This window comes from Haliotis rufescens, unplaced genomic scaffold, assembly GCF_023055435.1.
Source record: "Haliotis rufescens isolate VD_foot unplaced genomic scaffold, xgHalRufe1.0.p SCAF_20, whole genome shotgun sequence".
Taxonomy (NCBI): Eukaryota; Metazoa; Mollusca; class Gastropoda; order Lepetellida; family Haliotidae; genus Haliotis; species Haliotis rufescens.
In genome coordinates, this window is record NW_025963891.1 from 8231745 (window position 1) to 8375923 (window position 144179).

Here is a 144179-nt window from a genome sequence, read left to right on the forward strand (position 1 = left end):
GTAAATGTGAATTATGATCCTGAAGTCTTGTGTAAAACCTGTTTTGTAATAGAAGATGAAAGTCTTGTGTTATTTTATTGCCCATGTTATGCAGAAGAATGAAATTTGTACATGCAAGAATAAACACATAATGCTTTGTATCAAAAGAAAATATGAAGATGCACCTAATGTTAAGATATATGTATTGTACAGATGGCCTGGGATTCTGTAAAAAACTGATTCTGAATCTGAATCTGATATACTTATTACACTGTTTTTGCTTGTGTCATGTAATTTGCCATGCAGTCAGTTGGTGGTTACTTCAGGTTTTCTTTATTTATTTTTTGTGCCCCGTATTTGCAATTTGTGTAGTCGTATTCAATCTCGACGGTCATCTCATTTATTTTCGTATTAGTAATTCAGTATATATTGGGTATGCCTATCGTGGTACTTATAGTTGTTCTTGCTTCATTTACATATTTTAGATATTTATTATGCGGTATTGAACATCCAATCTCGCACTGACTCACTCACTCAGACCGCCACCGTGATCTAGTGGTAGAGCGTCCGCCCGGAGAGCGGAAGGTCCGGGGATCGATCCCCGACCGCGTCAAACCAAAAGACGTTAAAAGATGGTACTTGTTGTTGTCCTGTCTGGCGCTTGGCATGAAAGGGCTAAAACAAGGGCTAAAACAAGGACTGGTCGGCTCGGAGTCACGTTGCCATAGAAGTGCAATATCTTGGACGCGACGTTTAACCCCATTTCATCTGACCCCACCTCATGCACTCATATATTTGATGTATCAACTTCTCTGCTCTCTGCAAATGTTCTATTTCAATATACATGCTTAATGTGAATAAACATCGTTAATAAAAGATTAACGCATTCATAGCTTTTTCTTAAAACATAATGTACCCAAACAACTTATTTTTCTAGCAATATTGACACACAAATGTCAACATATGAGGGACACATATTCGTTAACATTAGCCTCACTGAATCAGTCTTACTCTGACACATGAATATTCACTGAAGCTACTATTTCGAACTATCTTCCATTTGAAGTCGCTCTATGATCTCGTCTTATTTCGATCATACATTTACTTGAACAGTAAGATTTTGAAACTAGGGATTTCGTGAAATCACTGAACATTTCAGTTATTTTTGAAAACCTCGATTTCATGTAATCCCTAAATATGCAGGGATATCCATGAATCACTTTTGTCATGTTCAATGACCTTTTGTGCAGTTCATTCTACACATTGCCCTGATTAAATTATATGTTCCATTCACTACATTTTGAATCGCAAGATGCATCGTCTGCGTACAACATATCTGCGTACAAGAATGCAAATAGATGTGGTATCTCAATAGTATGCCTAAGGTATTGGATTGGATGGTTTGTTGTTTAACGCCGCACTCAGCAATAGTCCAGCTATATGACGGCGGTCTGTAATAATCGAGTCTGGACCAGACAATCCAGTGATTAATGTCATGAGCATCGATCCGCGCAATTGGTATCGATGACATGCATCAACCAAGTCAGCGAGCCTGACCACCCGATCCCGTAAGTCGCCTTTTACGGCAAGCATGGGTTGCTGAAGACCTATTCTACCCCAGAATCTTCACGGGTCCTAAGGTATTGGAAACCGGTATTGGAAACCGGTATTGGATACTGTCCCATGTGTCCAAACAGCATTACACCGTGAGATAAATTCTCTTATGGATACACATGTTCCGCTTTGGTTGAGCAAAGGTCGAACAATACTTCTCCCAAAGAAATGTGATTGGACTGACCCTAACATCTTCGGCGCTTTTACTTGTCTGAATACACAACATAACATATTTACAGGGGAGCCAGAAAATGGTTGTAAGGATCAATTGCTGGTTTAAAAAATTATCCTTGAAGAGGCTAAAACTTACCACCGTTACCTCTCGATGTGCTGGACTACTGAAAAGCTTATGATTCAGTCCCTTACAAATGGATTTGGAATGGAATGCATTGACATCCTCGAGCGACTACTTGTTTTACTCAAGGCGTCAATGAAATCCTGATCAACTCATCACTGCTCAGATCCCAAACACCCCTTACTCACCTCCTTTTCATGGATGACCTTGAACTGATTGCCAAAGGAGACGCCACTCTAAAAAAAGATCCACACTAAGAAAACAGATTCTCCTTGTCGAGTCCTTTTCTAATTATATTGGCATGTCCATTGGAATGCACCTTTTTTCAGCTTAAACGTGGCAAGGTAGAAGAGGGTTCGGTTCAATGGGGGGAGGAGTTATTAACCATCTCATGGAAGCTCAGGACTGCACGTACTTAGGGATGCAGATCAGGGACAAACGACAGAATGCCCCTATCAAAGACAAACTTTTGGTTTGTTGTTTAACGCCGCACTCAGCAATATTCCATCCAGCTATATGACGGCGGTCTGTAAATAAACGAGTCTGGACCAGACAATCCAGTGATTAATATCATGACATTCATTCTCAGCTAAATGGTAAATTACACAATTGTGCTGTCCCCTGCGGAAAACCTGGTTAATATCTTAGCTGAAAATATATTTTCTGTTACAAATCATATAATGCAAGCTGAACGGCTAAATGAATACACATGTTGATGTACTTCGTTCAGTTTGTATCTTCACCAGTCTATAGTGTTGCTTATAAAGTCGTCCCCAGCCTTGTCCCCGTGCTCAGTGTGTGACTTTTCCACTGAATAATTAAATATTCTGCACATTTTTACTGCATTTTACTCCTTTTTTTCATGCGTAATGATCATATATCATCATTACCAGCAGTTTTCAAGCAATGGTTCTGATAAAATATCTTTGGCTAGCAATATTCTACTGTCCCCGATTTTACCATCAGATACGTTGGTCACTTTTGTGTGAAGAAGTCACACACCAACTAAACAAACATTATAACACAATGTGTCAGATATGATTTGTTCAAGCATAGTCTCAACACTTTTTATCATCAATTTCTTAAAAAACTTAAAGAAAAATCATGAATCACAAAATCACAAAATTATACCAGCTGGGTACGATACTTTTCATCAGATACGTTAGCATGATTTATTGCCGCACACGCCTGATAAACTACAATATATGATGTTGTGTTTGTTACTTTCATAAAACAACGTGTCACCTATGAGAAATGTCCATCCCAAACCTTGACATGAGTATACTTTCGAAATTTCTGACTAATTCGCAAAGTTGTCATCAGATACAATTTTGTCAGATACGTTAGATAACACCAGCGACATCGGAAGATGGTCATCGAACTTCAGTAATCTCGATAAGTTGAATCTTATCAATGTACATGCGCGCCGTGCCACCTCTCTACTTCCGATTTTCAGCCAAGAACGTCCTGCAACCTGGTTTCGGTTCTCAACAATCCATCACAAATTGGTAAGTAATCTTTGCCATCTTAGTAAATGGGTCATCTGAATTGAAAGCCACCCCATAGGTGATAATTATTTGATAAAATAGATTCTGTTCATTAGGATGGAAAAAATGAATCCCTTACTGTATATTAGCAATTCCCAAAGAGCATGTTTTCCAACCTAACGTATCTGATGCCAACCTAACGTAGTTTACGAATGTAATTTAATGATTAGATATGTTTCTGAAGTGAAGACCACAACATTCTACTGATGTTTTCTGTCGGTATGCATTTCATTGATAGGAAAAGTACTATATTTTACTCAAGCTCCTGTCTAAACACCTAAATACCAACTAACGTATGTGATGATTTTTATAACGTATCTGATGAAATTAGCATATTTCACAAAGAATAAAGTATGAACATTTTTAAAGGGTGGCTATTTCATAGTGCAAACATCTCTTTCACTTCGACGACTGTTTCAGCATGTTTTTGTCTATGCTTGATTTTAGAAAATGGCGAAAACAGACGCAGAAAACCAAAAGGTGTATCGGGAAAGAAAGAAACGAAATGACAGTCAATATCTAGCCAAAGAACGTGCTCGAGTCAAAGGGTACAGAATACCAATTGATCAAATGCAAACAAAGAAAAAAAAGGCAGTTCGTGAAAGGAATAAACTCTATAGTAAAGCATACCGGGATCGAAAGAAAACACACAAACAAGCACAAGGTGCCAGCATAGTTGAGGTCACAGATGTGGTCGTTGATGCAGAAACTGACCAGGTCGACACAGTATCAAGCAGTACTGATGCATCTCGGCAGTCAAGGTCACGCCCAGGTCCTTTCTTGGTCAAAATGACTTTTCCAAATAAACAGAGAAAACCAAAACGCTCGTGTGCACTGAAAAGAGCAAATACAAAAGTAAAAGAGTTGACTGAACAACTCTCTAGCTACAAAAAGAAGCAACAGAAATGGAAGAAACGATATCAGAGGATGAAGGCGAAGTATGGGACATCCAAACAGACTAGCCGCAACAATACTGAAAATAGCTCGGATCAGACGACAGGCAGTCTTCAACAACAGTCTGAAGCAACACCTTCAACAAAAACCAGACATGATCTCCGGGAAAACGGTGTGAGTCCCAGTCACTTGCCAGCCACTGTTGTTAGACATTAACAATGGCTGATGTACTTTTTGGAGAAATTAAAGAAAGTGTCGCAGCCAACAAAAAGCAAAGCAAAATGAATGTGATGACATCTCTTGTTGGAGGGAAAGTACTTAAGAAGTACAGATGTGTGTCGGGTTTGAACAAGGCTACAGGTTTGTCACGAAGAAGTTTATCTCGGACCACCTCTAAGGTAATAGAGATTCGAGGAAGAGCCCGTCTCACTCTCGTAAGAGAGCAGATTAAGAGACTAATTGTCTCATTCATGGAGAGAGATGATATCAGCGTATGTATGCCAGGCAAAGCAGATTCCAAGAGCCTAAATGGTGTCAAACATCAAACAAGAATAATGAATGATTATCTGTCTGAGGTGTATGCTAAGTTCAAGATTGAAAACCAGAATATGAAACTGTCTTTTGCATCATTCTGTAGGCTACGGCCCAGATACATCTTGCTCACATCACACATTTCAAGAAACACTTGCTTATGCAACAAACATCAGAATATGGCCATGAAACTCAAATGTCTGAGAAGTGTTGGATTACAAGTTCCAAAATCACCGGATATGGCGTATGACAGTGTATCCGTGGACGCAATGGATCAGATGCTGGAAACTATTCAGGATGACGTTGAATATGATGAGTGGAGGCGTGTGGATGTTGAGGGGAAAAAGAAAATGAAGGTGGTGAAGATAATAAAGAATGCCACTGACTTCAAGAATTATATGCTACTTGAATTTGCTGAGTTCCGTGACCACGTTGGAAGAGTAAAGTCGCAATATGCAGCTATCCATGAGTTGAAGGATACACTCCCAGATGGCCATATCATCATACAGATGGACTTTGCTGAGAACTTTACATGTTCCAGCATGGATGAAATCCAAAGTGCATACTGGAACCCAACAAATGTCACGCTTCACCCTGTAGTGGTATACTACAAGTTGGACATACTGGTACACAAAAACTTTATCTATGTGTCTGATGTCAATCAGCACAACTCGACTGCGGTACTTACAATCCTCAAACTGATGTTACCTGAACTGAACACCACTTTCCCTTATGCAACGCATGTTCACTATTGGACTGATAGCCCGTCATCACAGTACAGAAATCGGTACATGTTTGATGTCATTCTGAAGCATAAGGAGCTGTTTGGGCTTGAGGCACGTTGGAACTATTTTGAGTGTGGACACGGGAAAGGTCCATGTGATGGACTAGGAGGTGCATGTAAACGCCAGGCATCTGATGCAGTAAAACAAGGCAAAGCGACAATTCAAGATGCCCACGATTTTTATCACACAATCAAAAATCAATCCAATACAGATTCTACTCTACTGCTGAAGTAGAGAAGGCTGCACAGGACATAGCTACCTCTAACGCAAAGGTGGTACATGGCACAATGAAGTTGCACGCAGTCATGCAGCAGAATGGGGTTCTTTTTTCAAGAACTGTATCATGCTACTGTACAGGTTGTCTGAGCGGCAATGAGTTATGTGTTGGTTGGCGCCGTCACCATGTTGACCAAACCATATCCCAGGAAACGCATGTACTGCAGCCCACACAGGCTTCTGTATCCCCTGTACCTGCTGCACCACATGTACCTGCTGCACCACATGTACCTGCTGTCCAAGTTGTTGGCAGATTTCTGGCTGCCATATATGATGGTAACTGGTTCATCGGGAAGGTTCTCGAAGTTGACATAGATGATGGCGATACCAAAAAAACTTTCATGGAGAAAACACAAGACAAAGGCAAGACCTACAAGTGGCCATCTCGTCCTGATGAAATTTGGATAGAATTTGACGATGTGCTCTGCTTTATTGATGAACCGGTCGCTATTGGCAAAACAAGGCGCCAGTACAACGTAGCTGCACGTGACGTCGCCCGTATTGAGAAGGCATTCAAATGAACATTCACTTTGTATTTTTTACGAATTGCCAAGATTTCAACCACAATGCCTCAAAAAGCATCAGATACGTTATGTTAGAGTTTGTGCTAAATGTCATATGGAGAAAATATAAACCTCATCTTTCATATAAATGTTTAAACTTCAGACGTTTTTAAGCCAAAGATCGGCCACTTGTGAACTTGTGTTGTTGATTCAGGTTGACATCAGATACGTCAGTTTTTGCAGTTGAAGATTATTGCTGTGTTCTCAGTAGACTAATTCTTGAAGGCCAGGGACTTGGCATGTAGTTTGTTCGATATTTGTACCAATGTTTGTTATCAAGTTATTTTTGCAAAATGAACAAACTTTCATAGCCAACACGTGTCTGTTATTATTTGCTAATATCTGTAGAAAATGTGTTTCTTGAACAGGTGTCCACGACACTGTCCTGTTTTGAGACAAATGATCCTTAGGCAATGACTTCGTTTGAAAATGATATAATATGTGGTCCTATGCAAATGACAATAGCACTTTTTGCAAGTTAATTAATGCTGTGCAATATATTTTGATTGCAATGATAACATGCAGTCTAACGTATCTGACTACAGGACATTTGACATATGTTATTTCCGTTATCATTAAAAACAACTCTGATGTCATTTGGGTCCCCCAATGATTAATTCTGAAAGCCTGAATACTGTTTTTACTGAAAATAAGTTAAGTTTTTCAATATCAAGAAATATATTTTTTAACATTTGATATGTGAAATAGACCATTTAGCTGAGAATCAGTGATGAGCATCGATCCACGCATTTGGGATCGATGACATGCATCAACCAAGTCAGTGAGCCTGACCACCCGATCCCGTTAGTCGCCTTTTACGACAAGCATAGTCGCCTTTTACGGCAAGTATGGGTTGCTGAAGACCTATTCTATCCCGGAATCTTCACGGGTCTGATGTTAAAGGCGGGATCGGGTGTTCAGGCTCGCTTACTTGGTGGATGCATGTCATCGTATCCAAATTGCGTGGGACCCGTGAAGATTCCGGGGTAGAATAGGTCTTCAGCGACCCATGCATGCTTGCCGTAAAAGGTTGTTTGGTTGGTTTGTTGTTTTACGCCGCACTCAGCAATATTCCAGCTATATGACTGCGGTCTGTAAATAATCGAGTCTGGACCAGACAATCCATTGATTAATATCATGAGCAATTGGGACCGATGACATGCATCAACAAAGTCAGCGAGCCGTTAGCATGGGTTGCTGAAGACCTATTCTACCCCGGAATCTTGACGGGTCGTTGCCGTAAAAGGTGACTATACATTAGAGCACTTGCCTCTGATGTAAATACTGGTGCATCTGGCAATGTTGTCCATTAACCGGAGTTCTGATTTCCAATGCTTCACCAGTTGGTCAGAAATACGAAGATACAGGTGTAACATGTCAGGTACTCTCCTCCAGAGGGGTATAAAATCAAAGAAGGGAGTGTGGACACAGTTCAAATTTTGTGATTTCTTTCTGGCCATAACAGTGATCTCCTCTATTGTTCTAGCCCCATGGTTCACGTCAGTCACCGACCACTGCAAAGTAGTATCGCGTCTGTCTGAAGCCGAACATTTACACTACAGACAACTGTGTTTACATGAACAGGGCGCAATTCCAGAGATCATATTGAGAAATTTCAAATCCCCTCCCAGATAAAACTTGATTTGAAAACACACACCATCAAGATGAATGAATGTTCTTAGCTTCTTCAATAATTTGAAAAAGTGCAGTTGAAGTACAATGATAAGTTTCCTTTGGAGAAAATACTGCTAACAGATGGTTCCCACAGCATATCATCTAGTATTGAGAACCCAAAATTTATAAGAGTTCTCCTTCTCCCAAACTGTGTTCCATCACCTGTAAGTTTCACATGAATAAGTTTTGTTTGTAAAATGTTGGTGGTGTCATGTTTCATTTCTAGAATTTGTGAAACACAGCTAATGAGTCTTTCTTTCAAAGACTGCTGAACCCCGAAGCTTGGGTATGGTGTGTCATGAGGTAAAACATTTTCGTTGCATTCCTTGATTTTTGTAAGAACCTTGTGAGATCTTGGAAGGGGAGGTACTAAAATACCTTTTGAGTCTTTCACATAAACAACTTTGTTCAACTCCACATCAGGGGGAAAGATTTCTTTGACCATGTTCTCCTTCATGGATATCTGGATTTGCCTTCCTTCACTGTCTAGAGCTTGTACTGAAGTAGGTTCAAGCTCATATCTGTCCAAAAATGCTAAAGATTGTTTACAGTCTCTTACAATCATATGTTTCCTTTTATACTGTTGGGACCTGGACACCTCCCCACAAGGAAAGTTCAATGAGCGTCTATTGGACACACCTGAAAACAAGTTTCCTTGTAAATTTAACAATTTTGTTGATAGCAACTGAACCTTTTTCCTTAGATTAACATTTTGTAAAATTAAGTTTGGCCTTCCTAACAGAAGATTTGTACTTGTGTAGATAAGACACTCTTTTAAACAATTTTGATTTTAATGTTTTTAATGTTGTGTTCAGACACAAATACTTTGAGGGCATATTGAGCCTTATACTGCTTCCAACCCTTCAATATCCGGGGTAGAATAGGTCTTCAGCAACCCATGCTTGCCGTAAAAGGCCACTATGCTTCTCGTAAAGGGCGACTAACGGGATCGGGTGGTCAGGCTCGCTGAAATCTATCCCATATTGTGTGGATCGGTGCTCATGATTATTAATCACTGGTTCGTCTGGTCCTGACTCGATTATTTACAGACCGCCGTTATATAGCTGCAATATTGCTGAGTGCGACGTTAAACAACAAACCAACCCTTCCGTCTGGTTGTATCATGTTTTGAAACCAGCTTTTTCAAATATGAAGCCGACCCGTGAAGATTCCGGGGTAGAATAGGTCTTCAGCAACCCATGCTTGCCGTAAAAGGCGACTAACGGGATCGGGTGGTCAGGCTCGCTGACTTGGTTGATGCATGTCAACGGTCCTAATTGCGTGGATCGATGCTCTTGATATTAATCACTGGATTGGCTGGTCAAGACTCGATTATTTACAGACCGCCGTCATATAGCTGGAATATTGCTGAATGCGACGTCAAACAAACAAACCATATGTAGGAAAAGATTGTGAAATTGTACCAGGTTGTTTCTCTCAAGAAACAGTTCATACTACTGTCAGGTACAAGGTCAATTGTATTTGTCACGTTCAAAAACATGATACTTTATTGTTTACACTCATAAAGATTTGCTTCTGTGCAAAGTCAATTTAGACAGGGATTTTTGTGAAATGTCCATGTTGCCAAAGTTAGAATTATTCTATAAGAAGTACTTAATACCTTTTATTGCAGGACACTTTTTAACTGCTGTTGTAGTTATAGGAGATATCACAAGATGCTTGATCATGTATTTTAATGCTACCATGTATTTTAATGCTACCTTAAATATTGCTGTGTGTGTCCATCCTTCCTAAGATTTTTTTAACAATTTGATTAAGATCTGTTATATTTTAGGGAGAACAATTTCTTGGAAAAGTACAAAATCTGGGGTTCGAACCAACACTCTTCGAGGAATGCACCTAATCACAAGCATACAAAGTGTGCGATCTAACCCACTCCCACCGAGGCTTCCATGAAGTGGAAGTCCGACAACTGATAGGCTAGTAATTTTTTTGTGGAAGCCTCGGTGGCTGAGTGGGTTAGATCGCCAACTTTGTTTGCTGGCGATTAGGTGCCTCTCTTGGTGAGTATGTGTTCGAATACCGGATGAAACTCAACCTAAAAAGGTACTAGACCAAGAAAGTGTTATCCCAAATATAACATTTGTTACAAAATTGACCACTTGCCACAAAGGCATTGTGTATTCACAATTTGCCTAACATATTAAATGCGATCAGGTAGTGTAATGTATTGGTTTGTTTGTTGTGAACGCCGCACTATATGACGGCGGACTGTAAGTAAACAAGTCTGGACCAGGCCATCCAGTGATTGCCGTTATGAGCATCGATCCGCGCAACTGGGATACGATGACGTGCATCAACCAAGTCAGCGAGCCTGACCACCCGATCCCGTTAGTCGCCTTTTACGACAAGCATAGTCGCCTTTTACGACAAGCATGGGTTGCTGAAGACCTATTCTACCCCGGAACGTCATGGTTCTGTAATGTATTGCATAATATGTTATGAACATGTCTTAAATTTTTTAGCAAAGAAAAACATTACCATCTGATAATTGAAAGTGATTTGGAAATTTACAAGCAAGGACCATGAATATCAGAATATTTATTGTACCCAGCCTATTGTCACACGGTTATGAATACTAATGATATAGTACCATAAATGTAGCAATTTATACAATTAATGCTTTTTAATGATGGAAACAGACTTGTGGGAGACCCGTGAAGGTCTGGGTTGAGAATAGGTCCACCTATGTTTAAAGGCAACCATGTTTGCTATAAGAGGCGATCAGGTGGTGAAACTCACTGACTTGGTTGATGCATGTCATCATTTCCCAATTGAGTAGATTGATGCTCATGCTGTCAAATTCCCAGGATTGTCTGGTCCAGACTTGAAAATTCAAGATTCAATATTCGATTATTTACAGACCGTCGTCATGTAGCTAGAATATTACCGAGTGCGGCGTTAAACAAAGAGACAACTTGTAAGAGGAAATGTATATAATGTACATTTTAAAATGCCCAAATTTCAAATAATATCATTTTAAATTATTGATGACAAAACAAAGTGTTAATTCTCTTTCATGAAATTGATGTATACCGTTGTAAATACTTTAACGCAGCAACAAACTAGTCTCCTCTGACACAAGATTGACATTTTTATCTATGCAAGCAATCCAACGATTGAATTTCTAAAGTTATTTAAACTAAAACATATGAAGGTAATCCTTTCACCCATCAGAACTTTACTATGTGGTAAGTCTCTTTTCAGAATTTTGAAAGTTTTACCCAGAACAATTTCACGTTCGATATGAATTCGCTTTGATGCAATTCTCCTGTCATGAACAACTTCCTCTGGCTCAGCTCAGATTTCCATTGAGCATGGCAGTGTTCATATAAACACCCTTGGTCACAAATAAATCCTGGACCATGATGCCTCTACCGGCCATTATACTGTCTTTCCTTTGGAAAAATGAGGAAGTGACAGAACACAACTGTCTTCTCTCAATGACTTGGCGGTCACTAACTGATCCCCCATAGCTTCTGCTAATGTAAGATACCACACCACGCGGCGTACAACCAATCATGGTTTTAAGCGTGTTCTTATTTTTGTAAGTCGAAAAGGTGGCGCTCTGTGAATTCACCTTTGATGGCTTCTGGATAGGGATTTCTGTATGACCCTTGTTGATGGAAATTGTTTGTTAAAAGTTTCTGGCATGGTATCACGTATAACTTCCTTTGAGGGCCATGTGTTTATCTCTTTTAGCTGGAAATAAAGAAAGTTCATCCAAGTGTTGACAATCTGACCTACAACAGACCGACTGACTTCAAACATAATAGCAAGCTCCACGTCATCATTTCCTTGTCTCAAGTTCATTGACGTTATGAACAGCTGTTTTTGTTTCGGAGATAAAACACTACATTGGTCTAATTTGTCAACAGCTGGTCCCAGGATATTGAAAAGTAGCATAAGATGTTCATAATTGTCAAAACTTGTGTAGTACAGAACAGCTCTTGGGTTGAACTTGAATTATCAACTGTTGGTTGGTTGGTTTGTTGTTTAAAGCCGCACTCAGCAATATTCCAGCTATATGACGGCGGTCTGTAAATAATCGAGTCTGGACCAGACAATCCAGTGATTAATATCATAAGCATCGATCCACGCAATTGGGATCGATGACATGCATCAACCAAGTCAGCGAGCCTGACCACCCGATCCCGTTAGTCGCTTTTGACGGCAAGCATGGGTTGCTGAAGACCTATTCTACCCCGGAATCTTCACGGGTCGAATTATCAAAAGAGTACCCGTCCAAAGACAATTTACACTGACAGCGTGGTCTGCAGGCGGTATCTGAGAACTATCCGGTTCAGATGGTGATTCAGGCTTTGACGTTTCTACGGACTCCACAGTTACCTCGTTCCCTATGTCATTCAAATTCATGTCCACCTCGTCCAAGCTTTTTCTAGGACCACGTGCCCTCCTGTTCGCAGATAGTCTGCTCTCTGGTCTAAAACCAAATACGGATGGCACAGCTCCCTTTTTGAGATATTTACTCACCTGAAAAGGGATTGAATGTTAAGTACAGGATTGAAATTTAACGAACAACACTAAGAGTAACATTGGCAGAGGTTCAATGAGGCAAAACAACAACAAAACTATGCACATGCATGTTATTAGTTTATCCTAAAGACAAATCTTTTGACTTCATGTCTGTTTTTTAGCTTACTATAAAGAGTATAAATAAAACACACTTACCTCAGGTAAAATGTGCGTAGCCCTGTTTCTCTCATAAACTGATAACCTCACCTTTTCTTATGTACCAGTGTTTTACCAGATATATAGAAATGAATTAAATTTTATTTGTTCCCCCTAGATTGCTTCACTTGCTATGTTTTAACACCCAGACGACTTGTTTATAGCCAAAGCAGTACTGGAGAGGATGGATGTGAAGGCTAGTAGAGTGTCTGTGGTGACAAGGCGTCCTTATTCTCCGACCCGTGAAGATTCCGGTGTGGAATAGGTCTTCAGCAACCCATGCTTGCCGTAAAAGGTGACTATACTTGTCATAAAATGCGACTAACGGGATCGGGTGGTCAGGCTCGCTGACTTGGTTGATGCATGTCATTGATCCCAATTGCGTGGATGGATGCTCATGATATTAATCACTGGAGTGTCTGGTCCAGACTCATTATTTACAGACCGCCGTCATAGAGCTGGAATATTGCTGAGTGCGGCGTAAAACAACAAACCAACCAACCAAATATGAAGCCATTGTAGATGAAATTTTGCCATGCTCAACAATACTGCAGTCAATCTGATTTTGTCTACACAGAACAGTTATTACTTCATTGCATATATCTGGTGAAAATGGGTTTTTCATCGGTGTTAATCTCTTACATTCTTGAAAATGAGTGCGGCGTTAAACAACAAACAAACAAACAACTACCCCGGAATCTTCGTGGGTATATATATATATATATATATATATATATATATATATATATATATATATAAACTGACGTCCAAAAGAAACTTTACCAACTGAAAATATAAATTTCAGACAAAGTATAAATTCTTTTTCGATGAAGTCTATGTAAAACACACAACCTAAATACAACAATAGTGTATGCAAAAAATGTTAATCGTCTGTTACATGTTTGCGAGATAACACGCGAAAAAGTGAAAAACACGTGCACCACGGACAACTGCAAATGCACGTGCGGGTAAGGGTATAAAACGATTGCAACGGCAAGTCAGACATCAACAGTGATAAAAAAACACAAAAGAAATGCCATGACTCAGTCGAACAACGTGAACGAGCCTTGGGTATGGTACAGATGGGAGCCACCCACGCCCATATTGCACGAACCTTCGGTTGCTCCCGTGTTGCCGTTACCAACTTGATGCAACGTTACAGACAGACAGGGCGGATCGCTGACAGGCCAAGAACAGGCAGACCCAGGGTGACCACGCCCCATGATGACCGGTACTTGCGTACCTTGCACCTCCGAAATCGCTTCCTGACAGTGACGTCATCGGCGAAAAGTGCCTTAGGTCACAGGGTTAGTCGACAGACAGTGGCCAGGAGACTCAGGGCTCATGGAATCAGGGCTTTTATACCATTCAGAGGACAGCTTTTGACAGCGCAACATCGTCGTCTGCGATTGAGATGGGCCCAGACTGTACGACGTTGGCAACAACGTGACTGGCAGAGGGTTGTCTTCACTGACGAAAGTCGATTCTGTATGTTTAGGGCTGATGGAAGACAACGTGTTTACCGCCGAAGGCGTGAACGAACGGCGGCGTGTTGCGTGCAGGAGGTCGTACCATATGGTGGAGGGAGTTTCTTGGTGTGTGTGTGGGGGGGCGGGGGGATCTGTGGGCAGGAGAGGAAACCGCTGGCCATCGTTGACGGAAACTTGACAGCTCAGCGTTACATGGATAATATTCTTCGTCCAGTTGTCCTACCATTTCTCCAACAGCAGCCACGTGGTGTCATTTATCAGCCCATACAGCCAGAATTGTCACTAACTTCCTCGCAGCAAACAACGTCAACGTCCTGCCGTGGCCTGCACGCTCACCCGACATGTCCCCCATAGAACACCTCTGGGACTTGATGGATCGTCGTGTTCGACAACGACCACACTCTCCAGCCAACCGGCAAGAACTGATCTTGGCCCTCCAAGAAGAATGGCGTCAAATCCCACGTGACCTCATCAGACGACTGACTTTTTCTGTGCGTCGAAGAGTTTTTGCGTGTATTGAGGCATTTGGTGGTCACACACGCTACTAATGACTTGTTATTGAACGTGAGCGATTGGTTATGTACTCTGCCTATTGTCCATGATTCTGAAAGCTCGAGTTTTGTACCACATCCAACTTTGGGGGACTCTGACGTCATTCTTGGTCGCGGTATGATTGTCATTTTCAGTGTTGATTATGTTGATATATTGATCTTCTAAATACACTTTACTTCATGCATGTATGTTGTATTGTTTTTGAGCAAGAGTGATTTCAAACTCTGGTAAAGTTTCCTTTGGACGTCAGTTTATAACCATATGGGTTCTCACCTGAATTTGTTTGAATGTTTGTGCAATTTCAGCAAGTTCAATTCTGTCAAAGAGTCGACTAACGGAATTGGGTGATCGCTGACTTAGTTGATGCATGTCATCGAATCCCAGTTGTGTGGATCGATGCTCATGATGTTTATTTACAGACCGCCGTTATATTTATTTTATTTATTGTTTAACGCCACACTCAGCAATTATAAGTATAGCTGCAATATTGCTGAGTCCGGCGTTAAACAACAAACAAACAAAACGTTTGAATTTTTAATTTTGTTTACCACTTTCCCACTCGACAAACTAAAGGTAAACATTGCTGTTCTGTTCTGTGCATTTATACATTTCTTCTCGAACTGGCAAAATCAAACAAGGCAATTTGGCCAAGTAGATTAACTTCAGTCACGCCGAAGACCCGGATTCGATTCCCGACATGGGTACAGTGTGTGAAGCCCATTACCAGTGTCCCCCGCCGTGATATTGCTGGAATATTGCTGATATTGTTTTGTAACGGTCAAAAAGCCAAGTCCCTTCGGATGATTTACCCATCAGAAATAGAAATTAACGAGATCAAAGAAACAGCCTCATCTGTTTCATATTCAGATCCATGCGGAACGATTCAGGTTGACATTTCCAAATTGACAATTTCCTATTCTGACTTGGAACATGTGTTTCCATTGTTTTTGTCAGATGAATAATTGACTTGCCTTTGCATGTGTTTGTGATAGGTGTCACCGGCTCACCCTTTTGCGAAAACATGGTATCATCCATCACTGATTGATTCACGAACACATGCTCGTGATGTAGTCGGAATCTTACAATCGACTATGCTTTAATCAGAGATTGTTTATGATTATGGAAGAGGATTTGTCGCTTTTATCTATTTATTTTTATTAATCATACGAAAAGGGATATATCCCTCCACTGCATCTCGATAAGAATCGTACATATACTTAGATTGATCAGGGAAAACAAGGCGAGAATTTCGTATTCATGTGCCGGTCTGGAATTTGATAACAAAATGAATATATGAGTGTTCAAACCCAGGTCGTGTGAAAAAGGGTCCCTTTGAGCAGGTTAAATGTTTTGATTAAGAACGACAATTCCTTCATGATAGTTAGCGGCTAGTGACCATAGCACTTCCCCTCTCTTAACTGTCCGGCACCTAGCGTATTGTTAGAGAATTTGTTGCCCGTGAATGTTTATATCCCCCGCCATGAAGTGGAAGGGGGATATAGGAATGGGTGCCGTCCGTCCGTCTCTCCGTCCGTCTGTCACATTTCGTTTCCGGAGCAGAACACAAAAACAATGAGATATCTCAACCAAACTTAGCACATGGATAGGTCTAGTGGTGAAGTTGTACTTTTGATAGTTTGGGATTTAAAATAAAAATAATTCGAGTTTCCGTGGCAACTACTTTGACTAAGACTAAAATGGCGGTAGTCCTCGTTTCCGAAGCATATCTTGAAATCCTTACAATATTTCTTCACCGAACTTGGCACGTTAATGGGTATCGTGGTCAACTGGCGCTCAGGTAGCCTAGTGGTTAAAACGTTCGCTCATCACACCGAAGTCCCAGGTTCGATTCTCAACATGGGTACAATGTGTGAAGCCCATTTGTTGTGTCCCTTGCCGTGATATTGTTATTGTCTACATCTCCCATTTTGCGTTAGTAGTCAGTTTGCTATTTGGATTTTCCCTATTGTAAGAAGCACAATCATTTTAGCTCTCCTGGCATCATCAATATCCGGGCTAGCAAGGGGAGGTTGCTTCCTCCGAGGTCAGCGTGTATGGTTTAAAACCCTTGGCGATATCGAGTGTAGTCAAACAAGCACAAAATGGAGTAGAAGGGAACATGGCAAACGTCGTAGACACCGTCCTGCAATTCAGGCTGCTGTCAGTTAAAATAAGGATCAATCTGATCCGATTTCACTGGACAACAGCATGCCACAACGCAGCATTAAAAGCCCAACCCTGTTTAACATCAAGATCAATGATCTTCAAACTTAGGTGATGACGAAGCAATACGGGTAAAACAGCTATTTCAAATCCTAGACGGAGTAGGCGAATGGTGCAATAGATAGGGTTTCGCTTTCAAGTGAAAAAACTGTGGATGTTCTGTTCAAACGTAGGGGGGGAAATGCTATGACACCCCGTCTCTCCATAAAAGGCAAACCAATTTCTAGGCTCGATCATAGATGAAGATCACACTTGGAACAAATGTACATAATATGTTAAAACAGATGTCAAAAAGACCTGAAAGTATTTCAGGCAATTTCAGGCACATCGTGGGGTATCTAAAGGGACTCTTAGCAAGACCTCAACAAATCACTAATCAGATAAAAAATAGACTATGGTTGTGAGGCATTTCACTCAGCGTCAAACACTGTCTTGAGCCGCCTCGACAAAAAACAATACAAAGCCCTAATGCTCGCCACAGGCGCAGTAACACTTACTTTACTACAGGGGGCACGGGTGGCCCATTCGTCTAAGGCGCCGCGATTCGCTGTGCAGAGTTGCGTCCCTTCGGCACGCCAGAAACCTTTGATTGTGGGTTCGAATCCCGGTTCGCCCCGATTGTGTTTCTAGGTTTGTCTGCACCATACCCGTGCTCGTGGGTTTCACCGAAGTGGTAAACGTCTGAGACATGCATCACTTCGGGCTTTCCTCCCACATTAAGCTGACACGCCGTGATATAACTGGAATACTGTGAAAAGCGGCGTTAAACCCAACTCACTCACACTACTTTACTACACTACAGGTAGAAACAGGAGAACTCCTTTTGACACGAAGAAGAGAGCAGGCAGTATTATCGTTCTGGGAACGAACACAAACTCTTTAGTGACAATGCTATGGCAAGACAAAAACACCCGAGATGAAGCCCTAGACAAAGCAGAGATACTGCCTATTCCCTCTGGCAAACTACAGATAAAAAGCAAAATCAAGCCTCCATACTAAACAATTGGCAAGCCCCAGTTGACGCAAGGAAGATGGGCAGATGCCTGTACAAAATCCAACCCTAGATCAACAAAACGCCATATTCACAATCAAATGAAAGGAAAGTTGAAGTAGCTATCTCACGCCTCAGACTCAGTCACAAAAAGCACTCTGACAACATATGCCCATCTGCCTGAATACATTGTTCACTTGTTACTGGAATGTCAAGACCATGCCCCAGCCAAGACTCAGTTGAAACAGCAATTGCAGTTAGATCCGCTATCAGTCGTAGATCTTCTAAACAGTAAAGGTCAAACTACTCTATTTCTGACCAGCCGAAGAAATTCTATCAATTTCTTAAACCCAAAATGAAATCATATCAGTACGAAAAAAGAAATCTTCTCAACACAATAACAGTGCCTGTATGTTCGGCATGCCTAGAATTTCCTTGCTCACTCCAAGTGACTTTAGCCCATAGGTCTTTATTGTTATGCAGGGTTTACGTCTATCGTAATTGTCCAAGAGACTTATGTTAGGGATAGGCCCTCAGTGCACATTTCTCCCTATCCAACGAAGCCAAGGTTCTTCACTCATTAAGTGTTGAGGTAATTAACTATCAGGTGTCAATTGGTCACAGTCGACTTAATTGACTGTGTGTCTTGTCAGAATGTTCATTTAGCTATCTTTTGTAATAGCTGTTATACAGTTGCTCAGCTAACCAGCTTGTATATTTGTCCTAGTTTTATTCATCAGTGATCACTGACAGTGTCAGTTGTCAGTGATATAACTGGAATACTGTTAAAAGCGGCGTTAAACCCAACTCACTCACTCGCTATTCGATGTCTCTGACCATGAATAGAGTTCGGATTCGGAAGGTAGTCCTTCCCAAAGTACGATATTAGGTATGGCCGTTTGCATATCGCCATACCTGCCTTGCGACGTAACAATACACAATTTGGTTAGAAGGGTTATCAAACATCACATCAACATTCTATAATATATTTTCAGTGACATTTTTCAGGGTATGTTTTCCACTCCACCAATCACCCAAATAGTAGTGAGTGTTTGCAGAGATAACAGACATTGTGACTGTTTTCAGGTTTCACTGTGTTGATAGTTCATAGTGCTACTATTGCTGAGTGCGGCGTTAAACAACAAACAAACTGGTTAGTCTGGACATGTTGTATGCCGTAACATTCAACTTGGACTGAACAAAGACAGTAACATATATACATGTCTGTCACAGCACGAGCTAGACGTTTTGCACGTCCGACAACTTCGTCTCACACAGCACTGATGTAATTCAATTTCAAGATAAAGTGTATGATACGCAATGTCGTTTACGTCTGTGATCGGTTGTACTTGAACGTACAAACTGTCTCATTTCAGAGCGATAAGGATTGTGGGGTCTCTCATATCTGGTCACGGCTGATGGATCTCCGGTAAGGGTCAGACTTCAGCTACAACTGCTAACACCTGATCCCTATGCATACCGACCCGTGAAGATCCGGGGTAGAATAGGTCTTCAGCAACCCCATGCTTGCCGTAAAAGGCGACTATGCTTGTCGTAAGAGGCGACTAACGGGATCGTGTGGTCAGTGTCGTTGACTTGATTGATGCATATCATCGATCCCAGTTGCGTAGATCGATGATTCATGATATTAATCACTGGGTTGCCAGGTCCAGACTCGATTATTTACCGACCGCCGTCATATACATGTAGCTGGAATATTGGAGTCCGGCGTTAAAAACAAACCAACCAACCATACCTTTTATATCTTTTAAAATCACATGTTTAACATTAAAAACTAGTATGTGTCTTAGAAAACCGTTATGTGTTGGCGCATATCGTGCCATCGTTAATCACTCAAAACATGAGCATATGCAAGTAGATTAAATAAATTATATGATAATATGGAAAAAAAACAGTTCTTTTTGCAAACAGTTTTATTGCATACAATAAACATGTGAAGGCAAACATTATCTGAAATATTGACAAAAATATCTTGATACATATGTCATTCTGAAGTTGATCATGTTTAATCATAATATGTTTAAGCAACGCCTTAACATATCTGAATCAAATAATGCAAACACCACAATCCACTTATACTCGATGTAGTCTACTGTAGCACTTATGTGTTGAACTTAAATGTTCTGCAGTTTTAACGCATAAAACGTATTGCTTGCAATGGCGAGATGGGTGTCCATAAATATACGACAACACGTTTGCATGTCATCGTATCCCGATTGCGTGGATCGATGCTCATGTCAATCACTGGATTATGTGGTCCAGACTCGATTATTTACCGCCATAAAGCTGGAATATTGCTGAGTGCGGCGTTAAACAAAAAAAACAAAAAACAAAGATTTCTCACATAAAGTTTCTGTTCTCAACGGATAACTTGCTACAACATAAACTTCTATGGCTTTTGAGTCCTGATGATTTAAGAGTGTGGCATGGTAATTTCACAGTTGTATGAAGCTGTCAGAAATAAGAAAACGTGTAGCTGACGTCTAAGCTTGGTTATTCTGTGGAGTCGGGATAGAATTGGTTCCATGTAACTCAGCTTTACAACTAATGGATCGAGCGGTTAGACTCTGCGACTTGCCTGTTCAGGCAATAAGGTTGCAACTAAGTTGCCTGAACGTAGAGTTGGATATATATGGCGCTGTAACCTAGATGGTGAGGCCATGACATGTGTGTGGGGTCAGACGTCTTGTTCTGGACTGCTGGAGACTGTGGTTGCCCAGTCGGATTGTAGCCTCCACATGTCGTGAACCACCACCCTGACTGGTGGATGTCCGCGCAGTTGTCACCACTGAGGTCGTTGTCAGTGTCGTAGGTGGAGAATCTTGCTCCTTGAAATGCCGACAGTCCATCTTCCAGTTTATGATTTTTTCCGCCAAACACGTTAGGTGCAGAAGAGAGAAAGTCAAAACGATATCCGTCTACTTCACTTGTCACCTGGTACAATATTACAGTAAGATGTCATTGTTTCCTGCAGCCTCCACTACAATGCATCTCGATAAGTATCAGAAAGACGAACACATGACTAGTCTATAAATAATTTGATTAAGGGTTGACTGTATCTATTTCGGTTCATTGAGGTAGGAATCGAAAAACCAATGTGCAAACTGTATGAATCCGCGTAGTAGCGGATTCTTACAAAAGTTTGCACATCGGTATTTCGATTACTACCTAATGAACCGAAATATACATAGTCAATGCTTATAATTAAATTCCACAACAAAAACATGTTTTATCTGCAATAGTTTAACCAACAAGAGTTATATATGTATATCAAAACACATAAAAAAGACGAGATTGATAAACATTCCAGGTGTAGGAATACATACTGCGGCGTAACATGAATCAGGTGATTGTTAAATGCATACACAAAGTCAGTAGCCAATCAACGGAAAGTAAGATCAAAACAATGTTCATAGGACCTGTCAATCAAGACAAGAGGCAAGAAGCAGTGTAACGGTCAGAATGTCACGAGCCGGAACAAATATGGCGGCTGTTTCAAATGACATGATCAGTTACCGCCAGATTCAAACATTAGTTCCCTGAGAACAGGAAGACACAGTTGGAAAAATGCTAGTTAGAAATGAAACCCGAAGACATGAAAATTGTGGAACCACGGCGAGCGAGCCTGCACGTTTGCTGTTTCATTCCTTCTCGGCCACCGGTCTCAAAGGGTTGTTTGGACAATGAATATGCGTGAATTTCGCTAAATGTCCTGTGCACGAGGATACAAGTGAGCAGAAAGGGAATTCCCTCGACTGTAATATTGGGATTCCTCGACATTCCATAGTTATAAAAGTAGTCCACTTCGGTGGGCGTGGCTTAATTATTTACATTCATTGTGAAATGAATGCAATAACATGTGACCAATTCAGCTAATCAGAAATGCAGAAATTTCAATGAACACAAGGAAATTTTAATTATTACACAATGAATACAAATTCTCTTCAAATTCAGTGTTTCTAGTGAAAGGATGACTACACTATTTTTATAATAGTTTTGGTGAAATTAGATGCAGGTATTCCGCAAGAATTTATTCGACATGATTATATATTTACTGTGTCAATAACTGAATGCCTTTAGCTTCCGAGTGATATCATGAGTGATATCATAACGACAAATGACACAGCTGGTCCTTATTCGTTAATGGGAGGCAGACGTTTGATCCGAAGTACAAAACGGGTATGAATATACATATTCAATCAATGGTTGTATATGGAACAGAAGATGACCTCATATTTAGGAGGGACGACTTAATTCATTACCTTTATTGGCAGTTATTCCACATAAATGTTTAAATGAGTCCGCAGTTTTAAATTTGCATTACGTTATGTTACATACAATAACACTCAGTCTATGTCAGTCTAAATGTTAGATTGTTGGACAAGACAATGATATTACATTCATGAAGATTCCGGGGTAGAATAGGTCTTCAGCAAACCATGCTTGCCGTAAAAGGCGACTGAGCTTGTCGTAAAAGGCGACTAACGGGATCGGGTGGTCAGGCTCGCTGACTTGGTTGATGCCTGTCATCGATCCCAATTGCGTGGATCGATGCTCATGATATTAAACACTGGATTGTCTGGTCCAGACTCGATTATTTACAGACCGCCATCATATAGCTGGAACATTGCTGAGTGCGGCGTTAAGCAACAAACCAACCAACCAACCAACCAACATTCATTCATCTCATTCACCCACAAACGACGTTGTTTGGGTTCATATAGTAGTACCGTTAGCATCCTAGTCTCTTCAAACCAGTCAATCCTCTCTTCATTATTACAACATCTTCTCAATGACAGTTTTTATATTATAAAGCAAAGAGCTTTTAATTTGTACGTACCGTGAAATTCTTGTAGAAAAGTTGTCTCCAATGTATCTCTCCCGCTTCTTTGAAGTCTACCATAACAACAAATTGATGAGGCCGGTTTGTTGTAACATAATGCAACATGTTGAGCCCTGTCCAGTGGTTACCTGCAAAACAGAAATACACAGTAACAATAATTATTTTTTTATATAGAACATCTGATCCAAATACTACCTGCTTGGAGAGATCAGTCGTATGCTCTTCTGAAGAGGATGGTCTTGGGGGTTGACAGAAGCTGCTGACATCCTTGGATCTCTTGACATCCACTTGACGCTCATTTCGGGTCAGAATTGGTTCCAGTCAGGCTATTGTTTGTCGTAAGAGTGGTGACCTGGCTCGATAGTTGGTCAGTTGCATGTTCTCATGACCCGAGAACGTGGTAGCTTGCTCACAATACCACTGTGACGTCAAGGTAACAGAATATGGCCACAGCTGCGATGGAGACAAGTTTGGTTCAGTGACGAGTCACGTTTTATGCTTCTCCGTGCGGATGGTAGACGTCGTGTTTACAGGCGTTTTGGGGAACGTTTTGCACGAAATTCCATACAGGAAGTGGACATATTTGGTTGTGGTAGTGTGATTATGTGGGCAGTCATCTCCCGCACTGATAGAGCAGACTTAGTGCAAGTTCTGGGAAATGGCCCATGGATGAGAATCTTCAAGCACATCGGTTATTTTCCAAAAGACACCGCACGGCCTCACAGAAGACTGACAACAGCTATTTTCAGGAATGACAACATCCAGGCCATGCCATGGACCTCCATTTCTCCATATTTAATCTCAGTCAAGCATTTATAGGATGCACTGGATCAACGTCAGCAACAACCACAGCACTTCCGACAGTTGGCACGAGTGAACACTCCTCATGTCACAATTCGGGATCCCATTGCGTCCATGGGAAGACGATGCCATACACGATATTGAGAAAAGATTGCCTTCACCTTCTACTGTTCCATGTGTGCCATATGGAACCTGGGTAAATGACACTAATGTGAGCAAAGTTTGAAGAATCGATCACCAACTGTTGACTATTTATATAATATTTTTATATTTATTTATAATACACATACCACTTATAAATATCTCCATTGTTAAACACAGCAATGAGTTATTTCCAAGTAAAAAGTATTTTGACATATAATGACGGGGGGATATAGCCATCAGTATGTCCGTCTGTAATCATTGTTTGTTCGGAGCATATTTCCTAAACCGAAAAACCTAGCTTCACAAAACTTGGTACACTTACCAATCAGGCTCAGTAGTAGTGTCTTTTGCTATTTAGATAATTTTAGAATTTTTTATTTTTGTCGTTTCCATGGAAATATGATGACCTTAGGAAATTTGAGGGTAGTGCTCTTGTCCGGAGCATATTTCCTAAACCGTACAACCTAGCTTCCCAAAACTTGGTACACTTAACAATCAGGCTCAGTAGAAGTGCCTTTTGCTAGTTAGAGATTTTTAGAATTTTATATTTTGTCGTTTCGATGGAAATATTATGAACTTAGGAAATTTGAGGGTACTGCTCTTGTCGAGAGCATATTTTCTAAACCGTACAACCTAGCTTCCCAAAACTTGGTACACTTAACAATCAGGCTCAGTAGAGATGCCTTTTGCTATTTAGATAATTTTAGAATTTTATATTTTTGCCGTTTCCATGGAAATATGATGAACTTGGGAAATTTGAGGGTAGTGCTCTTGTCTGGACCATTTCTCCCGAACCATACAACTTAGCTTCTCAAAAGTTTTTACACCTATCAAGAAGGTTATGTAGCGGTGCCTTTGCTACTAACAGATTTTTTCTTTTTTTACTTTTTTCAATTTGAATTGAAAATTGATGAACTTAGGGTAATGTCCATATCTTCTAAACCATGCGACAGAGATTCACCAAACTTTATGCACATATCAATCATGTTCACTAGTAGTGCAGTTTGTTATTTATAGATTTTAATCTTTTTAATTTGTAGCCCCGACATGCCACGTCGGGGGGATATGTCATCTTCGGATGACTCTTGTTTAGAGATGTAAATTCTACACAAGTATGATTTTAGATGTCAATTGTAATATTCTGCTCTTACTTCGTCAGCCAGCAAAATACCGTAAATGTCTAGACATGTGCAGGAACTGTTTGTCCACAAATAATATGTCGAATTTTCTCAAATTACCTGAAGTCACATCACGAAAGTCTTATAACAGCAAAAGACTTATTGTGTTTACATTTAAGTTCATTTGTTTTGTTAACAATAATCTTGTCCAAAGTAACGGTGTCTGTCCTGTCACCAGATAACACAAATAATATTTGGCCCCTTAGCAAGATCTTTGCAAGTCACTTTCTTTCCTGTTCAATCACGACACCGAGTGCTCAAGCAATTTACAGATCTGATGTAATATCTGGTAAGTGTTGTCTCATGCTGCATTTTGGATTCCGAAATCGTCAAATTTAATAAGTGTATATGGCTCATGCCTTCATCAAGTCACCTCAAAACCCAAATTAAGGAGCACTTTCCGATGTCCAAAGCTGACTTTAAATAAATCGTCTTTGTCAGACCACATCCGTTGGGTTTTCATGGGGCAACCTTGAGGTTTCATAAATTGATCCCGGAAAGTTCATATGATCATAGGGGGCACGGGTGGCCCAGTCGTCTAAGGCGCCGCGATTCGCTGTGCAGAGTTGCGTCCCTTGGGCACGCCAGAAACCTATGATTGTGGGTTCGAATCCCGGTTCGCCCCAATTATGTTTCTAGGTTTGTCAGCACCATACCCGTACTCGTGGGTTTCACCGAAGTGGTAAACGTCGGAGACCTGCATCACTTCGGGCTTTCCTCCCACATTAAGCTGACACGCCGTGATATGACTGGAATAATGTTAAAAGCGGCGTTAAACCCAACTCACTCACTCACTCATATGATCATAAGATGGAACGACAAAAGAAAGTTATTTAGCGTGGACATTGTTAGCCTGATACCAAATATCCGATTGTCTTCTCGCTATTGTGGTGAGCCTTCTTTGTTAGAAGCTATATTGAAACATTTCATGGCAGACAATAATCTGTGTTTACATATGCACATGACTGAGGTCAAAACAGCTGTCTGTTACAACACACGCAACTTGAGGACGGGCACAACCAACGTGACATTTACTTCCCTGCGCAAAGGGTAGAACATACGTACGCCATTCATATTGACGTTAACAGTGAGGAGTTGTATATGTGTTCTTCCATGGGCTGAATTGCCATCCCATTCCATTACACTTGCACTCCCAGACTGACGCCGTTGAGAAACGCAAGCGTCGCTAAACATTCTACTGGATGACTGTAGTCCCTTGCAAGACAAACAGAGCTGTTACGATACAATCTGGACTCATCCGTGAACAGTATACCGCCCTAGTCTTGTCTTCTGAACCTCAGATGCTGTCTACACCAAGCTAGGCGTGCCTGACGGTAGAGGCAAAATTGGGCGTATCGCTGGACATCGAGTCCGGATGTTCTGTTCCAGCCACCGGCTGCCTACGGTTCTGCCACGAGTAGATAAAATAAAAAACTCAAGCCAGGAATTGTCCGAGCTGTTGGTTGGTTTGTTGTTTTACGCCGCACTCAGCAGTATTCCAGCTATATGACGGCGGTCTGTAAATAATCGAGTCTGGACCAGACAATCCAGTGATTGACATCATGAGCATCGATCCACGCAATTTGGATCGATGACATGCTTCAACCTAGTCAGCGAGCCTGACCACCCGATCCCGTTAGTCGCCTCTTACGACAAGCATAGTCGCCTTTTACGGCAAGCATGGGTTGCTGAAGACCTATTCTACCACGGAATCTTCACGGGTCGTCCGAGCTGTTAATATGACTGTTTGGGCATGATTCTGTATATGCACCAACCGAATATGGTTCGTCACGGGTGGTCGACCGGTCCGTGGAAAGTCATAAGTGTTGCCCGGCTGTAGATAACGTCTCCAAAAGGGATGATAACTAGGAGATAAACATACTGTGTTTTTTTTGTTTTTTTAAGCTGGATAGATTTAATCGCCATATTGAATATGTAACCGATCGCGAAGCGTGAGGTTTCAAATGTTAAAATTAGCGTTGTTAAAAGTTTAGGTAATCTAGCTCTAGATCTACATTGAAAACGCAGTATGTTTATTAGCAAATATATTGATTAAAGCGGCATGGGTTGAGTTCAGTGTTTTGAGTGGGTTGTCGATTTGAAATACGGAATCACCGACTACAGCCTGTAAACAAAACATGGCGCTGTATATTTTCAACAAGCAGTTTGTTAACACTGTAATACTTCACTCAAACATATGACAGGAATTAAAAGCATTTAAGTACGGAGACATGGTAAGCTAACATGAGGTGGGCATCCCAAAAGAAAACTAAGCTCTGTCGATTTCTATCGTGTTTTCTGCACGAAATGTATTGCCACACATCCTCTGACTATTATAGTAACTGCAAATTTGCATTTTGTAACCTATAATTGTAGGTATAATTATTTAAATGTGCCAACCCACAATGACTGAAAAAAGTACTATTAGCTTCTGCGGTGATGCGGGCGAAAAAAAGCCTGTTTCATGCAGAGGTTTTTTTGTGTGTTTTAACTGCCTCTGATTGATTTGTTTCGGGGCGGTCGGGTAGCCTAGTGGTTAAAGCGTTCGCTCGTCACGCCGAAGACGTGAGTTCGACTCCCGACATGGGTACAATGTGTGAAGCCCATTTGTGGTGTCCCCCGTCGTGATATTAATGGAATATTGCTAAAAGCGGCGTAAAACCTCACTCACTCACTCACTCACCCACCCACTGATTGATTAATCAGAATCGTGTAATTTTCACATTCATGACATGCATCAACCAAGTCAGTGAATATGACTACCCGATCCCGTTAGTCACCTCTTACGACAAGCATAATCACCTTTCATGGCAAGAATGAGTTGCTGAAGACCTATTCTACACCAGATCTTCACGGGTCATACAAATTGTTAGGTGAATGTGATGTCATTGTATATATGAAACCTTTGAACCATCGAGTAAATTCAAAGCTTCTTCTTGACATTCGCGGCTTCATCCTCAGAACTGCTTCATCCTCTTCCTAGCGTCTATTTACGCTGTTGTTTGGTGATCTCCAAAGAACATATTAACAGTTACAATACGGTAGGATACAAATTGAATGTGCTTTGAGGATGTTTTTGTTCAACAAAGTACAAAGCAGAAGGGTAGTTTAAAAGATTGTGTTACACTTACCATTTCTCCGATAATCTCCAAAGCCATGTTTGTACTCTGCCCACGGTCTCGAGAAGTTAACGGACGGAAATTCAAACCTTTGATTCATCAGGAATGTTTTGCCACCATGAGACATTTTACAAAATACCTTGAAGTGAACGGGAGAGTTGAAAGGTTGAATGTAATATGCTTCTTTCGTGCCTTTGTAGTGGTCAGTTTTCCATCCTTCGGTGCAATCTGTGGCACAAAACAGCACATTTTAACAAAACAGGACTCTCGAGATGTTCCTGGTTAAAATAGGTCCCCAGCAACATATGCTGGTCTTAAGAGACGATCTAATGGATCGGATAGACAGGCTCGATGGGTTGGTTGGTTTGGTTGGTTTGTTGTTTAACGCCGCACTCAGCAATATACCAGCTATATGACGGCGGTCTGTAAATAATCGAGTCTGGACCAGACAATCCAGTGATTAATATCATGAGCATCGATCCACGTAATTGGGACCGATGACATGTATCAACCAAGTCAGCGAGTCTCACCACCCGATCCCGTTAGTCGCTTCTTACGACAAGCAGTCACCTTTTACGGCAAGCATGGGTTGCTGAAGACCTATTCTAACCCGGAATCTTCACGGGGTTGGTAATTGCATGCCATTGTTCTACACGAGTGAGTGCAGCGTCAAACAAACCAACACAAACATCGTGATATTATTGCATTATCAAGTTCATCTGCTTTTGATTCCAATATTAATTTTCAGCTAAAATTATTGCTGAGCGGCGAAAAGCAAAAATAAATACTGTTTGGTTATATTGTTGTGCCATCTTCACATAAGGAAATGTGATGAATGTTATGCCAGTGTTATCAGTTATTACCTTGCATGAGCCTTGCACACCAGCTACCAATGTAACCGTCATAGCATCTGCAGCCGTAAGTAGAGTTTATGAAGATGCCGTGGAAGTGGCACCTTGAATCAAATTCCTGAGAAAACACAACAAGACAATGTCATAATTACCTGAACATATGAATTAAACATCTTAAGCTCAACTATATATGTCGACAATTGTGAGTAGGTTCATCTGTTAAATAAAAGCAACAAAACTCTATTGATGTTCATAAGCAATCTCTGCTAAAGCAGAACCGATTGTACGATTCCAACTATGTCATGATCACGTGTTTAGGAATCACTATCAAACAGTGATGATACCAGGTGTTCGCGAAAAGGTGAGCGTACCCTGCCTCACTGATGGCAATCTTCACAAACAAATGCAAAAAAGTCAAGTCCTAATAAAACACGGGAACATATGGTAAAAGTCAAAAAGGGAATTGCATCAGGGATTATTTTTGTCACTGATGCGACAAATTTGGAAATATTCTCCTCATGTCTGTCATAATACTTTTTGAAAGCTTTACTTAGGCCTGTAATGTTGTAACCTAAATCAACACGAAGGGAAATCATACCTCTTGTCATGGAGTCTTGAGAGCTTTTTCATCACCCTGGTCCCTTTATGCAAATATCTAAAATTGAAACCTACGGTCTCACAGGCCTCCTTTGTTTCTGGTTCAGGTGGGTAAATCAATAGAATGGAATTGGCTATTTTATAGTTATTGACCGATATCAGATCATCAATACCCCTGAAACTTAAGTCAAACGTCTTGGCCAAATTACTTTCTTTTGACTTTGCCAATCCAAGCAAAAACTCCGCATGTAATGCATAAAGAGACAGATCAGCGAGTGAGTGAGTGAGTGAGTGAGTTGGGTTTAACACCGCTTTTAACAGTATTCCAGTTATATCAAGGCGTGTCAGCTTAATCTAGGAGGAAAGCCCGGAGTGGTGCAGGTCTCAGACGTTTACCACTTCGGTGAAACCCACGAGCACGGGTATGGTGCTGACAAACCTAGAAACATAATCGGGGCGAAATGGGATTCGAACATACAATCATAGGTTTCTGGCGTGCCCAAGGGACGCAACTCTGCACAGCGAATCGCGGCTCCTTACACAACTGTGCCACCCGTGCCCCCTATTGGGCATTTAGGGTATAGTGTGATATAGTATGGTTTAGCATCGAGTGACATGTTCCCCGATGATGATGAAAGTCTCTGTAAAAAACATGAACGGTGCCATTATTTAACTGCGTTCAGAAAAAAACTAGAGATAACTTATACCTTATTAAGTATAAAAAAAAGTTTGAAATGAATACAGATAACTGTGTGGAATCAAGAAGGACCAGTTTGCACGATGTAAAAGGCACTTGGTAACCTAGAAAATGCAGCAGCGGTAGACTCTAAACATTTCTGGGACATCATAAAGCGTGTGTCTGGACGACCACAACGACCCAACCCTATTGGCATACAAGATTCGGGGGACTATTTCTCGTCGCTGAATTCTGAACCAATGGGTATTCAGGATAATCTTGGTGAGGTGGAGGATATAGTGACATGTCAAGGTAATGTGCAAGACTTGTCAAATGACATATCAGAATCCCCAATCACCAGATCCGAACATTTTGAAAGCATCGGTGCCAAGAAACATAATATATCATCTGGCCTTGACGACATCTATGGAAGCCATCGTTTAAACATTTTTTGAATGCTAAAATGGGTAAAATGCCAAATCCATGTACAGTAATGTAAAGGCTTGTGTTCTTTCAAACAACAGAGTATCTGGTATACTTGTTGCTTCATGGGTGTGAGGCAAGAGTGTTTGCTTTGTCCCTTTTTGTTTCAGTTTTTTTTATAAACGAATTGGTTACTGAAATGGAACAAAATTGTCGTTTCGGTGTTAAATTACATCCGGAATTTATTTATATTTTTTCTACTTCTATTTGCCGAAGACCTTATTGTGTTTAGCTATGCTGTCAACAACATACAAATGAAGTTGAATATCTTGCATGAGGGCTGTTGTAAATGGGAAATGTCAGTCAATCTATCAAAAACAAAAATAGTTGTTTTTCAAAAATAGGGCAGGTTTATCACGTTATGAAAGAAAGGGTATTATGATGGAAATACGTATGAAGACGGTACTGAATAAGTTATCTTGGCTTGTATTTTAGCAATAGATTACTGAGGTCGAATGCTTAAATAATATTGCATTTCAGGCAAGAAAGGTGTTCCTGGTCCTGTTAATTATAATTAGTACACATTCCTTGAAACCATACTCGCCTCACTTTTACTTCAAATGTTTTGAGACCCATGAATATTCCAGGGTAGAATAGGTCTTCAACAACCCATGCTTGCCGTAAAAGGTGACTATACTTGTCGTAAAATGCGACTAACGGGATCGGGTGGTGAGACTCGCTGACTTGGTTGATGCATGTCATCGATCCCATTTGCGTGGATCGATGCTCATGATATCAATCACTGGATTGTCTGGTCAAGACTCGATTATTTACAGACCGCCGTCATATAGCTGGAATATTGCTGAGTGCGGCGTAAAACAACAAATCAACCAACCAACCAAATCAAATGTTTTGATACAAAGATAACACCAATACTTTTATACGGGGCAGAAATTTGAGGGTTCAGTGACATAGAACCGAGTGTGGTAGACGTTGTATCCAGTCGCTCGCTGTTTTGAAATGTGTCAAAAATGGGCTCTTTCTTTATAATACGCAGGAATCTCGTTTACCACAAAAAAAATTACAATATGTTGCGGTTGTACGATGAACAAGGCCACGTAAATTGGGTAACGAACCTTAAAACTGTTATTTTTAGATTAGGATTTGGTGATTTCTGGTACTTTCAAACATGTGGTAATAAAACCGTATTTTCAAATATGTTACGTCAGCGGTTAAAACTATTTTTCAGGTTTGGCATAGTGATTTATGCGAAAGCCCTCAAATGGCTTATTATGCACAGTTTAAAACATCCATTTCATGTGAGAACTAGTTGAGTAGTATAACTGTAAAAACAATTTAGGACCAGGTTCACTCGTTTTCGGCTCAGTTCTCACAATTTAGAAATTGAACGTGGACGACATTTCAATATTCCTCTTGAATTTAGGAAAATGTAAAGTTTGTAACCTAAACCATTTCGGAAATGATTATCACATTTTGTTAATTTTTCAATGTTATAGCCATCAAAGGCAATTTTTTACATCTTTCAAAATATTCTGAAGTTTAATACACTACTGTCATCGCAAGACCCTATTATCAGTACGAATACAGAAAAGTACTGGTTTTACGCCAATGCTGTAAGAACACAAAAACTCCAACTTTGATGATATGCAATTATGTTAAAACGGCTTTTAAAAAATAAATATGCTTATATGTGTTGTATTTTATACTGTTTGCACCTAATTTGTATTTCGTTTATACATAAAGGTTCGTGGCCTATAAGTACTGAATAAAGTAAAGACTAATTATTCTTAATAGAATATATTCTTTCTTCAACTGTGCGCGTTTTCTCAGGAACAACAAAAAGTAAAGCCAAGGAACTTGTGTAAGTGCACCGCACCTTTCATATTCCAACAACCTCTCACTCTCAACAACGACAACCTGGTCGTTATTTACAGGTTTTCTTTATGGGTCATAACTGACGATTTTGTTAAATCTTGGTACAGAGGTTTATCTTGGGCCTCTATACAATATGACTTTATTTACGTTAAAAGGGATATTTAGATATATTTTTGCACACAAAGTATATTTTATTACAATACCAGCGTAATGGAGTCCTCTGATTGGTCGCAATTTAGATAGTTAACCCACTTTAAAACTATTTTACCATACCAATAAGTGATATTTATGAAACTAGGTGTGGAAGATTAGCACAATATACAGTTACTGTAATATAACCACATTCAGAAATCCAAGATGGTCTCCCAGTCGCTATTTTGTAATTTACAGGTCTCAAACATCTAAATGAGTAAATATCTATTTGTATTCCCTTGCTACGAAGTTAGGGGGTATAATGGAATCAGCGTGTCAGCCCGTCTGTCGGTCTGTCCGCAGAAAATAACTTTGCGAACAATACCTTCCAAACTAATGACTGATTTCAATTAATCTTTGTACACGTTGCCACCTCAACATTTTGTTGGGCACATTGCAATTGTATTTTTCCTCTGGGCGGAGTTATTGCCTTTTATTACTTCGTCATTTCAATTTGTCTGGGCAACTTCTAAAATACTACATTAATTTCTTTCAGATATGTACGTAGGTGTAGCTACGGACACTGTACGATATGCCTTCCTTAATTCATACAGGACAGTTCTAGTTAGCTTAATTTTTATCCATTCATGCAAGATGTCCAAAAGGCTTATGTGACGTATTGCCATCCGTCTTTGTACGGCGTGCAACATCCGTCATCACCCAATACGATTTATTCATAAAATATGTCGAAAGATAGCTCACCCTTTATAAGCTCACCTGGTACGAAGTTCCGAGGTGAGCATATGTCAGCTCCCCCAGAAAATCGAATGGTCGGTTCCTAACTGACATAAAATACTCTACAGGCCGTATGTCTTATCTTCTTTTTCGCTATTTTCATTCAACAATGGTCTTACCACAAGATATGCTAAACTGCTATAGAAAATGTATAGACTTCTTATCCGACAAATATAAACTTTAAGTGGCTATATTTGACTCGGCGCGGTACTTGGGAAAGCTACGGGTGTTTTTAACCAAACATCAGTGCATTGCAATTCCTGTCGTTTGTAATAGCATATGATTCTGGTGTATGCTGAACTGTCATATCCGTAATACTGCAACACAGGTCCGATATTTTATGCCTAAAACTCTATTAATGGATCATTCTAACAACCCACTATCATCTACACCTTGGTCTGATCTGCTTGGGCTGAGTCCTCCTTTCCGTCGTAACGGTATTTGGATAGTAACGGGGTTACCTTGCAGAGTATCGAAAAATAAAATGTCCAGGAATATCACCCTAGAAATGGGCTTCACACATTGTCCCCAAGCCAAGAATAAGCCCGGGCTTCTACGTGACGAACGAATGCTTTCACCACAAAGCTACATCTATCCCACTGGTCAAGTTCACTAACACTAGTTTTCAATTTCATGTAATTTCAAAGTGTGCTTAAACTTTCGAATACTATACTCACATTGAAATGCTTGAACTGACTGGAACAGCCATAATCCAACCTTATCCTTTCTGTGCTGAGGTAGCATGTGCTACCGTTTCCCTCTCGGACGCTGAAGGCCCTACACCTGTCGTCCTGGCCACACAGAACTCCGCACTCGATGGAACTGAGACCCTTGGCTGTGAAGTAGGTGTCTGGTGCTTGAGGAGGATCTAAGCAGGACTCAATCTTGGTGAACATGGTATTGCACAAAAAACCAGGTACCATCATTAGTACGAGAACAACCCTCATCGTTAATACCTCAATGTCACACGGAGCAGTGGTTTGATCCAGCAGTCGTGTATTGTGGGTCTTGGGAAAGAATTACATATATTTTTATGGTCGAATTCCAAGGCAGGACCGACCCTAATATATTCAGGGGGTGGGTTTATGTGGGGGGTTTAAGAAATTTGGTCTGCCAGAAATTTAACTGGAAAATTTTCTCAGGTTACCACCAAAGCTTAAATTGTCCTTTGGCACCTCCTCCTTCATCGAAAGTCGTTGGGTGGTTTGATGCAGTGGCTAAGAGATTACCCAAATTCTAACAACATTCCTGGCAACCCCCCTCCCCCTTCCCAAGGAACATTAAATGGTTTGTCCCTAACCGAATGAATGTCAGGACCACCCAAAGTTATAGAAATGACATGTTTATGTAAGTGTTTAGAAGTCCTTATAAGAGGCTGTTGCCATGACGACAGACAAAAGAGTTATGTTTACCATGACACACACATATCTAAATCCATAAACAACGTTAATGAGGGTATCATTTCGGAATAAAGCACACATGTAATATTGATTTACTGCGCAATTAGTGGAAGTTACCCACTGAAAGCTTCCTTTTCATACATGTAAGCTCTACAAAATCGTCTTTTGAAAAGTAAAATGTCAACGACAATGACTCAACAATCTCGATTATCTGCCGATACAGATTTCATTTGGCCGTGGCAGACAGATGATATACGATATAAGATAAACCATTTGAAGTTTAAGGATCTATTAACGCTAGACAATAACAACCAAGCTAAAGCAATAAGGCTTTAAAGGGTGGACTGACCCAACACGAGTGCGTCTAACAGGCGAGTAAGCAGCACTGATAGCGATGCAGAGCGACCCGATCTATATACACAGTTGGTACAAGGCACCAGTTCAAACGTTCGATGTCGGATAATGCTTAATTCCTCAAGTTTTGAGACATACCACATCCCACACCACCACCAGATCAAAAAACGTAATTCTGAAAATGTTTCATTCCTGAGTTGTGGGGCCTCTTTTCGGAGGACCTGGATTTTTTTCAAACAATATCCCCCCTTGTACTTAGACCGGATGTATGTAATGGCAACTCCTTATAGCATATATATGAATGAAAATAGGATCTGTGAAAAATAATTAGAGTTTTTGCTTAGTTTAGTTGCTATATAAACATTGAAAATCAGATAAGTTGATTTTGTCGTATGGTAACCTTATAGGGTCATCAAGCCAACTGTACCCAAACCCACCCGCCCCATCCCGCCCTTAAACCTGAGGTGAAATGGGGTTTAACTCGCGTCCAAAATTACTGCACTTATATAGCGACGGGCATGTACGTGCGTGTGTTTGTGGCTGCTTGTACAGGACTGATGCCGATTTATAGTGCTAGCTCACTGAGATACCATGCCGCAGTTTAACATGAATACCCCCCAGTTTACTGACTCCGAGTTGACCAGTCCTTGTTTTAGCCTCTTAATGCCGAGCGCCAGACAGGGTAACAACAAGTACCATCTTTTAACGTCTTTTGGTATGACGCAGCCGGGGATCGAACCCCGGACCTTCCGCTCTCCGGGCGGACGCTCTACCACTAGACCACGTAGACGGTCTCCTAAACCTAAGGAATTACGAGGGGCGACAAAACGCAGGCGACGATGTAGGTAACCCCTGTAGGCTATAGAGTGTGATATTTCATGTCATAAAGGTGCAGCATTTGCACTTTAGAAAGATGTTGTACATACAATTTTGTTTGTTTGTTTGTTGGGACCATACACCAAGTCAGCGAGCCTGACCACCCGATCCCGTGAGTCGCCTTTCACGACAAGCATAGTCGCCTTTTACAGCAAGCAAGGATTGCTGAAGACCTATTCTACCCCGGATCTTCACGGGTCGGTCCCTTTATATGAACCCTGTCAAAGGGTGAAAAGGACAAAATAGTGATGAAAATTATATGAATGGATCCCTGAAACTCAGTGATGACCCCACTTAAAATCGGATTATTTACAGACCGCCGTCATATAGCTGCAATATTGCTGGGTGCGACGTTAAACAACTAACAAAACAAACAAACAAAAAACTTAAAATCGGTGGCGACACCAAGTCTTCCTGAACAGGTTTGTGTGTAGAACCAGCAACTCACACAATTTGCACAAAAAGTTCGTGGTTGTTGCCTAATGCTACGCAATACTTATGGCCTACGACAGCGGTTTGTTAACCACAGAGTGTGGACACGACAATCCAGTAACACGAAAGCGCGTTAACTGAGTTTGCTGATGTCAAAAACGATATGTAAGCTTCTGCTGCATAGTGCAGAGATGATTATGCTCACACAAAACGGTCAACACTTACGAATTAAGTTCGCAGGTTTCACCTGCCACTTAGAATGTAATCGACTCGTGAAGATCCGGGGAAGAATAGGTCTTCAGCAACCCATGCTTGCCTTCAATGGCGACTATGCTTGTCATAAGAGGCGACTAATGCATGTCATTGATTCCAATTGCGTGGATTGATGCTCATGATATCAATCACTGTATTGTCTGGTCCAGATTCGATTATTTACAGGCCGCCGTCATATAGCTGGAATATTGCTGAGTGCGGCGTTAAACAACAAACCAAACGACTCAACTGGAATCATTTCCATCAATATCTTCTGCCCTGGACCACTTGTCAAACAAACTTTACTCCCGAAATACAAACTCACAGTAAGTTTCAGAATCTCCAAATTTTTTAGATTTCTAATCTGCAGGCGATACGCCTCACTAGTTAACTGAATTACAGTGGCTCTCACAGACTCATAATCTTTGACCAAAGAATCATCCATAGAATTGTAAGCCTCAAACCCTCTTCCCGAGGCAAGGCTGGAATTCCTGAACTCGATCGTAGCGCCACCAGTGGCTATTACGAGTTACATGTAGGTCCCTTCTAAGCCTTTCCTATGGACCAATCAGATTCCACCTCTCGTATCTCTTGCATTTTCTTCAAACAAAATGGCGACGCCCAGTCAAAACGATCTGATCGATAGTCAAGATCTATTTGTGATAAAGCCGGTCTTACATCGCGAAGTGCATCAAATCATGTGAGCACCTTGTTTAAAAACATGAAATGGTTCGGAAAATATCTGTTGACAACGAGTTGGGGGTACCCATGTTTTGCAAATCCTGCAATCGACCGAAATCTGCACGACAGATTTCGATTTCGTTGTGCGCTTTTGATTGAAATATGCATAGACTCGTTAATCCAGCCAAAATGTAACTCCATAATACCAGCCTAGTTCGGCAAGGGGGGAAACTGGACTATTATAGTCAGTTAACTCTCTTGCTTTGGGAAGATGGCTTTAAACCTTCCCTGAACTAGAATGTGCCATATAGTTTAAGCCCAGTTCAACTTAGCGGCTGGCTCAAACGCGAAAAAGATCTAGCGACTTCTGATTCATCAAAATAGGGTCCGATCTATAGCAAGCACTCATCCGGAAACCAGACGCACTATTCTCATGGTCTCAATTGCCCGTAGCATTTCTTACGTCTAGTTCCTAGAGTCCAAACTCGTGCTCCATACGCAACTTTTTAAACTCCCTTTTCCCTTTTCTCTCTTGACCTGTGAAGATCCGGGTTAGAATTGGTCATCAGCAACCAATGCTTGCCGTAAAAGGGGACTAACGGGATCGGATGGATATGCTCAGGCTCGCTGACTTGGTTGATGCATGTCATCGATCCCAATTGCGTGGATTGATGCTCATGATGACAATCACTGGATTGTCTGGGTTAGACTCGATTATTGACAGACCGCCGTCGTATAGCTGGAATATTGCTTAGTGCGGCGTTAAACAAACAAAATATCAATTAATCCTTATCTTTGTCAAATTCCTTTTCTCTATTGGTTTGTTTACGTCTGCCATGATGAGTAATTAACAATATCCAAAGTAACATTCTCAATGGGAGTTTACAGTGAATTCAAAATGACGGGAACTTTGGTAACAAATGTACCATAACATCCCGGATGAGCCCCCAATTGTTCCTCTTGTCACGGTTATCCCTGACGAGTACATCCCCTGAGCTGGAGTAACGCCTCACTCACAGAGGAGCCAACTCGTAATTGTCAAAAGTTTCCAGCGATCGTGAATTCGCACACGTGACAGTCGAAAAAATGAATAAGTAGAAAGACTGAATGTATTAAAGCGCATTGACAAAGACAAACCACACTGAATTTTAAATATTTATTACCACTTGACAATAATAACCCAGCTAAAGCCATATGTAAGCAATCACAGGTTGAACACGCACAGCATGTGGTAGTCTAACAGGCAATATACACAGGTAAGCAGCACTGAATATTTAACGAGTCAGTCCGAAAATACAGCTGACCAGTTTAGTGATGTCAGTCCAAACAGATTAAAGGACATCGGCTCAAACCACATGTTCCCTAACCAGCTTCTGTCTGCACAGCTGGGCAACGGATAGGCCCTCTTGCACAAAGCGATCTTAGCGTTAAGATGACCGTAACTCCCATACTTTAACAGAGGCTTACAACAGTCGTAGCGCTAAGATCGCAAGTGGGCCCTGGTTTTTGAACTTCTGTCAGGGCGCTGACACGACGGTACAAACTGGGTTCCAGCTTGGGAGAATTACCGTAATATTTAGTTGATATTCCCAAAAAGACGACCAAGGCCACTTATAGAGTGATTTATAACTTTTTATCCGATAATACGGATTAGCGTTCCCACAAACATCGGTCATGAGAAGTGTAGTGTTTGCACTTTATGAAGATGTATTTTTATACTATAAAGGCCCAACTAGTTATTAAGTTGCCGCAAGAAAGGTTACTACATCGTATCCAAATTGCGTGGATCGATGTTCATGGTGTCACTCACTGGATTGTCTGGTCAAGACGCGATTATTTACAGACTGCCGTCATATAGCTAGTCAATCTGGCAATGGCCCCAGAGGGTAGGAATTCTGTAATAACGAAATACATCCATGAATACTGTAATTGAATTCGAACCCAGGCTTTTCAGTTCCTGGTACAGCTAAGGGACGTAACTCTGCACAATAAATTGAAGCGCATTCTATCAATAATCAATCTGACAATAATACAAAGGCACCAGAGGGCAGGGACACTTAAATAACGAAATACATTCATGACTACTGTAACTGAGTCATAATTCAATTACAACACCAGCTAATGTATCAATCTATCTCTATATATATGGTCATTGTGACGGGAGCCTTATTTTCCTTGTGCGGCCATGACAAGGACGTAGGGTCGCTGGTCTGGGTGACAAGCGACAGTGGCCGTGGCTGACCAGTGGGATTGTACTCATGACACAATTTGAACCACCATCCTGACTCGCTTATGTTGGGGCAGTTGGCAGGGTCGGGGGAATTGTCGTTATCATAGGTAGAGAAAGGGATGCCAATTGAGCTTCCCAGTCCGTCCATCAGCTCCCGATCGTCGACATCCCAGTTGTTTGGTGATGATGAAGTATAAGAGAACTTGTAGAGATTTGCTTCTCCATCTGTCTGTGAACAGAAAGGATTGTTGAACAGAAAGCAGTTCCATTAAAGTACAGCGTTACTTTAAAAGTTTTTTACACAATGAGTTAGTTGGGTTCGAAGCCGCTTTGTTTGTTTGTTTGTTTGTTTGCAATGAACCAATCACCGAGCCTGTCCACCCGATCCATTAAGTCTCTCAAGACCACCATACCTAGAAACACATCGGCGTACAGAGCGCTTTTAACTGATATGCCTGCCCAAGTCTCTACACTGCATTACATCGTAAAATAACATTCACCCACTCACCCATCTACCAAGTCACTCACTCATAAATTTCCACAAGTATTGACTCGCCATGTCTCAGCAGTCACGAACCATAGGCTAGTATCTCCAAGCAGTTCTTTTCATTTCTGCTGCAGGACTTCGTCAAGTATTGGCGAGATTTTACACATACAAAGCGTTTGGCTTAACGGCGTGCTTAACCATAATTCGGTTTTATCACGCCATGGAAAGAACTCACACACACACGCACGCACCGTGTCGCAATATAATTGCAATAATCTTAATCGCTACACCTAGCCTTAACGACCAACTATAATGTATGCAACTAGCCTTAACGACCAACTATAATGTATGCAACTAGCCTTAACGACCAACTATAATGTATGCACCTAGCCTTAACGACCAACTATAATGTATGCACCTAGCCTTAACGACCAACTATAATGTATGCACCTAGCCTTAACGACCAACTATAATGTATGCATGCCACTAATCGCTTTCTTCGCGGTCACGACTACGAACATAGAAGTATCCCAATTGCGTGGATCGATGCTCATGATGTTAATAACTGGATTGTCTGGTCCATACTCGATTATTTACAGACCGCCGACATACAGCTGGAATATTGCTGAGTGCGGCGTTAAACAACAAACAAACAAACAACATAGAATTACCTTAAAGTCGTTATAGAAATGTTGCCTCCAGTGCACATCTGTATTTTCTTGGAACGATGCCATAACAACAAGCTTATGATCTCTGTTAGTGGTCACACGGTGCAGCATTTCCAACCCGGCCCAGAAGTTTCCTGAAGCAAACATGCAACGTTGTAACCTAACTCTAGTTCCATATCCGTGATAATGGAAAAGGTCAATCAATAAGCACAGCTTATTTTACCGATCGCTGCACAGCATTCAGCTTTTCGTTTAATCTTTGACGAGTAAAATGAGAAATGTACAGTTTACATTTTCGAGAGAATAGAAAACAAGAAGTGATATTAACTCCATTAATGACCATCTGTCATTATTTTGCCTTGCCAATGTGGAACTAACGTAAAAAGGACGTCAGCGATTTGTGCACGGGTGTGACACCTACGATAAAGGGAGACAATCTAAGGGGAGGTAATTCTTGTATGACAATAATTCCGTCAGTGTTATGTTCACTGCAGTGAAAATATCACTTTTCTCAACTTCAGAAAACTGAGTCTTTCACATTGAAGTATATAATAAATGCTAAATGACGACTGGATGCTGCAATATGGCAAATAAATGTCTCATTCCTTTCAATAACAATGATACATATAGAGATAAAAAGTTAATTATTAGAAATTAATCATCTGCCCAGATTTCTGTTTATATATTTCTGTTAAGTTGTAAACAAGCCAGATTACTTTATTGTTTCATTTTATAGTTTCTGGAAGGTTATACGTAATACCTGAAGCTTGTGTTTTGCACCAAGTATATTGAATGTTAACCTGATGCTCATCAAGATATACATGTCATTCTTAAAGGGAGCGGTCGGGTAGCCTGGTGGTTGAAGCGTTCGCTCGTGACGCCGAAGACCCGGGTTCGATTCCCGACATGGGTACAATGTGTGAAGCCCATTTCTGGTGTCCCCCGCCGTGATGTTTCTGGAATATTGCTAACAGCGGCGTAGAACCATACTTACTCACTCACTCATTCTTAAAGTGTTTGTTGCAGTTTCATGTAATCCTGAACGTTATGCTTGTATACTTATATATACAATTTGTAATCACCACCAAACATTTTCGTAGGTTCACAACAGGAACTAATATAAAAATATGCGACAACCCCGTTAGTTTGGTCCTTTGTGTTTCTCTCGATTGGATTTTCACATTTATTTTCAGAATTAATGTTTCGGGTTACATACCCTCCACACACTGAAAATGAACACTGCATTACTTTAGCAATGTAAATGTATGTTTGCTTGTTTCTTGTTTAACGCCGCACTCAGCAATATTCCAGCTATTTCGGCAAGCATAGATTGCTGAAGACCTATTCAACCCCGGATCTTCACGGGTCGTAAATGTGTGTGCACCACTAACCATTCTCTTGCAGATCTCCAAAACCATGCTTGTACTCTTCCCAAGACCTTGCGAAATTGACGTACGAGAAGTCATAACTTCTGCGCATGAAATACGTCTTCCCTTTGTAATCCATAGTACAGAACACCCGGTATTTCACCGAAGAACTGTTGGGATGAATGTAAAATACGTCCCGTTGGCCTTTGTAGTGATCAGTGGTGTGGCCCTCGGAGCAGTCTGCAATAAGAAATTTGCACCCTTCAGTCTGCTGTGCGTTCTCGAATTTAAACCAGGAAACTCTTTTTAATGAGTCTAAAGCTTAATTGTATCGTTTGAAAAAATATTTATCTATTATCTCCTCGGTAGGCTGTGCAATATGGTCATCTCGTGAGTGAGTTTGCTTTAACGCCGCTTTGAACACCCTTTATCGGAGGAAAGCCTGAAGGGATGCAAGTCTAAGGCGATTACTCTTGGTGAAACCCACGAGAACGCGTGTGGCCAACCCAATGACGATAATCAGGTCGAAACGTGAATTCGAACCCATATCATGAAAGTAGTCTTACCTTGTTTTATTCACACCCATGCCTCTGTTTTGGGGTTCGTTTAGATCCGGTTCTTACGTGCATGGATTTCATCAATACAGGCCTTTTTACCACAGCCTTGGTCTAAGCCTTCACTTTATAAACAGTTCCTCTGACAGACTAGTCATTAGCAAAATGACATGTTTTATATATTGTGAAGAAAATAACCATGCGATTGTAAAATATGTACTTCCTGTTACAGTTACCTTGCATCAGGCGGTCACACCATTTGCCAATGTAACCATGGAAACACCTGCATCCATACGTGTCATTCACGAAGAACCCTTCATATTGACATCTTGAGTCATAGCCCTGGTAACGAAATTAATATAAACAACATCTTTAAGATGCATTATCCCTGTCCAACGTTCATGCAATATTCAAAAGTCATACGTCGACAGTCAGGTCTGTCAGAAACCACTGAATAACAAAAATACACTATGACAAATGGAGCAGATAGTTCATTTAGGAGATAAACCTACTGTGCTTTGAAATTTGATGTAGTCCCATTGTAGATTAAATACCTCTTATTTTGCATGCGGTAAAACACAGTTGGTTGATCTCCATGCCATCATGACGAAAAACGCGCTTTCAAAACGGTGCTCTCTTGGAACGCTTAAAAGACATGGATATGAAGGTCCTCTATCTTAGAACATTCCGCAAAGGGATCCCAGGCACTTATAAATGTAACAACTTACAAAACACTCATAGTCATGACTCGTTCAAAATAACGGTTCAAAACACATAGTTTTTCAAACAGAACTTGCCAAATAACCCGCCAAAGATATATACTGAACCGCAAAAGAAACGTCACATGAAAAGTTGTCATTTAAATATCTGGGTATTTTTTGTCAGTGTTTCTAAAATTTAACAATACCTTGTCCGGAAAAATGAAATTTGATGATAAAAAACCCAAAGCAGCTGACAATAAAAACGATCGCCCAAACGCATCACGGCAACGGCCATGGTAACCCGATGCACGTGAGTTCCGTGCAAATTGAAATGCACATGCGTTCCCCCATTTCTTGCCCTATAAAAATCCTCACAGATCGGATAACATTCATTCGTTATTGAATAACTACCACATGCCAAGATTGACAAGAAATCAGCGACACCAAGCCCTTGGACGATTGCAAGCTGGACAAACCGCCCGGCAAGTAGCTAATGCATTTCAAATCCACATAAGGACCTTATTATACAGGCTCCAGCAAAAGCACCAGACCACCAACAATCCAGATGACCGACCACGTAGTGGAAGACCAAGGGTCAGGATCGTCAGATTGCATCTTCAAGATCGCTTTGTTACTGCTATGGAAACTGCTCGACAGACCATGGGGACACACCGGCGACACATTAGTGCGGATACCGTGCGTCGACGAAAAGGTATTAGTGTGTTTCTTTAACATTGTGTAGAATGCATGTAGGTATAGGGTGTTTGTTGTTTAAGGTCACACGCAGCAATACTACAGCTACTAGTATATGACGGCGGTCTGTAAATAATCGAGTCTAGACCAGACAATCCAGTGACTGACAGCATGATCATCGGTCCACGCATTAGGGACACGATTACATGCATCAACCAAGTCGGCAAGCCTGACCAGCCGATCCCGTTAATCGCCTCTAACGACAACATTGGCCGGAATCCCCACGGGTCGTAACAGAAAAGAAATCTACTTACATTGTAATGTCTGTACGACCGACTGCCACACCCATTGTCTTCCCGCCTCCTGTCAGCGTTGAGATAACAAGTAACATCTCCCCCCTCCAGTTTGACACTGAAGGACTGACACCCGTCATCCCTCGCGCACAGTATTCCACAGGCTGTGACGCTGGGTCCTTGAGTTGCATGATAGGTGTTGGGTGAAAGGGTTGGGTTGTAGCACGTCTCGACATAGGAGAAATGTATATCGGAAGCGACACCAGGTATCATCACAGCAAGGAGAAAGCTCAGCATTCTTAAATTGTGCAATCTGTTTAACAAAACTGGCCAAAAATGAGATACGGTACATCAAACAATGTGTTGATAGATTGTTAAATAAATGCATGAGTGAAATTGAAAATTGTATCTGATGTATCACAGTGCCAATGCAATCGCGCATAATTTGTTGATGTCTTTTGAAATAAAGTGAGTGAGTGAGTATGGTTTTACGCCGCTTTTAGCAATATTCCAGCAATATCACGGCAGGGGACACAAGAAATGGGTTTCACACATTGTACCCATGTCGGGAATCGAACCAGGGTGTTCGGCGTGACGAACGAACACCTGAACCACTAGGCTACCCGATCGCCCCTTTTGAAATATAGAATGACATAAATGAAAACAGTTCACCTACAAAGCTTGAATCAGAAACAACAATAAGTGAAGTAACAACAGCTCTATGAACTGTCTTTCATCTCTAGATATCAATATTTCGGTGTGGGGGGGGGGTGGGGGGGTGGGGTGGGGGGGTGGGCATGGGTGGCCCAGTCGTCTAAGGCGCCGCAATTCGCTGTGCAGAGTTGCGTCCCTTGTGCACGCCAGAAACCTATGATTGTGGCGAAATGTTTCTAGGTTTGTCAGCACCATACCCGTGCTCGTGTGGGTTTCACCGAAGTGGTAAACGTCTGAGACCTGCTTCATTTCGGGCTTTCCTCCCACATTAAGCTGACACGCCGCGATATAACTGGAATAGTGTTAAAGGCGGCGTTAAACCAAACCTACTCACTCACTCAAAGTTTCAGGCACCCTTTTAATCAGGTAAGTTCTCATTTTAGTCTTGGTTTTTTTAAAGGAAATTGAATTAATCCATAAATTTTGATTACTGTGTGTTGTAAATGAATAATAAATTCATTTTTACAATTGGTAGAATAAATCAGTAACTGAGATTGTTGGTGGCTATATCCTCGAAGGGGGTTAAAGTAGTGTGAAGTTATTGTCCCGCTGAGAAGGATTGTAAGACCACGCCTTTCAAAGTGTATTTATTTCCTCCACGTTTTTAATCTTTGCATGTGGTAGTCTAACAGGCAATATACACAGGTAAGCAGCACTGAATATTTAACGAGTCAGTCCGAAAATACAGCTGACCAGTTTAGTGATGTCAGTCCAAACAGATTAAAGGACATCGGCTCAAACCACATGTTCCCTAACCAGCTTCTGTCTGCACAGCTGGGCAACGGATAGGCCCTCTTGCACAAAGCGATCTTAGCGTTAAGATGACCGTAACTCCCATACTTTAACAGAGGCTTACAACAGTCGTAGCGCTAAGATCGCAAGTGGGCCCTGGTTTTTGAACTTCTGTCAGGGCGCTGACACGACGGTACAAACTGGGTTCCAGCTTGGGAGAATTACCGTAATATTTAGTTGATATTCCCAAAAAGACGACCAAGGCCACTTATAGAGTGATTTATAACTTTTTATCCGATAATACGGATTAGCGTTCCCACAAACATCGGTCATGAGAAGTGTAGTGTTTGCACTTTATGAAGATGTATTTTTATACTATAAAGGCCCAACTAGTTATTAAGTTGCCGCAAGAAAGGTTACTACATCGTATCCAAATTGCGTGGATCGATGTTCATGGTGTCACTCACTGGATTGTCTGGTCAAGACGCGATTATTTACAGACTGCCGTCATATAGCTAGTCAATCTGGCAATGGCCCCAGAGGGTAGGAATTCTGTAATAACGAAATACATCCATGAATACTGTAATTGAATTCGAACCCAGGCTTTTCAGTTCCTGGTACAGCTAAGGGACGTAACTCTGCACAATAAATTGAAGCGCATTCTATCAATAATCAATCTGACAATAATACAAAGGCACCAGAGGGCAGGGACACTTAAATAACGAAATACATTCATGACTACTGTAACTGAGTCATAATTCAATTACAACACCAGCTAATGTATCAATCTATCTCTATATATATGGTCATTGTGACGGGAGCCTTATTTTCCTTGTGCGGCCATGACAAGGACGTAGGGTCGCTGGTCTGGGTGACAAGCGACAGTGGCCGTGGCTGACCAGTGGGATTGTACTCATGACACAATTTGAACCACCATCCTGACTCGCTTATGTTGGGGCAGTTGGCAGGGTCGGGGGAATTGTCGTTATCATAGGTAGAGAAAGGGATGCCAATTGAGCTTCCCAGTCCGTCCATCAGCTCCCGATCGTCGACATCCCAGTTGTTTGGTGATGATGAAGTATAAGAGAACTTGTAGAGATTTGCTTCTCCATCTGTCTGTGAACAGAAAGGATTGTTGAACAGAAAGCAGTTCCATTAAAGTACAGCGTTACTTTAAAAGTTTTTTACACAATGAGTTAGTTGGGTTCGAAGCCGCTTTGTTTGTTTGTTTGTTTGTTTGCAATGAACCAATCACCGAGCCTGTCCACCCGATCCATTAAGTCTCTCAAGACCACCATACCTAGAAACACATCGGCGTACAGAGCGCTTTTAACTGATATGCCTGCCCAAGTCTCTACACTGCATTACATCGTAAAATAACATTCACCCACTCACCCATCTACCAAGTCACTCACTCATAAATTTCCACAAGTATTGACTCGCCATGTCTCAGCAGTCACGAACCATAGGCTAGTATCTCCAAGCAGTTCTTTTCATTTCTGCTGCAGGACTTCGTCAAGTATTGGCGAGATTTTACACATACAAAGCGTTTGGCTTAACGGCGTGCTTAACCATAATTCGGTTTTATCACGCCATGGAAAGAACTCACACACACACGCACGCACCGTGTCGCAATATAATTGCAATAATCTTAATCGCTACACCTAGCCTTAACGACCAACTATAATGTATGCAACTAGCCTTAACGACCAACTATAATGTATGCAACTAGCCTTAACGACCAACTATAATGTATGCACCTAGCCTTAACGACCAACTATAATGTATGCACCTAGCCTTAACGACCAACTATAATGTATGCACCTAGCCTTAACGACCAACTATAATGTATGCATGCCACTAATCGCTTTCTTCGCGGTCACGACTACGAACATAGAAGTATCCCAATTGCGTGGATCGATGCTCATGATGTTAATAACTGGATTGTCTGGTCCATACTCGATTATTTACAGACCGCCGACATACAGCTGGAATATTGCTGAGTGCGGCGTTAAACAACAAACAAACAAACAACATAGAATTACCTTAAAGTCGTTATAGAAATGTTGCCTCCAGTGCACATCTGTATTTTCTTGGAACGATGCCATAACAACAAGCTTATGATCTCTGTTAGTGGTCACACGGTGCAGCATTTCCAACCCGGCCCAGAAGTTTCCTGAAGCAAACATGCAACGTTGTAACCTAACTCTAGTTCCATATCCGTGATAATGGAAAAGGTCAATCAATAAGCACAGCTTATTTTACCGATCGCTGCACAGCATTCAGCTTTTCGTTTAATCTTTGACGAGTAAAATGAGAAATGTACAGTTTACATTTTCGAGAGAATAGAAAACAAGAAGTGATATTAACTCCATTAATGACCATCTGTCATTATTTTGCCTTGCCAATGTGGAACTAACGTAAAAAGGACGTCAGCGATTTGTGCACGGGTGTGACACCTACGATAAAGGGAGACAATCTAAGGGGAGGTAATTCTTGTATGACAATAATTCCGTCAGTGTTATGTTCACTGCAGTGAAAATATCACTTTTCTCAACTTCAGAAAACTGAGTCTTTCACATTGAAGTATATAATAAATGCTAAATGACGACTGGATGCTGCAATATGGCAAATAAATGTCTCATTCCTTTCAATAACAATGATACATATAGAGATAAAAAGTTAATTATTAGAAATTAATCATCTGCCCAGATTTCTGTTTATATATTTCTGTTAAGTTGTAAACAAGCCAGATTACTTTATTGTTTCATTTTATAGTTTCTGGAAGGTTATACGTAATACCTGAAGCTTGTGTTTTGCACCAAGTATATTGAATGTTAACCTGATGCTCATCAAGATATACATGTCATTCTTAAAGGGAGCGGTCGGGTAGCCTGGTGGTTGAAGCGTTCGCTCGTGACGCCGAAGACCCGGGTTCGATTCCCGACATGGGTACAATGTGTGAAGCCCATTTCTGGTGTCCCCCGCCGTGATGTTTCTGGAATATTGCTAACAGCGGCGTAGAACCATACTTACTCACTCACTCATTCTTAAAGTGTTTGTTGCAGTTTCATGTAATCCTGAACGTTATGCTTGTATACTTATATATACAATTTGTAATCACCACCAAACATTTTCGTAGGTTCACAACAGGAACTAATATAAAAATATGCGACAACCCCGTTAGTTTGGTCCTTTGTGTTTCTCTCGATTGGATTTTCACATTTATTTTCAGAATTAATGTTTCGGGTTACATACCCTCCACACACTGAAAATGAACACTGCATTACTTTAGCAATGTAAATGTATGTTTGCTTGTTTCTTGTTTAACGCCGCACTCAGCAATATTCCAGCTATTTCGGCAAGCATAGATTGCTGAAGACCTATTCAACCCCGGATCTTCACGGGTCGTAAATGTGTGTGCACCACTAACCATTCTCTTGCAGATCTCCAAAACCATGCTTGTACTCTTCCCAAGACCTTGCGAAATTGACGTACGAGAAGTCATAACTTCTGCGCATGAAATACGTCTTCCCTTTGTAATCCATAGTACAGAACACCCGGTATTTCACCGAAGAACTGTTGGGATGAATGTAAAATACGTCCCGTTGGCCTTTGTAGTGATCAGTGGTGTGGCCCTCGGAGCAGTCTGCAATAAGAAATTTGCACCCTTCAGTCTGCTGTGCGTTCTCGAATTTAAACCAGGAAACTCTTTTTAATGAGTCTAAAGCTTAATTGTATCGTTTGAAAAAATATTTACCTATTATCTCCTCGGTAGGCTGTGCAATATGGTCATCTCGTGAGTGAGTTTGCTTTAACGCCGCTTTGAACACCCTTTATCGGAGGAAAGCCTGAAGGGATGCAAGTCTAAGGCGATTACTCTTGGTGAAACCCACGAGAACGCGTGTGGCCAACCCAATGACGATAATCAGGTCGAAACGTGAATTCGAACCCATATCATGAAAGTAGTCTTACCTTGTTTTATTCACACCCATGCCTCTGTTTTGGGGTTCGTTTAGATCCGGTTCTTACGTGCATGGATTTCATCAATACAGGCCTTTTTACCACAGCCTTGGTCTAAGCCTTCACTTTATAAACAGTTCCTCTGACAGACTAGTCATTAGCAAAATGACATGTTTTATATATTGTGAAGAAAATAACCATGCGATTGTAAAATATGTACTTCCTGTTACAGTTACCTTGCATCAGGCGGTCACACCATTTGCCAATGTAACCATGGAAACACCTGCATCCATACGTGTCATTCACGAAGAACCCTTCATATTGACATCTTGAGTCATAGCCCTGGTAACGAAATTAATATAAACAACATCTTTAAGATGCATTATCCCTGTCCAACGTTCATGCAATATTCAAAAGTCATACGTCGACAGTCAGGTCTGTCAGAAACCACTGAATAACAAAAATACACTATGACAAATGGAGCAGATAGTTCATTTAGGAGATAAACCTACTGTGCTTTGAAATTTGATGTAGTCCCATTGTAGATTAAATACCTCTTATTTTGCATGCGGTAAAACACAGTTGGTTGATCTCCATGCCATCATGACGAAAAACGCGCTTTCAAAACGGTGCTCTCTTGGAACGCTTAAAAGACATGGATATGAAGGTCCTCTATCTTAGAACATTCCGCAAAGGGATCCCAGGCACTTATAAATGTAACAACTTACAAAACACTCATAGTCATGACTCGTTCAAAATAACGGTTCAAAACACATAGTTTTTCAAACAGAACTTGCCAAATAACCCGCCAAAGATATATACTGAACCGCAAAAGAAACGTCACATGAAAAGTTGTCATTTAAATATCTGGGTATTTTTTGTCAGTGTTTCTAAAATTTAACAATACCTTGTCCGGAAAAATGAAATTTGATGATAAAAAACCCAAAGCAGCTGACAATAAAAACGATCGCCCAAACGCATCACGGCAACGGCCATGGTAACCCGATGCACGTGAGTTCCGTGCAAATTGAAATGCACATGCGTTCCCCCATTTCTTGCCCTATAAAAATCCTCACAGATCGGATAACATTCATTCGTTATTGAATAACTACCACATGCCAAGATTGACAAGAAATCAGCGACACCAAGCCCTTGGACGATTGCAAGCTGGACAAACCGCCCGGCAAGTAGCTAATGCATTTCAAATCCACATAAGGACCTTATTATACAGGCTCCAGCAAAAGCACCAGACCACCAACAATCCAGATGACCGACCACGTAGTGGAAGACCAAGGGTCAGGATCGTCAGATTGCATCTTCAAGATCGCTTTGTTACTGCTATGGAAACTGCTCGACAGACCATGGGGACACACCGGCGACACATTAGTGCGGATACCGTGCGTCGACGAAAAGGTATTAGTGTGTTTCTTTAACATTGTGTAGAATGCATGTAGGTATAGGGTGTTTGTTGTTTAAGGTCACACGCAGCAATACTACAGCTACTAGTATATGACGGCGGTCTGTAAATAATCGAGTCTAGACCAGACAATCCAGTGACTGACAGCATGATCATCGGTCCACGCATTAGGGACACGATTACATGCATCAACCAAGTCGGCAAGCCTGACCAGCCGATCCCGTTAATCGCCTCTAACGACAACATTGGCCGGAATCCCCACGGGTCGTAACAGAAAAGAAATCTACTTACATTGTAATGTCTGTACGACCGACTGCCACACCCATTGTCTTCCCGCCTCCTGTCAGCGTTGAGATAACAAGTAACATCTCCCCCCTCCAGTTTGACACTGAAGGACTGACACCCGTCATCCCTCGCGCACAGTATTCCACAGGCTGTGACGCTGGGTCCTTGAGTTGCATGATAGGTGTTGGGTGAAAGGGTTGGGTTGTAGCACGTCTCGACATAGGAGAAATGTATATCGGAAGCGACACCAGGTATCATCACAGCAAGGAGAAAGCTCAGCATTCTTAAATTGTGCAATCTGTTTAACAAAACTGGCCAAAAATGAGATACGGTACATCAAACAATGTGTTGATAGATTGTTAAATAAATGCATGAGTGAAATTGAAAATTGTATCTGATGTATCACAGTGCCAATGCAATCGCGCATAATTTGTTGATGTCTTTTGAAATAAAGTGAGTGAGTGAGTATGGTTTTACGCCGCTTTTAGCAATATTCCAGCAATATCACGGCAGGGGACACAAGAAATGGGTTTCACACATTGTACCCATGTCGGGAATCGAACCAGGGTGTTCGGCGTGACGAACGAACACCTGAACCACTAGGCTACCCGATCGCCCCTTTTGAAATATAGAATGACATAAATGAAAACAGTTCACCTACAAAGCTTGAATCAGAAACAACAATAAGTGAAGTAACAACAGCTCTATGAACTGTCTTTCATCTCTAGATATCAATATTTCGGTGTGGGGGGGGGGGTGGGGGGGTGGGGTGGGGGGGTGGGCATGGGTGGCCCAGTCGTCTAAGGCGCCGCAATTCGCTGTGCAGAGTTGCGTCCCTTGTGCACGCCAGAAACCTATGATTGTGGCGAAATGTTTCTAGGTTTGTCAGCACCATACCCGTGCTCGTGTGGGTTTCACCGAAGTGGTAAACGTCTGAGACCTGCTTCATTTCGGGCTTTCCTCCCACATTAAGCTGACACGCCGCGATATAACTGGAATAGTGTTAAAGGCGGCGTTAAACCAAACCTACTCACTCACTCAAAGTTTCAGGCACCCTTTTAATCAGGTAAGTTCTCATTTTAGTCTTGGTTTTTTTAAAGGAAATTGAATTAATCCATAAATTTTGATTACTGTGTGTTGTAAATGAATAATAAATTCATTTTTACAATTGGTAGAATAAATCAGTAACTGAGATTGTTGGTGGCTATATCCTCGAAGGGGGTTAAAGTAGTGTGAAGTTATTGTCCCGCTGAGAAGGATTGTAAGACCACGCCTTTCAAAGTGTATTTATTTCCTCCACGTTTTTAATCTTTGCATATGTGTTATTTTAATGTTTGGCTAAATTTGTCAGCCATCGCCAACACCTGAAGGGATGATGTAAATCCGACTGGGGTCCATGCAGGCAGCAAAAGTACTGTAAGTCCCCATGGTCCCCAGCGCGGTGCTCTACCTTCAGTTGGTGGCGATCTATAGCCCGTTGTTGAATGATTAGTTAGTTATGGATCTTTATATGTCCCAAACTAGTTTTACGAAAATCTGTGATATTCTAGTTTTTATATTGTCCTTCGGCGACAGAATTTTATAAAGTTTAAATATATGTTATTAATGTCAAATTTTGTCTCGTCACGATATGGCTGAAATACTGCCAATGTGACGTTAAATATTAACTCACTCACTCACCCAATGAACTATCTCAGAATAGAATTGACTATACATATGTAATTACTGACGAATAATATCAATGCAAATGTTACAAATCTGATATCTTGGACATTGATATATCGAAGTTACAGTGTTATACATGACCTTGCACATTCCGTCTTCCCGAAACAGATGCTAGTAAATGGTTCAAGTTCCTTTTGGAAATACATTTATGAATATCAAGTACAGAACAGGGCACCGTTACTCTAAAGATGAGTGGATGGTTGAACTGCGTGACCCAGCTTGTCGTGTGTCGTGGTGTCCCGAAGTAGTAGGTCATTGTACTGATAAGCCTGACCACGATGAGTACCATTTGACCAAAGTCGATAAACAATAAACTACGTTTACAACGAACACGCTTATAACGAACTGACCTATACAACGAGCTTATTTTTTTATACCGGCCATTTGTTGTTTATGTGCTGTTTATATGCTTATAACGAACTACGGTTAGTTTAATGTACATGTAGCTGTAAAATTGCGGACTGCGGCGAAAAGAACTATTCGTTCTCTTTGGATCGTTTTACTTTGAGATAACGGTAGTTCGCAAGCATCAAGTTGGGATATATCAGTAAACTGTACTCACATGTTCTCTCTGGCTTCAGGGTTTGAGACTCAGTCTGGCTATCACCGGAACCTTTCCAAGATGAACCCTCAAACATTTCAGTCACGTGATATTACACGTGGCGAAAATGATATATTTATGTTATGCAAGTTGCCTATGCACTCAGTCAGAATCATTAATCCTTCAGTCAATATTGTCTGCCGATCGTGTGTGTATTATTGATGATTCTAAAATTTATAGAGACTATTTTCTTTACATGCAATAATGTCCATTAATGCATAAACAGTTTACATTTGGGTGCATCGATTTCTGTGTACTTAAGTAAAGTGTTTTCCAATGACAATATGATGTTTGCCAGACTGGAACTCCGTATATACTCAACAACAAAAGTTCCTGTGACACCAATATTTAAGTGTATTTTTCAAACAAGTAAAGTTTGATTTTCAATATTGTAGTACATGTATGGAATCAAATCACAAAAAACGCAACTGCTACAGAAAAGCATGCATTCCATGCAAAAGTTGGCTTTTATGCAAGCCCCATGCATTTCACTACCCAAGAATGGGTATAAAAACATGTGCGTTAGCGGGATTCCATATGCATTGTTTAGCATCGTGCTGACAACAACCACTCAGAAAAACAACAAAATTACGCAATTATTCAACATTACGAAATGCTACGCCTCTCCGAAAATGAGCGTCTGCGAGCCATTGGTATGCTTGAAGCAGGATCGAGTCAACGTGATGTTGCAAAACAATTTAACGTCCACAGATACACCATTTGGTGTTTATGGCAACATTGGCAATAGACGAATGCAGTCAGAGACCATCCTCGGAGTGGCAGGCCACGCGTAACCAATAATCGACAAGACAACTGAATTCGAAATACACAAGTGTACGAAATCGATTCCAGTCAGCAACAGTGACTGCAAGAAGCATCCCTGGCCTTCGACGAATATCTTCTCAAACCGTACGTCGTCGCCTCAGATGTGCAGGGATTGTCGCCAGAAGGCCCACCAGACGTCACATTTTAACAGGAAACCACCGTCAAGTGCGTCTACAGTGGTGCAGACAGCGTCTACGCTGGACGGCCATGCAGTGGAGACAAGTTCTATTCACTGACGAGTCTCGAGTGTACCGACGTCGAGGTGAACGTTACGTCAATCATTGTGTCATGGAAGAAGATCGGTTCGGGGGCGGCAACATTATGGTATGGGGTGGGATTACAGCAAGACAGAGGACCCGTTTGATAGTGGTAGTGGGAAATCTCAATGGACAGCGCTACCGCGACGAGATCATCGGCCCTGTTTTTCTACCATTTTTGCGTCATGGCCCAGGTATTACCTTTCAACATGACAACGCCCGGCCTCATATTGCTCGACTTGTTCAGGATTCTCTTCAACAAAACAACGTGAATTTCATCTCCTGGCCGGCTCGCTCCCCTGATCTCTCACCAATCGAGCGCATGTCGGATGCGATGGATCGGCGCCTTCGACGTCAACCGCGTGTTCCACAGACACTCCAGGAACTTCGAAACATGCTCCAGCAGATATGGACGGATATCCGACAGGACTTTGTGCGACGCCTGGTCAATTCCATGAGACGAAGATGTGTTGCTTGCATCGCAACCAGAGGTGGACACACACGCTATTGTTTGTAAATTGACATTTTGGCATGTTCATGTTTTTTTATGAAATCAGGCATTTTCTGAAGTCAATATGGCAAATTAAGCATTTGAACACTTACAGGAGTCTTTTTATCTGTTGCAAACTGAAATTATTTCAGATTTGGTAAAAAACATAACTTTGCATTAAATCTTATTCAACGTCACAGGAACTTTTGTTGTTCAGTATAGATCTCACTGTACATGCTGAACAACTGGGGTCGTGGCGACTCAATACAAGCTTCTGAGGTATCAAATTGTTGTCATAGCGATTATTGTAAAAAATGTTATACTTAGGATAAGACTCTCCGTAAAGTACGAGAATCTGTACTTTACTAAGAATGTGTTATCCCAAATATAACATTTGCTACATTTGACGACTTTCTAACTGGCATTGCGTGTTTAAAGTGATTATTGTTTGACTGTGTAAGATGAAGGTGATGGACATTCTTCAAGAGTGAGTGATTTGGGTGTGGCGCCGCTTTTAACAGTATTCCTGTTATATCACGGCGTGTCAGCTTAATGTGGGAGGAAAGCCCGAAGTGATGCAGGTCTCAGACGTGTACCACTTCGGTGAAACCAACGAGCACGGGTATGGTGCTGACAAAACTAGGAACATAATCGGGGCGAACCGGGATTCGAACCCACAATCATAGGTTTCTGGCGTGCCCAAGGGACGCAACTCTGCACAGCGAATCGCTGCGCCTTAGACGACTGGGCCACCCATGCCCCCACATTCTTCAAGAAAGGGTCCGGGTATTCCTAATATACACATGTGATATCATAACACCATACTCAAACATGTGAAGAGGGTTCAAGAGGCGTGATTGTCGAAGGTGATCTCACCATACTTATACATGTATAGTAGATACAAGAGGCCCGGATGTCTAAAGTGACCTCACTATACTTATATGGGTCTGGTTGTCTGAGGCTATCTCACTTTACATGTTCATGTATAGTACGTACAAGAGGCCCGGATGTCGAAGTTGATCCCATCATACTTATACACGTATAGTGGGGACAAGAGGCCCGGATGTCTAAAGTGATCTCACTATACTTATACACGTATAGTGGATACAAGAGGCCCGGATGTCTAAAGTGATCTCACTATACATACACATGTATAGTAGATACAAGGGGCCCGGATGTCTAAAGTGATCTCACTATACCAATACATGTGTAGTAGATACAAGAGGCCCGGATGTCTAAAGTGATCTCACTATACCAATACATGTGTAGTAGATACAAGAGGCCCGGATGTCTAAAGTGATCTCACTATACTAATACATGTGTAGTAGATACAAGAGGCCCGGATGTCTAAAGTGATCTCACTATACTAATACATGTGTAGTAGATACAAGAGGCCCGGATGTCTAAAGTGATCTCACTATACTAATACATGTGTAGTAGATACAAGAGGCCCGGATGTCTAAAGTGATCTCACTATACTAATACATGTGTAGTGGATACAAGAGGCCCGGATGTCTAAAGTGATCTCACTATACTAATACATGTGTAGTAGATACAAGAGGCCCGGATGTCTAAAGTGATCTCACTATACTTATACACGTATAGTAGATACAAGAGGCCCGGATGTCTAAAGTGATTTCACTTTACTTATACACGTATAGTGGATACAAGGGGCCTGGTTGTCTAAAGTGATCTCACTATACTTATACATGTGTAGCCGGTACAAGAGGCCCGGATGTCGAAGTTGATCTCATCATACTTCTACACGTAGAGTGAATACAAGAGGTCTGGTTGTCTGAGGCGATCTCAATATACATGTTTAGTAGATACAAGAGGCCCGGATGTCTAAAGTGATCTCACTATACTTATATACGTATAGTGGATACAAGGGGTTTGGTTGTCTAAAATGATCTCACTATACTTATACATGTGTAGTCGGTACAAGAGGCCCGGATGTCGAAGTTGATCCCATCATACTTCTACACGTAGAGTGAATACAAGGGGCCTGAATGTCGGAGGCGATCTCACTATACATATACTTGTACAGTGGGAACAAGTGGTTCAGGTGTGCGTGATTCGCCATTTGAACGTGACAGGATAACCAATGGTTGGATCTCAAGAATTCTCCTGATTCCGGGTTTGTCAGCACGATACCAGTGCTTGCAGGTTATTTCAGTCAATAAAGATCTGCTTCACTTCGCGCTTCCCTCTCACATTAAGCTGAACCTACTAACCTAAAATACTGTCGTGAACTACCCTCATTTACCAGTAATATTGTTTTAGTGGGTGAGTGAGTGAGTGAGATTGGTTTTGCGCCGTTTAGCCATAGGGGACACATATTGTACCCTTGTGGGGAAACGTGCCCTGGACTTCGGCGCGACAAGCGGACGCCTTAATCACGACTGTTTACTGTTACATCCTCCTAATATCGACACTTCGCATATATCGAGCTACGGGTATCTCGATGTGATTTCGATGGTTACCAGGACGCCCTGTTGTTCGATGTGTGCTCTCAAGGAAACCCCAAAGCTATGGTGTTTCACATCTTATCCTCATCCATTGATGTATTTTGCTAAGTTTTCTTGCAGCATTATATTGTGTACCTATCACTTACCACGTGGTATTACTCTGTTTAATGCTGTATTGCAAATATATTCTTAAATATGCAATTTAATCAATCAATTAACCTTGTTTTCCTTCCTAAACATTCCTGAGAAAATATTGAACGAAAATCGATAATGCTGCAGTGAGTGTGATATAAACATCGTTACAGTTAGCGAACTTTACTTAAATCGACGTAGGTTTATAGACTTTTACAACGAACCGTGCCGAGCAAGTATTGATACAGGATAATGGCCACAACAGATGATCGCACAGTTTGGTATAAAAAGGAAAGAAATGTCATATCAACCAAATGTATTCGATAAAGCGTGAGAAACCATAAATTTTAATGAAAAATGTACTTATGGCGAAAACGTCTTCACTGGTAGAGCGAAATGCACGTGTAGAAACTAGTACAAAAAGCTGCTGAAAGCACACGTTCCGAACACAGTAAACAAATGCACACAAACGATATGCCTCGCGTAACAGCAATCCAAAGAGAGAGAGGGAGAGATCTTTTGGTATGACCTGGGTGGTTCGTTTGTTTGTTTGTTTCTTTGTTAACGTCGCCCTTCGCAATATTCCAGCTATATGACGTTGGACCGACGCCACGACTGGGGGCGAGTCTTGTTCACTGATTGGGCTGATGGGAGGCAGCGTGTGTATAGGGGTCAAGCCGAATTGTGTCCAGGTAGTTTAGCCATTTAGAGGCGCTTTTGTGGGTCTCGGAAGGAATATGCTGAGGCTTGATGACAAGGGTGGTTATCATTCAATAAATATAGCGACAAAACCCTTTCCATGTACAATAAAAATAACCGACTAAAGCAGAGTTGATTGTACAATTCCGACTATGTCATGAGCATGTGTTTATGAATCACTATCAAATAGCAATGATAACAGGTGTTCGCGAAAAGGTGAGCGTATCCCGCCCCACCGATGGATCCGTCACAAACACATGCAAAGGCAAGTCAATTGTTCACCTGAAAAAACATGGGAACATATGATACAAGTTAAAGTAGGGCATTGCATCGGACTTCACGGTTTCATTTTTATCACTGATGCGTCAAATTTGGAAATGTCCTCCCCATGTCTACCATAAAACTTTTGGAAAGCTTTACTGAGGCCTTGGATGGTGTAACCTTGATCAAATAATTTCGGAGCAAGAGTCGTATGACGCTATTTGAAATCTTAGTAGAAGGAGCATGTTCGATTGTATCTCAAAAGCGGCGAAATGTAAACACCAAAGGCTGCGGATACTGGAGTATGGCCCGCCATGAAGGGAAAGTTGAAGTCAACCCTTCTTGTCATACAGTTTTGTGGAGAGTGTTTTTGTCACTCTGAATCTTTATGCATAGATATAAATATGAAACAGATGAAGCGGTCTCACCTGTCTCCTATAATTCTAGGAATTGGCTATTTGATTGTTATTGAACGATATCAGATCATCGATATACCTGAAGCTAAAGTTAAACTTCCTGGCCAAATTACCTAGTTTTGACTTTGCCAATCCGAACAGAAAATCCAATTCATGTGCATAAAGAAACAGATCCGCAAGAATGAGAGCACAATTGTTACCCATTGGGATGCCTACTTCTCGCCTAGATGTCTAACCCCAAAGGCAATATTACTGAACAGAGGCATCGGGATGATGTTTTGTGAACCGCCTGCTGCCACTTATCCAACAACAGCCAAGTTTAGTCTTCCAGCATGCTAACGCTAGACCCCCATACTGCAGACTAACAGGGGACTTTCTCAACAACATGAACGTATATATATATATATATATATATATATATATATATATATATATATATATAAGGTTGTTTTTTTATTCTGCAAACCAGAAATAAGTACATGTTGAAGAAAACATTTACTGTCGTCATCAAAATAAATAATTTATTTAAAATACTATAATTAAAACCTGTTGAAAATTTATCTTTGACTATATATGTATATTAATCCCGCCCCCACTGTATCCCTACCTGTTTAACATTTTGAGAATACAAAATATTTTTTTTGAAAAATGGATCTACCGACGTGAATATTTGAGCCAAACATCCGCAAACCAAAACAACAGAATAAAATCTGACTTACGAGAACTTATTGAAGCGCATTAAAATATAAAAAGGAATGGTACTCTCACGACAAGCCAGCAGATAACCGATTGCTTGAAACACGGAACGGGTGGTTGTCGACATGAATGTCTCGAATTATTTGATAGGTTAGTTGATAAATAAACCTTTCTTTATGTGGTTGTTTTCAAATTTGTCTTGGCATAGATCCAAGATCTGACACACATTGTATTGACCCTCGGCAGATTTATCCTGAAAATGCATTTATCTATATTTACGAAACTTATGAAATCTATCAATTTCAGCTCTTTCTTGAGAAAACCCAAGACAGGTTTGTTTGTTTTTTGTTTGTATGTTTTTTGTCGATTGAGCAATCGATCACGAAATTGGGGTACGTTAGTCGCCTCCTACGGCAAGCATGGGTCACTGAATACAAATTCTCTACCCGGATCTTCACGGGTCGCCCTAGTCAGGTGCTTTGTGGGCAATGATACTGCATAATACAAAAATAGCTTGGACAAGGTCGGAAAAAATTAAAGAGTACCTTACCCTGGCAAATCCACGAGCATAGGTTCCGTGCTCACAAAACGATTCAAATTGGAACTAATTTACCATAAACTTTCTCCTGTTTCGTAAATCACGAACGAGATCAACCAGGATTTTATCATATATATTTTGAGTGTAGGGTGTTTTGATATTTTCTCCATTGCTTAACAAATTGGCCGTTCTTTCTATATTCATGTATAACGTCCGACTGGAAGGCTTGCGGCCTTTCCAACTTGTATCTGCATCTTATCAATACCAGAGGTATAACTTTATCATAGTACATTATGAGAAGTATCACAAAACACGTGAGGCCTGATATATTGGTAGCCAGTTCCATGTGTAGCACCGGTGTTCCAGGGCGCTGAAGATCATTGCGCAGGATTGCGTCCCTTAGTTATGCAAGGATCCGCTGAAGGTGAGCTAAATCCCCACCCCGATTATGATCCTTGAGCTGTCAGCTCCATGGGTTGCAACAAAATGATTAAAGTCCGCGTAACATTAAATGAACCAAATTAAGGTGTCACGCCTTAATAATGTGTGTCGCAGTCTAGCCCTCCCTCCCCATACCGACCTCCCTCCCCTACTCAACCACTCATCTAACATTACCCACGTTTACCCGTGTATAACACGTAGATATCGAACTTGAAATAGCTGCGTACCGTGAAGATCCGGGGTAGAATAGGTCTTCAGCAACCTATGCGTGCCGTAAAAGGCGTCCATGCTTGCCGTAAGAGGCAACTGACGAGATCGGGTAGTCAGGCTCGCTGACTTGGTTCATGCATGTCATCGTATCCCAAATGCGTTGATCGATGCTCATGATGTCAATTACTGGACTGTCTGGTCCACACTTGATTATTTACAGGCCGCCGTCATATAGCTGGAATATTGCTGAGTGTGGCGTTAAACAACAAACAAACAAATTGAAACAGCTATAAACTATGCCCTTAGGACAATGGATGAAGCGGAGATAAAATCTCCAAAACGTTGACGGTGGGTAGAAAATGAGTGATGGAGTGGTGTGTCGTAGAACACTCGAACCTCAAAGCGATCTCTGGCATTGCGAACGTGACAAGTTTACTACTGGATTTACGACTGTGAACGACCTAAGACAACAACACAACCACTATTTCTACTACAACAATTTCTGCTACGGCTACTACTACTGCTGATTCTGCTTAGTGAATACAATTATTGCAACGTTAGGGTGACATCCTAAAAGTACGGTCGGAAATGCTAGAAAAATGTTTTTTTCTGGCTTCATAAAATAAATATGAATCATAGAGTTATGAAAATAGCATATGTCAAAATAACAGAAATCTTACTAATCAGTCCTATCCTAACTGCCATCGTGATTAGCCTTTAAAGATACTTGTACAGGTAAAATGATGATAAACTTAGAAAATATTCGTGCAATCATGCCTGTCTGGCACGGCTTATAACCTGAGGTGAAGACCTCACACCGGCCCGTGCATTCTCACGGGTGCAAATGTCAACTGAGTTCGGGGTGGTCTCAACATATTGCTCTTACTGTACCTTATTGAAATATGCGTTGTTGGGGAAGCGATGTCCTGCTTTATATTAGCTAGGCAAAATGATGGAATAGTTGAAAACTATGAATCGGGATAAGTATTGGAAGGTTGCAGTGTTTTAGTCAAGACATATTCGTTGTTCTACAGATGATTTATTTCATTAGTATCTGACTCTGAACTTATGACGTATCTGAATCTGCACGTATCTGAAATATTATCACCGAGGAGGAAATATTATCACCGCGGTGTAAATATTATCGTCGCGGTGGAAATAGTTTTCTGTATTTTCATTTTAGTGTTTGACATTTTCGCTTTTATTTTTGACATTTTCGTTTTTGCTTTTGACATTTTCATTTTAGTTTTTCACATTTTCGCTTCACATTTCATCGATTCGATAGCTACTTGCTGTTTTTGTTCGAATTTTCCTCCTGTAAAATTGTCAATAGAACTCTTTGTGACTTAAATACCTCAAACAACAAGTAGGTAGATCGGTAGCTACACGATATTTCCAAAGCAACAGTCGGTGAAACATTCTGTCTTTTTTTAACGGGCTTTATAGCAGTACTTTTTTAAATGATTCACAACAATCCTTTCTTGTTGTAAACGCAGACTTGTATTGGCTGATTCGATTTTATTTCAGTATAACCTCGATTCAGAAATTTCGATCTAACACGAAACCCACACAGATTGTAAACCTCCTAAACATAACTATATTTGGCCTTTATCATGTTTCATTCGGAACTGCCTCTTTTTGTTCGTTTCGAGATACAGAAATGAGATAATTTCCAGAATGTTTCATTCTCTCGTACCGAACATGTAGAAGCCCACGCGCTGATTGGAGCGTTCACCTGACACCACCTCTATTGAGGTTTGTTTAGTTGGAACACTGCTGCCAACGACGTCAAGTAACACACAGTAAACCATCCTGACACAGACGACGGTAGAGTCGACCAGGTATCCCTCGAACTCATTGTTCATTTTGCAATAGTCTCTTCTGTATATCCGTGTGTTCGTCATTTACGACCTCGTAATATCCAGAGCAGACGCTGCGTATACATTGATTAACATGATCACTGCCGCTGCAGAGAATAGTGGTTTTATCCAAACATTGATAGATTGGATACTAATATGCATGATTTATCCCACTGGCTTTTTTACAATTTTTCAATTTGGCCAACGAGCTTTTTTTCAGTTTTAACCACAGGCTTTTTATGCATTACATACACTTAAGATCATCTTGCTGAGTACAGCGTTAAACAACAGACAAACAAAATGAAATAGCTTTGAACTATGCCTTAAGAACCAAGGATGAAGCGCCTTAAAATCTCCAAAACTTTGACTGTGGGTAGAAAATGTGTGACAGAGTGGTGTTTCGAAGAACACTCGGACCGAAAGTGATCTCTGCGTTGCGAACGTGACAAGTTACTTCTGGATTTACGACTGTGAACGATGAATGTCAACTTATCCCAATTGGATCGATGCTCATGATGTCAATCACAGGATTGTCTGATCCTAACTCGATTATTTACAGAACGCCGTCATATAGCTGGAATACTGCTGAGTGCGGCGTAAAACAACAAACCAACCAACAGCTCGGACAATTCCTGGCAAACCAACCAACCAACAAACGTCACCACGTGGGGCGGGGGGGGGGGGGGGGGGGGGGGGGAGGTAGCAGCACAGTGGCTACACCGTTGGATCGTCGCGCCGAAGCTCTGGTTCGATTCCCCGCATGGGTACAATATGGGAATCCCATTTCTGATGTCCCCCGCCGTGATGTTAGTGGAATATTCTTCGCTCACTCACTCACTCAGGCGAATATGCTTGTCGTATGAGGCGACTAACGGGATCGGGTGGTCAGGCTCGCTGACTTGGTTGATGCGTGGATCGATGCTCATGATATCAATCACTGGATTGTCTGGTCAAGACTCGATTATTTACAGACCGCCGTCATATAGCTGGAATATTGCTGAGTGCGGCGTTAAACAACAAACAAACCAAACAAAAATTGTATGTACAAACAAACCACATCACTCATTACGTGAATAGTTCTTAATGGAAAATATAATTACACTGTCAATGTCACACACACACACACACACACACACACACACACACACATATATATACATATGTATGTATTTATGAATTTATGTGGGTGTATACAGGTGTTTATCAAAAGGAGAACTTTCTGTTTGAACCTACTGAATCAAGCTCGTACAAAAAGCTGTTGGTGAACCACAAAACGATAAATCACAATGTCTTAGTGTCCGGGCATAATTAATATTGTCCTCGCCGGGACCCGTTTACTCTGACTCTCGTCAAACGCCAGGGCGTGTCCTTCCTTCGGCCTCCACTGACCTGGTAAGTTTCATATCTCAAAATAACTCTGCCCCTCCCAGCGTGGGACAAGCTGGTGGTTGCAGCAGCGCTGACAGTGTTGCTATTGTGCTGTCAGTAAAGTCAACGATCCGCGGAATGATTCAATGTCTGCTAACATGAATCGTCCTTTTGCTTACGTATTTAATAATTTGGTGAAGGTGCATAAACTTCCTTCTTCAAAATAGCCATACACACGGTCGTATGAAAAACATGCCTTTTAAATGGTTTTTTTTTTAATCTGAATTATTCACAACACAGGACCATGTAACTTATAATAATAACAAACAAACTCGTACACGAGAATATGTGGCCAAATTACAGGGTAGGGATTGGTGCAGATTCAACATTCTGTGCCTTCCGCCCATACATGGTTGTCGGGAGGAAAGCTCAATGAAACCGTATTTACATGCAAGCCGTCTGCAAAATGTGTGACCGTGTGCAAAACGAATACCGTGCGCAAAACGAATACCGTGCGCAAAATCTATAGCCTCCAAATAAGGATCTAAATATTCTCACAATTTACGCTGCAGTTGAGAGGAAAAGGAGTGTTTAAGTCGGCTTCACAGCAAGTGCAACAAAATGCCCAAGTGCCCAACCTGTGGAAAGGAAGTTTACTTCGGTATGTTTCAATCTTTTTCATTAATGCGACCCGTGAAGATCCGGGGTAGAATAGGTCTTCAGAAAGCCGTACTTGCCGTAAAAGGCGAGATCGGGTGGTCAGGCTCGCTGACTTGGTTGATTCGTGTCATCGATCCCAATTTCGTGGACTGATGCTCATGATGTCAATCACTGGATTGTCTGGTCCCGACTCGATTATTTACAGACCGCCGTCATATAGATGGAATATTGCTGAGTGCGGCGTTAAGCAACAAACAAACAAACAAAATCATTCATACAGCCCTTGTGTTATGACATTAAAGTATACATTAGTAAACGCCTAACCTGCAATATTTTGTAAATGTTTGTAGACTGTAAATCTTTGAAGTAACAATACTAACCTGACAGGACTAGAAACACGGGTTGTCATAAATAGCAAATATACGTCAGATCTGTTAACATGGGTACTTGTATGCATGTGAGTTCAATGACATTGTACCTTGAAAAGGGCATTAGTATATTTCTTTAACAAAGTGTAGGATGCATGTAGGTATAAGGTGTTTGTTGTTTAACACCGCATTCAGCACTATTCCAGGTATATGACCTCTTACGGACTCTGGGGCGGTCGGGTAGCCTAGTGGTTAAAGCGTTCGTTCGTCACGCCGAAGACCCGGGTTCGATTCCCGACATGGGTACAATGTGTGAAGCCCATTTCTGGTGTCCCCCGCCGTGATATTGCTGGAATATTGCTAAAAGCGGCGTAAAACCATACTCAGTCGTACGGACTCTCACCAGAGCTACCTTGCATGTGTGATCATAGGGCGTAGTCTATTTCACTTTTTGATGTCCCCGAGAGTCAATTTCTTTGACCTAGATAGCTTAGTCAATACATGGCGAAAATATCAACCTGCGCCTGTAGCATATACCCACAGGAACTTGATTGTTTGTGCGTTGTTTCAATCCGCACTAAGCAATATTCCTGAAGTCTGGACCAAACAATCCAGTGATTGATGTCATGAGCATCGATCCATACGATGACATGCATCATCCAAGTCAGTGAGCCTGACCACCGATCCGTTACTTGCCCCTTACGACAAGCATAGTCGTCTCTCACGACAAGCATGGGTTAGTGAAGACCTTTTTCTAACTCGGATCTTCATTGGTCGGTATATAGGTTGAATGTATGTGACAGATACCTACATGTATCATCTGAATAACGAGGATGTTACATGACCCCTATTGACAGGTTTCACATTAGTAGCATTGCTCCAACCCTCAACGCTAATAGAAAATCGTTTCGTTTTCAACTGATTACAAATGCAATGGACAGCAACGGCGTCAACAGCCGTTGTAAGTGTCCCACTGTATCATGTGTAGCAGCTATGTCCGTGGTCGTTGTCCGTGGTCGTGAATCATCCATGCCTGTCCAGGCGGTATTGTGAATGGCAATCTCTGTGGGTGTGCTTTAACTGTTGCTGTCAGTGAGGTTAACGTCGCGTCCAAGATCATTTCACTTGTATGTATAGCGACGTGTGTGCGTGTGTGTGGCTGCTTGTACTAGTCCGGAATAATACCGATTTTTAGTGCTAGCCCACTGAGATACCATGCTGCACAATATACTGACACCGAGCCGACCAGTCCTAGTTTTAGCCCCTTAATGTCGAGCAACTTGAGCAGGGAAACAACAAGTACCATCTTTTAAAGTCTCTCGGTATGACTAGACCGGGGATCGAACCCCGGACCTTCCGTTAACATATAGTGGATGAAATCTATTACACGATACACTTCACCCTCTAAAATTAAAACAAATGATTTCCCTTATTATGATAGTGGGGCAGAGCTAGTTACACACACACACACACACACACACACACACACACACACACACACACACACACACAATAAGTGGATCCATATGGATCCACTTGTCCTCTGACGGATCTACTCGAAGCCTTCTTGCATGTGTGATCATCGGGCGTAGTCTATTTCACATTTTAATGCCCCCACTTTGCCCTTGTTAGCTTAGTAAATACATGGCGAAAATATCAACCTGCGCCTGCCGCATATTAACGCAGGAACTTGTCTGTTTGTTGTTTAACGCCGCGCTCACGAATATTCCAGCTATAAGACGGCAGTCTGTAAATAATCAAGTCTGGACCAGACAGTCCGTTAATTAATATAATGAGCATCGATCCACGCAATTGGGATACATACATCAACCAAGTCAGCGAGCCTGACCACCCGATTCCATTAGTCGTCTCTTACGACAAGCATAGTTGCCCCCCTCGCTTATGTGTGGAACACTTGCTGAGAGCGTCGTAAACTCCCCCACCAAACCTTCCGCCCACCCTCTCACTCACTCACTCACTCATTCCCATACCCACTCACTCGCGCACGCAAACGCCCACTCACTCACTCGCGCACACAAACGCCCACTCACGCACACAAACGCCCACTCACTCACTCGCGCACACAAACGCCCACTCACTCACTCGCGCACACAAACGCCCACTCACTCACTCGCGCACACAAACGCCCACTCACTCACTCGCGCATACAAACGCCCACTCACTCACTCGCGCACAGAAACGCCCACTCACTCACTCGCGCACACAAACGCCCACTCACTCACTCGCGCACACAAACGCCCACTCACTCACTCGCGCACACAAACGCCCACTCACTCACTCGCGCACACAAACGCCCACTCACTCACTCGCGCATACAAACGCCCACTCACTCACTCGCGCACACAAACGTCCACTCACTCACTCGCGCACACAAACGCCCACTCACTCACTCGCGCACACAAACGCCCACTCACTCACTCGCGCACACAAACGCCCACTCACTCACTCGCGCACACAAACGCCCACTCACTCACTCGCGCACACAAACGCCCACTCACTCACTCGCGCACACAAACGCCCACTCACTCACTCGCGCACACAAACGTCCACTCACTCACACAAACGCCCACTCACTCACTCGCGCATACAAACGCTCACTCACTCACTCACTCACACAAACGCCCACTCACTCACTCGCGCACACAAACGCTCACTCACTCACTCACTCACACAAACGCCCACTCACTCACTCACTCACACAAACGCCCACTCATTTACTCATTCGACGATTTGAGTATTATCCTTTATTCAACATCCCAAGATCAGATGTTATTTTCTAAAGAAAGGATATATCCGACTAATAAATAACCAGATTATTGTGGGCTTATTTATTTATTTATTTATTTATCTATTTATAATAGCGCACGTTTTGGAAATGCACAAGCTCTATCTATCGTGAAAATGACACCTTTTTCCAGATGTTGCCTGAAGCTGTCATTTTATGAAGCATACATACCTACACATATATTGTGCATGACTCATGTGTTGAGCGGAATATCGTCTACATTGCTACAACGGAGGTCGATTACAGTAGTGATGTATAACAATGTGAAGGACGACACTGATTGGAATGTTAAACAGGTCTGCATGATATCAGTTGGGGCTTATGAGTGACAATATTGTGTAATACTAAGCAATCTATAAGGAAACAATTACAAAAGAGATAATTGAAACATAGAGGAGATCATATCTGCAGATTCGTGGAGGTTTCGTCGTTCCAATGGTTACAGCCTGTCAGTTTGGTTTTGAACTAGGTCTTTTTATGTACAATTGTGGTAGGAGACATTCTTGCTTTGACTAGATTTTATAGCAGCTGGCATGTTTTGTATGGAACAGGCAGCGGTTTAGGTGTAGACTTGGTTAATGACTGATCGACCCGTGAAAATCCGGGGTAGAATAGGTCTTTAGCAACCCATGCTTGCCCAGACTAACATATAGTCTCTGAAATGAACATATCGTACAGAAAAAAACAGTTGTTCAGTTATCTTAATAAAAATATAATAAAAAAGGAGCCCAGTGATTCTCTTCATTTTCAGATACTGCAGTAATCTAGACTTGCCAAACGTTATAGACTTGCATGGGCTGTAGTTGATATATTTGTATCAGGGTCTGTAAGACAGACTAATGCTTGCCGTAAAAGGCGACTATGCTTGTCGTAAGAGGCGACTAACAGGATCGGGTGGTCAGGCTCGCTGACTTGGTTGATGCATGTCATCGTATCCCAATTGCGTAGATCGATGTTCATTATGTCAGTCACTGGATTGTCTGGTCCAGACTCGATTGTTTAAAGACCACCGTCATATAGCTGGAACATTGCTGAGTGCGGCGTTAAACAACAAACAAAGACGGATCATTGTGTTTGGGCGTTATTGAGGATGGGCACAGCGGTTGTTCAAGGGTGTTCATTGTACATCAACCAAGCACCAATAGCCACGTCACCTGCATCACTTGTCAGTACAACGGCTTGAAGCATGTACCTGATGATAAACTTCTCGAAACAGGGATACCCGCTTAATCCGGACGGTGTGCACTTCGGTTGACTAACGCTTCGTCTCTGAAAATTAAATATTGATAGAAACAAATAACTCCATTTAAGCGGAGCCCCAGTGAGATGGGAGAATCAGAACCTAAACGTGAGGAAAATCTAGACTTGCTTCATTTCGGGGTTTTGCATACAGAACGGGGTAGGCGAAAGGGAAAATAATATGGTTCCGGGACTATGAGACAGACTAACATCTCTGAAGTTAATGGATTAATCCGGGCGGTATCGATCTGGGAGGTACCCGTTTTACCAGATGTCTGGACTAACGAATCCTGGGTACATAATAATGTCCCTTTAATAAGAAACCTCGATAACCCAAACTCAACTACCACGATATGTCGCTTAAATCTATGTGACTATGGTCCTGACAGCATAGTTGTTGACTGTGGTCTGCATGTCTCGAACAACGGACAACTCATCCCAGGTCTTCGAGTTAACTAGGTTTCCCATTATCGCCAGGGAACTTCCCTGATTAATAGGTGAGATGTACCACACAGACGGTGTACTTATATATCCGCTAAATAAACATCATAGGTACGACTTATTACGACCTTGTCAAAGCATTTACGTTTCCATTAGGAGCGCTACTAGAGTTCAAGTATACACCCCGCCATTGGTTTCCAGAGCACGTATGTAACAACAGGATTCGAATTTCCTTGCCCTGGCGGTGATTTTCCCCATCTTTCATCTTCCTACTCCATGATGCCCCAGTCTCATTCTCGGCCCGGTGGCTGTATGAGGTGCGACGCTGGGGAATGTCAGAAATGTGTTGTACTTAGTCGTCTCCGTGGAACACTCGATAGCCCTAGTTGACAGCATTTACCTAGATGTCCAAGCTTCATTGTCAGTGCAATAGATGCCATGGTACATGTAGACTGTTAACTCCTCTCTTATTCTATAATGTAAAGTGTACAGGTGTTTTATTTGGATGAGGATGGACCCTTGGGCTTTCTTCAGATTCCCAAACAAAGTCAACGTTAAAACAAGTTCAAAATGTTAAATTCAAATTATGTATACGCAATACTGTGCAGATTAATCGATATGAATATTAATGTCGGTACGTCCGGGAAGACAACGTGAAACAGTTGATATCGCTTTGGATGAATATTTCTTTACACGTAAATCACTTGATTGCTGGCAGGAGATGGGTTTGTGAAGCAGGTTGCGTCCACAACCTCGCGATTGAAATAGCACAATTAAAGCTTCATTTATGCATCCAAACCTGCATCGCCTGATATACAATGCAGATGGCAGTGTTTGTGCTCGGTTGAAAGAAGAATCTGGGTTTTTTGGCCACATAATGTGCATATTTCATTCATTTTCGATCCATCCACAAGCACGTGGCTGCATGTGGGTTTCTCGATAGGGAGAGAAATGTACAACGGCTGCAGCTTCCTGTCTCGTGATCGATGGTGAAATCGACATCAATTATAGTCTCACTGCGGCTATGCATATAGGGCTCACGTTACTTGATTGACAGTCCATGGTGACGCAATTCACAGGCTCATCAATCTGCGCCAGAGGTTTTGAAACACACTTTACATTCATATATATCACGTACACAGATCAAGACGGGGATCCCGAGGTGCGCACCCCCACCCACCGACACCTTCCACCCCCCTTTAAAGCATATAATCAAGTTGACTATTTTAAAAACATATGACCATATATATCATTTTGTAACATATGTTCAACAAAAATAACAACTTATTGACTCAATTGGGGCTAAGCCACGCAGATCGGTATGTGCGAGCATTTCTGTATTAAAAGCGCACCCAAATAGTATACGTTTTACAAATACAATTTTGCTGTTTATTTTTAACAAAATTTACAATACAATTACAAACAAATATTGTTAAATCACGATAAGAACCCCCGAAACACACACACACACACACACACACACACACACACACACACACACACCACCGCCACCACCGCCACCACCACAACCACAAAATGCTGTTTCTTATGACAAACATGCAGTGTTAAAGTATGAACGAGAAAATAACCAATTTTACAGGGCTTTCAATATCTCACGAGAGATCAGCTAGGGCGTTTACATATAATAGCTTTCTAGATAAGACCCCCTCTCCAGATACGAGCTGACTGCCTGACAAAAATAGAGCATTGTCAACTTTTAATAAGGATACATTTCTCGTGTGAAAGTATGTTCTGTATAATTTCCAATGTTATTTTACGTGGGTGAGTTGTCATTAACCGTTTTGATTGACAAGTGTCACTTTTGATAGACTGAATGTGTTGCATGTACAAGAGCCTCGCGTCTTTGTTCTATACCGAGTCTACAATGTACCTGTCCTAGCAAAACTAAATGTAGTGCACAGTTAACTATTTTACAAATTCTTAACTGATTTCAGACCCTTATCTTAATCCATTACACATCTAAAAATAACTTAATCTAACAGCTATAAAAAGTAAGTTAGACATGACTTGCCCTAACCGGACATGTAGATTTCCTTGTCCCATATAAGCTCACTGTTGTCACAAGCGAGCTAGGCGTAGTTTCAGTCGATGCATGGTGCGAGTGATGTGTCATTTCTCGTCGCGAGACTTGTCGCCGACTCAGAACGAGGCAACGCCCTCTTATTTCCCGCGCAAACCTGAACCGGGCTTTCGGCGACCTCACCTGAATACAATAGACATTGCAAACAGGCTCCGTTACATGTACACCACATCACAGATAACACCCCCGAAAGATACAGACTAAATTAAAGCCTGTCGGTCCAATACTGACCGTCAGTGTGTTGGTCGAACTCAACACCAGCATCGTAGAACCGACCTGAGCACCGATTGCAGAGCAGGTGTTCCCCTGTCATTGTTCCGACCCCGCTGTCCCAATCTACCCCTTTAGAAATTTATTAGACATTTATTCAGAACCCCGTGTAGCCTTTAGTTTTCCCCCCTTTTTTATTAATGTGTATCATAAGTACACAGTGCAACATCATATGCGGCTTTAGAATCACCACTAGGACGTGTGTAGCTCTGTGTAAGGAGACATACAATAAACTTTTATATTCGTGTCCTTAGCTTGAAATGTCTTTGTATAGGACATGTAACGCAGGTGATTCTTTCTGATGTTATTTCCCTGTACAGAGTCACGTGTTCCTGGGGTTCTAGAGTGCATAATAACTCGGAGTCCAGAGGAACAACAAAATACAGCTTCAGTAGTTCGACATAAACGGAGCGTCGATATTACTATTTATCGATGAAGACTCTGTAGTCACTTTCGTCAAAAAAGATATTTCGAGTTAATGACGTTCGAGTTGAGGGGTTTCATTTTATCAGAACAATTTCACACAAATTGACTCTAATGGTGTCTTTGACATCACCACATTACGATAAATGTTTGCAAATGTCTGGAAATAAAACACTGTTTAAAGGCTTGTCATGTTTCAGAATGCAATCGTTGTCAAACTCTAAATCCTTGTTGATACAGATTGACGTTTGGGGCAGTACATTTTTAGAATTGTATAATTACAATGGGTTTGTTCTCGTCAGATATTAACATATTAGACAGACACGCTATAATTTCATCTCAGTCAGGGCCAGGCCCTCTGCGTGTAAACATAGTTGACGTAACTCAGTAATTTGCAAAGAACAATATATCAATATGAAATATTATCTGTTCCCGTAAATAATAATTTGTCTTCAGGTTTAACTAGTAACTAAAATTTCGTTGGCTTGACACGCTGCGTGTTATGATAAATAAAGTAATGTGGCTCCCAAGTAATTTTTTGCCTTTCCTATTCGCCGCAGAATGTGACATGGTCGATCCATAATGAAACTCGCGCTGGTAGCCTTCAGCCTAGCCTTGCTCTAAGGCTGGACTTAATGATAAGCCCATGTTGTGTATTGTAATTCTAACCTTATAATAGGCAAGTCTAGATAAGCGGACAGTCTGAGGACGCAAGTCTCTTATAGGGACAACTTTTTCTTATTATTGATTTAATCTAGACATTATGATTTAACCTAATAATTTTTGCCTTGGAGATGTGTGCAAGTCTTCTTCCGGCCTAGTCTTGCTCCAAGTCTGTACTGAATTAAGCTTCATGGTTGTATAGTAATTCTATCAGTACAATCTAAGGACGCCGGTCTCTGATGGGACAACTTGTTTTTATTGTTGATAGAATCTAGACATTATGATTTAAACTAACACCTTTTCGCCTAGGAGACTTGTGCAAGTCTCCTTCAAGCCCTTTCGTCCTGTGCAGCAGAAGGGTGACCCAGGGAAGATATCCCCCGACATATTTGCATAAGGCTGGCTGGTGTCGCACGCCCTTTGCGTCAATACGTGAGAACCGTGTTCAGGTTTCTAGTCAATGAACCAACGGTCTGCAGCCAAAACGAGGCCGGGGCGAGACTCGGCGAGAGTTTAATTATTAACATATTCAATGCTGCTGATTCAATGGCAAGTCATGTTGTAGGCGAGGTTAATTTAGTGCAGAAAGACATATTTGTCCAGTTTGAAGCCACACCTCTGGGGCCTGCATCACAAGGGCATATAAGGCATGAGTGGAACACAGGTCAAAGCAGCGTTAAAGACAGAGGACTAAAATAACCGACTACTCATTCATTCACACATTTACTCACTCGGGTGTGGTGTGTGTGTGTGTGTGTGTGGGGGGGGGGGGGGGGGGGGTAAAGTTTGAAGGTTTGGTTTGCCAAGACGACGGCAAGGGTTCGATTCCGCACAAAGTTCAATATCTGAAGCCAATTGCTGGTGTTCCTCGCCGTGATATTGCTGCATAATTGCTAAAGGGCGTTAAACATCGTATACTCACTCAATAGCCTCAACAGGTTTGTTACAATATGACAAGCAGCGGGTACTTCATACGTTTACGTCAGCGTCTTCCAAAATGGTTGTCACGCGACACCTATATATAAGCTTACCGATTGCGCAAGTCACAAGTTCATGTAGCCAATGAGGACAGTTCAATGACCAATGGAACTTTTATAAAGGGGTATATTACATCGAAATTATTTCTTTCTCAATTTAAGCGACAACATTGTTTTGAAGGGAGAGACCCATATTTATTGGCTTAGGGAATCAGGGGAAGACCCCATTACAACAGGAAGACGGTTGCAAAATGATCATTAACAGTGTGATGAGCAGTTTATTATTAGAACAGCTGGGTGGAGGTATTTGTTTCAAGATGGCAAACATTTAAGAAATGCACGACTCGTGGTTGTTGATTATCGTACAATATCGTGGTACAGAAAAAAACCACCAGGGGCGCAGTGTCCCTGCAGTGTTTTCGGATCCTTCTACCATGATCATCGGATTAGTTTAGCGCATCGCTAACACAAGCTTTAACATGATATATACGATTTAGAGTGTGAACGCTAAAACGATTCTGACACAAATATAATCAGTTTGCTCTGGACTTGCGTCTGTTAAAGAGCAAGTGCCCGATGGTTTCATTGAGTTTGTTTCGGCAGTGTACGCCATATATCGGGACGAACGACGTCAATGTCTTTAAACGGTGACTGTTATGTTTTCTTCACACCGACATCTGTAGATTGTAGTAATTCTCATATGAGATCTACATTCACCGCGTGGGCGAGATAAGAAGGGCTGAAGCCAATCACTGTTTGTTCTAGACTGAAATAGACGATGGTCGATGGCTTTTTTGCCATGAATCTGCGATAAGGAAAATGACACTTATCTGAAATCGACACTCGTGTAGGAACAGAGGCAACATGGACTACAATAGACCCATGAACACAAATCTATGGAATTCTGGAAGGGACATTTTGCGTTTTCGCATTGTCCCGTTGTCGCCCTTACAAATGCATAGTGTAAAACTGAACCAAAGCTCGACAATGCGACATTTTGACCTTTTGTGACGTTGTCACTTTGTGGCATTGTTGTTGAAATAATATATATATATATATATATATATATATATATATATATATATATATATATATATATGCCAAATGTCCCTATTAGGATTCAATACTGATGTGTAGCCTTTGGGCTGGGTGTAACCACTTGTGTATGGTGTCAAATAGGTTATCCTTCTCAATTGTGAACTGAAGCTAATATTGATAATATCTGAACTTCGAACGATATTCATAGTAGCTGGGTGTACCGCTTGAATATTAGCTTGAGTATCTGTTGACCGGTGATAGAGGCATGCTGGTCGTGTTACTGGCTTTTTACAAACACTGTTATAAATCCTAACATAATGGCGCTACGTTTGCTGGGGCAATGGGTTAGGGCCAGGTTCGATTCCCACATAGGTGTACCTAACCTAACACTCAGTTACTGTCAACATACCAATATGTTAGGACTGGCAGTGTGTGTGTGGGGGGTGGGGGGGGTGGGGGGCAGTCGTCTAAGGCGCCGCGATTCGCTGTGCAGAGTTGCGTCCCTTGGGTACGCCAGAAACCTATGGTTGTGGGTTCGAATCCCGATACGCCCTGATTATGTTTCTAGCTTTGTCAGCACCATACCCGTGCTCGTGGGTTTCACCGAAGTGGTAAACGTCTGAGACCTGCATCACTCCGGGCTTTCCTCCCACATTAAGCTGACACGCTGTGATATAACTGTAATACTGTTAAAAGCAGCGTTAAATCCAACTCACTCACTGTTAGGACTAGCAACTCTGTACGACTCTAGATACTGACTACAGTCTCCAACATTCCAAGTACTACTTTACAAGATGAACAGTTTCCATCAACTGATTAGCTGTGTAGCTACCACGGTTCTTGTTACAGAACGTGATGAAGAATTTCCTGTGTTCTGTAACAAAGTGGTGGCGCTGCATCTTAGCTGCATCCTGGCTTTCTTGATAATCTAAGCTCGAATACAATAGCTCCGGTTTCCTTGTCAGGACCCCTGCGTCTACAAATCAATCGGCTAAGCACACCACAGGGCTGGCATAAAACATGACAATACTATGGTGGCCGAGAGGGGACATCGCTTTCACACGACCATAATTGAAGGCGAGAAAGCGAGGTCTCCTCTCTGCCACCATCCGATACAGAGAGGGGGCACGGGTGGCCCAGTCGTCTAAGGCGCCGCGATTCGCTGTGCAGAGTTGCGTCTCTTGGGCACGCCAGAAACCTATGATTGTGGGTTCGAATCCCGGTTCGCCCCGATTATGTTTCTAGGTTTGTCAGCACCATACCCGTGCTCGTGGGTTTCACCGAAGTGGTAAACGTCTGAGACCTGCATCACTTCGGGCTTTCCTCCCACATTAAGCTGACACGCCGTGATATAACTGGAATACTGTTAAAAGCGGCGTTAAACCCAACTCACTCACTCACTCACTCCGATACAGAGTAGCTTCATGTCTTGGCATGTCCACACGCTGGGACGTACAGTGAACGCTCATGGCCACAGACCATAAGAGTTTTTAGCCACCATCAAATATGGGTATATACTTTCTTTTGCCCGGCAGTTTAAGTCGGTATTATATAAGTTTTATTTTGTTTGCTTGTTTATGTTTATGTTCGTGGTGTTATAATTTTATGTGATCAAATATTTATTGTCAATAAATCTCTTCGTGTGTGCAGGGGATGGGTAATTATTGCCATGAAATCTGTACACCTATCGAGTGAGTGAGTGAGTATGGTTTTACGCCGCTTTTAGCAATATTCCAGCAATATCACGGCGGGGGACACCAGAAATGGGCTTCACACATTGTACCCATGTCGGGAATCGAACCCGGGTCTTCGGCGTGACGAGCCAACGCTTTAACCACTAGGCTACCCGACCGCCCCGTACACCTACATATACCGTTCACATGCACAACATTTACTAACGTAAGTAATTTTGCTCATGTGTTACTATACATACGTGTGAATATGTAAATTGACTAATAGTATGCGTTCACATGAAAATCAACTTAAGTGTGTAAATAAAGTATGTAAATTGTGTAAGGCACACATTTTCGTCAGTCTGTTTACGACTTGGATGAGAAGAAAATTTACGCGTGAAGCAACATGTGTTTGATTTAGTTTGTACACAAAGTTTTGACACCTTGAAACCAAAAGGAAATACCGTCCGCTCAACTCAGTGTATACGCATAACACTTGGCGACTGTTGACGATGTGTTTGGTGATGGCAAAAGGACATAAACGTTGACATTGCAACATATACACACAGTGCAAATTTACATTTGCACCTGCTCCAGACATGCAAATTTGCTCCTGGTGTAAATATACATACACGAGTAAACTGGTTCACATAACAAGTATACTCACGTATGTATTTCTACACACGTATGCACATATACACACATATGTATAGAGGCGCATGTCAACGGGGTATTAGACGTTCGATTGAAATGTCGACAGGCAGTCTCGCGACTGTCGCAAGGTGATTCCACGCTCCCTCACATTGTATCTGGTGCAAATGCACAGTGAGTCTACCCGGTCCTAGTAACAGTTGCATGTGGGTTAATAGGACAATGATCAATGAGTGTACGATACACATATGCCACCCGCCCAACAACCGCCCAACTACCTAAACTGTCGCGCAATAAAAGTATACACCCATGTTTGATGGTGGCAAAAAAAGAAACAAACAAGAAATGGTTATACGATGGGGGTGTATTAGATACGGGTATCATAGTTGTTTTTGAACCTTCAGTTTGTCGTGTTTCTGGGACTGTTTTCATCATTGTTACCTTTTGATATTGTTTGTGTTTTCTTCTCAAATCCAGTGTTCAACTCTGAGATGAACGTTTATAAAATAAGTACATCTGACTTAACACGTCTTTTTGTTTTGTTGTATCTAGATGTTTAGCTATGGGTCATTCGGTTATCTCCCAAAACCCCTACATCCCATTTCCCCTACAACCCAGTTCCCCTACAATTAGTTAAAACAACACGCGGCATTTACCTGTCTGGCATTATGAACTCACCTAAAGGAGAGATTTAAGGTCTGGAGTAGAGGTAGTAGAAATGAAAGGGGTAGAGCTTTAGGGGATAAGGGGACTTAAAGGAAGGTTTAAAAAAAAAGAATTAATGTAAGTGTAATGAAAGATGCCTGTTTGATGAGAAGACAATTTTTAGAAATTACAAAAATAACAATAGGAAGAAACAATTTTATCCCCCGCCCCAACGAAGTTGGCGGGGGATGTAGAAATGGGTTCCGTGCGTGCGTGCGTGCGTGAGTGAGTGCGTGCGTGCCGAAATCGTTTCCGGAGCATAACTCAGAAACCGTTAAATATTTCTCTACGAAACTTTGCATGAATTTCCATTGCAGCTATTTTGACATGGCCTAAGAGAAATGTTGGGTCAGTTACCTGGTTTGGGACCATAACGTGTTAAAATGGGCGGGGGATATAGATGACTTTGTCAACTATACGCTTGTTGCACTGAGAAACTGAGATGAGACGATTTACAGTTGAGATGAAAAATGAACATTTTGTTATGATGTATTATGACTTTTGAAAATGAACATTTTATCATAATGTATTATGAATTGTGAAAAATGAACATTTTATTATAATGTATTATGAATTTTGAATAATATCGTAATCGTAATTAAATATTTATCTCAATCTATTCGGGTTTCTTGGGTTGTTCCATTGTATGAAATAGGTAACAGACTAGGGATTAGCAGTGCCATGGACCGTGAACTTTGTTGTCTTAAGCTGTAGGGGAAATGGGATGTAGGGGTTTTGGGAGGTTACCGGTCATTCCATTATCAATCAAGGTAACAGCATTGCACTCAACCAGAAAAGTTGTTATTTTAAGGTGTCTAACAACTGGCTGTCTAACTAATGGGGGGACACCCCGGATTTACGTGTAGTATGATCATTCAAAATAGCTGTAATTGTAAAAGTCAGTATGTTCAGTCAAGTGCGTCGTTGTGGTGTTTAGAGTTGAACGGACTTGTGAGATATATGCATTGAATTCTTGAAGAAAGTCTAATGAACCTAAAGCTAGAACTACAGCAGTATAAAGAAAATGGACGGGTCAATATTGTGTTCTCCTCAACACAGACAAATGTTTCTCTTAGGTTGTGTAAATACCCGCCAACTGTGTACACACAGGTCACGTGATCCCTGGAGAACCCAACCTGAACATGTCGAATATCCCTGGTGAACCAGGGTGTGTTACCTTACTATGGCTTAGTGTTACGCCTCATAGGGGAGATAACCGCTGGTGGTTGAAAATAACCGACGAAAAGCCGTGCTCGGTGAAGCTCGGTGCATGAAAACACATACCATACTAATTACAATGTGACGATGCAGGTAAAGCCACACACACTCCAAAGATGGATATTTAAACAATGGTTAGTTTAAACATGCTACGCTGACTGCAACCTTCCTTGCAGACTGATTGGTAGCTTAATAGAAGTGGTTATTTAAGCGTTGGTTCGTCGCCGGGTAGGGGTTCGAAAACCCGCATGATTAGGATGGATGATATAACTAGAGTATTAATGGAGCCGTGTAAAACTCAATCATTAACTCTTTTAGTTTTCGCTGAAAATATTGTAAGAGAATTGAGAATTGAGACGATGATCTTGCCAGTATATATATATTGAATTATCAGTCGTTGAAAACTTCGATACATTTACAGCTCACAGCAGTTAAAATGCAGTTATTTTAACTGAATGGACCCGAGTTAGGTCCCAAGATATCTCAGAGGTCAAATGCCGTCACTAGGTCAGAAGTAAAGATATGCCTCAACCCTTATCTCCAAACATGTACTTGCTGCATATGAAATAAAAAAATAACTTCAATATGGCTGCCATAACAGTCATATTTATAATTGCGGGTGTTATAGGGAATATGGTTTTTTTTCGTTAAAGAGAATCAGTGTTCAGCACAGTTGCAAGTAAAGGGGGGTAACTCGTGTCGCCTTACTGCATTATGACTTTCAGTCTCCAACAGGACATTGAAAATGCAGCAGACAGTATTGGCCGATTTATAACTAAATAGTCACTTAAAAAATTATTTCATCACTCAAATACATATTCAACGTTAATGGGGCGATCGGGTAGACTACTGGTTAAAGCGTTCGCTCGTCACGCCGAAGACCCGGGCTCGATTCCCGACATGGGTTCAATGTGGTTCGTTTCTGGTGTCCCCCGCCGCGTTATTGCTGGAATATTGCTAAAAGTGATGTAAAACCATCATCACTCACACTCAATCAACATTAATGAATTTATGTATTGCACTTTATATATTCTTATTTCACAACATTGCCTTCCTTGTTGCAAGTTCGGAGTTCCATAAAATACCATCTTCCGGAGGCAAGGGAGTTAACTGACTTTAAAAGTCCAGTTTCCACCCTTGGCGAACTAGGCCGGTATTGTGGAGTTACATTTTGGCTGGACTAACGAGTCTATGCATAGTCTAATCAAAATCGCGCACCGAAATCGAAATTTGCAAAGCATGTGCACCGCAACTCGTTGTCAACATATACTTTCCAAGTCTTTTCATGTTTTTTATCAAGGTGCTCGCGAGAGTTGATGCACTTTACGATGTAAGGCCAGTTTTATCACAATATAGATCTTGATTATCGATCAGATCGTCTTGACTGGGCGCCGCCATTTTGCTTGAAACAAATGCAAGTGATACGAGAAGTGGAATCTGATTGGTCCATAGGAGAACATAACTCGTAAAAACCACTGGTGGCGCTACGATCGAGCCCAGGAATTCCCTTGTTCGGCAAGGATGGAAACTGGACTTTTAAAGTCCGCTAGCTCCCTTGCCTCGGGAAGATAATAAAATACATACTGGAGCGTAGCGTTGCAGGTATACAGCTGGACCAGAACCATACCTTTTTCACCTTTGAATAGGAAACATCCTTTCATGAATATATTATTATATGATCACTTAATTTTGTTGTACTGACAGACATATTTACTATTTTCAGCCGAGAAGTTGGTATCCAACGGGAAGGACTACCACAAGTCGTGCCACAAATGTGCTCGATGCAATAAATCCATAGCTGCCGGAAGTGCATGCGAGGTAAATAATGTGCATGTGACAAATATACCGTTAAACCTTCTACCCGCGAAGACCCGGGGAATATTAGGTCTTCAGCAACCCCTGCTTGCCGCAAATGGCGTCTATGCTTGTCACAAGAGGCGACTAACGGGATCGGGTGGTAAGACTCGCTGACTTGGTTGATGCATGTGATCGTATCCCAATTGCGAGGAACGATGCTCTTGATATCAATCACTGGATTGTCTGATCTATTCCGTGGAATATTGAAGGACCACATTGAATTACATTATCTGTCTGATTGGTGGTTATTATTTATGAGTCAGTACTAGTGAGAGGTGAATAGTGTTTGAGTTAATTCGAGTATTTTAAAAGCGCGTGAGCTAAATGTTGGAGGTTCGTCCAAAGTGACGGAGGCAGTAGAAATGTGTCACTGTGATTAAACACTTGAGTACGGATATAGACAAACCAAGGAATACGACCGTTTTCAAATATAGTAAACTACGTTTATAACGAACTAACGGACATATCGAACTTATTTTTTGGTCACGGCCATTTGTTGTATATAAAGAGCACTCATCACGATGGAGTGTTTTTTAATATGGGAAATATCAATCGAGTCTTATATTAGTTAATTAGTTAATCGGTATTCGCCGTGGCTTTGGCGAGGCAAATACCGATTAACGGGACGCGGTAGATATTTCCCATATTCAAAAAACACCTGTGATGATTTCTATTTATCAGTTTCACATTATTGTTTTCCTTTGAAGAACAAAAATACATTACAAATAACATCAGAAACTTGTCGAAATCATACGTGCGTAGTGATACATGTTTTCCATTGCCCCTTGAAGTTAATGTGAACGAAAATAAACAACATGTTAACTCCTTCAAGGCATATTCCTTCGCTGAGAAAAAAATGTTCGTCTAATTATTTTAAACAAAATATTTTAACAGAGTTTTGCAGAATAATTGAAACTTTAATAACGGTAACAACAACGATTGTGTGTCGTTTGATTATATCTCTGGTATAATTTCACTGATTTTTAGCTTTCGAATCGAACCGCTTCTCTCACAAGAATGTCTCATAGGCATTTTGTTCACAGAAAAGATGGCTTCATTCTTTGAAATGCGCTTCTTTCCCTTTCAGCATGCTGACAAATTATATTGTCAGAACCCCTGCTATGCCACGCTTTTCGGACCAGGTGGTAAGTACTTAAGCTTTTTTCACAACTGGCGTTGTAAGGTTTCTGTGAGATATAAGTTGCTTGTTAGACCACTCAATTGTTCATTTGCTCTTTGTATTATTTTAAACTGTGAGAAAGATTACACTGAGGATTACTGATGAATTAGAATATTATTATTACGTTATATGTTTACTTCAACTGATTCCGAGGAGAAAGTTTGTGTAAACTATTAATTCTATTTCATAATCTCGTTCCCACTTGATAACTCCCAAATTCGTGGATCGATGCTCATGATGTCAACCACTGGATTGTCTGGTCCAGACTCGATTGTTTACAGACCGCCGCCATATAGCTGGAATATTGCTGAGTGCGGCGTTAAACAAGCAACAAACAAAACAACTACTTGATAACTCCCTCTGTTTCAGGTTCTAGGGCAGGGTCGGGAACTGCTGGGAGCGCCAAGTACGACTAGAGGGCTGGTACCCAATCATCACGTCACACTTTGTCCTATAGTAAAGTCTGCCGTATAGCTTACTATACATCCCATGCATATTAGAATCTACAATCATATTCTTTACATTATATTTCTACCCTCAAAAAAGCCTTATAATAACGACAGCAATATCACGATGCAATTTGTATGTTTGTGCTGTCCTTGCCTGCATGTGAAAGAGAAAGTTTCGGACTTAAATACTGTTATAGACCTACATTAATCGCTACGTTTTAGTTGTTGCAAATTAAATAATGTATGTTTGTGTATGTATAATGATCTGACATACGTGATGTTTCAATGTTGATGGATTCTCAAATTTTATATTTCTTCGTTTTGAACAAGTCGTTTGAATAAATAAAGCCAATGTTCTCTTTGATGTTTTTGTTTATTCTTAGCTCACCTTGCACACAACACTGAGTGCTGCGCATGATCTATAGTACATCGAATTATCACAATTGCACGCATGTATTAACCAGACAGCAAGTTTATAAGAAGGTCTGTTCGATAAGGATATCGATCATAAAGTTGCGATACGATACACGACTCGTGTTAACATGCGTGGTTTCATCAGATATAAGTCCCGGGTTTGATTCCACGCACGTATTTCTGCTATATACTCATGCTTTCAGTCATTGGTTTTCCTTGTCGTAATATCCGGAATTGCTTTGGAACCTGTGTTTGTAACACACATTAATCTATAGGGATATGATATACGTCGCATCGGGTCCATTGACACTTGACAATTCATCTTCAAACGTCAGTATCTACAGCTACCGTAGCAGGGGACTGTAGTGAACACTGACCGTATCTACAGCTTCTGTAGCAGAAGACTGTATACGTAGTGAACACTGAACGTATCTACAGCTACTGTAGCAGGAGACTGTAGCGAACACTGAACGTATATACAGCTACTGTAACAGGAGACTGCAGTGAACACTGACCGTATCTACAGCTACTGTAGCAGGTAAGGGTTTACAGCATATATATATTATATAATAAATTATAATTAATAAATATATTATAAGTATGTATAATTATTGTATGCAGGACTTAACATTAACATTATTCCAATTTTGTTTAAATTACTTAACCCAAATTAACATATAAAAAGGTTTTGGGAATGTTAAAATGTTAAATGTGCAAATGTTACATTATTAGACTTAAATCAATAACAAGGAAGTAGTCAATCATGTATTTGAAGACTCGAGTCAGTCGTGTCGCTTAAGCTGTGTAGTTATTTCCCAATGTTCCTAACGTCTATACCCAGGAGCTCTTTGAAATGACTTAAGGTCATAAACAAATTTCCGTCTCGGCAGAAACACTTTATTACAGTTTATGAGTAGTGAAAATGTGATTATTGGCACTGAAATGCTACCTGCACTACACATAGTCTACATGACTCATACTTGCGGATGGCTCAGATTTTCACTGATTTTCTTTGTGTGGCGACCTTCCATTTACCCTTTGAAAAATGGCGTTCGTCAACTGCTATCCCATAATGCATCTATGACACGGGTAATTACCGTTTCCAAGTTCTCAAACCAAGGTAACGGAAGATCACCGTGAATATTGGACTGAAAGGCAAATTGTATCGTGAGAATCATAAACAGCATTATACCACCATAATTGTACACGTCGTTGCCGCATTTGTACGGTAATTTAAGGCTTACAATGTACGCACGAACGCACACAAACACACACACACACAAACAAACAAAAAAACACCATGTGCAGTTACACATGGATCCACTTGTCCTCTGACGGACTCTCTACGGAGCCACCTTGCATAGAAAATCACAGGGCGTAGTCTATTTCACTTTTCATATCACCACGAGTTGTCAATTTCTGTGACCCTTCTTCGGTCATGCATGGCTGATTATGGGCAGACGATAACTCAGGAGATTTCCATGCTCCATTCTTAGTAGTATAATACATACTTTCATTGGAAACGTTGGGTGCCACACCGACATATCCATTCGGTACATGTACGTGTCAAGAATGATTTCTATAGCTTGTGACCTGTGATTATGTGCCATGTTCTGTTGATGATCGTCAACACCTGTTAAACGCTATAGTAATAAATAGCTTTCACTCATACAAACGGAAAACAATTGACATCGCTTTTGATGAATATAAACTACCGGGCAAAAGAAAATTTCACCGACTTCACTTGACCAAACACCAAAAACAAAGGCATATGTGAGATTTATGATGATTAATTTATAAACAGGAATCGTTTTCCATGAATTAGAATGAAAATTCATCGTAATGCCGATATTGCATTCTCCGCAATTCACAAAGAAAGAGTCAAGGGGTCCAAATTAAAAATTACACAAATCAGAGTTCATTGAAAAAGTGCATGAAGAGTCCATTAATGACACAGTAGTCAGGTAACACGTCATCAATAGCGAGTGTGACCACCCTAGGCACCCATGCACGCCAACACACGCCTCCGGTCCTCATTGACGTCGTCAGTCGGCGGATAACGTCAACAGGAATCCTGTTCAATAAGTTCAATAGAGTCTGTTCAAGTTCCTGTCGGTTCGCTGGAGGCGGTACATGTTTCCAGAGATGTTCAATGGGGTTCATGTCTGGAGAACAAGGTGGCCAGGGCAATACGTTGACGTTAACGTTGTTCAGGTAGTCTTGAACAATTCGGGCGGCGTGAGGCCTTGCGTTGTCTTGTTGCAAAATTAATCCTCTTGGCTGATGTTGAATAAAGGGCGCCACAACAGGTCTCAACACTTCATCCCTGTATCGCTGAGCATTCAGGTTTCCTCGGATGATAACCAGCCGTGTTGTAATCTGGCCACAAATGCCACCCCATACCATGACGCCCCCACCACCAAACGGGTGAACTTCTCTAATGCTGTTTGGCGCCAGTCGCTCTCCCCTTCGTCGAAAAACTCGAACTCTGCCATCGTTCCTGAACAGACAGAACAGACTTTCATCTGTAAAGAGCACTCTCGCCCAGTTACGTCGCTGCCACCGACGTACAGTTCGTGCCCATTGCAGTCTGCGTTGACGGTGTAGACGGGTCAAGGCCATTCCACGGAAGGGTCGGTAGGCTCGTATACCAGCCGTACGAAGTCGTTGAAGGACTGTTCGTCTGCTGATGGCATGCCCTAGTGCTGTTGCCGCCGTTGACGTCGCCGTCACACATCTGTTTCGGAGGTGAATCTGACGGATGTAGCGGTCTTCGGTCGGTGTTGACACTCTCGGTCTTCCCGATCTTGGCCGGTCTTGAGTCTGTCCTGTCTGTTGGTAGCCGATTATCAACTTGCTGATGGTGGTCTGGGAGCAGTTGAAGGTTCTGGCTTTCTGACGTTGAGTAGCCCCCATATTGGCCATACCGATCGCTCTGTCTCGTTGCACTTGTGTAAGTCTGGGCATATTCTTGGTGGTATTTTGCTTACTGAATGCCTGCTCTGTCCAACGTCGGTATTTATGCCACAATCACGCACGTGCATTTGGACCAATGTCTCAAAATCACGTTTTACACGTTTTCAACAATGCATGATTTGGAAACCTGCGTTGGAAAATCTGCGTTGTGGTTGTGGTCATGTTGCATTTGGGCGAATGTTTTCTGCGGGGGTTCAAACCTGTACCAGTTTTTTTGCTTTTTATACAACTATTTTTAAAGTGAAAACTTTCTTTTGCCCGGTAGTTTATTGCTTTGCAAACAAAATCGCTTAATGTCTTGCACGTAGTGCATGAGTGAGACGGATAGCATTAAGAAATCTAGGAATTGAAATAGCAAATCAAGTTTTCATTAATACGTAAGACCTGAAGCTCCTTTAATTGAAAGCTAACTATTACCAACTCTAGGGCTAGGTCTAGCTATATATATAACTTTATTTCATTGTGCGACTGACTTGTGTCATGTCGCAAGATTTGTCAAGTCTGGGTAGGAGGTTACACAGCTTGTTTTTAATTACAAACATGTTTGTCAATGCATATGTTTGTGCATGGTTGAATAAAATAACGTTTACAGTCATCAACGCTTTGGCTAGGCGTTGTTGTATATGTACTTCACTTCAACGTAGGAGTGACTGTTGCCACGTCAAGTCTGGGTAGGAGGCTACACAACTTGTTCTGTATTGCAACCATTTGTGAGTGAGTGAGTGAGTGTGGTTTAACGCCGCTTTTAGCAGTATTCCAGTTATATCGCGGCGTGTCAGCTGAATGTGGGAGGAAAGCCCGAAGTGATGCAGGTTTCAGACGTTTACCACTTCGGTGAAACCCACGTGCACGGGTATGGTGCTGACAAACCTAGAAACATAATCTGGGCGAACCGGGATTCGAACCGAGTAGGAACTATTTTCTTCCAGAGAATAATCATTTGTAAATAATCGAGTCTGGACCAGAAAATCCAGTGATTGACATCATGAGCATCGATCCACGCAATTGGGATACGATGACGTGCATCAACCAAGTCAGCGAGCCTGACCACGCGATCCACGCGAGGAACTTTGCAGCAATGTAATATTTGTGGCAAACAATTTTTGAAAGTGTAAAATCATACAACCAGACCCCCACCTCACAGTATGAAATGGTCGGTCCCTAAGAGCTAAGACGGTCTTAACTCCAAAACTTTAACATAGACTTACGCCAACCGTAACACTTACACGACTAGGAAGGTCCTGGTGTTTATTTTTGTTTGTTTGTTGTTGTTTTTGTTGTTTAACAGCCGTATAAGGAATAGGAGGCAGGCCTTACAAGCGCTGTGATACAACAAAGTTTTTGAAATGTGTATAAAGATCTATTTGAGACGGACACAATAACCAATATAATATCTCAGACGTTCGTTGTAACAAATTGTTGGCAAGTGACCCCATGACTGTCGCCAGAATCTCGGATCTTGTTTTCATAGTACCTGAATAAAGTGCATATGCACAGTGTTTGTTTGTTTGTTTGCTGCTTAACGCCAAACTCAGCAAAATTCCAGCTATATGACGGCGGTCTGTAAATAAAGGCGCGCACGCACACATACACACATAGATGAAGGGTATACTCGTAATTGTGTTCTAATGGCAAATATATACTGAACCGCAAAAGAAACGTCACCATGGATAGATATATGAGAAAACTTATTTGTCCAAACATTGTAAACATACTTAATTCATATTAAAAAGATGAAACTTGGCAAAACTGATCATCAAGGTTGAAATTAAAGTGTCAAATGTTCTTAAAGTGAAACATAGCACTAGTCTCTTAGAAAATGGCATCACAAGTCAGTATCTCGTGTGTCCGCCATGTGCATTGATGACTGCCGTGCAACGTCGATACATGGAATGGATGAGGCGGTTGCTGAAGGATATAGGCACTTGAGCCCACACTCTGAGGAACGCCTAACGCAGTTCAGCTGCAGTTGTCGGCCTTGGTCGGACGTAATTCAGCCGTCTTTGAATCTCGTCCCACAGGTGCTCAATGGGATCTAAATCGGGACTGAGGGCAGGCCACTGCATGGTTCTGATGCCATTCTGCTGGAGGAAGTCTTTTGTTGCTCTCGCAGTGTGGACAGGGGCGTTATCATGCTGAAACTCGTGGTTGCGGGGACGTGCAGAATGAGGTATGGCGCGTGGTCTCAAGACTTGATCAATGTACCAAGCTGCTGTGACACCATTGACTCTCCCTGGACCGATGTTCTGGAAGACCACAGGGCCGACCCTCTGTGCAAGACCAATTCCACCCCACACCATGATGTTCGGACCACCCCACGAGTCTCTCTCAACAACACAAACGTCCGAATAACGTTCCCCACGGCGTCGCCAGACTCTCTCTCTCTCTCTCTCTCTCTCTCTCTCTGCCATCTGCTGTTTACAGTAACGGCTCTCGTCTGAGAAGAGGACTCATCTCCACTGCAGATGGCGCCAATGCTGGTGCTGTGTTGACCATTGAAGACGGTCCCGGCGATGACGTGGTGTCAGAATTGGTCCTCGGTGTGGCCTGTGACAGTGGAGGTGTCACCTCGTCCGCACTAACGTGTCGCTGGTGTGTCCCCATGGTCTGCCGAGCAGTTTCCGCAGCAGTAGCAAAGCGATCTTGAAGATGCTGTCGCACAATCTGACGATCCTGACGTCGGGTGGTTACCATTGGTTTCCACTACGTGGTCGGTCATCTGGAGTGTTGGTGGTCTGGTACCGTTGGGGTTTGTCCAGCTTGCAATCGTGGGCTTTGTGGTAGCAATTCAATAACGAATGAATGGTATCCGTTCTGGGTGGATTTTTATAGGGCAAGAAATGGGGGGACGCATGTGCATTTCAATTTGCACGGAACTCACGTGCTTCGGATTACCATGGCCGTTGCCGTGATGCGTTTGGGCGATCGGTTATATTGTCATCTGCTTTGTATTTTTATCATCAAATTTCATTTTTCCGGACAAGGTAATGTTAAATTTCAGAAATTTTAGGAAAAGCAATGTTACTTGGGGTGACGTTTCTTTTGCGGTTCTGTATATTTAATATTTTAAGCCGAGAAGGTTACGCAAAGTTGAAAGAGTTACCACAGAGCGTGCTTCAGGTCTGAAGAATGCAAAAAGTTCCATCTCCCGGAACTTTGAAAAAAGTACATTTTGTGTTTGATTCATACAGAGTTCGTGGATGACTGAAGATGCAATCCGTTCTGTGCCACCACAACGTCTTTGGAACGTTGGTCAGATAACATTTTTTTCTTATCTGCTTGGTCATTATCATGTACGAGCAGAAGTGTGAGTGAGTTGGGTTTTATGCCGCTTTGAAGTTAAAAGTAAGTATTATATCATGCATATATAAAGCGTGCCAGCCTTATGTGGAAGTTAAATCCAAAGTGACGCAGTTTGTTTCTTTGTTATTTTACGCCGCACTCAGCAATAATCCATCTATATAACGGCAGTCCGTAAATAATCGAGTCAGACAAACGGGTGATGCCAATTCCATTTATAGGACAAAAGTAGATGTGTACCACTTTGCCCGGGTATGGTGTGGAGAAAACAAGTGAAATAACTTCATGACATAACTATATGACTTTTTAAGATCTCATGTTCTTAGCTATTTTAATATTTTAATACATATAATGTATGTTGCTCTGGGCAATTTAGGGGCGGTCGGGTAGCCTAGTGGATAAATCGTTCGCTCGTCACGCCGAAGACCCGGGTTCGATTCCCGACATGAGTACAATGTGTGAAGCCCACTCCTAGTGTCCTCCGCCATGATATTGCTGGAATGTTTGGAATGGTGTTTCTGTGGACGTTAAATTGTCTTGCAACATCACGTTGACTCGATCCTGCTTCAAGCATACCAATGGCTCGCAGACACTCATTTTCGGACAGGCGTGGCATTTCGTAATGTTGAATAATTGCGTTATTTTTTATTTTTTTTCTGAGCGGTTGTTGTCAGCACGATGCTAAACAATGCATATGGAATCCCTTTAACGCACATGTGTTTATACCCATTCTTGGGTAGTGAAATGCATGGGGCTTGCATAAAAGTCAACTTTTGCGTGGAATGCTCGCCTTTCTGTAGCAGTTGCGTTTTTGTGACTTGATTCCGTACATGTACTACAATATTGAAAACCAAACTTTACTTGTTTAAAAAATAAAATATTGGTGTCACAGGAACTTTTGTTGTTGAGTATATAATTTATGCAGGGAGCATTTCCATAAAGGGAGACAATTGCCGGGAGGTAACTCTTGTATGACAATAATTCCGTCAAAGTGTTATGTTCACTGCAGTGAAATATTTATAGAATAACCCACGAGGTACGAGTGATTACGGAAAATATGTCACGAGTGCAATTTATGTTTTACAACATTAATTTCCCGAGTGTCATATTTTACATAATCACTCGTACCGAGTGGGTTATTCTATTTGTTACCCATAATCATATTATAGACGTTTCAAGGGAAAAAACCTCTCGCCGATCAAGAATCAGCTGTTTTGTATCAATCCGCGTGTGAAAAAACACTGTCCATTTACTCCAATCGCATTTCTCAATTAACGTGTTGTTACGCGTGAAAAATATAGTTCTGTTAAAAAACTATAAAGATCACATTAATGCAGTTATATTTCTGTCCGATTTACACAGCGTACACTATCTAGCATTGATAAAGAAGACATGTTTCCAAAAAGGTTCATCAGGGGGTTTTTAATACAAGGCTTGTTTTGACAAGATCTCGTCACTGACAGACAGCCCCCGTCGTGCATCGGCAGAGACATGCATTTCACATTTAGAAGAGGAAACACGGAAAACCTGTCAAATGTTTTATGTTTCATTTGAAAAAAATGCCAAAACCTATAACAACAACATAGACAGAATGTACAGTAGTCTTGTTTGTTTGAGAATCATTAATTGCACACTGTGCAAATATAAAAAAGTTATTACACTGCATATTTGAGCCCATACGGGTAATAACTATTTTTACGCTCCTGTGTTGACACCACGCGATAACCTGACGATTGACTCGTCCAATCAGCGTGTCCTGTGTCATCTACGGGTGGCCCAGTCGTCTAAGGCGCCGCGATTCGCTGTGCAGAGTTGCGTCCCTAGGGCACGCCAGAAACCTATGATTGTGGGTTCGAATCCCGGTTTGCCCCGATTATGTTTCTAGGTTTGTCAGCACCATACCCGTGCTCGTGGGTTTCACCGAAGTGATAAACGTCTAAGACCTGCATCACTTTGGGCTTTCCTCCCACATTAAGCTGACACGCTGCGATATAACTGGAATACTGTTAAAAGCGGCGTTAAACCCAACTCACTCACTCGCTCACTCCTGTGTCATCTTCGTTGACATTCTGCATGACGCCATACAACTGCACTGTGTTTGTACGAGCAGACCTGCGTAAAGTCAGCTGTCGCCTTTCAGTTGTGTGTGCATACTCCACCGTGTGTATGACATGCACTTGAACAGTTGTGTGTGCATACTCCACCGTGTGTATGACATGCACTTGAACAGTTGTGTGTGCATACTCCACCGTGTGTATGACATGCACTTGAACAGTTGTGTGTGCATACTCCACCGTGTGTATGACATGCACTTGAACAGTTGTGTGTGCATACTCCACCGTGTGTATGACATGCACTTGAACAGTTGTGTGTGCATACTCCACCGTGTGTATGACATGCACTTGAACAATTCATTTGGGCCTTTCATCACGTCCCCCTGTTGTACTCCGTCGTCTTAAAGTGTGACATTGTTTGTGATCGCAAGTCATCTTGTTACATACTATTCAAAGATGTTAATAATTCTGGTGAAAGAGAGAGTAGGGTTTAATGCAACTTTAAGCAAAAATCTAACCACATCAAGGTGGGGTGGGGAGAAATTGGGTTTAACGCCGCTTTCAAGATTATAGCACTTATATAGCGATGTGCATGCTAATGTGTGGCTGTTTGAGATACCCTGCCGCAGTTTAACATGAATACCCCACTTTGACACTCGGTATACTGTCTCCGACCTGAGCAGTCCTTGTTTTAGCCCCTTAATGCTTAGGGCCAGGCATTTATTCCCCAAGGTGCTGATGTACAAAGCGATCTTAGCGCTACGGTGATCGTAACTCCCATACCGTAACATAGACTTACGACAGTCGTAGTGCTAAGGTTGTTTTGTTCAACGGCACCCTGGTTTCTTAGAGTGTGGACATTACTATTGACCAAACTACAGAGGATGAAGTCGTAAGGGGTGGTGTTCTGTTGTTTTAATTTGTATCCATGTATTAACCGGTTTTTTTCTAACCGGACTTTAATGCATTTTAACATACACGTTTAACATTTAACGTTACTTTCCAGAGGACTGCATTCGGAACATAACAACATCACAAAATGCTCCTCGTGTTTATTTTCATGTGCTACAATTGTCGACCTTCAGCACACTCAAAATGACAGATTGAACGCCAACCAATTGGATATTAAACCAGTATACTGTTACCATTTGACATTTGGAGGTGAACATTTACAACAGCTTTTGAATAAGTACTAATGGTCAAAAATTGAGGAACCATAATTTCTCGGTTCGTACCTCATCCATGCATGTTTATTCACAATGACCCGTGAAACTGTCACGTGATCAGTATAATGACAGATCCTAGTATTTACTACAGATTAGAATCTGATCCCAGTAGGCACGGATAGCGTGGCACTTGGGGTTCGTGTGCAAAACGCGAGCAATATGCATTTATAAATGATAAAACCAAGCTGGTTTCTGCCGACCGTGCAACAACGGACTCGAGGACAAAGCACCACCACCATGGGGAAGTGTCCAACGTGCAACAAGGAAGTATACTTTGGTAAGTGGTTATAATGAACCCTAACATCAGTAGGATTTACTGGAAACGATATATCATAGTTGTCACGACAACATATGTGAACCCAACCTTCATGGCGAGCTGCCGTCTGATGACAATTCGCTACGGTTCACTGATTTCCGTCATGTTTTAATGGGATTGTGTTTTCAGCGTTTTAACGTTGTGGTGTTCATGCCGGCAAAACAATTAATCGTTTTATGTCTGTCTAAGAACGTACACTGTACTTGCACAAGGAAACTGTCTCACTGGTTTGATATTGTCCGGTGTAATTAGGTCAGATTCTTCATTCCTTATAGATACGACAATGGCACGAATCACAAATAATTTGGAATGCAGCCTTTATGTTTTATAAACAATTGCCAATTTTCTCTATTCTACATTAAAATGGTACAAACTCGTGTGAAATATATGAGGACGCGTGTTCAGAATGATGACATCCATTCTCTCCTAAATGATGAAATGTACATCCTTGTCAATTTCAGTGAAGTTTATGTGCATTTACAATGTGATACGGACAAGCCGTGATGACGGCACCATCAGTCACAGGTTCAATTCATCGTTGTATTCACTGATAGTCCTGGTCGATAGATATTAACATGCCATGTACACCAGTCACGAATCAGTGACTGCAGACACTACATCTGTTGACAAGAAATCGATATCTCATGTCAGGTCACAAACTGGTGTACATTGCATGTCCGGATACTGTCTGCAATCATAACATTTTTGAATGATTGTGCATTTCATATTCTCTGGCGGAACGATGTGCACACAAAGGGATTATTGAAAATTATTGATGTCCTGTTTGAAAGGTTACTTTTGTATTCTAACTATTGTTTATGTACGGCATCGTCGCTATATGGCTGAAATAAAGCCGATGCGACGTTAAATTTTCACTAACTTTGTACGAGAACGTATGCGCGGTCTTTTGGATAGAGCGTTTGCCCCAAGAGCGAAAGGCTGGCGGTTCGATCCCCAGCCGTATCATACTAAAAGAAGTTAAAGGCTGGTACTTGTTGTTACCCTGCCAGGCGCACACACATACACACAAACACACACAAGCACACACGCACATGTACACACACAAACACACACAATCACATACGCATATGTACACACACATACGCATACACACACATGCACACACATGCACAAGCACACGCACACACACATCGCTATATTAGACATACTGCAATAATGCATTTCACCTAACCTAACCATGTACGAATTGTACATATTGTATTGTCTTGTTCATAATCACTAGATACGTTTTCATAAAATGCGATTATCCGTATTTCGTTATCTCGTATTTCTTTTAACTTTTATTCGTCTTCTACAAATGGTTCAAGTTTCATCACCATAAGAATAATTGTAATATGATATTTAAGAACATCATACATTTTTCGAAATTGAAAAATATGACATTAAGAAAACCGTTATAAAAATATTTCTCTGAATAATGCACAGTTGTATTTGCGCTTAGACAACAGTACAACCTTTTACAAGATATGTACAACGTGCTTTGGTCACGTGATGATGTCCGACATGACATCTCACTTGGACGGAATTGTTGAGCGACTGACCTACGTGACAAACAACGGGAGCTGTAATGTGATTTTAAAGGTTACAACAATTTCCCTACGCCGACGACAGGAAACCCTGAAAATGTGTATGACACATACCACTTTCCTAGTTTATGTGCGGGAGTTTCATCATTAACGTGGTAAACTTGTATTTGCTAGTGCACCATATTGACATTATACTTGTGAAATTTAAAGGTGCTCTGTCGTTTTCAGTACTCTGTAAATCCCTATACGTAGCTATTGGTTACTGATTTTCCTGTTTTTCCTTTTAGACCCACCGGAATCTGTTTCGGCAGTTAATCGAGACTGATTATTCTAAAGGGCTGACGTTTTATATTTACAATACCGTGGTTTCACATATGCCCATGGGCCTATCTGAATCATTTGTTGGAGGTGTATATATGAGGGTAGTCGGGAAAAGGGGTCCGCTGCCAGCTATCTCACTATCATACTACCAACTACCCACTACCGATGCCACCCGTGAAGATCCGAGGTAGAATAGGTCTTCAGCAACCCATGCTTGCCGTAACTATGCTTGTCGAGAGAGGCTACTAACGGGATTGGGTGGTCAGGCTCGCTGACCTGGTTGATGCATGTCATCGTATCCCAATTGCGTGGATCGATGCTCACGATGTAAATCACTGGGTTATCTGGTCCAGACTCGATTATTTACAGACCGCCGCCATATAGCTGGAATATTGCTGAGTGTTGCGTTAAACAACAAACAAACAAACAAACTGCCGTTGCAGATACAGCTATATGTAAACTAGGTGTTTGAAAGATACTTCTCACTTCGTAGACCAAATTGCGTGTCGTAAGAGGCGACTCAAGGCATTGGGTGGTCAGGCTCGCTGACTTGGTTGATTCGCGTCAACGTATCCAAATTGCGTAGATCAATGCTCATGATGTTACTCACTGGATTGTCTAGTCCAGACTCGATTATTTACAGACCGCCGTCATATACCTGGAATTTTGCTGAATGCGGCTTCACACAAACAAACAAACAAACGAACAGACTAATGTATGCCGACAGTGTGGATCGTTCATCACGCTTTCAACGTGGTGTCTAGTGCCTGGCCAAAACTCCATTATATACAGGCCGCAGTCGTCTAGTTAGAACACGTATGGCTAGCGCATAATATCATACTCTCTCACTCTTTTAAATATGGAAGCCAAAATGAGGCATATGGTCAGTTAGTATGGTTTTACGCCGCTTTGGGGAATATTCCAGCAATATCATGGTGGGGTACAGCAGAAATGGACTCCTCTGTTATCGCCCTTGAGCAAAGGGTATGGTTCTCACGGAGTCAAAGTGGCTCATGGTGTCAGAGCTCAAATGCACAGTTGCTAAAGAAGCACATCCCCGGCCACGTCGTATCAAAAGACGGTAAGAGATGGTATTTGTTGTTACCGTGACTGGTGCTAAATCCCACCCATACACAGATACGTACGCACACGTGCACGCACGCACACATTCACACACACACACACGCGTACGCATACACCCACACGCGCACGGACACACAAAGTTCTCAGCTCTGCTGGACTCTATATTTGTCATACACAAAAGCTCTTCACGTACCTAGCTTGTATATCCGTGAGTTAGAGCTTCTTGCATTTGAGGCACGGCCTGTGGTAATTGTTTCAGCTTCTCGGGGTAATCGGTAAATATATCTGCCATTAGAACACAATTATGAACCTAATAATTAGTGCTCAGTACACATGAAAGGATGATTTCTGCTTGAGAGAAATAGGCCAAGTCTAGATCTAGATGTTGTGACTATATGGTACACTGTTCTGTGCAAACGACAGCCTCTGTAGGGTAGTAGGTAGAGCGTATGTCTACCGGAGGGTCGGTGGTTCGATCCCTGACCGCGTCACATCAAAAGACGTTAAAGATTGTATCTGGTGTTAACATGCCTGGCGCTTGGTATTAAGGGGATAAAACAAGGACTGGTCGGCTCGGAGTCAGTATACTGTGTCTGAGAGGGGTAGTCATGTTAAACTGCGGCATGATATCTCAGTGGATTAGTACTATAAGCGGCGTTAATCATCACCTCACCTCACCTCACCTCACCTCACCTCACCTCACCTCACCTCACCTCACCTCACCTCACCTCACCTCACCTCACCTCACCTCACTTCTCTCTAAGGCGACTAACGGGATCGGGTGGTCAGGCTCGCTGACTTAATGGTTGCATGTCATCGATCCCAATTCCGTGGATCGATGCTCATGATATTAATCACTGGATTGTCTGGTCCAGACTCGATTATTTACAGACCGCCGTCATATAGCTGGAATATTGCTGAGTACGGCGTTAAACAACAAACCAACCAACCAAATCACCTCACCTCACCTCACCTCACCTCACCTCACCTCACCTCACCTCAGAAACACGACCTTCAGTGACCAAAGAAATGCAAAAGAATCCCACCAAAACCATGTCCCTATATCAGCTGTACCAGCTAACAACGCATTGTCGTAATCAACTCATTATTTCCTATATTGAGCTCCGCCCAAACTGGGACACCAGTAATAATGCACTGACATGAGTTCCCCGCATTACAACGCCTAGCGATAAGACTATCGGAGCAAGCAAATATCTTATTAATATGACCCGTTATCTCAAGCGTGCACGCATACGAGAAACACAGTGATACACACATCTGGGGCCGTCTCCGTCATATCTGCCAGAGTAATCGTGTGTAATATCAGCTTCCATTTCCGATCGGGGCATAAACCCTTGTCTGTACAATAGATTGTTAATATCAGTCATGTAAGATATGTACATTCATATATATGTGTACGCGTATTAACAGGATATGAATTCTGAGTCATTTATATGAATAACAACGCAGGTTGTGTTGCCTGGAAACTATATGAGCGTGTCCGTTCAATTATATGTGAACGTTATGTTTATCGACAGACAAGTCAGGGAAAATGTGCCAGTCCCATATGCTTGCTGTCCGTTTCTACACTGCTCTACTATCTCTATATCGAACCTATTACTCATGTAAACTTCCGCCTTTAAGATTTGTAATGTGACATGTAACGTTTTTCAAAATAGGGAAAAAAGTTATCGAGGTTGTATTCTATATTGGTACCAGTTTGACTATCATCATGGCCTAGTTTGTATCGATGTATTTCCAGCAACACTATGAATAAACGTGAATAGAGATGCGAGGTGCTTGTCCAAGTCGTCTAAGGCGCCGCGATTCGCTGTGCAGAGTTGCGTCCCTTGGGCACGCCAGAAACCTTTGATTGTGGGTTCGAATCCCGGTTCGCCCAGATTATGTTTCTAGGTTTATCAGCACCATACCCGTGCACGTGGGTTTCACCGAAGTGGTAAACGTCTGAGACCTGCATCACTTCTGGCTTTCCTCCCACATTAAGCTGACCAGCCGCGATATAACTGGAATACTGTTAAAAGCGGCGCTAAACCCAACTCACTCACTCACTAATTTGAGATGATGCAACTGAAATAATTTCGGGTGCAGTGCCATAATTCACAGACCTGTTAGTGGTTGATCAACTCTAGGTTCATTCGGGCTTTGGGTAGCCTAGTGGTTAAAGTATTCGACGAAGGTCCGGGTTCGATTTCTGGTTACAATGTGTGTGGCCCATTTTTGGAGTTTCCCGCCGTGATATTGCTGGAATATTGCTAAAATCAGCGACGAAGCATATTCACTCACTTTCAGTGCATTTACACTTTTGTCAGGATCCTACGAGACAGATAGTTTTGATGATTCAGCACAATAACTCTTTGATGCCTTGTTTTAGTTGATGAAGCATTGTTAATTGCCAGCATCCAAGCCTCATTGGACTCAGCCTTCTCAGGCTACTTTGTGTCTAACGGGAGTGCCAGGATTCTATTTTGGCTCGAAGCCGTATTATGATCCTTGGTTTGCGAGCACCAACGAAGTTCCGTGTACGAGAACTTGGCTGAATAGTAATAGCACACCATGTCGGCTTGTGAGTACGTGGCCGAATAGTAAGAGCACATCAATGTCGACTTGTTAGTACGTGGCTGAATAGTAATAGCACATCAATGTCGGCTTGTGAGTACGCGACTGAATAGTAATAGCACATCACTATCGGCTTGTGAGTACGTGGCCGAATAGTAAGAGCACATCACTATCGGCTTGTGAGTACGTGGCCGAATAGTAATAGCACATCAATGTCGGCTTGTGAGTACGCGACTGAATAGTAATAGCACACCATGTCGGCTTGTGAGTACGTGGCCGAATAGTAATAGCACATCAATGTTGGCTTGTGAGTACGTGGCCGAATAGTAAGAGCAAATCAATGTCGGCTTGTGAGTACGTGGCCGAATAGTAATAGCACATCACTATCGGCTTGTGAGTACGTGGCCGAATAGTAAGAGCACATTAATATCGGCTTGTGAGTACGTGCCTGAAAAGTAATACGTGGCTGTCGACTGGGGAATACGTGGTTGAATAGTGAGAACATATCGATGTCAGCTGGGGAATACGTGGCTGAATAGAGAGAACATATATATCGATGTCGGCTGGGGAATACGTGGCTGAATAGAGAGAACATATCGATGTCGGCTGGGGAATACGTGGCTGAATAGAGAGAACAAATATATCGATGTCGGCTGGGGAATACGTGGCTGAATAGAGAGAACATATCGATGTCGGCTGGGGAATACGTGGCTGAATAGAGAGAACATATCGATGTCGGCTGGGGAATACGTGGCTGAATAGAGAGAACAAATATATCGATGTCGGCTGGGGAATACTGGGCTGAATAGAGAGAACAAATATATCGATGTCGGCTGGGGAATACGTGGCTGAATAGAGAGAACATATCGTTGTCGGCTGGGGAATACGTGGCTGAATAGAGAGAACATATCGATGTCGACTGGGGAATACGTGGCTGAATAGCGAGAACATATATATCGATGTCGACTGGGGAATACGTGGTTGAATAGAGAGAACATATCGATGTCGGCTGGGGAATACGTGGCTGAATAGAGAGAACATATAGATGTCGGCTGGGGAATACGTGGCTGAATAGAGAGAACATATATATCGATGTCGGCTGGGGAATACGTGGCTGAAAAGAGAGAACATATCGATGTCGACTGAGGAATACGTGGCTGAATAGAGAGAACATATCGATGTCGGCTGGGGAATACGTGGCTGAATAGAGAGAACATATCGATGTCGGCTGGGGAATACATGGCTGAATAGAGAGAACATATATATCGATGTCGGCTGGGGAATACGTGGCTTAATAGAGAAAACATATATATCGATGTCGGCTTGGGAATACGTGGCCGAATAGAGAGAACATATCGATGTCGGCTGGGGAATACGTGGCTGAATAGAGAGAACATATCGATGTCGGCTAGGGAATACGTGGCTGAATAGCGAGAACATATATATCGATGTCGACTGGGGAATACGTGGCTGAATAGAGAGAACATATCGATGTCGGTTGGGGAATACGTGGCTGAATAGAGAGAACATATCGATGTCGGCTGGGGAATACGTGGCTGAATAGCGAGAACATATATATCGATGTCGACTGGGGAATACGTGGTTGAATAGAGAGAACATATCGATGTCGGCTGGGGAATACGTGGCTGAATAGAGAGAACATATAGATGTCGGCTGGGGAATACGTGGCTGAACAGAGAGAACATATATATCGATGTCGGCTGGGGAATACGTGGCTGAATAGAGAGAACATATCGATGTCGACTGAGGAATACGTGGCTGAATAGAGAGAACATATCGATGTCGGCTGAGGAATACGTGGCTGAATAGAGAGAACATATCGATGTCGGCTGGGGAATACGTGGCTGAATAGAGAGAACATATATATCGATGTCGGCTGGGGAATACGTGGCTGAATAGAGAGAACATATCGATGTCGGCTGGGGAATACGTGGCTGAATAGTGAGAACATATCGATGTCGGCTGGGGAATACTGGGCTGAATAGAGAGAACATATATATCGATGTCGACTGGGGAATACGTGGCTGAATAGAGAGAACATATCGATGTCGACTGGGGAATACGTGGCTGAATAGAGAGAACATATCGATGTCGGCTGGGGAATACGTGGCTGAAAAGAGAGAACATATCGATGTCGGCTGGGGAATACGTGGCTGAATAGTGAGAACATATCGATGTCGGCTGGGGAATACGTGGCTGAATAGAGAGAACATATATATCGATGTCGGCTTGGGAATACGTGGCTGAATAGTGAGAACATATATATCGATGTCGGCTGGGGAATACGTGGCTGAATAGAGAGAACATATCGATGTCGGCTGGGGAATACGTGGCTGAATAGAGAGAACATATCGATGTCGGCTGGGGAATACGTGGCTGAATAGTGAGAACATATATAACGATGTCGGCTGGGGAATACGTGGCTGAATAGAGAGAACATATCGATGTCGGCTTGGGAATACGTGGCTGAATAGAGAGAACATATCGATGTCGGCTGGGGAATACGTGGCTGAATAGAGAGAACATATCGATGTCGGCTGGGGAATACGTGGCCGAATAGAGAGAACATATCGATGTCGGCTGGGGAATACGTGGCTGAATAGAGAGAACATATAGATGTCGGCTGGGGAATACGTGGCTGAATAGAGAGAACATATCGATGTCGACTGGGGAATACGTGGCTGAATAGAGAGAACATATCGATGTCGGCTGGGGAATACGTGGCTGAATAGAGAGAACATATCGATGTCGGCTGGGGAATACGTGGCTGAATAGAGAGAACATATAGATGTCGGCTGGGGAATACGTGGCTGAATAGAGAGGACATATCGATGTCGGCTGGGGAATACGTGGCTGAATAGAGAGAACATATCGATGTCGGCTTGGGAATACGTGGCTGAATAGAGAGAACATATCGATGTCGGCTGGGGAATGCGTGGCTGAATAGAGAGAACATATCGATGTCGGCTGGGGAATACGTGGCTGAATAGAGAGAACATATCGATGTCGGCTTGGGAATACCTGGCTGAATAGAGAGAACATATCGATGTCGGCTGGGGAATACGTGGCTGAATAGAGAGAACATATCGATGTCAGCTGGGGAATACGTGGCTGAATAGAGAGAACATATCGATGTCGGCTTGGGAATACGTGGCTGAATACAAAGAACATATATATCGATGTCGGTTTATAAGCATGTGGCTGAATAGCGAAAACAGATCATTTAGTACGTAACACCGAGTTTAGAGTGTTTCGTTCAATAAAGAGGAGTGTTAAATATTGAAGAAAGTCCAATAAAGTTAATTATTTTAGTCAGAACATCCAGTGAAGTGGTTTCTACACATTGTATCCTCGTTTTTCTTCAGCTGAGCGGCAACCCTATAACAACAAAGACTTCCACAAGCCATGCTTCAAATGCACCAAATGTGGCAAGAAACTTACACCGGGGAAAATATCAGAGGTACGAATGTATTTTGATTGGCTTTTAAATATTCATTTAAGCGAGGGACTGTTTTGAAGATTTGAAAATACCAACGTGAAGCACCCATAACTGGGAACAATAATTTCATACAAAATGCCAACATATTGTTACTTTTCATTCTTTATTTTTTTATTTCATCAAGCATGACGGTCAACTGTATTGTCCTCATCCTTGTTATGCCGACCTATTTGGACCGCACGGTATGTATCAGTGTACACAGGGGTTTGGTTGGTTGGTTGGTTGGTTGGTTGTTTAACGCCGCTCTCAGCAATATTCCAGCTATATGACGGCGGTCTGTAAATAATCGAGTCTGGACCAGACAATCCAGTGATTGATATCATGAGCATCGATCCACGCAATTGGGATCGATGATATGCATCAGCCAAATCAGCGAGCCTGACCACCCGATCCCGTTAGTTGCCTTTTACGACAAGCATAGTCACCTTTTACGGCAAGCATGGGTTGCTGAAGACCTATTCTACCCCGGAATCTTCAGGGGTCACACAGGGGTTTGGGAAATTGGCTTTTATCGATATGACAGACACATTTCTGGTTACGCAGCTTGTGGATACGGACATGAAAACGTATCACACTATTTCTTTTCCCGCCCCGTTTATGTTGATAGGAGAAATGATTGTTTCTTCACTCTGAGGGGGGCGGTCGGGTAGCGTAGTGGTCAAAGCGTTGCTCGTCACGCCGAAGACCCGGGTTCGATTCCTGACATGGGTACAATGTGTGAAGCCCATTTCTGGTGTCCCCCGCCGTGATATTGCTGGAATATTGCTAAAAGCGGCGTAAAACCATACTCACTCTCTCATTCTGAGGGAGTTGATCTTAACACAATATTGAATGGTAATGCTAACTTTACCAAGAAACCTTGTAATTTAGAAACATTGAAATTAATACATTCATACAATACTATATTCCAAAATACTGTAACTAACGTGAGACTATAAGTCACGCACACATACTAATATTCTACCACTCATTTCACAAACTGCTGTTCATGACCACTTGCTTCTGTTAAAAAAAATTTAAGTTTATCATCTTGTAATTGTACACTGTATTTTGTATATTGCCTTCACGAATATAACTTGTACAGAAGAGGTATTATCATAAGCCTTTTTAGCTATTTTACCGATCCAGATTCATCAACAAAAATATGTTTAAATCAAATGGGCTGGGGCGTCGAAGCGTCAGTAAAATATATTTTCAGGGACTACAAACGTTCACGATGTCTGGCTATTCAGAAGTAATTTGCTACTTTAAAAGCCGCCCTGTGTTCTTCAGGCAATGTGCATAGCCTTGTTGCAATAAGCATGACAATCTCTCTAGATATATATACAAAAATGAGGCAAATGTTCACTCGGTGTACATGTAAGATATAATAAAATAAAAAAAGTTCACGTCAGTCCAACATCTTCTTTATATCAGTTACAGACATAGTACTTTATCAGTTAAACTGAAGAGCTATAACTCGTATAACTGTGGGTTCGCACTGATTATGATTCTTGGTTTGTAAGCACCATACCCGCACTCGTGCTGCAAGTGGTAAACCCCTGAGATATATATTGCTACAATAAAACACTGTTCAAAACGGCATAAAAAGCAACTCACTCACTCACCCGTTCATTAGGTTATAATTTTTTAATTTGAAGTTTACACGATATTCGGCTTTTCCATTGGACGAGAGGTCGGTCACATGACCGCGAAATTGACGTTCATAAGTGTATGAACGACACAATTTGACGTTCATACGTTTTTCACGAGACCGTGTTCTTGAAATGACGTAAACACTGACGGACTACCTCCACATTCCAGGGAAACCCCTGGGAATTCCCTTGCACGAAAACATACATAAGTGGTCTTTCTTATCATTTAGAACCTTTATTCTTGGTCTCAGCGTTTCAGCATACATTGAGAAATGTCAGAGAGCGTGACTGCATGATTGTTCACGAATATCCTCGCTACGGCCTATCCTAATGAACAAACGAAGAAATGCACATCTAAACTATCGTAGTATCGACTCGATCCGTGTCTTCGGCTGACACTGACCGTCTCCAGCAATCTATGAATTCACCTTTGTGTCTGTTTGACGCATCTTTATTCACCTTTCAATGATCGGCCAGTTGATCAATGATGACTAACACATGTAACCGCCACAGGTTCATTAACAACTTCGGAAATCTCTCCCGTCACGTTGATCGTGTCGGCCATTTTGACGTCTTATACTTGATGTAAATGTATTACGACGCGCTGTCATTATGACTGACTTACTGAGGTAGTTCTTTACAGAACTTTATCATCTAATGAGGATATGATTTGAACACATGTGTTGCGTAAGATGTTTCTGAAGAGCAAGTTGTGCATCCATACGCTCATGTCACCTCTCTTTTTGAGGAACTATTTTACTCCGCGATATAGCTGGTTGTTGTATGGCTGTCAGTGTAAACATGAAGTCACACGTACTAAATAAAATTGTGTTTAGACCTTGGCCTACATCCTTTGAGGTGAGAAATTGTGATAAAAAAATTATAAGAATTGACTTTCACTTTGTGTGAGTCCATTGGAGTATAAATCTCCATAGAGTGAGGGCCAACCATTTGACGATTGGAGTATGAATCTTCATAGAGTGAGGGCCAAACATTTGGAACTCACTCTAAGAAGGTTCATACTCCAATGAACTCACACAAAGTGAAAGTCAATTCTTAAATGATCATAACGAATCGTTCTCCTTTGTCATTCCAGGTAAAAAGTGACCTTCGACAAAGACAGTCTCATGAACTAGGGCTGTTTACTTGTTGTATCAACATATTTATTTATCCATGAACAATATTTACTTGTTTTGTTCTGCTTATTTCATTTTTTGACATAAATTTCCCATCAAACAGAATATATAATATGACTGTGCAATATATTATTACACTTGCTCGCATCCATGTATGGACATGTGCTCCTGACCTACATGTATAGATAGGAATATATACAGATGTTATCTTTCATCCGTACACGTGTATGTAACTGCATGTTTGTTACTGTATGTTAGTTTTCAAATAAGTTGTTCATGACCTTGTTTATAAGTTTGACACATATAACCTCAGTGAAACTTTTTTGAGGTATATTCTTTTATCGTGAACGACTTAATTTTGTATGTATAAAGTGAATTAAAACCTTTCCAAACTCTCTGTTGTTCTATTTTCGCCGAGGTACACACTCCGCAAAAACTATTTTAACTCGCAGCATTCTACCGTCACTGCCCCATTTATGTGACACAACGTCATCTGGGCGGCGGGGTAGCCTATGGTTAAGGCGCTTGCTCGTTACGCTGAAGACCCGGTTCCCTACATTCTCATATCTGGTGTCTCCCGCCGTGATATTGCTGGAATATTGCTAAAAGCGGCGTAAAATCATACTCACTCACTCACTGTAACATCATCTTAAATCATTCATGTGGTATTGACACTGAGGGGCTACAGAAACTCTAATTCTCAGTTGATTACATTATCTGTTTGATTGTCAGTTGAAAGTGTCTTAAGTTAGCTATATTATATCCAAAAGATAACTGTGCTGGCGCTTAGTCAGTACCCATAGAACACTCCTACATGGTTTTATTGTTTTTAAATATATTTTTATTAAAAGCTTTTAAAAAATAAAAATTAATGCATAATACACATTTCTGATGAGAATCTTAGACATCTTATCTTTGAAAATCAATAAATTAGTTTTTTTGTGCACAAATTTACAAGATTTCATTTGCAATAAAGCGACAAAACCCTTTCCATATCCAACTGAAATCTCTGCATAAATCAGAGTCGGTTGTGCGATTCCGAACATATCATGAGCATGTGTTTATGAATCACTATCAAAAAGTAAAGATACCAGGTGTTCGCGAAAAGGTGAGAGTATCCTGCCCCACCGGTGGCATCCATCACAAACACATGCAAAAGCAAGTCAACTGATAAACACGGGAACAAATGGTACAAGTCAACATAGGGAATTGATCGAACATAATTTTTGTCACAGATGTGTCAGATTTGGAAGTGTCCTCCACATGTCTACCATAAAACGTTTGGGAAGCTTTACTGAGGTGTTGAATGTTGTAACCTTGATGAAACAACTTCTAAGCAAGAGTCGTATGACGCTCTTTGAAATCTTGGTAGAAAAAGCATGCTCGATTGTATCTCAGAAGTTGTGAAATGTAAACACCAAAGGCTGGAGCTGCTGGAATATTGCTCGACATGGAGGGAAAGTTGTCTACTGGAAAGTTGAAGACATCCCTCTTGTCCTACCATCTTGTAGAGAGTGTTTGGCACTCAGAATCTTTATGCACAGATCTAAATATGAAACAGATGAGGCGGTCTCAGTGGTCTCCTTTATTTCTAGTTCAGGTGGGTAAATCAGCGGAAGGGAATTGGCTATTTGATTAGTATTGAACGATATCAGATCATCGATATACCTGAGGCATAAGTTAAACTTCTTAGTTTTGACTTTGACAACCCTAACAGAAATTCCGATTCATATGCTTAAAGAAACTGATCCGCAAGAATGGGAGCACAATTGGTGCGCCCATGGGGATGTCTACTTCTTGCCTAGGTAGCTTACCCCTAAATTTAACTTAGATGTTATCAATGAGGAAGTCCAGCATCTCACATATTGTTTCTCAGTAAACGTCAGATGGCATTTGCCTTCATTTTTCACAAATGGTCCGGAACCTCTGAATATAGATACGAAATTGTATCTGTATTCACCACGTTTTGTAACAAAAGCCACATGGATCAAGGAATGACGTTTTACCTTAAGTTAAACATGTTGGATAGTGGTGTACAAAGTAGAAAAATCAAATGTTTTGACAGCATGGAACTTGGTTCTTTTCTGAGATTGCAAATTCATTTCTTACCTGTTGCAAGAATTAGTTATCCCTAAACACACATAATCAGCTGTTCTTTCAATTATAATTACATTAAATGAAGGCCAATTAACCATATCAATATTGTATACTCATATGATGAATACAATGACTACAACAGAATATTTAAAGAGCAAAATTTGTATTTATTAAACTGTGCTTTAATGGATAATGGTTTTGGTTGGTCATTTACAATTACATGTAAATGTGATCACAGTTGCCACCACATCTGCAAAGTGGTGAACCAATTAAATGTGCCACAACACAAACACACCATGCTCTGCAACTACATCTCAGAAGAGTGAGTGAGTGAGTTGGGTTTGACGCCGCTTTTAACAGTATTCCAGTCATATCACGGTGTGTCAGCTTAATGTGGGAGGAAAGCCCGAAGTGATGCAGGTCTCAGACGTTTACCACTTCGGTGAAACCCACGAGCACGGGTATGGTGCTGACAAACCTAGAAACATAATCGGGGCGAACCGGGATTCGAGCCCACAATCATAGGTTTCTGGCGTGCCCAAGGGACGCAACTCTGCACAGCAAATCGCGGCGCCTTAGACGACATGTGCATCACACAAAACGCTTTGATGATATACTGAACCGCGAAAGAAACGTCACCCCACGTTGCATGAAAAGTTATCATTTAAATATCTGGGTAATTTTTGTCAAAGTTTCTAAAAGTTAACATTACCTTGTCCGGTAAAATGAAATTTATTGATAAAAAACCAAAGCAGATGATAAGAAAACCGATCGCCCAAACGCATCACGGCAACGGCCATGGTAACCCGATGCACGTGAGTTCCGTGCAAATTGAAATGCACGTGCGTTCCCCCGTTTCTTGCCCTATAAACATCCACCCAGATCGGATACCATTCATTCGTTATTGAATTGCTACCACATGCCGAGATTGACAAAAAAAATGGACACCAAGCCCTTGGACGATTGCAAGCTGGACAAATCGCCCGGCAAGTAGCCAATGCATTTCACACATAAGTGCGGACACCGTGCGTCCACGATTGACGAGCAGACACCTCCACTGACATTGGTCACACCGAGGACCCATTCAGACACCACGTCATCGCCGGGACCGTCTCCAGTGGTCAACAGAGCACCAGCAGTGGAGACGAGCCCTCTTCTCAGACGAGAGCCGTTACTGTATCTCAAAAGCAGATGGCAGAGAGAGAGAGAGAGAGAGAGAGAGAGAGAGAGAGATAGAGAGAGAGAGAAAGAGAGAGAGAGAGACTGGCGGCGCCGTGGGGGACGTTGTTCGGATGCTTGTGTTGTCCGACCAAGGCCGACAACTGCAGCTGAACTGCGTCAGGCGTTCCTCAGAGTGTGGGCTCAAGTGCCTATGTCCTTCATCAACCGCCTCATCCTTTCCATGTATCGATGTTGTACGGCAGTCATCAATGCACAGGGCGGAAACACGAGGTACTGACTTGTGGTGTCATTTTCTCAGAGATTACTGTTCTGTTTCACTTTATGAACATTTGACACTTAAATTTCCACCTTGATGATCAGTTTTGCCAAGTTACATATTTTTAATATGTCTCAAAGTATGTTTACAGTGTTTGGACAAATAAGGTTTCTCATATATTTATCCATGGTGACGTTTCTTTCGCGGTTCAGTTTATTTTGCCAAATCAGATGACAACTCCCGTACCTTTACACCACTTTTGACCAATTTGATGAAAACCCATTAACACGGGTAATTTCAGGACAGTGAGTGAATAAATGTGTGAGCTGAGTTTATCGCAGCTTTTAACAGAATTCACGTTTTATCACCACGTGTCAGCTTGATGTGGGCGGAAAGCCCGAAGTGACGCAGGTCTCAAATGTTTACCACTTCGGTGAAACCCACGAGCACGTGAATAGTGCTCACAAACCTAGAAACATAATTGGGGCGAACCGGGATTCGAACCCACAATCAAAAATGTCTGGCATACCCGAGGGACGGACCTCTGTGCGAAAATTTAGTCGCCAGGGCAACCAGTACCCCAAGAGATAACGTTCCTGTTTCACTATTCTCACAACAGTTATGGATCGAGTGCTTGCAATGAAGGACCAGACTGTTAACGTGTCATCGTACCCGACGGCGTGAGAAGTTGCTCTGGATGTCAACAACTTGTTTGTCTTGTCCATTTATCAATTTCTCATAGGCCTACGTCATAGAACTAAGCGTTAGCATCAAGTCCAAATGCTGGTCCTAATCCCGGTCCTTGGCAAATGCCATATCGTTTTATGTCAGGTCATGTTACAAATGGTTCGACCGCACCGTAATGTATTGAAAACACGCGTTTCATATGAGTGTGTGCACACTTGTGAGAACACTCATACTCACTTTGTATCCTGTCACTCGGTATCGACCTCCGACCGACTGTGGCACGGATACTGTTATTCCTCTTGGGAGGCACCAGTGATGCTGACAATGCCAACCAGGGAATATTTTCCCTCATATCTTCAGCCTCCTAATCTCCTTTATTGTTTTCATTCTTGTTCTTGTCAGGCCGCGAAGATTAGTGATAAATCAAGATCCCAGATCTTACTCAAGCAAACAAGCAAACTCCTTCGTTGATCCCAATGTCAACATAGGAAGGCCATCTGCTGTCTAATTAATAACTCTTACATCTGTCTGTTTCAGAGGCCCATTGTAAATACTTGCACGATTATTAATAATGGTGAAATTGTGTCTGTTGCAAAGATAAGACATTCAACATGAGTTTGTGATATTGGCAGTCCCTTTCTATCCATGGTGGTGGTCGGAAGTGTTTTTGGTTTTTTGTTTCCTGGGAGTCTCATTTGAAGAAGACGTTGTATTCCAAACATATTCCTTTGATAATCAGATTTCGTGAATGGGATATTTGACTCTTCAAGACTACATTGAGGATTTCTTTCTTCAGGGAGTCTGTCAGAGAATATTATTCTTTGGAACTTAGGAAGATTCATTTATCTGGTATCAGGTATCTGTCGAAGGTTGTCATCAATGGACAATTCTAAGAAAGTTTAATATAATACTTAAGTTAGATTTGATTTTACACCGGATCTATAGATTTGAACATTAGTCGAAATGATTTCAACAGAACTTACATCAGTTTTCAACGTGACAGAGGTTCCAGAGGGCGAGAACGCCTCCCAGAACAGTTCCGGGTATTTCATGGTTAATTACAGCGAGGACAACTTCATCCCTACTCCCTTGGCCCATGACCTGGTGGTGACCTTCATGGTCTTGTACATCCTCATCATCGTGCTGGCGTTGCTGGGCAATCTGGTGGTCATCGTGGTCATCTTCCTGACCAAGATGATGAGGTCAGTCACCGACCTGTTCGTCGTGTCCCTTGCGGTCAGTGACCTTCTCATCTCCGTCCTCAACATGCCCTTCCAGTTGCTGTCCATCGTGACCAATGAGTGGACAATGGGGTTGTTTATGTGCAAGTTCCACAGCTACATCCAGGGTGTTACCATCGTGTCCAACATACTCACCCTGCTCGCCATTGCTATCGACAGGTACAGTGAATACATACAAACATTAATCTCCCTTTTCCGCTGAAATCAATGTCCATGTGTAAGGCCTTTCCACGTAACCTTCTTGTCTTCAAGGGTTGAGACATTTTTTATTTTATTAATATTCTTTATCACTTTATCCTTATACCTGACCTCTTCATGACTGTTGTAATGCTATCACAATACAAGATAAAGTCTTCATTGTCATCGGTGATTTAGTCCCCTCTACATAACCATGAGGGCGGTCGGGTAGCCTAGTGGGTGGATAAAGTGTTTGCTCTTCACGCCGAAGACCCGGGTTCGATTCTCGACATGGGTAGAGTTTGTGAAGCCCAGTTCTGGTATCCCCTGCCGTGATATTGCTGGATTATTGTTAAAAGCGGCGTAAAACCACTCACTCACTACATAACCATGATGTAACCCTGTCTCAACTTCCGTACCTTTTCATGTCGGTAATGCCCTCGACGAGTGCGTCACTTGTACTTCACCAGTCGTCACCAGTAAGTGTCACTTGCACTTAACCCTTCCTCTAATGCCATCAACGCGTACGTCACAAGTATTTAACCATGTCGGTAATGCCCTCAACGAGTACATCACAAGTACTTAACCATGTCGGTAATGCCCTCAACGAGTACGTCACAAGTATTTAGCCATGTCGGTAATGCCCTCAACGAGTACATCACAAGTACTTAACCATGTCGGTAATGCCCTCAACGAGTACGTCACAAGTATTTAACCATGTCGGTAATGCCCTCAACGAGTACGTCACAAGTATTTAACCATGTCGGTAATGCCCTCAACGAGTACGTGACAAGTATTTAACAATGTCGGTAATGCCCTCAACGAGTACATCACAAGTATTTAACCATGTCGGTAATGCCCTCAACGAGTACGTCACAAGTATTTAACCATGTCGGAAATGCCTTCAACGAGTACGTCACAAGTATTTAACCATGTCGGTAATGCCCTCAACGAGTACGTCACAAGTATTTAACCATGTCGGTAATGCCCTCAACGAGTACGTCACAAGTATTTAACCATGTCGGTAATGCCCTCAACGAGTACGTGACAAGTATTTAACCATGTCGGTAATGCCCTCAACGAGTACATCACAAGTATTTAACCATGTCGGTAATGCCCTCAACGAGTATGTCACAAGTATTTAGCCATGTCGGTAATGCCCTCAACGAGTACATCACAAGTACTTAACCATGTCGGTAATGCCCTCAACGAGTACGTCACAAGTATTTAACCATGTCGGTAATGCCCTCAACGAGTATGTCACAAGTATTTAACCATGTCGGTAATGCCCTCAACGAGTACGTGACAAGTATTTAACCATGTCGGTAATGCCCTCAACGAGTACATCACAAGTATTTAACCATGTCGGTAATGCCCTCAACGAGTATGTCACAAGTATTTAGCCATGTCGGTAATGCCCTCAACGAGTACATCACAAGTACTTAACCATGTCGGTAATGCCCTCAACGAGTACGTCACAAGTATTTAACCATGTCGGTAATGCCCTCAACGAGTACGTCACAAGTATTTAACCATGTCGGAAATGCCTTCAACGAGTACGTCACAAGTATTTAACCATGTCGGTAATGCCCTCAACGAGTACGTCACAAGTATTTAACCATGTCGGTAATGCCCTCAACGAGTACGTCACAAGTATTTAACCATGTCGGTAATGCCCTCAACGAGTACGTCACAAGTATTTAACCATGTCGGTAATGCCCTCAACGAGTACGTCACAAGTATTTTACCATGTCGGAAATGCCCTCAACGAGTACGTCACAAGTATTTAACCATGTCGGTAATGCCTTCAACGAGTACGTCACAAGTATTTAACCATGTCGGTAATGCCCTCGACGAGTACGTCATAAGTATTTAACCATGTCGGTAATGCCCTCAACGAGTACGTCACAAGTATTTAACCATGTCGGTAATGCCATCAACGAGTATGTCACAAGTATTTTACCATGTCGGTAATGCCCTCAACGAGTACGTCACAAGTATTTAACCATGTCGGTAATGCCCTCAACGAGTACGTCACAAGTATTTAACCATGTCGGTAATGCCCTCAACGAGTACGTCACAAGTATTTAACCATGTCGGTTATGCCCTCAACGAGTACGTCACAAGTATTTAACCATGTCGGTTATGCCCTCAACGAGTACGTCACAAGTATTTAACCATGTCGGTGATGTCCTCAACGAGTACGTCACCAGTACTTTTTCATGTCGCTATGTCATCGACGACTACGTCACTTGTACTTAGCCTTACCGCTAATGCGCTCGATAAGTACATCTCTAGTACATAACCATGTCGGTTATGCTCTCGACGAGTACGGCACTTATACTTTACCAATCGTCACCAATGAGTATCACCTGTACTTAACCCTGTCGCTCATGTCACTGACAAGTAGTGCTTCACCAATCGTCACCAGTGAGTGTCGCCTATTCCCATATGTTGGTAAGCCCCTTCACTTAACCCTCTTGCCATTGCCAGCACAATGATCGTTCTAACCACTGACGGCCATCAGGTGAAGATTACCCTTCTGTTACTGCCATTTAGAACTGGCGGAGTTCTTCTATAACTCGTAATTACAAAAAAATAATGCGCTTTCGTATCGTAAATATTATATATAAGATATAACACATGCTTTTATTCCGTGTGTGTAATAAGTATGATACGAAAACACGAATAATTTTACACGTATTGTGTCCTTAGCAAATCAATTCAAGGCATATTTTCATTTGGTAAAGCGATACTTGCGTAGGGATATGATACCTGAGTGAAAAGTCTCATTTAGTATGTAATGCCAATTGACTTGCAACAATGTGTCTTTACATAAGCACTCCCACATCGGGAATACTATATCTTAAGCTCTTTGGGAATACCAGGCAACAACCTTTTCATCAAGTTGACATCGCATCTCGTGGAAAAATAGTACCTGCAAGGTGACTTCATTAATTTGCGAATTGATCGTATCATGATTCCAAGCTTATCCTATTGGTTTATCTCACTGATGAAATTATCAATTATTTGAACATGTTTTGAAATTGAATTTTATTTTACAATTCCTTTGCCAATTTGCAGAAACACTGTATTGTAACATACATGATATTAGTCGTGGTATTTTCTTGCCATTGTAAAGGGGCGAGCAAAAGAAAGTATACACCCATGTTTGATGATTAAAAATGAAACAAACAAGAAAATGGTCAATCGATGGTTTTTGATACGGATATCATAGTTGTGTTTTCCACCTTTAACTTGCTTTGTTTCGGCGACTGTCAGCCTAGTAATGTTTTGATATCGTATATATTTTTTTGGTCAAATCCAACTTCCTAGAGTTAACTTTTTTTCGCCCGGCAGTGTATATTGATAAAAACATTTGGATACGGTGTGACGTATATTCACTACTATCATAATGAGGGGGCACGGGTGGCCCAGTCGTCTAAGGCGCCGCGATTCGCTGTGCAGAGTTGCGTCCCTTGGGCACGCCAGAAACCTATGATTGTGGGTTCGAATCCCGGTTCGCCCCGATTATGTTTCTAGGTTTGTCAGCACCATACCTGTGCTCGTGGGTTTCACCGAAGTGGTAAACGTCTGACACCTGCATCACTTCGGGCTTTCCTCCCACATTAAGCTGACACGCAGTGATATAACTGGAATAATGTTAAAAGCGGCGTTAAACCTCACTCACTATCATTATGATGTTTGAACATGATGAATTGAGTATGCATTTCACGTATTGGTACTTGTATCTTTGGCGTTAAAACCCGTACTAGTGTCTTTGATATCTGTCTACATCTGTTTTGTGTAGGTACTTGGTCATCTGCCATACAGAAGTATCCAGAAAATTCCACACAAAGAAAGTCGGCTGGATCGTTCTGTTCGTCGTGTGGTTCGTCTCGCTCATCGTCGTGTGTCCCCAGATCATCGTCCAACGTCTGGCTATGCGTCTGAAGATCGACTCCGCCAATCAAATCATCGGTGTCGGATTCCTTTGTGTCGAATTCTACCCTCATCCCGACCGCGACAGCAAGATATACACATTCACAATCTACAGCTGCATGTATCTCCTTCCGGTATGCGTGATGGCCTTCACTTACGGTGCCATTGCGCATCGTCTATGGGTGAGACATCCGATCGGAGATATGCTTGAAAACCCGAGAAATCACGCCAAAAATATCCAACAGAAGAAGAAACTGACGCAGATGTTGATGTTGCTGGTCGTCGCCTTTACAGTTCTGTGGTTTCCCTTCTTTACGGCTTCACTCTACCGGGAGTTAGTGAAGACGGGTTCCAAGTTCCGAATCGGTATGGCTATCCTGCAGCTGATTGGCTACAGCAACTGCTGCGTTAACCCAATCATTTACACGTTCTTGAACAAAAAATTCCAAAGAGAATTCAAACGTATTTTCACCAAGAGACGTGTTGACGTCAGGAACATTGAACAGGGTCAACCACAGCATTCTGCAGCGGCTACCACCAAGACATCAGTGCAGCATATCAGTAGTAGGAGACAAGTCAACACATTCAACCTCCAATGAGTGAGTGAATGAGTATTGTTTTACGCCGTTTTAGCAATACCAAGGGGACACCAGAAATGGGCTTCACACTTTGTACCCGTGTCGGGAATAGAACCCGGGTCTTCGGCGTGACGAGCGAACACTTCAACCACAAGGCTGCCACACCACCCCCAACCTCAACTCGTAACCAATGATCCGGGTTAAAATTGGTTTTCTGCCATCCATGCTTGGCGGAAGTGGTCGGGCTCGCTGACTTGACTGATACATGTCATCGTATCTCAGTTGCGTAGACCGATGCTCATGATGCCAATCACTTGATTGTCTGGTCCAGACTCGATTATTTACAGACCTCCGTCATAGAGCTGGAGTGACTGAGTGAGTGAGTAGGGTTTAACGCCGCTTTTAACAGTATTACAGTTATATCGCGCTGTGTCAGCTTAATGCGGAAGGAAAGCCCAAAGAGATGCAGGTCTCAGACGTTTACCACTTCAGTGAACATAGAGCTGGAATATTTCAATATAACAAACTCACAAACAAACCGATGCCGTCTATATTATTCCCCCTCTCCTAGCTCAGCTTCAGGGATAGCGATTGGCGATGCGAAAGAACGTTTGCAACATTTCAGCAATATCACGACGGGGGACACCGGAGAATGGGCTTCACTGTTTGTACTCATGTGGGGAATCGAACCCGGGTCTTCGCGTGACGAGCCAGCGCTTCAACTACTAGGCTACCCCCATCGCCCCGATGTTCAGATTCAAGTTAATGACTTGCTCCCAATTACTGGAATATCATGAGACCAACTTGGTACGCACGCACGCATACACAAACAGAATCGTCCCTAAATAGTCCATCTGTTACCTACCAAATTGTTGTTGATTGTAATGTATTAAAATGTGTGATATTATTTCCTATTGATATGCTTTTTCTTGTATATATCGTACATGTATAACAGTAAGTACCCCACAAAACAGATCCATTGAGGAACCATTGGGAGTTCACAGGCTTTTAGGCGTGTTTATGTTCCTGTAAAGGACCTTTGACTTCACTGTCAGTGTAAAGTCCTTATCCGTTGCTTCACTGTCAGTAAATCAGACCTTGTCCATAGCTTCCCTGTCAGTAAATCAGACCTTTTCCATAGCTTCACTGTCAGTAAATATGGCCACTGTCAATTTAAAAACGGTCTTGTCCATAGCTTCCCTGTCAGTAAATCAGACCTTGTCCATAGCTTCACTGTCAGTAAATAAGGCCACTGTCAATTTAAAAACGGTCTTGTCCATAGCTTCACACACTGTCAGTAAATCAGACCTTGTCCATAGATTCACTGTCAGTACATGAGGCCACTGTCAATAAATAAGGTCTTGTCCATAGCTTCACACACTGTCAGTAAATCAGACCTTGTCCATAGCTTCACTGTCAGTACATAAGGCCACTGTCAATTTAAAAACGGTCTTGTCCATAGCTTCACACACTGTCAGTAAATCAGATCTTGTCCATAGCTTCACTGTCAGTACATGAGGCCACTGTCAATAAATAAGGTCTTGTCCATAGCTTCACACACTGTCAGTAAATCAGACCTTGTCCATAGCTTCACTGTCAGTACATGAGGCCACTGTCAATAAATAAGGTCTTGTCCATAGCTTCACACACTGTCAGTAAATCAGACCTTGTCCATAGCTTCACTGTCAGTACATGAGGCCACTGTCAATAAATAAGGTCTTGTCCATAGCTTCACACAATGTCAGTAAATCAGACCTTGCCCATAGCTTCACTGCCAGTACATAAGGCCACTGTCAATAAATAAGGTCTTGTCCATAGCTTCACACACTGTCAGTAAATCAGGCCACATGGGGCAACATAAACAGGTGGTCAGTTAAGATAAATAAGAATAACGAACTGTGGTCTTGCTGGCATCTTAGTACCCGCAGTATAAATGGAATGATTTGGGGGTGGGGTGGGGTTGGGAGGTGTTGGTAGGTGTTGGTAACTAAAGAAAGATAAAGGGTTCCTGTATGATAGAAATGCTACTGGTCATATAGCAACAACTCATTTAAGATCCCATAGACTTTAAAACCTCAGAGGGATTTTAACCTGCACAGTGTTGATGTGTACTCCTTCGCGCTATCACCTGTGCTACGGAGACTGTTGTCGTCACAAGTGTCAAATTTCCTAGTCACCAATAACCTAGTTGGTTAGGTTGTACATTTTTTGGTTGATATTGTCCCAAGATTGTTGTCCTGGTGGTATATGTGTTATGCAAGTTCCTGATTTGCACATAAAATGTTAATATATATAATACATCTTACCCATATTTGACTTATTTTCCAATGATATGCACTTGAAAGTCGAAACATGTTTTAACGTGTTGAAATTCGGAACATGTTTAAACTCGGAACATGTTCAAACATGTTTAAAATCTAAACATGAATTCAAGTGTTAAATTCTGAACTGTTTAGATTATTGGGGTGTTCTGTTTAGGTGGTGTTTAGGTCGTGAGACGATTTTATGTGTTTAGTCCAAAACGTGTTTGGATAGAACACACCAGCTGTCTATTACATTTAGGATTTAAACACATTACTAATCATGTTTAGATCTGAATATACTTTCTAAACATATTTTTACAGTGCACAAATAAACACTGACCACCTGTTTCAGATTGTTTTGTTTGTTTGTTGTTCAACGCCGCACTCATTCCAGCTATATGACGGCGGCCTTATAATCAATCCAGCGATTGATATCATGAGCATCGATCTACGCAATTGGGATATGATGACATGCATCAACCAAGCCAGGGAGCCTGAACACCTGATCCCGTTAGTCGCCTTGTACGACAAGCATGGCTTGAGACCAATTCTTTCACGCGTCGCCTGTCCTTAACGGAAGAGAAGTAAACTAAGCGGCAAAAGAAAGTATAGGTTGGCAATTTGTAATTTTCCTAAAAACAGCGATAACTAGTGGAAAGTGGGTATCGGGAATATGACTGCCCAGGAACAGGTACCAAAAAACACCTCACCCGAACGCGCCACCTTTGACGGCGCTCGTGCGGTGACAAAAAAATGGTAAAACAGGTTTCCCGCCTAAGGCAAAAACTGCACGTTCATGTTAGCTGTATAAATGCGTTCGTCTGCAGGGTATAACCACACTTGATGAAAGAACACAAAAGAAATGCCACGACTGTCACAGGAGCAGAGAGAGAGAATGGGGGCAACACAGGTCCAAGTTGCCAGAAGGTTTGGTTGTACACCATTGACAGTAGCCAGGCTGATTCAACGGTACGGGCAGACAGGGAGGACACAGGACAGGCCTAGAACCGGACGATCCCGAGTGACAACACCACTGGAAGACGGTCGGATACGGCACATTCACCTGCGGAACAGATTCGTAACGGCGACGGCGACGGCGACGGCGACGGCAGCAACAGCGTTGGGACATCCCATTAGTAAACGTACAGTACTACGACGACTTCGTGCTGCTGGAATCCGAGCGTATCGTCCTGTCCGAGGAATGGTACTGACTGCTCAACATCGACGACTGAGACTGCGATGGGCGAGGCAGGTTCGACGCTGGCAAATGAGAAATTGGCGTCGAGTGCTGTTTACTGATGAAAGTCGGTTTAACTTGTTTCGAAATGACGGCAGAGAACGAGTTTATCGACGCAGAGGGGAACGTTTGGCTCCGGTGTGTATTCGAGAGGTACATCCATTCGGCGGGGGAGGTGTCATGGTGTGGGGCGGTATTTGTGGAGATCAGAAGACTGATTTTGGTGATTATACAGGGAAACCTGAACGCATTTGTTACCCCTCCCTAGATTATATTATACTTCACAACAAAACCTCTTCTTGTTATTTTTTATCGATCATGGAACTCGACCTTTACTTTCTTTTTGCCGCCCTGTTTATGTGGGTCCGCGAGGGTCGCGAATGTTCGTGAAAGTTCAATTCTGAATGGCGTAGTCGGTCCAGGCGACCGTCAGTTCCCCCGGATTGGTTAATTGGGAAGCTTGTTGTTAAACGCCGCAATCAGCAATATTCCAGCTATATGACGCCGCCCTGTAAAATAATCCAATCTGGACCAGACAATCCAGTGATTGACATCATGAGCATCGATCTATGCAATTGGGATACTATGACATGCATCAACCAAGTCAGCGAGCCTGACCACCTGATCCAGTTAGTCGCCTTTTACGACAAGCATAGTCGCCTTTTACGGCTAGCATGGGTTGCTGAAGACCTATTCTATCCCGGATCTTCACAGGGTCCAGTTAACAATTAATTCTCAACATCTATCAAAACATTATCATTTATGCGTGTATATTTTGATATATTTTTTAAATAATATCTTTTATCCAAGGTATATCAAATAGAGAGATATGATTCACCAGGAGGCAAATTTTACTCAAACGAATTTTTCCCATCGGGTTTTCGATGACATCACGCACTTTCGCTTCAACTTCTGTCACTTCGCCACTACTTTGAAAATAGTGAAATATCAAATTACACCTCTTTGACTGACCTTCAACCTTGTAGACCAGGCTTTCAACACTCTTTCTAAGTTTCGTGGTTTTTTTCAGACAATGTCGCCATGTGCCGCTCGACAAACTCAACTTAATCTTTTACATAACTTCAGACATGCTCATCTTTCCTTGTCCTTGATCGGGGGCACGGGTGACCTAGTCGTCTAAGGCGCCGCGATTCGCTGTGCAGAGTTGCGTCCCTTAGGTACGCCAGAAACCTATGATTGTGGGTTCGAATCCCGGTTCGCCCCGATTATGTTTCTAGGTTTGTCAGCACCATACCCTTGCTCGTGGGTTTCACCGAAGTGGTAAACGTCTCAGACCTGCATCACTTCGAGCTTTCCTCCCACATTAAGCTGACACGCAGCGATATAACTGGAATACTGTTAAAAGCGGCGTTAAACCCAACTCACTCACTCAATTGTCCGGGATCGTTTCTATAGCATGTCCAAGGAGCAGTAGGAGTGACAAAAACACGCACAATCTTAGTCCCAGCTTCATACACTTGGCACGTGCGTTCTCATGGCGGCCTTTCGTTGTCCTCATCTCAGCAGGAACCCAGCGACTGGAAGCAGTCTTTTCTCAACCTGCACGTTCCTAAATCGCAGCTCATTATCTTGTCTCAGCAGTAAAATCAAATTGTTCAAATGCTTTCGGTGTAAAAATGTCTATAAAAATCAAGGTTTTCCAAACTGGACAGAGCCCGCGTGGCATGCGTCCGCTCTTATCGACCACTTGGTGACAGTCCTATTGGAAAATGTGTCACATGATGGACCACCATGTAATAATGTTAATAAATAACAACAGCTATATCGACATATCACCAGTTATTTAATATACCCCAGGCCATACCGTGCGGCATTTCGACATAGACTTTCTTAGTCTCCATCTGAATATTTCAGCGTTAGCTACAACTGATATCTTCTAAAAGGAAGAATTCCGAGTAAAATGACAGTAATCAGAACCTCCTTCAGAACACCAGTGACTTACCTTCTACACGTTTACCGAATATAACAATTGTTATGAAAATATAGAAAATTAGTTTTACGAAATGTTTACTCATATGCAAAAGGCATATTCAGTTCTATTTTCACGGGGATTCCCAGTCCATTGTTGTGCCGCTGCGATGAGTTCGAACCCAGAAGACACCGTGAAGAAGGCCTACAGCGACTGGTCCAGTAGGGGGTCGTGTGCCTTTAAGACAATCACGACCGGTAGAGCACAGGAGCTCAAAGAGGCGCTCTGGACAGGTGAGATAAACACTGATAAATGATTGAGTGAGTTGGGTTTAACGCCGCTTTTAAGAGTATTCCAGTTATATCACGGCGTGTCAGCTTAATATGGGAGGAGATCCCGAAGTCATGCAGGTCTCAGACGTTTACCACTTAGGTGAAACGCACGAGCACGGGTATGGTGCTGACAAACCTAGAAACATAATCATTGCGAAGCGGGATTCGAACCCACTATCATAGGTTTCTGGCGTTCCCAGGGGCCACAATTTGCTCTGACGGCCACCCGTGCCCCCGGAAATGGAAGGACAAGGTGATAGGTAGCTTTGTCATGTCAGAGAGTCAATAAGTATCATAATCTGGCAACCCAAACGTTAACAGTATACCGAGGACATGTTGGGGTTAGACTCTAATGTTCATATTCAACACCTGCACATAACATAGCAGGATATCGTGGACACATTAGACTCCAGAATAGTATGGGCATATACGACACCAGGATATTAGGGACCAGAAAACACAGGGATATCGTGATATCTTGGTATTATGGACAAGAAAAACGCCACGATATCATGTCAAGGAAACATCTTGATATTATGGACAAGTAAAACACCACGATATCATGTCAAGGAAACATCTTGATATTATGGACAAGTGAAACACCACGATATCATGTCAAGGAAACATCTTGATATTATGGATATGTACAACACCACGATATCAAGTCAAGGAAACATCTTGATATTATGGATAAGTAAAACACCACGATATCATGTCAAGGAAACATCTTGATATTATGGATAAGTAAAACACCACGATATCATGTCAAGGAAACATCTTGATATTATGGATAAGTGAAACACCACGATATCAAGTCAAGGAAACATCTTGATATTATGGATATGTACAACACCACGATATCAAGTCAAGGAAACATCTTGATATTATGGACAAGTGAAACACCACGATATCAAGTCAAGGAAACATCTTGATATTATGGATAAGTAAAACACCACGATATCATGTCAAGGAAACATCTTGATATTATGGATAAGTAAAACACCACGATATCATGTCAAGGAAACATCTTGATATTATGGATAAGTAAAACACCACGATATCATGTCAAGGAAACATCTTGATATTATGGATAAGTAAAACACCACGATATCATGTCAAGGAAACATCTTGATATTATGGATAAGTAAAACACCACGATATCATGTCAAGGAAACATCTTGATATTATGGATAAGTGAAACACCACGATATCAAGTCAAGGAAACATCTTGATATTATGGATAAGTAAAACACCACGATATCATGTCAAGGAAACATCTTGATATTATGGATAAGTAAAACACCACGATATCATGTCAAGGAAACATCTTGATATTATGGATAAGTAAAACACCACGATATCAAGTCAAGGAAACATCTTGATATTATGGATAAGTAAAACACCACGATATCATGTCAAGGAAACATCTTGATATTATGGATAAGTGAAACACCACGATATCAAGTCAAGGAAACATCTTGATATTATGGATATGTACAACACCACGATATCAAGTCAAGGAAACATCTTGATATTATGGACAAGTGAAACACCACGATATCAAGTCAAGGAAACATCTTGATATCATGGATATGTACAACACCACGATATCAAGTCAAGGAAACATCTTGATATCATGGATATGTACAACACCACGATATCAAGTCAAGGAAATATCTTGGTCTTGTGGACAAGTACAACACCACGATATCAAGTCATGGAAGCATCTTGATATTATGGACAAGTAAAACACCACGATATCATGTCAAGGAAACATCTTAATATTATGGACAAATGAAACACCACGATATCAAGTCAAGGAAACATCTTGATATCATGGATATGTACAACACCACGATATCAAGTCAAGGAAATATCTTGGTCTTGTGGACAAGTACAACACCACGATATCAAGTCATGGAAACATCTTGATATTATGGACAAGTGAAACACCACGATATCAAGTCAAGGAAACATCTTGATATCATGGATATGTACAACACCACGATATCAAGTCAAGGAAACATCTTGATATTATGGATATGTACAACACCACGATATCATGTCAAGGAAACTTCTTGATATTATGGACAAGTAAAACACCACGATATCATGTCAAGGAAATATCTTGGTCTTGTGGACAAGTAAAACACCACGACATCATGGCAAGGACTAGTCACAATATGGCTGAAATATCTGCCGATGGGACTATAAATCTTAACTCAGGCTCGGGTTATGCCCCAGGCTGTAACATGCTCTGTCTGGTCGGACGCACCATCAGTTTAGTATCAGATAGGTGGCATATAAAGGATATTACGTGGTCAGTGCGCTCCGCAATTGTCGAATAATTGTAATTAATACGCCACGCATGTAGCAGATTTAGATCATAGTTTCAGTATTAGGTAACTAACGCATTCTACAGAAGGCCTGAGTCCCTATATATACGGAGTCCTGTGGCAGATACTTCACTCTGCCACGAATAAAGACTTAAAGGGACTCAGGGACTCTCTGTGTTTAAAGGTAAGATAACATTATTTTCTTGTTAAATTCTCCTTGCCTTTAACTTATATGATATCCTGTGCAAACAACTATTTATTTACCATGGTTTGTAATATTTAAGAATAAGTTATATGTCATTCATTATGCCGCAAAGCAACTTGAATGGTAATTGTATATGTGTGTTTATATAGATGTTAGTAGATTAGTTCACTTGTACATTAACTGTTGATATGCCAAGTGATAGATAAAGCCGTACATTGCATAGCATGAGAAAGAGTACATTGTGGTAAATACCCGCGGGTAATCTCACGTAAATACCGTCTCATGCGAATGTTGGCCATGCTACGTCTATCATTTGGTTAAGCATTTACGGCATTGAAATTATACAGTATGTTAAATACATTTGTATGTAAATGTCATAGTCCTAAAATCACTATAATTAACCCATAATTATAGTGGTCATATTTCAATAATATGTTTTGTATTTCTCTCAATATTTTATCTTACAACTAGCTATACCTAAATATATTTCTGTAGATAATGTTAGTCAGCTGCCATGCACGTAACTGACCGTCACAAACCAGTGACTCTGGATTATCTAACTCAGCCAGGTGGCCAGGCTAGGGTTATGCCCCAGGCTATAACATGCTGTGTATGGCCGGACGCGTCGTCATTTTAGTATCAGATAGGTGGAATACAAAGGATATTACGCGGTCAGGGTGCTCTGTAACTGTCGAATAATTGTAATTAATACGCCACGCATGTAGCAGATTTAGATCATAGTTTCAATATTAGGTAACTAACGCATTCTATAGAAGGCCTGAGTCCATATATATACGGAGTCCAGTGGCAGACACTTCACTCTGCCACGAATAAAGACTTCAAGGGACTCAGCAGCCCTCTCTCTGTTTTAAAGGTAAGACAACATTAGTTTTTTGTTCAACTCTCCTTGCCTTTAACTTATATTATATCATGTGCAAGCAACTTTATATTTACCATGGTTTGTAATATTTAAGAATAAGTTATATGTCATTCGTTATACCGCAAAGCAACTTGAATGTTAAATTGTATGTGTGTGTTTATATAGATGTTAGTAGATTAGTTCACTTGTACATTAACTGTTGATATGCCAAGTGATAGATAAAGCCGTACATTACATAGCATGAGAAAGAGTACATTGTGGTAAATACCCGCGGGTAATCTCACGTAAATACCGTCTCATACGAATATTGGCCATGCTAAGTCTATCATTTGGTTAAGCATTTACGGCATTGAAATTATACAATATGTTAAATACATTTGTATGTAAATACACGAGTAACGCTAGAATGCCGTCAATGTTAATGTTAACAGTTCCTGTATGAAATGTTGTAGCTAGAATAACATGAAATACCTCCCAGTCGCTTATTATTCACAATTCGTTTTTGTACCTTATTTATTAGAACAGTCCTGTTAAGAAAGTTTGAACGAGTCGCTATCAATTCATGTATGGTTGTCAATTATATATTTAATGTAACAAGTCATTGACTGCATCTATCTTGTAATGTAATATTGTTTAAATATCTCTCTATATATGAAATTACACTCTGCCACGAATAAAGACTTCAAGGGACTCAGCAGCCCTCTCTCTGTTTTAAAGGTGACAGCCGAGTAATCAGCTCTACCAAGTTAATTCCCCCACTATCTTTGCCATTGTGACGTAGCAAACGGGACCACGCCCATACAAGGCAAAACGGCCCGGAACACAAGCTACGTCATAAATACACAAGTAACGCTAGAATGCCGTAACTGTAAATGTTAACAGTTCCTGTATGAAATGTCGTAGCTAGAATAACATGAAATACCTCCCAGTCGCTTACTATTCACTATTCGCTTTTTGTATCTTATTTGTCAGAACAATCCTGTTAAGAAACGTTCAAACCAGTCGCTATCAATTTATGTATGGTTGTCAATTATATATTTAATGTAACAATACATTGGCTGCATCTATCTTGTCATGTAATATTGTTTAAATATCTCTCTATATATGAAATTACACTCTGCCACGAATAAAGACTTAAAGGGACTCAGCAGCCTTCTCTCTGTTTTAAAGGTGATAGCCGAGTAGTCAGCTCTACCAAGTTAATTCCCCCACTATCTTGGTCATTGTGACGTAGCAAACGAGACCTCGCCCACACAAGGCAAAACGGTCCCAAACACAAGCTACGTCAATATTATGGATAAGTGAAACACAATTGGTATTATGGGCATGTAAAATACCTTGGTATTACGGGCATGTAAGATACTTTGATTATGGGCAAATACAAGATAGCTCCGCGATAAACCGCAAAGAGCAATTAAGAACGAAGCGTGGTATATTTCTCGATAAAACATCGTTCTGTCATGACGTTTTTTCTTGAGATTCGAATATGCGTTCGCAACTCGATGACGTCATATATCGGAAGACGTTTTTTTAGAGGGAAGTGTCATATAAGTTTAGTAAGTTATTCCCTATAGATGTAGATCGACTGTGCAGATAACCGCAGTGTTCGAACGATAGCATCCAAAAGTGGGAGCGATATGACAATCGGTATTAGGAGAATATGTGCAGAGATAATCGACGTGAGGATTGTGAGAATATGCAGGAAATAACAAATTTAACCCACCTGTTCGTAAAATGGACTTGTCCGCCATTTCCGAGGTCGGATTCTATTCAGGGAGTCATCATTATAATAATTTGGGTAAATATTTTTAAACTTTGTACTTTTTATCAACATCCTTAAAGATGCTGTACTTAATGTTGATATCTCATATATGTAATAAATGACTCGTGGTCGTTGTTTATCGTACAATAAACATTGCAGGGAGAATAAACCTCTCGTCCCTCATGGTTTATTCTCCCTGCAGTGTTTTATTGTGCGATAAACAACTCCCACGCGTCGTTTTTTTCTTAAGTAGAACAGTTTGGTATTATATTGACAAGTTAAGCACCAGGATATCATGTCAAGAAAACACCTTGATATCATTGGCCTGTAAAACACCTTGGTATTATGGGCATGTAAAACACCTTGGTATTATGTGAATCACACGCAAGTAAGAGGAAATTCAACTGGAATCTACGAGTTCATAGTAAGTTCAATGAGTTAAATATAGAACATCTCTCTGACACCACCGTCAACGACGGAAGACAACTGCTGTACGTATGGTTGAAGAAAGCATTTAAATGGGGCTTTTTTATAAAGTCATGGTCTCTAAGTCTACAAAAGGGAACAAGCAACAAGGTCACAACCAATTACGAACCTCCAGAACTTTTAAGAAGTTTTATCATGCTGAGGGCACATTCGTCACCACTCGTCCCTTTCCGTCACCGGCAAGAAGACATTCATCACCACTCGTCCCTTTCCGTCACCTCCAAGAAGATTCGTCCTCCTGTCGATGAATGTCATGTGCGAAAATACAAAACAAAAACAATCTGCATGCGCCTATTACTTCAAGTACTTCGGTCAAGAAATCCCTCAGGAATAAGTTTTGATTTTACATGTCTTGCATTTAAAAATTACCCAAGATTTAGTTAAATGTGTGCAATCATACTGTATATTATTGTAAGTTCCGATGTGTTTTCAATAGCATCTGAAAATATACGTGAAACAATACGCTACAAGTTGACAACTCTTTTAGCTATAACCGCTTAGACGGAACCCAGTCGCAAAAATTGCAACGAGATGGGAACGAGTCGCTAAGGACAATGTTTTGAAAAGTATGTGCATTAGCAACTGACGTGCACTAGCTCAGTTTCGTTGTGGTGTAGCTCCAATGCGGCTAGAGACAGTAAGATATGAACCACCCAGTAAGAGATACAGTAAACTACGGTAATAACGAACACGCTTATAACGAACTGACGGATATAACGAACTTACTTTTTTTGGGCCCGACTGTTTGCTGCAGTTATGCTGTATATACGCTTATAACGAACTACGGTTATAACGAACTTAAATTAGTAGTCCCTTTGAGTTCGTTATATCCGTAGTTTACTGTACTGTTTCGCCTGCCCAAATGATGTCGAGAACGAAATCCATGTTCTTTTTAACTGCCCTACATATACCAATTTTGCTGCCCTTTTTACGACTTTGCAATCAAATATTTGCATATTTGCATATTTATCTAATGATAAAAAAATATCACACTTTTAGCAACTCATCACTGTTGGGGAGGTCGGATAGCCTAGTGGTGAAAGCGTTTGCTCGTCACGCCGAAGATTTGGGTTCGATTTCCGACATGGGTACAATGTGTTTAGCCAATTTCTGGTGTCCCCCGCCGTGATATTGCTGGAATATTGCTAAAAGCGGCGTAAAACCATACTCACTCACTCACTCACTCACTCATCACCGATACTTTAATCAGCCAAAACCTGCAAGGATATTCTTCTCGAGAGAGTGAGTGAGTGAGTATGGTTTTACGCCGCTTTTAGCAATATTCCAGCAATATCACGGCGGGGGACACCAGAAATGGGCTTCATACATTGTACCCATGTCGGGAATCGAACCCGGGTCTTCGGCGTGACGAGCGAACGCGTTAACCACTAGGCTACCCGACCGCCCCTCTTCTCGAGAGAAGAGCATGATATGTTTAAATTTGTACATATATAAATTGTATTTATTATGGCTGTATCTGTTATGTGTCTGTCTACGCTTAATTTATAGGGGCAAGGGTGGCCCAGTCGTCTAAGGCGCCGCGATTCGATGTGCACGCCAAAAACCTATGATTGTGGGTTCGAATCCCGGTTCGTGGCTCCATACCTGTGCTCGTGGGTTTCACCAAAGTGGTAAATGTCTGAGACCTGCATCACTTCGGGCTTTCCTCCCACATTAAGCTGACACGCAGCGATATAACTGGAATAGTGTTAAAAGCAGCGTTAAACCCAACTCACTCACTTAATTTATAATACGCTTCGTCTCTATCATCTCTGCTGGTTATGTGCGAATACACTTTTAATTTATTATTTGTATCCTATTTTATGTGTATATACCTGATTGTCTCTCATAGCCTGTAGGAGAGGCTTCAACATGTTTTACTTCTGTCTGTATACTTTTATATCGTATGTATGCACAAAGTGAGACATTAATACACTATATGTCTATATGTAAAACACCTTGGTATTACGGGAATGCAAAACACCTTGGTATTGTGGACAAATAAAACGCCTTGGAATTTTGGGCATGTAAAACACCATGGTATTATGGACAAGTAAAACACTTTAATTGGTATTACCGGCATGTAAAACACCTTAGTATTATGGACAAGTAAAACACCTTGGTATTATGGACAAGTAAAACACCTTGGTATTATGAACAAGTAAAGCGCCTTTGTGTTGAGGGCATGTAAAACACCTTGGTATTACAGACATATAAAACACCTTCTTATTATGGACAAATAAATCACCTTCGTATTACGGGAATGTAAAACACCTTCGTATTATAGACAAGTAAAACACCTTGGAATTTCGGACATGTAAAACACCTTGGTATAACGGGCATGTAAGACACCTTATTATTGTGGACAAGAATAAACCCCTTGGTGTTGCGGGCATGTGAAATACCTTGGTATAACGGGCATGTTAAACGCCTTCGTATCATGGACAAGTAGACCACCTTGATATTATGGGCATGTAAAACACCTTGATATTATGGACAAGTAAAACACCTTGGTGTTGCGGGCATGTAAAACACCTTTGTATTATGGACAGGTAAAACACCTTGGTGTTGCGGGAATGTGAAATACCTTGGTATTACGGGCATGTAAAACACCTTCGTATCATGGACAAGTGGACCACCCTGGCATTACGGTCATGGAAAACACCTTGCTATTATGGACATATAATACACCTTGGTATTAGGGGTTTGTAAAACACCTTGGTATTATGGACAAAAAAACGCCTTGGTGTTGCGGGCACGTTAAACACCTTTATATAATGGGGCATGTAAAAATCTTGGTATTATGGACAAGTGAAACGCCTTGGTATAATTGGTATAACACTGATTAAAGCCAAGTGATTGTATAGCAATGATAGCTTGCTCGAGACGTCAAACAAGTATATAGACATATGTGTCAAACGACTGACGGTTAAACGTGGTGCAATTAGAAAATAGTACATAGGGTTAAAGAGGCATTCGCACATGATGTCAATTACTGGATTGCCTGGTCCAGACTCAATTATTTACAGACCGTCGCCATATGGCTGGAATATTGCTGATTGCGGCGTTAAACAACAAACAAACAAACAAACATAATGAGGCAGTCATACAAGAGGAGCGTAGAAACGATGGAATCGCAGTGTGCAAATATACCCCGGGTAGATAGCAGAATATAGATATGTGGTAAACTCTCAAATAAAAAACCAAGAAAAACAAGTTTGTTTTCGGTTTGGACATGGCGGAAGATCTGGCAGGCAACACAAATTAAATTGGCTTCGTAAGACATCTTGACGTCTGACCATGTCGACATAAATAATTAATAGATTTAATCTTTATCCACTTACGGTTTTTTATTTCTTAGGTTTTCTCAGTAAAGGTTTATCTAATAAACATTGGGGATCGACCATTTTATACTCGTCGGTTATACTACGTCTCAATGCTTATTTGACCGCCTCCGTGGTCTAGTGGTAGAGCGTCCGCCTGGAGAGCGGAAGGTCAGGGGTTTTATTCCCGGCCGCGTCATACCAAAAGACGTTAAAGATGGTACTTGTTGTTACCCTGTCTGGTGCTCTGCATTAAGGGCCTAAAGCGAAGAACTGGTCGGCTCGGAGTCGGTATACTGTGTCTGTGTGGGGTATTTATGTTAAACTGCGACATGGTATCTCAGTGGGCCAGCACTATGAATCGTCATCGGTCCGGACTGGTACGCACGTACGCACGCACGCACGTACGCACGTACGCACGCACGCACGCACGCACACACACACACGCGCACACTCTCTCACACACACACACGTACATGCACGTCGCTATATAAGTGCAATAATCTTGGACGCGACGTTAAATCCCATTTCACCTTACCTCACCTCTGTGTTCATAAAATTGAACTGGTGAGGTGAGGTGAGGTGAGGTGAAATTGGGTTTAACGTCGCGTCCAAGATTATTGCACTTACATAGCGACGTGCATGCACGTGTGTGTGTGTGTGGCTGCTTGTACTAGACCGGACTGATGCCGATTTATAGTGCTAGCTCACTGAGATACCATACCGCAGTTTAACATGAATACCCCACTCAGACACAGTATACCGACTCCGAGCCGACCAGTCTTGCTTTAGCCCCTTAATGCCGAGCGCCAGACGGAGTAACAACAAGTACCATCTTTTAACGTCTTTTGGTATGACGCGGCCGGGGATCGAACCCCGGACCTTCCGCTCTTCGGGCGGACGCTCTACCACTAGACCACGGAGGCGGTCAAATTGAACTGGTAGATACTAAAGCATCAGATATACTTTTAAAATTATGTTCAATGATCAGGGTACGGTAGAAGATGAATATCAATTGCATTAGAATGCCTGCAATATAATCTAAATAGATCAGAAACAATACACCTCAAACTTTAATAGATTAGGAAAAGATGGAAAACTTATTCAAATACTTGGCAGTAAGTCACATCTGTTGCACTAAAATAGATAGATAAAATGATTCAAGTTTTGGGCTTAGAAGACGTCTAAAGAAATTGTTTTATTAATAACAGTAATTCAGAAGCGTGAGGTCAGAGCTTTGTTATTCTCAAATTTAATGGGTGTCACAAGTACCTAGTTGTGTAGCTCGCTCATGTGAATAGACGTACTGTACTGTGTTATGCACTGATGCGATGAGACTCTTACCCCTGTATATTACCCCGCATCCCCCCCCCCCCCCCCCCCTCCCTCCCCCCATCCCCCTGACCATATCCCCCTTCCCAGTGTAACACGGCGTGGCAACAGCCGGCGTTTGTAGGTCAAAGCTCAGTGAAATCACATAGTGATAACCTTAGATTTGCACAATCACTGTAGACTCGCGTCCAGGCTTCGGGACTATTCCGAGGGAAGGGCGATAGCGTTATATAAGCATTTATTGCTCATATGACGCATTTATCGGTTTTGATTCAGGCACATCACATTCTGAGGTAAGTATACCTACATGTATACAGTCGGACATAAACTTAAAGATGATTATAGCGTAAATCATGTTTCTGAGAAATATAAATAAATAATAATAAAGGAACGTAGATCTGTCATAATATGTTCACAGATATGTCCCCACATATCATAAGAGCCAAACAGTTAACATTTATGACAATAAATATACAATTCGTGCATTAATTTAGTCAAGAATTGATTAAACGCCTTGTGGTAAGTCTATCAAGTCCACATTCCCCTGCCCTGGTCGCTGCAAGACTTTGACTCAAAACTTTGTCCCACAACCGCACAGCCGGAAAAAGGTAGGCTTGTATATCTTGGACAATATTTCGAGGTAACGGTTCCTCTGCGAATGTGTTCCTACTTATTGTCCTGTAAACAACTTAACGCTTGACCCAGACACGAATGACATGATCTAGATGCTGTTTGCGCATATATGTCACCAGACGTCCGCTTGAAGCCTTAGATATATCTACATGTCCCCAGGGCTAATGAAATTCGTGCAGCATTATTTCATACGAGATGCCTTTTCCACGGCCAAACATACTAAACTGTTGTTTTAAAGACGTTATACTGTGGTAATCGGAAAAGTTGCATTTATTTCGGGAGGATACATGTCAATATATGCACAGGAGTCCGTATCTAAAAATGGACGCCCTCATGCATATTCATGATATATGTCACAGCGTTACATCCGGATGTCGCCGTTATGGTCGTTGTTGTTACAAGCACAGATAAGACTGTACACAAACATGTATGTGTGTATACATCCGCTCACAAACATCTACCTAACGGAAAATGTTTTATACAAATATGTAATTTAATTCGTCATCAACTCATGTGTTTCATGGTCTACTCATGCCCTTCTTGGAGAATGTCATACAGGCATTTAGAACAGGAAAACAACTTCAAACAAGAACGATAACTCTATTTCTGTTTGAGTCCAATACGTAATAGGTTTAGCAGTAATCGCTTGTTAACAACTACAATTCAAACAATATCATGTTGTTATCCATTGACTTTGTTATGTCGGAATGACGATATGCATTCTTCACGATTCTTAATGATCACATATACTCACCGCCAAATGAAACGCGATCATTAGACACATATAAAAATATGTACGTTAAGAAGAGATGTTTCCAATGTGAACCAATATGTGGAAAAGAACATTTTTTTAAAGAAAACAACTTTCGGATGGGTACATATTTGTATGCACCCCTTCAGACCTGACATCGCGTATATGCCTAACTAATGTGTTTCTAAACAAGTAGGGGGCACGGGTGGCCCAAACGTCTTAGGCGCCGCGATTCGCTATGCAGAGTTGCTCCCTTGGGCACGCCAGAAACCTATGATTGTGGGTTCGAATCCCGGTTCGCCCCGATTATGTTTCTAGGTTTGTCAGCACCATACCTGTGCACGTGGGTTTCGCCGAAGCGGTAAACGTCTGAGACCTGCATCACTTCGGGCTTTCCTCCCACATTAAGCTGACACGCCGTGATATAACTGGAATACTGTTAAAAGCGGCGTTAAATCCAACTTACTCACTCTAAACAAGTAGAGATTGCTGCAGAGCATCATTACATTGACGTGGGAGGAAATATTGCATCTGTCCCGTTATGGAATATTTCTGCAATAAATATTATCTTATCTTATCTTATCTTATCTTATCTTATCACACAGTGAACTACTTGAAACAATACGTTGCCTAACTGTGCACAGCAAGCACCATACATGTGATTATGAAGACAACTAATTACAAATTTCTCACATCAACCACGTTGTCTTTCATGTTTTGTTTATTTAACAAATCGTGTTGAACAATTAATTTGATTGGCAGTGTGAAGGGAGAAAGATTGAGTGCGCGTTTGACCTGCATTCCTCGCTGAAACCTTTCTCGCTGGCTGCCTGAATAACATGAATAGATTGCAAAGGTTGCTCGCAATAGAGATAATCACTCACTCGCAGTGATACAGCTTGAATAAGATACGATGTTCAGCATTGCAAGGTCAGTGCGTGATAAAGTTCTATACTAAGCCTATAGCTAAAGGAGATAGTCGCTCAATGCACAATAGTTTATTGTTACAAAACATAAACGGGTTAACTTTAGCGAAAGGAGATATATTTCCCCTAAACATTTAACCTTTTTTAAAATTATGAACAAATTGCATGGATTATCTTCATTACGAAACATGATTAAATCACAGAATGAGACAGGCGATTGGTTAAAACATGGCCAGATTAAGTTACTCTCATTTCATTTTTAAAACTCAATATATTACCAGTGAGTGGGTGGGTGAGTTCGGTTTTACGCCGCTTTTAGCAATATTCCAGCAATATCACGGCGGGGGACACCAGAAATGGGCTTCACACATTGTACCCATGTCGGGAATCGAACCCGGGTCTTCGGCGTGACGAGCTAACGCTTTAACCAATAGGCTATCCGACCGCCCCATTTCCAGTGAAAATGAGCATCCAAACAATCAAAAGTGTGGTATGTAGAATGTGGAATTCAGACGTATTACATATAATTTGAGACATATTTTATATTATGCTGTTATTTACGATGTCAGGAATACAGTTTTTCTTTTGGATACACAGTACAAATCAGAAAATTCGTCCTTGAGGAAAAAAGGACATCGGATTACACATGAATGGTTTAATAATGTCAGCTAATGACCAGAAACTGTCAGGTGCATCACTTAACTACATAAAGACGATTTTGAAGAATCTCTTATTGTTGGAAGAAAATAGCATCAACAGTTCACGCGCATGATTTGTATGCTTCGTTTCGGTAACTACGTGGCTTGAAATTTCAAAGAAACCAACCATACATGCTATACAATTAAATTAACCTTTCCATTATACTTTCCATGAAAATGGGGAAGAATAGCCGGGCAGTGGGATAATCTAGTGGTAAAGGCGTTCGCCCGTCACGCCAAAGACCCGGGTTCGATTCCCCACATGGGTACGTTGTATTCTGGTGTCCCCCGCCGTGATATTGCTGGAATATTGCTAAAAGCAGCACGAACCATATCACTACATACTCACTCAATCTAAATAACGTTTCACAACATCTGTTTACCTTGACCCCTGATACCCCAACCGGTGACCCCGCCACCACCCCAGCCTCTTCCCCACCGTGCCTCATCTCACCCCGACGCCCTTGTGTAAACAGACTGTGACAGGGACGGTCAGGCCTATGAATGTAGGTCATCTGCACGCTGACATCTGCCCATTGCAGTCTCTGGAGCAGGGACTTCAGTCTATTATTATAACTTCAACAGATGTTGACTGTCGGACATCTGTGAAAGCACATTCTACAAAAGCTACGCTTACCATAAGAGGACCCATCTTGGCTCTGATGCCAACTGTTTGACTGGCATTCTAAAGGTTGGTGAGTAAATAAGAAGATATATACTTTATGGATAACAACTTCTTGTTTTTTTGCATTTACTGACGTTTCGATGTAGATTCTTACACCGTCATCAAGGTGGAATGATGCAACGTGCCCCCTTTGTTTCTTGTCCGGACATCGTGACCTGTGACCTATTTCCCTGCAGAAAACTATTTTCAAGTGGCGTAAGGTGTTGTGGACTAAATTCGAAAACACGATGCGTTCCGTTGGCATATTTATCAGCGCAACAGTTATCGAACGTCAGTAACTACAGATCGATAAGTAATTTAGAAGTTACAAAACAATCATATTCGTCACCCGTCCTACCCTCTAAAATATCTTTGTTTTTTTATGGTCTTTTGTAAAACTGTCTCTGTAGGGAGGGAGGATTGTTTTATTTTATTTCCTTAGGAGGTTTCAAAGTTATAAACGACAGCTTGAGTCTTAAGTACCACGGGGGCGGTCGGGTAGCCTAGTGGTTAAAGCGTTCGCTCGTCACGCCGAAGGCCCGGGTTCGATTCCCGACGTGGGTACAATGTGTGAAGCCAGGTTCTGGTGTCCCCGTCGTGATATTGCTGGAATATTGCTAAAAGCGGCGTAAAACCATACTCATTCACTCATGTACCACGTGACCTCTTTTAAACCCACTGTTCAATTACGTCACGAGAGATGACTGCAACGTCCCAATAGCCAACGTTTCTCTCTTAATATCCCAAACTGGCTTCCACGGGAGATATCACTTTGGTGAGATGAAGCGATATTTACTTCAGAAACTGCATCACAATGCTTTGAAGGCCATTGCGACGTCGCCGTTACCATGACGTCCCAATCAAATTATATCACTCATCACTCTGCCACTGAGGTTGTAGCTGTACTGTTTATACCCAAGACACTCAGCGTTTACAAATATGTTGGATGAAAAATAGAATCTCACCCCGGGTCTTTCAAGCTTAAGTATATCAAGCCTCTGGTTTGTGTATCTTTCGCCGACTCTTGATATATGTGGTCTCGGGAGACACTATGTTGAGTTTCTTTCTATGTCGAGCAATATTCCAGCACCTCCAGCCTTTAGTGTCTACATTTGGCAATCGAGCATGCTCTTTCTGCAAAGATTTCAAACAGCGTCATGAAGACCTCAGTTAACAAGTCTTTTGGAACGCGTGTGGAGAATATGCCCAACTTTGACGTATCAGTGACAAAAATTATGTCTGATGCATATCCCTATTTTGCCTTGTACCATGTGTTTTTAAGGTGACATAATCGATTTGCTAAGTGTCAATTGGCACGGCTCCCATGGCCGAAAGCTATCATGAATACACAATGCCATTCAGAAAGTGGTCAACTGTAACCTGGTATTGTGTGTTCATAGCTTTCAGCAGGAAGTACATGATGATGTCATGCATTTCCCTGTTTTGTCTTGTACCATATGTTCCCTTGTTTTTTTAGGTGAATAACTGATTTGCCTTTGTATGTGTTTGTGACTGGTGCCACGGAGTGGACAGGATACGTACAAATGTATAAGATTATGGAAGACCGAAATGGTATTGTCACCTGTATTCACAGACTTGCTCAAAGAATTTTCTTCTGAAATTCGAAAAATTCTAATATTGTTTTTGACCAAAACCTACAAGTGTATTAAAGAAAACGCTTGTTGTCTCCCATTTGAAAACGTCTGATAATCTTGTACCAATATTTCAAAGTTACCCACAACTTTAAAATCTGACATTTCTTGTGGGTCAACAATATAAGTTGATTCGTGTATAAAACAAATCGCGGGACGCATAAAACCAGTTGTACTCCTCGTGATACTGCTACAAAGAATTTACCTTTCCGACATGTTACAATCTGCAATTGTAAAAGAATTAAAACAAATTGAAAATTGATAGAAAATAACTGTTCGATTGAGCTGAGGTTATCTTGTGCTGTGTCCATGTAGGACATGTAGTATTTTATCAAGATCTTGTGAACCAATCAGATCTCGACATGGGGGTAAGACAAGGGCCATTATCCGACCTCGACTTTTAGCAGAGAGACCACAATACACCAGCTTCACATTCAAACCCATCACCACCTCCCAGCACACACCCCTTACTACACTATACATAGTTGATATATGTTGAAAGCCACATTGGGATATCTGGCAGTTTTCACCAGGCTCATGAAACGAGACAATTCTCTTATCAGCTAGGTTTATTCTCGTTTCTATGAAAATGCCAAAAATTATAGAAAGTACTTAATGCCTAATTGTTCCACTATATGAGTGCGAATAAAAACATGACGAACGTATAGACGATGCACTGTGTGGTTATAGGTAAGCAAGTGGAACCATATATTTTATATTATGCTGATTGCTATTGGAAAAAGTGTCACATGTTGGACCACCATGTAATAATGTTAATAAATAACAACAGCTATATCGACATATCACCAGTTATTTTAATATAGCCCCGGGCCATACCATGCGGCATTTCGACATAGACTTTCTTAGTCTCCATCTGAATATTTCAGTGTTAACTTTAACTGTTTTTCTTCTAAAAGGAAGTATTCCGAGTAAGATGACAGTTATCAGAACCTCCTCAGCCCACCAGCGACTAACCTACTGCACGTTTACCGAATATAACAATTGTTATGAAAATATAGAAAATTAGTTTTACGAAATGTTTTACTCATTTTACGCAAAATTCTCTATTTTCTCGGGGATTCCCAGTCCATTGTTGTGCCGCTGCGATGAGTTCGAACCCAGAAGACACCGTGAAGAAGGCCTACAGCGACTGGTCAAGGGAGTCGTGTGGCTTTAAGACAATCACGTCCGGAAGAGCACAGGATATCAAAGAGGCGATCTCTGTCATACACAAGGACGTCTTGGACAGGTGAGATGAACACAGATAGGTAAGGTAAAGCAACGGTGACAGGCAGCATAGCCATGTCAGAGAGTCAATGAGTATCCTGATCTGGCATAGAGACCCGAAACGATAACAGTATACCGAGGACATGTGGGGATTAGACTGTAATGGACATATTCAACACCTGGACATAACATACCAGGATATCGTGGACACATTAGACTCCAGAATAGCATGGGCATATACGACACCAGGATATTAGGGACCAGAAAAACACAGGGATATCATGACATGTAAAATATCTTGGTATTATGGACAAGTAAAACACCACGATATCATGTCAAGGAAACATCTTAATATTATGGATAAGTAAAACACCTTGGTATTATGGGCATGTAAAACACCTTGGTATTATGGGCATGTAAAAGACCTTGGTATTATGGGCATGTAAAAGACCTTGGTATTATGGGCATGTAAAAGACTTTGGTATTATGGGCATGTAAAAGATCTTGGTATTATGGGCATGTAAAACACCTTGGTATTATGGCCATGTAAAACACCTTGGTATTATGGGCATGTAAAACACCTTGGTATTATGACCATGTAAAAGACCTTGGTATTATGGGCATGTAAAAGACCTTGGTATTATGGGCATGTACAAGACCTTGGTATTATGGGCATGTAAAAGACTTTGGTATTATGGGCATGTAAAAGATCTTGGTATTATGGGCATGTAAAACACCTTGGTATTATGGCCATGTAAAACACCTTGGTATTATGGGCATGTAAAACACCTTGGTATTATGACCATGTAAAAGACCTTGGTATTATGGGCATGTAAAACACCTTGGTATTATGGCCATGTAAAAGACCTTGGTATTATGGCCATGTAAAAGACCTTGGTATTATGGCCATGTAAAACACCTTGGTATTATGGCCATGCAAAACACCTTGGTATTATGAGAAGGTAAAACACCTTGGTATCATGCGCAGGTAAAACACCTCTGGGGTTCTTTTTCTGTTTGAGCGCATCAAAATGGTTTATTGTAAATAATTTTAAAATTTAACTTATTTCAGTTATTTTGTACTGAACAAAACAGCTAGGGATCATGAATATTTTTGGGGATATTTTTACGAAATTGTTTGATCAGTCTTCACGAAAATAATGTCCCCCAAAATATTCATGATCCTTTAGTATATGTTGTTTGTTTGGTGTTTAACGCTGAATAGCAATATTCCAGCTACATGACGGCGCTCTGTGAATGATTGAGCCTGGACCAGACAATCTACTGATTGACATCATGATCATCGATCTACACAATTGGGATACCATGACATGCATCAACCAAGTAAGCAAGCCTGACCACCCGATCCCTTCAGTCGCCTCTTACGACAAACGGGAACTGCTGAAGACCTATGAGGTGAAACGGGGTTTGTTTAACGTCGCGTCCACGATTATTGCACTTATATAGCGACGGACATGCACGTGTGTGTGTGTGTGTGTGTGTGTGTGTGTGTGTGTGTGTGTGTGTGTGTGTGTGTGTGGCTGCTTGTACTAGTCCGGACTGATGCCGATTTATAGTGCCAGCTGACTGAGATTCCAAGCCGCAGTTTAACATGTCTACCCCACTCAGACACAGTTTACTGACTCCGAGCCGACCAGTCCTTGTTTTAGCCCCTTAATGTCGAGCGTCAGGCAGGGTTACAACAAGTATCATCGTTTATCGTCTTTCGGTATGACGCGGCCGGGGATCAAACCCCGGAACATCCGCTCTCCGGGTGTTAGCTCTCCCACTCGACCACGGAAGCGGTCACTTCGTTAAGGACTCACTCCGAAATTCCAACATGAATGTAAAACAATCAATGTTTTGTGTACGTAAGTGCCGATTAACTCCGATACTTTCAATTAAATGATTTAAAACACAAAACTGAGTCAATGAGTGATTTGATTGGTTCAACGTCGCTTTGAAAAGTATTTTCTTCACGGCTAGTCGGTTGACTTAAGAGGAAAGCCCAAGCTGATGCAGGCCTTAGACATTTACCACTTTAAAGGAAGACAGGTATGGAGCTGACAAACCGAGAATCAACATCAGGGCGTAACTAGAATTTGAACTCAAGACCAACGGAACCTGGCCATGGCATACCCAAGGGACGCAACCCTGCACAGCAGACCTTAGACCGCTCGTCATCACTGCACGTGATGCCATGTTACACTTCTCGTTCCAGGTATTATGGGTGTGGCATGGTCGTCCCCGAGAAGTTGGAGGGCCAGAGGGTGGTGGACCTCGGCTGTGGTGCAGGAAGGGACACCTACATCGTCAGCAAACTCATCGGCCCAGAAGGCAGTATCGTCGGGGTGGACATGACGGAGACTCTGGTAGGCAACACCTTTGCGAAATTACAATGGCTTCGTGAGACATATTGACGTCAGATCATATATAAATGATAGATTTGATCTTTATCGACTGCGGTATATTTTTGTTTATTTGAGCTAGTATAGCTTTCGTTTGACTTAAATTAAACAAGTAATTCTTTGGGTTGACTTAAAGTGACCAACTAAAGCTTTGGTTTGACGAAAATTGAATTAATTATTTCTCCTAATACTTTGTTTTGACGTAAATACAACTAATTATTTATCGTATAGTTTTGGTTTGGCGTGAATTAAACTGATTATTTGTAATAAAGCTTTGGTTTGAGGTAATGTGAACTAATATAACTTTGGTTTGGCGTAAATGAAACTAATTATTTCTGATAAATCTTTGGTTTGAGGTAATGTGAACTAATATAGCTTTGGTTTGGCGTAAATGAAACTAATTATTTCTGATAAAGCTTTGGTTTGAGGTAATGTGAACTAATATAGCTTTGGTTTGGCGTAAATGAAACTAATTATTTCTGATAAAGCTTTGGTTTGAGGTAATGTGAACTAATATAGCTTTGGTTTGGCGTAAATGAAACTAATTATTTCTGATAAAGCTTTGGTTTGAGGTAATGTGAACTAAAATAGCTTAGGTTTGACTGTTCTCATCAATACTTGTCTCCCCTTGATCAATGCCGGGTTCACCTCACATATATGTACAGAATCAATCTGCTACCGTCCTTTACCAAAAACATTCATCCTCCATACAAGTGAATTCCATTTTGTAATCATCATTCATTTTCTTGTCCTTTTGTCATGAAATGTAAGAAAATCTTGAGAAATAACAACAACAAAACTCCAAGGACAGGTACGCAAACGCAGCTCAAAACTGCACGGAGAACAAATGGTTTAATAAACGGGTATTTTATCATACAGACCGGATTACAGGAAATCTACCTCCATGAACAAGGATATATATACGTTGTTTTTTTGTTCCTTAGGTTTCTCATTAAATGTTATAATTAGAAATATAATTAACGTAAGGGAACGGCCATATTATACTGGGGTCCTGAAATTTTATAAATACAACAATAATCGTAAATTCTTGATAAAAATCCGGGATTCGAACCCACACTTGCCAGAGTGAGGCACCTATTCTCCAGCACATAAAGGCAGCGATCTAACCCACTCAACCACCGAGGCTTCCACAAAATGAAAGTCCGACAACTGGTAGTCTAGATCACGTACTTTGAGAATCCCTCTGACAAGTGTAAATTGGCACGGCTCCCATGGCCGAACGCTACGAATACACAATGCCATTTAGAAAGTGGTCAAATGTAACAACACTCTGGCAAGTTTGGGTTCGAATCCCGGACGGGACTCAACCCAAAAAAGTACGAGAATCTGTACTTTACTAAGAAAGTGTTATCCCAAATACAACATTCGTTACTTCTGAAATGTTGTTATAACCGGTGTCTGGTTTACACAGATTTCAGTTGGAGCTGTTGTCGTCGTGAACCTGATATTGAGTTGCGTTGCCAGGCTTCCCTTTCAGCTTGAGAGGGGGCTGTCTTGAAACAGCAGATTGTAATTCATCTCGACAGTTTTATTGCTGTAGTGTTTGTCCACAGATCGAAGTTGCCAGCAAGCACGTGGGCTACCACACTGAAAAGTTCGGCTTCAGTAAACCTAACGTTGAGTTTCACGTCGGCTACATTGAGAAGCTGGGCGAGAAGGGCATTGAGGACAACAGCTGTAATATTCTTGTGTGAGTACTACTGGCGAGTGAGTGAGTTGGGCTCAACGCCGCCTTGAATAGTATCCAAGTTATTTCACCGCGTGTTCGGTTATCTGGGATTGGGTGGCGGGGTAGCCGAGTGGTTAAATCGTTCGTTCGTGACGCCGAATTCCTGGGTTCGATTCCCCACATGGGTACATTGTGTGAAGCCATGTTCTGGTATCCCCGGCGTAATATTGATGGAATATTGCTAAAAGCGGCGTAAAACTATACTCGCTCATGTGGAAGGAACGCCCACAAAGACAAACCGGGGGACATAATCGAAGCGGGGTTCTTACCCCCAAGACAGCGGATCCTTGCTACCATGATCACAAATTTTAACACAGATTTACGTGCCTTCATCCTCCACAGATAATTATTTTAACAATATTCCTTTGTAAATGTGTATATAATTGTTTTGAGGTTGTTTGAGGATCGGTTTTACAACTGGTTGCCATGATGTATACACAATAACCCTCTACATGTGAGATGCCTCATACGTTATAACCCTTCCGTCTAATCCATTGATACATGTTTCTGGAAACGGGCTGGATTCACATTATCATGGGCATCACAGAGTTTCTTCCCTTAGTTCCGCCAGAATCCGAGGATCGTGTGTTCGAAACCCGAAAATTAACCTTGATTATGACGCCATACAACTCGTCAGTTTCAAACGTCTATGACCTGCATCACTGAACCTTATCTCCCACAACAGATTGGGTCGCCGTGATTATAACTGAAAAACTGCTGAAAGAGGCGTTAAACTTAATTTATGCTCCTTGATCTGTCAGCAGCAAACACGTGCCGCGGTCGAGTGTTTCTGTGAGGTGTCTGCATCTCATCAGGCTTATCTCTCACGTTAAGCTAACAAGCCGTCATACGACAGAAATGCTAACCAAGTGCTATAACTAACCCTCTTCTCGTATTGAATTTATACAATGCATGTTTATTTTGGGCCTGCCTTATCTACGGCTTGTGCCAATCTAGGCGTTCCTCCCACATCAAACTGACACGCCGTGACGTCATTAAAAAAACTGTTCAAGGCGGCATTAACCTCACTCACCGTATGTTCCTTACATATATGTCACAAGTTATTTAATTTCAGGAAGAATTTAACTTTGCGTTATGTTGAAATTTGGTCCAAGGGCTTAAGGGAAATTCAAATACAGTACATGTATATATTTTGATCACTGAAGACATATGTCTTCATCATAGTCTTGCATATCCCAAAGATTTGATTAACAATTTTTAAAAATACAGTTGCATTATTTAATACATAATGTTTTAACTATATTTTAGCAAAATTCAGTATATTCAATCATTTATAATCAGTAGATACATGCATTAATTCTGTTCAGGTAAAGAAAGTATACAATATACTGTGCAAGATAAACCTCTCGTTGCCATCACATCAACTCGAACATCCTTCGTGAATGGGGGTGGGGGGTTAGCCTTGTTGTTAAGGCGTTCGCTCGTCACGCCGAATACTCGGGTTCGGTTCCCCACATGGGTACAATGTGTGGAGCCTATTTCTGGTGTCCCCCGCCGTGATGTTGCTGGAATATTCCTGAAAGCGGCGTAAACCCATACTCACTCACTCCTTCGTGAAAACCACGCATAGTGACTCCTTGTGTCCACTTCTCTGTAGGAGAGTGTGTTGCCCATTTGTCAAAGGCGCGGCAATTCGCTGTGCAGAGTTGCGT

At 41.6% G+C, this 144179-nt stretch overlaps 7 protein-coding genes across 13 annotated transcripts in view; 4 read left to right on the forward strand and 3 right to left on the reverse strand.

Moving 5' to 3' along the window:
* Positions 1–4547: 4547 nt before the first annotated feature.
* Positions 4548–6442, forward strand: LOC125382708. The gene is made up of 2 exons (XM_048401002.1): positions 4548–5875; positions 6175–6442. Exons 1-2 carry the CDS (start codon positions 4548–4550, stop codon positions 6440–6442), a joined length of 1596 nt encoding a protein of 531 aa, XP_048256959.1.
* A 13537-nt stretch (positions 6443–19979) lies between these two features.
* Positions 19980–34594, reverse strand: LOC124133647 (fibrinogen-like protein 1). Its single transcript, XM_048400706.1, has 5 exons — positions 34281–34594; positions 29097–29202; positions 28246–28461; positions 22989–23119; positions 19980–21082 (listed from the first exon to the last, which is right to left on the reverse strand). The coding sequence occupies exons 1-5, from the start codon at positions 34548–34550 to the stop codon at positions 20750–20752; spliced, it is 1056 nt and encodes a 351-aa protein (XP_048256663.1). The 5' UTR covers positions 34551–34594; the 3' UTR covers positions 19980–20749.
* A 4171-nt stretch (positions 34595–38765) lies between these two features.
* LOC125382673 (fibrinogen-like protein 1) lies at positions 38766–45147 on the reverse strand. The gene is made up of 5 exons (XM_048400813.1): positions 44613–45147; positions 43141–43246; positions 42375–42590; positions 40987–41117; positions 38766–40057 (listed from the first exon to the last, which is right to left on the reverse strand). The coding sequence occupies exons 1-5, from the start codon at positions 44886–44888 to the stop codon at positions 39725–39727; spliced, it is 1062 nt and encodes a 353-aa protein (XP_048256770.1). The 5' UTR covers positions 44889–45147; the 3' UTR covers positions 38766–39724.
* A 781-nt stretch (positions 45148–45928) lies between these two features.
* On the reverse strand, positions 45929–54038 carry LOC124130472 (fibrinogen-like protein 1). The gene is made up of 6 exons (XM_046493627.2): positions 53990–54038; positions 51709–52013; positions 50237–50342; positions 49471–49686; positions 48083–48213; positions 45929–47153 (listed from the first exon to the last, which is right to left on the reverse strand). Exons 2-6 carry the CDS (start codon positions 51982–51984, stop codon positions 46821–46823), a joined length of 1062 nt encoding a protein of 353 aa, XP_046349583.1. The 5' UTR covers positions 51985–52013; positions 53990–54038; the 3' UTR covers positions 45929–46820.
* Positions 54039–65186: 11148 nt separating this feature from the next.
* LOC124133208 (cysteine-rich protein 2-like) lies at positions 65187–105906 on the forward strand. The gene is made up of 7 exons (XM_046497509.2): positions 65187–65349; positions 81645–81739; positions 82866–82923; positions 93553–93654; positions 102608–102702; positions 102866–102923; positions 105472–105906. The coding sequence occupies exons 1-7, from the start codon at positions 65310–65312 to the stop codon at positions 105480–105482; spliced, it is 459 nt and encodes a 152-aa protein (XP_046353465.1). The 5' UTR covers positions 65187–65309; the 3' UTR covers positions 105483–105906.
* Positions 105907–110696: 4790 nt separating this feature from the next.
* LOC124133216 (gastrin/cholecystokinin type B receptor-like) lies at positions 110697–118818 on the forward strand. The gene is made up of 3 exons (XM_046497521.2): positions 110697–111133; positions 114963–115657; positions 118802–118818. Exons 1-3 carry the CDS (start codon positions 110697–110699, stop codon positions 118816–118818), a joined length of 1149 nt encoding a protein of 382 aa, XP_046353477.1.
* A 13118-nt stretch (positions 118819–131936) lies between these two features.
* Positions 131937–144179, forward strand: part of LOC124130589 (arsenite methyltransferase-like) — a 17883-nt gene continuing 5640 nt past the window's right edge. Inside the window, exons 1-5 of one of the 7 annotated variants that reach the window (XM_046493752.2) lie at positions 131954–132090; positions 135391–135500; positions 138208–138370; positions 140570–140720; positions 142331–142467. In XM_046493752.2, the coding sequence (XP_046349708.1) occupies positions 138228–138370; positions 140570–140720; positions 142331–142467 (431 nt within the window). In that variant the 5' untranslated portion in view covers positions 131954–132090; positions 135391–135500; positions 138208–138227. Of the gene's footprint in view, positions 132091–132297; positions 132406–135390; positions 135501–138205; positions 138371–140569; positions 140721–142330; positions 142468–144179 lie in introns of those variants that run through there. The other 6 variants (XM_046493867.2, XM_048400815.1, XM_048400816.1 and 3 more) reach the window with 6 other exon arrangements.

Coding starts and splice junctions, on each gene's coding strand:
- LOC125382708 (XM_048401002.1), top strand. CDS start 4,548: ATGGCTGATGTACTTTTTGGAGAAATTAAAGAAAGTGTCGCAGCCAAC. Junction 5,876..6,174: donor GATTCTACTCTACTGCTGAA/GTAGAGAAGGCT, acceptor AGTTGTTGGCAG/ATTTCTGGCTGCCATATATG.
- LOC124133647 (XM_048400706.1), bottom strand. CDS start 34,550: ATGAGGGTTGTTCTCGTACTAATGATGGTACCTGGTTTTTTGTGCAAT. Junction 28,462..29,096: donor GTGTGCAAGGCTCATGCAAG/GTAATAACTGAT, acceptor TTTGTGCCACAG/ATTGCACCGAAGGATGGAAA. Junction 23,120..28,245: donor TGGAGATTATCGGAGAAATG/GTAAGTGTAACA, acceptor TCTGTTTTGCAG/GTAACCACTGGACAGGGCTC.
- LOC125382673 (XM_048400813.1), bottom strand. CDS start 44,888: ATGCTGAGCTTTCTCCTTGCTGTGATGATACCTGGTGTCGCTTCCGAT. Junction 41,118..42,374: donor TGGAGATCTGCAAGAGAATG/GTTAGTGGTGCA, acceptor TGTTTGCTTCAG/GAAACTTCTGGGCCGGGTTG. Junction 40,058..40,986: donor ATTTCTATAACGACTTTAAG/GTAATTCTATGT, acceptor TTCTGTTCACAG/ACAGATGGAGAAGCAAATCT.
- LOC124130472 (XM_046493627.2), bottom strand. CDS start 51,984: ATGCTGAGCTTTCTCCTTGCTGTGATGATACCTGGTGTCGCTTCCGAT. Junction 50,343..51,708: donor GGTCGTACAGACATTACAAT/GTAAGTAGATTT, acceptor TTTCGTTACCAG/GGCTATGACTCAAGATGTCA. Junction 48,214..49,470: donor TGGAGATCTGCAAGAGAATG/GTTAGTGGTGCA, acceptor TGTTTGCTTCAG/GAAACTTCTGGGCCGGGTTG.
- LOC124133208 (XM_046497509.2), top strand. CDS start 65,310: ATGCCCAAGTGCCCAACCTGTGGAAAGGAAGTTTACTTCG. Junction 65,350..81,644: donor TGGAAAGGAAGTTTACTTCG/GTATGTTTCAAT, acceptor TACTATTTTCAG/CCGAGAAGTTGGTATCCAAC. Junction 82,924..93,552: donor CACGCTTTTCGGACCAGGTG/GTAAGTACTTAA, acceptor ATTTATAAATGA/TAAAACCAAGCTGGTTTCTG.
- LOC124133216 (XM_046497521.2), top strand. CDS start 110,697: ATGATTTCAACAGAACTTACATCAGTTTTCAACGTGACAGAGGTTCCA. Junction 111,134..114,962: donor CTCGCCATTGCTATCGACAG/GTACAGTGAATA, acceptor TGTTTTGTGTAG/GTACTTGGTCATCTGCCATA.